Here is a 107,352-nt window from a genome sequence, read left to right on the forward strand (position 1 = left end):
ACGCGACTCTCCAGGATGGAGCCAGGGACCCTGGGGAGCAGGAACAGGGGAAAGGCATAAGCAGGTGATGTGCTGTGTGGCAAACGTGCCAGCAGCCCCTGCTCGCTGGACCGGCAGCTGGGCGTGTGCCGCTTTCGAGGCAGCGCGCTCTGCCCCTCTCCACACCCCCACGGTCCTTTGCGTTGGATGTTGAGCATAGGAGCTGTGGGAGCGGGAACCTGGGAAGTCCGCAGGGAATGGCCACCAGGTCCCCGCTTGGCTGCTTTTCTCCTGCCGCTGCCCCGGTGAGAGGCTCCTGCTGTCCCCAGGGCCTGGGCAGGGGGAGCGGTGGGCCCCGGCGGAGGGTGACCCATGGGACAAGCCCCAGCCCCACAGCCCCTTCCCCACGCCCACAGCCCCGCAGGTCAGCTGGGAGCTGCTGCCTCGGCGAGGAGGCGTTCCTCTTCTCCCCTGAACCAGGCAATCTTGGAGGATTTCTCTCACAGTCCCTTGAGCCACTAATCTTCTCAAAGTAAATCTTTTCTGTGACACAAAGGGGATTTGGTAAGTAATATGGTGGGCAACCAGAGTGTCCTTTTCCTCTGGGAAGACTTCCAGTTCCAAACAGCTTCTCCTTGGCAGTGGCTATTCCCTGTTCACTTTGCCAGTCTCTGGACAGACAGGTACGAGGGGCTCTGGCCGGCTGTAGCTCGGCCGGCTCTTGTGCTTAAGCCACAACTGAGCGTGGGATGAGGTACCAGGGCAGGAACAGGAGGAGCAGCAGCCAGGGAGGCTGGCTTCTCGGCTCGCCCAGCCTGGAGCCCACCAGTGCTGCTCCACCATCTCCACCATGCCAGGGATGCGCTTGGCCCAGAAGGAAACGTGAATGCAAAATGTCTCCTCGCCAGTTAAAAGAGGAGAGCAGGAAATGGTGACGAATGGCACCAAAGAGGAGCACTGGAGTGGGGGAGAGATGGGGCCGGGCCGGCGGGGTGCCAGCCACATGCCTCCTTCTCCTTTTGTTCTGCTCCTGAAAAGGCAGCGCATCCATCAACAGCAGCGTGCCTGCCAAAACAGCAGTGCTCCACAGCCTTAAATTATCCTCCCAACCAAAGGAAATACCATTTCGGCCCTCATTTCCATGTTGCACATGCCCCAAAGCAGTGGTTTGAAGGAACTTGCTGCTCCCCCCGAGCTGAACGGCTGCAGCAGCTGTGCCATGCGGATGCAGCCCCGCAGCTCAGCCACGGCAGCGGGAGCCCGGGGCTGGACGGGCTCCTCACGGCACGTTTCACGGCAGGTCGAAGCCGGGACGCGAAGAAGAGTCCTGCTGAATCCAGCCCGTGTGTCTCAGGACTGCGCCTTGGCCCTGCTCAAACTTGGCAGAGCCCTCGGGGGCTCCAGGCTCACCCTGGAGCTGGCGAGGACACGGACCTCGCTCGTCCCCCGTGCGCGGGGCGTCAGGCCGGGGCGCACACCCCACCCGCGTCCCCTCGGCCAGCCTGGAGAACCCGGGGTGCCCAAATGCTGCCGAGCGCGGGGTGTACGGGTGCCGCTCGCTCCCCGCTGCGGGGTCCGCGGTCCCCAGGGTGCTGCGGGCCGCCTGCCCCCCTCGCGGCCCGGTAGCCCCGGGGGCAAGCGGGGGCCGCGGGCCGGGGGTCCCGGCGCCGGGCGCGGCCCCGGGAAACCCGAGCGTGGTTGGGCACTAGAGGGAAGCAGCAATCAAGGTTCTGGCCCGGGAAGAGCCTCCCCGGGGAGCGGCGGCGGAGCGGCCCGGCTGCCGCGGGGCGAGCGGGGCCCTTCCCGAGCGCGGGGGGGCCCCTGTGGAAACGCGCTAGTGGCCCGGGGGGCTCAAGGAGGATGCCCTTTTTCGGGCGGGATGACCTGCCGGCATCTACCTGGCCAGGGGCTTCCCAGCCCCCTGCGCCTCCCCCCGCGGCACTTGTCCTCCCCCCCGCCCCTCCCCTCTTCCGCTGGGGAAACTGAGGCACGGAGCGGGGCTGCAACCTGCCCACCGACAAGGTGGGGGACCTTCCCCCTCAGCAGCGCCCGGGCAGCACCCGCCCGGGGCCAGCTTTGGGGGTGCTGCCCCTTGCCCTGGCTGGGGGGGCGCAGGGGGGCCGGCCGTGCGCCCAGGTGCAGCCCAGCTGCAATTACCGCCACAGCCTTTTTCCGCCCCCGCCCCGAGGGCGCCGGTTTCTCGCCCGGGGCTCCTGGTGGGACTGGGCTGCGGGTGGCCGTGCTGGGCAAAGCTTGTGCCTCGGCCCCCGCGGAGTGGGGTGGCCGGCGGGGGGGCCGCGGCTCTGCCCGCCGGAGGAGAGCTGCGGGGAGAAGGTCCTGGCTGCGTGGGAAGTGCTTTGTGGCAATCGGCTGGCGCCAGGTAAGTAGCCCTGTTGTTTTAACGTCCGCTTCCTCCGGGGATTTGTCGGGGGTGGGGGCGACTGAGGCCACGGGGCTGGGGACCGGGGGAGGCGAGGTGAGGCGTTCCCCGGCCGGAGGGATGCTGGCCCGGGGGATGCTCCCCTCAGCGCTGCGTGCCCCCCCCCCGCAGTATCTCCTCCGGGGCCCGGGGCAAAGCCTGGGGCTGCGGGCGACCCCAGGAGCTGTGGGGGTGCCTGCCGGGCCCCTGCTTTCGGCTGTGTGACTCAGTGACCCTCTGTGGGCTTGTAGGCAGAGTGGGTTTCTACATGTTGGTGGAAGAGCTACCCTTAGGGAAAGCACCTGGCTGGCTAACGGGGAGCGTAAGCACGGGGCACCCTCTAACCTCTGGGGCATCCGGGAGCTGAGTGTAAATGCTGCCCCAAGCCAGAGCAAATGCTGGGGAGGGACAGGTTAAAGGAGGCTGGCTGGATCAGAGAGGTTGTGGCAACGTTGTCCCTTGCCCTCGGGGAGAGGCAGAAGGTGTCTTTTGTGGCAAAGACCCTGCTGTACCTGTTCCGCTGCTGTGAAGCGCAGAGGGTCCCCCCTCCCCAAGGGGGAAGCCTGCAGGGGCTCAGACCTGCAAGTGGGCATGTGCTGCTACAGCTTATCCTGTGTTTTATGCAGCCTTTGGGCCAGGGAAATAATTCCTTAGTAGGAGCTTCGCTTTTTAGCTGGCTGTGCAGCTGGACTTGCTGCTGGCTCTGGCAAGTTGTTCACTCCCTGTGAGCAGGTCAGTGGCTACAGGGAGTAAGGGATGCGCTTCTCCCCGTGTGTCAGTGCTGGCCTCGCTTCCTGGGAGCCTCGTTTGTCCTACCGAGGTGCAGGTGAGGTGCAAGGTGCAGGCTGCCCAAGTAATTACTGTGATGATTTTCAGCCCTTTCTGATCACAGCTGTATGAAGCACCTGCTGCTGTTCCAGCCTGCTGATGGGGTGGACGTTAGCAGGATACCAGCTTTCTGGGCTCAGTGCTCACACAAAGGCGATGCACAAATGCTTCCCGCACGTATTCAGATGCGGGAGCTGTGGGAAGGCTGATGTCCCTCCACGGTGGCTGCTGGGCAGGAGCAGAGTCGCAGGTGTGGGCTGGCAGGAGCCAGCTCCAGGGAGCGCCTGGCCGCCTGCGCTCTGCTGCTGGACCCGCGTGTGTGTCTAGGCTCCGGTGGCTGACAAATGGCCTGGGCTGAAAAATCAATGGAGGAGCAAACGGGGCCGTAACGAGCGGCACAGACAGCTCAGGGGCTCGCCGTGGCTTCTGGAGTGTGACCTGGGGCCCGTCATCCACCCTGTCAGCCTTTAGTAGCTGTCTCTTCTTGCACTGCTGCTGTCTTGCCAGCAGATGCTGTCCTGTCCTGGAGGAAGGAGCTTTTGGCAGAGGGAGGTTAGCAGTCTCGGTAGAGGATGATTCTCTGGGCTAGGGATGATGTGAAAACTCACTGGAGATGCTGAACAGCCAAGGGAGCTAAAAATGAACTGGTGAGTAGCATTTACTCACTCCCCCTGCACATGTGCCTCAAACGGAGATCTGTGAGGCCCTGCGGGTGCTGTGCCAGCAAGTGCCCTGCCAGCCCCCGCACCCCCCTTTCATTCACTCCTGAGCGTAGGAGGGTAGAAACGGCACCCGAGTCCAACACGCTGCGTGCCGAATCGCAAAATGCCGTAGCAGTTTTTGTGGCTGGAAGATTCCCGTTAGCAGGCTGGCCTGCGCTGCCATCCTGCAGCAGCTGCCGGGGAGGAAGGGGGCAGCTGCCTGGCATGTGGCGGGGGCTCCCCAGAGCCTGGGATTTGCTTGTTGCCTTGGGTATGGGCCTGAATACCGATTTCCTTGCTCAGTATCAGCTAACATCTGTATATGGATGTAGGTGGCGATTGAAATGCACCTCGAATCCTGGAGGGTTGCGTGGGCACCGAGTGTGCATCAGCTGCTGCTTCATCGCCTCTTGGGGTGCTGGTGGCCCGGCCGGGGGTACGAGTGAGCCAGCAGCGCGCGGCGTGGAGCCGGGGAGGAGCACGTGCACGCGTGGGAGGGCTGTGTGCCGGGGACACCCACGTGGCGTGACAGAGCTGCTGAGGTGGACTGGGAACAGGCTGAGGAGGGGGTGGTGACGGAGCTGTGGAGCTTGGCAGCACCGAGGAAGGGGAAGCACGTCCTCGGGGAGGAGGAGGAGAGGAGGAAGGGCCGTGGTGTGTCAGACCCACACCGCACGGGCACGGTGTTTGCTCCCGCCTCTGCTGCTGCCTTTCCAGCACCGGTCCGGGCGGGTACATGGGTCAGGCGGCGCTGGCCTCACCATGCTCATCCCTAAAACGAGGGGGTCTCTGGTGGGGGTGGCCTGGAGCAGGGAGGGGATGGGTGCGCGGGAGCCTTGGGCCTGCCAGCCTCCCCGTGTCCTTCCTGTGTGCAACGGTGCTCGTGCAGCGTGGGCGAGCGACTCCCACCACAGAGGTGTGGGTGAGTTCTGTGGCTCTTCCACGGGACTCCCAAGTACAAGGAACTGCAACGACCCAATGTGGGTCAGAAATGGCCAAGGAGCTGTTGTTTTTCTAATTTTTTTTTTTTGTTACTGGGTGATGATGGTTAGGTTTTCAACTAAATCTAAACAGTGCTCTTTAAAAAATCAGCGCATACTGTTTTTTTCTACTTGTTTTGTTTGAAATCAGAATGCTTCAATCCTTCTTTCTGTTTATTTTCCGACAAATGTGGATTGGAAAGGCTGGTTTGGAAAGCAAAGAAAACCCGCTATAATCACTTCAAGAAAGGGCTTTGTGAACGGCTCCAATGGTCCAGACCAGCCGCCTTTGGTGCGACTAAGTCTTGGGGAGTAAGATCCTGGGCTTGAATTTAAGCCTTAGGTAAATACACCTCCAGGTAAAGCATTAACCAGTATTTATTAGCCGGCTCGAGGGATGGATGTGCGAGGAAGTCTGCTGGGCCCCGTCTCGCCCGCGTCCCCTGCCGCGGGAGCGGCGTGGGCTGGCACTGCTCCTGTCGTGCCAGCCCGAGTCGCGTCCCCACGCCGCTCGGGAGTGCCGGGGAGCGCCGCCAGCGCCCCCCGCGTGGGGTGGCCCAGCCCTGCGGGGCAGCTCCGGCCCACGGCTCGCCCCCGGGGGAGCGGGTTCGCGGGGCTGCCGCGGCTCTTCGCAGGAGGAGGAGGAGGAGGAAGCGCGGAGCCGGGCGCTGCCCCTCGGCGGGGGCTGCCGCCCTCCCGGCGCTGCGCGGCCGCGGAGCGGGGCGCGGGGGCGGGGAGTGCGCGGGAGCCCGGCCCACCCGCCCGCCGCCACTCGCCGGGAGAGGGGCGGAGAGGCGGCTGCTCTGGGCTGGCTCTGGGCTCCTCAGCCGGGCGGCAGCGAGCGCGGCACGCCGGGGCACCGCACCGCCCGCAATTGCGCCGCAGCCCGGGGCCACGGCCGCTCTTTATGGCATGTGGCTGGTAACTTTGCTCCTGCTGTACTCTTTGCGGAAAGGTACGTGGCCCCGGGGGCGGGGGCGGGGGGGGAAGGCGCCGGGCCGCTCGCGGAGCGGGGCCGGCGTGGGGATGGGACACGGCAGCGGCGTGGGCAGCGTCCTCCCGCGGGAGCCGCGCTCCGCGGCCCCGCCGCCCGGTCCCGTCAGACGGAGCCCAGCCAGCCGCGCTGGGAAAATCGCATCCTCCCCTCCGGGAGCGGCGTGACCCGCCGGCTGGGTGGCGGCGGAGCGGGGAAATCGCGGGACGAGCGTGTCAAGGAGACGCACGCCTAAAGCTTAGAGAGGGCTGTAAAGTTGGGGATTAAGTGACTGCCGCCCAGAGCTATCGAGGTGATGCTCCGAACCCAGCCTCCGCTCCAGATGCAATTAAAAAAGAGAGGCGAGGGGCCGCGCGTAACGCGGGTGCTGAGACCGCGGTGCGTTTGTGACAACAAGCAATCGCTGTTACATAAAGGAATTGCCCCTTTCTGAACCGCTGGGAATTTGCAATTATGTTTCGGTAATAAATTACCTCTTTGCACATGACCTGACCTGCAGGTGCGGGGATGGAAGCACCCACCTTTTGGAAAATTGTCTGCTTGGAGGATGTCAAATGCCATTTGCCCTAATTTTCTTTCTCCACGTTTGAGAGCAGCGAGGGGGAAATTTTAGGAAATGAGGAAAGTGAAAGAAAGGGGACGGAGCTGCCTCCTTATGTGAGACTTCTCTCGCTGCCTCTTATATTACCCGTTTGTTTCTCTGAATGTTAATCCAAGGGAAAATATTTACGCAGGTTTAAGAGGGCATCCTGTCCGCTTGTGTGGCGATGATCAATTATTCCATCAATTATTAATTATGGAATAGCTGCTTGATTCGAGCTAGAGTAAAGCTGCGTTGGGGAGCTTTACCCCAAATCGCTATTGTGTTTAGGATCTGCTGAGCTGAACGTGCCAGCGTCTGCTTTGCTTACATTTGCATTTTTTACTGTGCTAAAAGGAAAAAACAAACCTGAAAACAAATAACCGTTGAGGATGCTACGGTTTCTTCCCCCCCCCCCAATAGTCAAAATAATAGAGCCCCACAGGGTTTATTGCTTTTGCATGTTTTCAGCCCCAGCTTCTTGGAAAAGGGATCTCTTCCCACAGAGCTATCTCTTCTGAGAAGAGCAAATTAAAAGCCTCCATTAGCACAACTCCTCGTGGCCTCATTTTCTCTTTTTGTGAGAAATAAAATGTATCTTCAATGTTGAACAGTCCTGGCGATGGAAAGTGTTAAAGTGAAACGGTTCCAAAGAGAGGACAGCAATACAATGGAAGTTTCATTATAATAATGGGATTAAAAAAAAAAAAAATTGCTTAATGCATGATAAACCTTTCAGATACTTAATATTTCTGGGCATCGAAGCACATCCTTTTAACGTGTTCCTCCTGTAGAACAAGAGCTCAAGTAGAAACTGAAAACAAATAAACGTTTGATCCAGGGGACCACTGAAGTTTAGCAATCCCTCAATGGGTTGTAGCTGCTTATTTCTCCCCTGCTTATAAAATAAGCAAAAATAGATGGTTGGCAAGCAAACAAACGGGGAGTTGAGCAGAAAGACGGTCTGGCAGTGTGAGAGCGAGCAGCCAGGCAGAGGAGGAGGGGAGGCGAGGGGCGAGCGGTGTGATGAAGAGCAGACCGGTCAAAATTGAGAGGAACCAGGAAAGCATCTCCCTGCGTGTTCTTGCTGGATCTCTCTGCCGCCTGATTTATATTGGCATTATATTTACATTATGTTCCTGTATTGGGTGCAGTGAACTATGCAGCTTGCGTTTTTTAATCTCTCCCCATCTCAGCCCCCCAGTGTGGCACAGCGCTCGTTTGTCTCTGAAATGAAACATGGAAACCTCATTAAATGCACGGAGGAGAAGCCTGCAGTGCTCAACTCCTCGCCGTGCCCGCTGCTTGTTTATCCTGCGGGTAGCCAAAATCTCCCAGCACAAGGAGCCGTGGTGGCGACTTGCCCAGAGCCTTCACCTGCACCTGGCCCGGGTTTAGGGCTGCTCCTGCCTCGGGATGAGAAAATCGATACGGGCAACCCTGGTATTTCTGGGTGCGTTTGCTCTCTGGAGGACGAGGCTGTGCCTCGCGCGAGCAGCCAGTGCCAGGGCTGTGCTGCGGAGCAGCCCTGCCCGCAGCCAGGGGTGCTGGGGAGCCGGGGGCTTGGCGTCGGGCTCCTGCTGGGGTGCTCTGCTCCCCACTGTGCAGCCCTGAGGTGGGGGGACGGGGACCCCTCTGTCTTCCTGCGGAGCAGCTGGCGAGCTGGGCGCAAGAATGGAACTGGGAGCCTCTCTTTGCGGCAGGAATTCTTCTGAGATGGCAGCACGCGGGTTGCGAGCTCTGCCTGGGCGAACATGAAGTCATCTCACACCCGAGCAAGCAGGCTGTTAATGAGCGCGACTTCCTAGGAGGGCACGAAGGAGGAAGGTGTTCGGTGGCTGCAGTCGCTAGGACGCGTGCTTTGCTGGGAGGCTTATGCAGCGGCAGGTTTGGGTGCAGAGTGTTTCTTGTCTTTGAGATCTGCATTATAGCTGGCTACATATTTTTACATAATCGTGATTGAGTGAATTACCCTTTCCCTGCTTGTAGATCCTTAAGAAATAAACCCCAGCACATACAATCTGCATATTGCCGCCATCATCTGCCAGCAGAGCTGTACCAAATATTTAGGAAATCCATTTCCCAACTCTGGCTAACGCTTGCTGCCTGCCCCAGCTGCTGCCTCTTGGAAAGGGCTCTGCCGGCTCCTCTCCGGGAGAGAAGGAAGCAAGCACGACATAGAGGGGGAAAAGGGGAGGTGAGCGGGGTTTTGGAGCTTGCTCTGTTGGGCCGTGTTCCCCCTGTTTCTCGTACCTGTCGGTGCGTGGTGGAAATCCTCGTCTCTGCCTTGCGAAGGGAGCGTGGGGGCTGTGGTCTGCTGGAGGCTGTGCACCAGCAGCTATGGAGGGTGCCTGGCAGCAGGCGTGCGTGGCCTCAGGTGTGTCCCCTTGCCCACCCCTCGTGCCAGCTCAGCCCCGGCCTCCCCGGGGGGCACCTTGCTGTCACCCTGCCTTGGTAACATCACCAGATGCCCACCCAGGGACTTGGCTGTGGCTCCTCAGACTTGGTGTTCAGCGTGGCTGAGGTGTGCGGGTGGGCTGTGGAAGGGGAGGGAGAGGCTGTTGCCTGTGGCCCCTGGGGGGGGGATGGGGCAGGTTGGGGGGCTCGGGAGGTGGTGCAGAGCTGGGGGATGTGCAGAGCTGGGTCACCCCCTGCGTGCATAGGGTGGCGAGACTGGTACCTCCAGCAAGCTGATGTGGGAGCTTCAGGGGCCGGGCAAAGCGGCAAGGAGAGCTTTTTTCTTTTCCAGGCAAGGGTTACAGGCTCGGCCTGGGTGCTGTCGTAATAGCTGGAGGTGGTTCAGGCCTTAATTTCCATGCAGATGCATTAAGGAGCGGGCAGCTTGCGCTCCAGGGGTGTTTGAGCGGTGCCCGTACCCGCAGAGAACTAGAGGCAGCCTTCTCCTCTGCTGCCTCTCCCGTTCGCTGTGCCGGTGGCTGCGGGTCGGGGACGACCGCGGTGCTCGGGCTGGACGGGCTGTGCCGCAAGTGGGGCCCGGAACGCAACCGCAACCGGGGCAGGGGATGTGCTGGGCGGGTACCCGCCATCGCTGCCCGTGCTGGGCACCAGCTGAGCACCCTGGGCCGTGCTCAGCATTTGGTGGCACAAGTTCCCGCCTCCTGAGACTGGTCCCTGAGGGGCGCAGCGTGGGGGAGTCACGGCTTTAACCCATTGGGGTGGCATCGTGTGTGGCTGCGCTCCTGGCAGGGTGTGGGCACCTCCAGGGCGCCGCTTGGCAGGGTACCAGCCTCGTGCTTCCCGTCCCTTCCCTGATGCTTGGAGATGCCACTTCTTGCTCTGTCAGATCCAAGGTCACTCCCTTCGTTAGGAGAAAGGCTGTTAAAAGTGTCCTGATGACGAGGGCTTGAAGGAAGCTCATTCCAGGGAAGGCCAGACTGCTCCAGCATTACAAATGTGCAGGCAGCGTGTGATGGAATTACTGTCGTATCTTAAGGCAGGAGAGAGGAAGGATTAGGACTTGCCGCCTACCTGTAATTCCCACCCTGCAATGCGTGCCCAGCCTCGGTTCACTTTCTCCTTGAACAGGGCAGGTGTCAAACACCCTTAATGAGGGTAATAAATGAGTGGTGAGGTGGTGATTAGCCTGCTGTTCTTCACAGCATCCCTGCAGCCCATTACAGCTGGTGGCTGGAGATGCACCGGCGGCTCCTACAGCCCCTTTGCTGGCCCACGGGTAGGCTCCCTGCCACGGTGCATCTCGCCTGGCCTTGGGGGAAGGCTGGGGTGGGCACCCGGGTGGGCAGCCCCACCACCCAGCCCCGGAGGGAGCTCTGGGGAGAGGTGCTGCTCGTGGGATAACGTGAACTGGAGCCTAGCGCCTGCCCTTTCTGAGGTGCTGCAAAACCTCTTCTGGAGTGCCAGCAACACACTTAATCGGGAAGAATAGTCAAGCCTCGAGTGGCCACTCTTTTATAAAGAAGTTCTCAGGCAGTTGCAGAGCTCTGCCACCACCTGAGGAACGCTGCCGGCCCAAGGTTCCCCATGCCCAGAGCATTGCACGAGCACCCTTCAAATGCAACTTGTGTACTCGTTCAGCCTTCTCCCATCCCTGTCGGGTTTCTGCCCAGTTACTGCCATGCAAAGACCTTGCTCGGCTTTGCAAGGCTTCCTGGGTTTGGGTGGGCACGGGACCGGCTGTGGGGTCCTGAGCAAGGACCTTGCTCACACAGATGATGTACGTGCATCGCGGGCAGCAGAAGCTTCTTAGCTCCCGAGAAACGGCTCTCTAATTGTGCCGGTGTGAAGCAGGTCGTTGGCTGTGACCAGTCCTAAATCCACTTTGCAGAAAAGGACGGGCTCTTCCCCGTGGGGTTTGGAGGAGAGGAGGCGTTGCCGTGCATGGTGCTCGACTGGGACGTTATGGCATTTCTGTGTTCGTGCAGGCTGAGGTTTCAACTCCTGCAGGACTCACACCTCCATCTCAGCCACCTCTTCCAGAAACACGAGGCCTGGTGACCGCTGCCAGGGTCGGCCTTAGCCACCCGTGAGAGCAAAGGAGTGCTCTCTGTGCAGCCCCACAGAAGGTGTTGGCTTTTGGGAAGTCCAGCGATCCAGACTAGTAAATATTCTGAGGGGATGATAGCAAAATGACTTGCTTCGCCCAGCTCAGATAGAGATATTAATATTTCACTACCTGTAGGTTGTAATTTACTACCATTTAAGAAGATTGCACTCTGATACCTTAAAATACACGTCTTTCAGAGGAAGCTAGGCAGTGTCCGGCTACGCGCTGGGCTTTGTGTAGCTTTCAGCTACCGGCAGGCTGGTCTCCAGGGCTGGTGCTGTGCGCCTGCGTCGCTGCATTTTCCCCAGCAGAAACTGTTCCATTTTGGCTCCTCTAGCCTCCTCTTTTCAGGTTCATGTGAATTAATGCCCTCGATATTTAGGTTAGGGTCAGCACATCTGACCAGATGTGAGCAGTGATTTCTGGTTTAAAAATATTGCGGTGCTATTTCTAAATTTTTAATCTCTCTCAGTGATTTGGAGACAGTTTTATGAAACATGGAATTAGGATGGTGCTCAATGCTAAATGGTAAAGGAGATTATATGGATTTAACTCTATGCGTCTGTCACATAACTATTGCCAATCCCATAACTTCCATTTTCTATTAAAAATCCCTTTTCCCCCTTTGACCTGAAAAAGCTTTACGGGTAATCTGAATTCCTCTGTTCAGGAGGTATTTTTCCACCCTTCACCTCAGCCCCTCACCCGTCCATCCCTCAACGTTCCTGGGCGCTGCCTGGGAAGAAGAGGTTTCCCTGTCAGGCTGTGGATGCTCTACACTCTCTTACAGCAGGAGCCTTCTCGAGCTGTGCCCTGGGTGGAGATGTGGGACAGAGCCCGGGGCCCAGGCGGATGGACGCCGGGGTGCTGAGCGTGGTGCAGCATCTCTGGCCTGACACCGGCGGGTGGGCAAGGGGTGGCACTCGCTGCACCTCGCGCGCCTGTGCCCTGGCTCCAGCCATCTTCTGCTGGGCTCGGGCGGCAGGCGTTACCACAAATAGCTCGCTGCTGCTCACGCGTGCTTTGTTTTCCTCCCTCTGCCTGCAAATGTGCCTTTTTCTCTTTCATGTATTTGGGAGAAGCGCTGCGCCGTTCTGATGAAGGGAAATGCTGATTCATGACGACAAACCAGCCTGGAGATGTCACAAAATGACATCTGCAGGGCCGAGCGGTGGCCCCGTAGCTCTGCAAAGCCTGGTGCTGCTGTGCGGGAGTCTCGGCTGGGGAGCTTTACTCCGCTGGTCCATCGTTCTTCTGGCACTTGTCAGTGAGGGAGGGAAAAATAAATGGCTTTGCCTACTTCTGCCTGTGTGCGGACACAGGGAACTGATGTGTGAGGAGATGTGGAGATGCGTTCTTGACCGATAAAGCTGTTACCTCGTGTGGTGGCAGCGCTGGACCTTGCTCGTCTGCTCATCCGTTACATGGATGGCTTTGCTGGGCAGCTCTGGTGGTGCAGTGCCCCTGACGTGGCACGGCTCTGAGTGGGCAAAGGAGGAAACTTTGTCATTTGAGGGGACGATTCAGTGCAGAGTGTGCAGAGAGCAAGAGCCAGGTGCTCTCGCCTCAGCTTTATTTCATGGGTGCTGAAAGAGGCACGAGGTTGTACATCTGGCTGGGAGAAGGATGGAGCTGGCTTTGCTCTGGGAAGGGGTGAGGTGTTTCGGGGTCGCCCATCATGACCCGGTTGAGGAGGGCGTGGGGCGGGCTGGTGGCACAACACGGAGCCAGGAGGGGCCCGTGCTCACTGCCGCTGGGGGAAGCTCACGGGGAGGTGCGAGCGGCTGCGGCCGGTGGCACTCGAGCAGCCGCAATGCGCTCGCCCTCAGAGCCGAGGCGAGGCTGGCCGGACCGAGGAGGCTTTCCTTCTCCCCCCTGCTCCTGTCCCCTCCTCCCCAAGTTAGGAAATCGAGGCCACGGAGGGTCCCCCGTGACTCGTTGTGAACCGGCGGCACAGTAGCGATCTGCTTATTGGCTCCGCGGCACCACGAGCGGTGTTCTCAGCCAGCGCTATTAATACACCCGCCGAGGGCCGCTCGCCGTATCCCTGTCCTTCCGCCCACTTGGAAAGAGTGCGACTAAAAAAGAAAACGGATCTAAGTGACTGGGGGCCTCCTCATCCTTATTTATAGCCAATCTTGCTTGCTTTGGTTGAGAAGGGGGAGCTCGTGGTCTTGGAGAGTGGGAAGGAGAGACTGGAGGAGTTGGGTGAAGAGGTCCCCTCTCTCATTTTGAAGAAGGGAAGTGCTTTCCCGCAGTGCTCAGGGTGCCCTGGGAGCTGCTCCCGGGCACCCAGGCGGCCCCAAGCTCTGCCCTGCACTGTGCCCTTGAACCCTGAGCGTCTCAGCCTTCGTTTGGGTGGTGCGGGGACGCTTGGTGCCAGGCTGCTGCTTGGGTGCAGGGTGGGACCGGTCTTCCCTTCCCTCTGGGAGAGGGGAGCAGCACTGAACCCCGCTTTCCTGCCCTTCTCCTGGGGGCTGCGGCTGCTGCAGCAGCATTCGGAGGCAGGGGTAGGGCAGCGGGAAAGATCTCTGCCCTCCGTGGGGGAGGCTCACCCTGGCTGTGGGGGCATTGCTGAGGGGTGGTGGCAGGCTGGCCGAGGGGCTGGGGGTGCTGGCTGCCTGCTGCTCCGGCCGGCGGGACGTGGGGCTTTGCAGGAGAAACCGTGTCGCTTTGTTGTGCTTGGCTTGCCGTTGTTGCACACGGGTGTCCTCAGAGCCACCTGGGGAAGCCTCGGGGGGGACACCCTGGGTACCCTTCCTTGCTCGCAGAGCCCCTAGTTGCCCTGGTGAGGTGCCTCTGATCCCTGATCCGTGCTGCCAGAAAGAGCGCTGGCCTGTGAACGTGGCCTTTACGCTTCCAGCTCATGTGCTGATGCTCGGCCATGCACGGGGGCCGGCGGCTGGGCTCGGGGTGGCTGTGCCGGGGGGGCTCGGCGATTCCTGCCGTAACCCCCTGCCGCTGTGGCCTCTGCTTTCTCCACAGCACATGCTGAAGATGTTGGAACCAGCCTCTACTTTGTGAACGACTCTATCCAGCAGGTCACCTTCTCCAGCACAGTGGGGGTGGTGATCCCCTGCCCGGCAGCAGGGTCACCCAGCGCCGTCCTTCGGTGGTACCTGGCCACAGGCGACGACATCTACGATGTGCCCCACATCCGGCATGTCCATGCCAATGGGACTTTGCAGCTCTACCCCTTCTCGCCATCAGCCTTCAATAGCTTTATCCACGACAACGACTACTTCTGCACCGCGGAGAACTCGGCTGGCAAAATCAGGAGCCCGAATATCCGTGTTAAAGCAGGTAGGAGTGCTCTGGGGGTGCTGGGCTTTTGAAGGACGTGCCGGTTTTTCTCCAGGCTTCTCCATGGCACCCCGCTTGCCTCTGTTGCCCTGGCACGGGCCAGTAACAGTGCTGAGTGGCAGTGTGCTGGCGGAGCTGGGCTGGGAGCTGTGATCCTGTTGCCAACGGGCATCATCGCCGTCCTGCGATGAGCACGGAGCCGGGGCCGCGCTGGCCTCTTGCGAGGGGACAGACGGATGCTGCGCGGACAGAGAGCGGGGAGAAGGGCAGGGTGCCGGGTGAGCAGACCTGCCAACACCTGTTTGCAAACCGGCATCCTGCTCCAGCGAAGAGCCCACTCTCTACCTCGGGCCCGTTACTGGCTGGGAGGGGGCTGGGGTGGCCAGCGGCCAGGGGGACGTGCTGCCGGGGGGTCTCCAGCGAGTGCCTGGAGGCTGTGGGGTGGCTGCAGCCTCGCGGCAGGAGAGGGCTTCTCCCTTTGGGATGGGTATTGTCGTGCCCAACCGTGCACGGGGGCTTTTTGCAGCTGCGGGAGGAGCCGGACCACACCTGTCCGTGGTGGGCAGATCCCGCTGTGTCCCCCAGCCCTCCTCGAGCCTGTCCGTTCCTACTGTAGCATCCAGCCCCAGCACGCCAAGGCTTATTAAGCAAAAAAAAAAAAAAAAAAAAAAAAAAAGGGGAGAATATGGCAAAGAGCTGATTCCAAAAGCCATTATAGTAAATTATTGACCAGGCTGAGGAGGGCTAATAGCCCAGGAATGGCTTCATTATGTAACCTATTAAAAGTGGGGCTAGCAGAGGGAACATGACAGAAGTGACTACAGGGTTTTTTATTTTAATACCTTGTACTGCAGAGTAAATTGGTATTAACCCCCTTCCGCAGAGTGAATTATTTACCACCACTGCCGGGTTACCTATAAACTGCAGCTCGGTGGAGGGGAGGGATGGCAGATGGGCTGTAGCACGCGGATGCGCAGCACAGAGCTCTTGCCCTCCTCGGGCTGGGCTTGCCGTGGGGCAGCGGGCAGTGGCCCCGTGGCGTGGGGTGACGGTGGCCTTGTCCCCTGCGGCTGGCAGCCTCCCCTGTCCCTTGGCAGGTGGAATTAGCAGGAGGCGTGAGGACGCTGTGGGGGCCCACACACAGGGCCCCGAGGGCCACCAGCTGCGGCAGCGCCCAGTGCTTCGCCTTTGCGGCGGTTGGAAACGGCTGTGAAACGTTCCCCCGCCTCTGCTTCCTCCCGCTCATCTTGCGTCCCAGTCACTCGCCCGTGCTTTGTAATGGCAGCGCCCCAAGTCAAGCCAATTACAGCTGCATAAAGAAAGCAAGTAAATAAACTGTGGTTGAAAAGATGAGAAATTGGAAGAATCTCTGGAAGCTTTGGAAAGGCTGTTGGTGAGCACGTGGAGCAGATCTCTCCAGCCGATGGAAAGCGCTAAGCGTGCTAGCTGTGGCCGAACGTTACGCTGGTGGGTGGGGGCCGTTCCCGGCGGCAGCAAAGGGCCAGAAGCCCCCGGTGCGGCAGCTGGCGCGGGGCCGGGGGGGCTGTGGGTGCCCGTGCTCGAGCTCTGCGGCTGTGAGCGTGCGGGAGGCCAGGTGGAGGTGAATAAACCTCCTGCCCCAGGCGATTAAGGGAGATTTTGCTAGCTAATCTGCTCTGGCTCTGGAGCCCCTTTCTGTGGTGGACTTCTCCCTGTGCCCACGCGGGGCACTGGATAAATAACTGGAGTGAGCCAGAGGCCACACCAAACCCCTTCCCTGCTTTGTGCTGGGGCAGGAGAGGCAAAGGGCTGGCCCTCTGTGCCTGGGAGCTCAATGTCTTACGGCCGATGCTTACAGAACCTGCCGGCTCCCCCCGCTTCTGTCCCGGCCTCTCGCAGCAGCAGAGCGCGGTGCCCTGCAAACCTGGGCAGTCAGGGTGGAAATACTGTCACCCGCTCGCTTCTTTCTGTGAGGTTGTGCAACGCGTTGGCAGTGGGTGCTTTCCGCTCGGGGAAAACAGCCCCATTTCGGGCTGCTAAGGATTCTGCCTTAGGAGGTTTGTTGAGCTGCTTTTGCTCTGGCCAAGGGGGCTGTTAAACGGCGAAGTGAATGGATGTCTCTCGTGATAGTGAGGTGCCCATGTCCCACGGGGCACAATTGCTGTCACAATAAGGAGGCGCCTGCACTTGCTGTGTTTTATACTTAGACTTCAGGAGTTTCTGGTGTCTGCATGTGTTACTGGGCACAGTGACATCTTTTTGTCTTTTTGAAGAGGCTGGGGTGGATCCACCTTACCCAGCGAGTGCTGCTGGAGGGTTGTGGCACCGGGGAGTTGCTTGTCACTGGGCTGGGGAGCAGTGAAAGGGATGTGCATCTCCCTGAGGAACAGGGCCCATGGTGGGGACAGCTCGTGGCTCCCACTGTGGCACGACTTGGAAAATTGCCATCTGCTTCCCTCAACGTTGCTCCAGTGGGTTTAGGAGGGTGCCAGGCTCTGTGTCACAGGCCGACCCTCCCGGGTGCCTCCCGGCTGCGTTTTCAGCACGCATCCGGCAGCGGAACAATTGCCTCCAAGGTGGGAGGTTGAACGTCACAGCTATAAACACTCTTGGTCCCCATACTGAGATCTGGGTGCTGCAAACCTCTGCCTTAGCAGCTTTGGTGACTACAAAGCCAGCAGCTTGCCTTGGTGGCAAGCTCGGGTGCTGCTGGGGACTGTTGCAGGGTCCCAGCAGCAGGAGCTTGGCCAGACACCCCCCCTGTGTGCCGAGCACGGGTCTGTGGTCTGCAAAGGAGAGCCGCTTCCTTCCCCGGGAAGGTGGGCCAAGTGTTTTGGATGGAAGCAGTTTGTTGCTGGGTGGGTTGGTTTGTTTGGGAAACGTGGGATTAAAGCAAAAGGAAGTGTGTTTTCCTCCAGCACTGTCATGCTACCAACCATCTGCTTTTCTCTACAGTTTTCAGGGAACCGTACACCGTTCGGGTGGAGGACCAAAGGTCGATGCGTGGAAACGTGGCTGTTTTCAAGTGCCTCATCCCCTCTTCAGTGCAGGAATACGTTAGTGTTGTGTCCTGGGAGAAAGACACCGTTTCTATCATCCCAGGTAAGAGAGAAGCCACGGTTCTCTTGGAAAGTCTGACTTGCTTTGCCATGTGTGAAACTCACTGTCGTGGTGGATCTTTTTTGGTTTCTCATCGGTGCCCGCGCTGCCCAGGCAGAGGCTTTTATTGATGAGGGCCTCGTGGCTTCATACTGGAAGACACTGGAGGTGTGAGCAGATGTGTTGTGCGCAGGCTCTCCCTGGTGCTGTGGTTGGTACTTTGTGTATCTCTGGGCTTGCAGGTGTTTGCTGTAAGCGTGGCAGCACGTGTGCCCCGTCCTGGCTTCTCCCGTGTGCCTGCGGGCCAGCTCGCTTTGGGTACCCGGCAGCCGGGGCTCGGGCATCAGGAGAGGGCCTGCCCGTGCCGTGCGTGTCCCGGCTCCTGCGGCCCGAGCTGGTCTTCACGTTGTCAGGATGATGCGCAAATAACTATTCCAGCTTCTATTGCAAGTTTTCACAACTGTTCCAGCCACGGGGAAAGGAAGTTGGTACAAATGGCACTGCAGTTCCCCATGAGTTTTTGGCAGGCGCAGCGCACCCTGGCTTCCCACGGGAGCAGAGAGCCTCTGAAACCAGGCTGCTCCCCCGGCCGGGGGCGCCGGGGGAGAGGTGGCCGGAGCACTGGTGGGCTGTGGGAGAGGAACCGGGCAAAGCGCTCGCTGGGCCGTGCCGGTGCTGCGGGCCCCGGCTCCTGCGCTGCTGCCGGGCTCGGCGCAGGCTTTGAAGCTGGGTGGGGGCTGCGGGTGGGTGCTGGGCGCAGCGTGGGGCTGGCCCCGTGTACCGGGGTGACCTTTTGGCTCCCTCCTCGGAGCCGGTATTGATGGCGGCGCTGCCTGCCCAGCGCAGCATGTGTAAGCGAGTAGTAAAGCAATCAATACTGCTTTCCCCGGGGCGATCCAGAGAGAATTAAAGGATTTTGCCCAAAGTGAACGCTCTGCGCTTGATACTTGCTCACAGGTCAGCAAGTCCCGGTGCTCCTCCAGGACTCGGTGGGGAGCAGACGGAGGAGGGTGGATGCAGGAGGGTGTCCTTGCTGCTGCACAGCCCCTCAGGGTCGGCAGCGCCGGGGCTGGGCACCGACTGCCTGCCCCCCGGGAGCCCCTGCTCCCCAGCACTGACCCCTTTCTGACAGTTCAGACGCGAAACTCTTCACCTCAGGAACATGCTCTGCCCCGGACGGGCGCTCAGAGTGATGAGCTCGCTCCCAGCGGCAGCCAGCCCGCGTCCGCAGTAGCCTTTTGCCCGGAAAGGGAGGTTCTTGCTGACAAACGGCCTCCGTGGGTACGGGCCCTCGACCGTGCTTTGGATTACTGCGGAAACGCCCGTTTCATTTTAGTGGGTGAGAAATGTCTGGGTGGTGCGAGAAGCCTGTTTAAAAGTGTGTCTGGGGAGGCCAGCCCGGAGGCCAGCTGGTGCTCGGGAAGGCCTGGCACCCTTTGGGAGGGTGCAGACTGGCACCGCCGCCGTGCCCGCCCTTCTCTGCTCGGCTCCGGGAGACGGCTGCGTCCACGTGAAGGTGGATTCCTGTGGGAGCGAGGAGTTCGTGGCACCCATCTCCCAGGGCGAGGAGATGCTCGGGTGCTGATGCCCTCGGCGCAAGAAGCTGCGGTGGCCGTCCCAGCGCGGATGGTTTGCTCGGCAGCCAGTTCGTCAGCCGAGCACCCCTGCACTTGCGTGATCTTAACCAGACTTGTTCTCGAGTTTGCTGTGGCAGTGGATTTTTTAATATGATGATTTAATTAGAGTGGAACGATTTTAACATTCTAAAGCAATAATTACCCTAAAGACAGAACATATAAATTGTGTTACAGTGCAGAGTCAACACAAGCAAACATGTTTTGCCGTTGGATTACAAATATAGTATCTGCCTGAAGCTTATTTTTTTTTATTGCTCTTGTGTTAGGGCTAAAACTGGCTTTGCTGTTACCAAAAACATGGTCTTTACTTGCCCTCTGCTTCCGTCCTAATTCTGAGCAAGGAAGAGGAGGAGGGGGTCCCGGCTGTTCAGAGTGAAAGGCGTGAAGGCTGAGGAAAGCTGAAGTGTGGCGCTGAGCCCTAATAGCTCCCCTCACCCGCAGAAATGCTTTCCGAATTGTAAGATCAAGCGGTTGTGCAGACACAGCACTGCGCAGCTCTCCTCCCGTCAGCCCACAAAGCGAAGAGATGCGTGGAAGTACCGCAGCTCTTTCAGAAGGGCATCCAAGCTGTATTTGCAGCTGGCTGTATAACGTGGCGTTCTTTCCTCACTTCAGCGCACCAAACTCCCTGCTTTTCCTGAAACTTTCCTCTAGTGCTTCCTGTGGAAGGCTGCGCATCTTCCCCGCAAGCCTCGGTGCAGCAGGGGATGAACCATCATAATGTGCAGGGCCGGGAAAAACCTCCACCCAGACCTCCCGGGGGCAGAAAATTCTCTTTAAGTGACTCTTTTCACAGAAAATCCTTAGCGTCCCTGGTTTCCCCCTCACCAAATAAAATATATTGTAGCTCGGAAGTGGGGGCAGCCAGCTTTTCCCCTGGGGCTGCTGCTGTCGCGAGCTCAGGCCTCCGGCTCCGTGCGTGGGCTGGGTGGCCCTTTTGTGAGCTTTCTCGGGGCCTTTGTACACTTAATTGGGATTACAGGGCTCCCGACCTCTGCTGCTGGGCCTTTCAGACGGGGCTTTTCAGACAGGCCTCGCTGCTCTTTTGCCGGCGGGCGAGGGACCGCTGCGGGTCCGGCATCGGCAGCGCTCGCCGGAGATGCTTTGCTGGCAGAGCCCTGCTCCAGAGCCGCCTGCTTTAGCATGGGGGTGCCTGTGAGAGCCCCCCCCAATCTCCGGGGGGGGTGCCGGGGTGTCCCGCTGCCGGGGGGACGGGCACGGGGAGCTGGGGGGGCACCGGCTGTGCCCCTGCCCGGCTCTTCGCCGCAGTGTCCTGGCAAGAGGGTCCTTTCAGGGCACCCGTGGGGGCTGTGCTGGGGGGGCCCACGGGCGCTTGCAGCGGAGCGCTCTGCATCCGCAGGGCCCTGCTGCCCCGGGGGCTTGGGTAGCGAGTTGCCTTGTTTGGTTAACTCGGCAACGCGGTAACTTACCCTGGAATCAAAGATAAATTCTTTATGGAAGGTTATCCCACACATAGATCCTCATTAGTGCAGCTCATTTTTGTTTAATGCCTACCTAACTGTGCTCTAGTCTAAAACCGCGTGTTTCGCGAAGTCAAGGGTTGCAGAGAAATTATAGGGTTTCCAAAAACCCATTTGCTTTGCTGGTGCTTGCATCAAAAGCAATCTCGCCCGTCGTTCTCAGCCTTGTCACCGCTCGCGGGACCGGGGCATCGGATGTAGGCTGGTGCTTCCTGGGAGTGCAGTGGCAGCGCTTACAGAATCAGGGGCTGCGTCTGAGATTGCACTTCACACCCAGGCTGTGATTTCAAACTCTGTTGCTATTGATGAATCTTGATATGTACTTGGGGGGGAGTAACGGGAGGAGGAGGAGGGGAGGACTGCAGATGAGCAGAATGTTTTACAGACTCCACTCCCTTTTCCATAAGGAAAGAGGGAGAAACTCCTGCTACAAACCCGTTTAAGAGCTCAACATGGTAAACAGCTGCTTTTTTATTTTTGAAGCACTATCACCAGGCTGGGTAATGTGAAGACTCTCACAGGCACACGCGCGGCTTGGGTTTGGCATGGAGGAGCTCTGTTGTGTATCGTACAGAAGCTGCTTGGGTCACCGTGGTCTGGCTGCCGTGGCAGCGACATGGAAATTCATGGCACTGACTTGTCCTCTTTTCTGGCATCGCACGGCTGGGACTGGATGTCAGCAGCCCCAGGCCCTGCACAAGTGGGCCCGTGGCACTCGTGCTAGTGAGGGCACTGCTGGAGCGTGTGTCCAGCTGCAGTCTACAAAAGCGATGTGGGGAGCTGCTTGAGGCACTGGAAAGGGTGGATTTTTGAGCAATTGTCAGCCCCTCCTCTGTTGTTGCGGTGCGTTTGTTAGAGCCCTGCTTGGCTTTTGCACACGTGTGAGCACACACGTGCCCTTGCAGTTGCACCCAGGCTGTTCCTGGACTGCCTCGGTGATGTAAACGTCCCCAGGCTTGTCTTTCTTGGCACAAACACGTCTCCTGCCCCGGCTGCGCCCATTGTGCTACCAGGAGTGCCACGCCGGGTGGCAAGGACGGCCCCAGGGATGGTTGCCCGGTGCTGTTGGGCTCCGGCCCTTCGGCTGTCGGTGCCCACCGGCGCACCCCGAGAGCACGGCGGGGTTTGCCCAGGGAGGTTGTGTGCTCGGCTGGGACATGGGTGTCCCTGGGGCGCAGGGGCGAGAGGCTGCCAGGGCCCCTCTGTGGTGTCCCTGGAGAACAAAAGCGGCGTCCTGGCGGGTGCAGGGCCACGGCGTGGCTGCGAGGGAAAGCCGATGGCCTTTGGCCAGTCCCGCCGAGCCTGGCGGTAGCCTGCGGCTCGCAGTGCAGCACGGAAGAGCAATGAGTTGGGGGTAATAAGCTTTACTGGATCGGCAAGCCCAGAGCCAGTATTTGATGTTTTGGTGCCATGTACTTGATAGATTATGTTGGAAAAAATCTAAATACAGCACTTCTCAAGACACAGACACTTCTAAGGGTGCTGCTTTTCTCAGCAATCCGAACACAAACCCTCTGAGGGCTGCAGATACTGGGATGTACTTGGTTAGTGACTGGATAGCCACAAAGTCCTTTCTCTGGAAAGCAAAATGTAAAGCTTGCCAGAAGGATGGAACCGAAGAAAAAAAAAAAAAAAAAAAAAAGAGTTCTGTGAAGTTTTGGAGATGTTTTTGCGTATGTTCTTGATTGAACAGTAGCCTTTTAGGAGTTTCAAAAATATCTATACCAGCTGTTTGCAGTGGCTCAGATATGAGCTTAATTTGACCTGAGTAGCCGTTTTTGTCCCATCCTCTGCAGTGCCCAAGACTGTTTATGGGATTCTTAAACTCATCTCAGCAACTGTTCAGTGATGTGAGAAATAAACCCACAGCAGCTTCCTTGTGGTTATACGTGGCTGTTCACCCCAAAGATATATGCTCTCCTCTGCTGTGCCTTGCAACATCTGCCACCCGTTAAATTTTTCTCCAAAATATTAGAAGTGTAACCGTACTCAAATTCCCCTGCAATCCATCTCAAGACGTGGCGAGTCTAGGGAGGCAGCACGAGGCCACCGGCGATTAAACACCCGGCGAGGATTTATGGGTGCGGCGTTCTCGCCCTGCCAGGCTGCTGCATGCCGGAGGGCACGGAGGGACCGTCCAGGGGCAGAAGAGCCAAGACCTGGATAATTCGGCATTGTCCTCGTATCAATGGGCTTGTTCTGGGGGACGTCAATCTCCTGTTACTGGAGAGAAGCTGGAAGCTGGGACGGAACAAACACAGCGAGGCGAAAGGCGGTCCTCGTTTCTGTGTTTGTCTTCACCGAGATGGCTTGGGGACAGGAGATAAGTTACTGAGGATCCGTTACTGGCTGTTACCATTTTTATTTGGGTTTGCCCAAATGCAGAATAACCCCGTCTGCTTTCAAGTGAGATGCCTGGGGGTGAACAGCCTGCGGCTCCGGGCTGTCCCATCCCGGGTGTCACCGTCACCAAGCTCGGGGCCGGTGGCTGCCTGTGGCCCGTCGCTGCTTGCCCAGGAGAGGGGGGGCCCGGGCTGCCGCCGCCCCCCTCCCGGCGTGTGCACGGAGCAATCCGCACAGACAGCTCCGGCACAAAAGCGGTGACCACTGGGCAAAAGGCTGGCGAAGAATTGGCCTTTTCAATTACACTTTGTAGCTTCTGCCTGGGACGGGCTGACTTGCAGCGTGGAGCCGCCTGACGTGATTTAAATGAGCGTTGTCCTACGCTACCCTATCTAGGGGTGCTGCAAAACCTTTTCCCCTGTCGATCCCGAGATCTCTAAAGGTGTCCTGGCTTCTCCCCCGTCCCTTGCCACCTTCTCTGGCTGCGACATGTGCCCAGACCTGTTACAGAGGGAAGTAGCTCCAGGCGTTATTCTCACCAAGTGGGGTGAGATTCTGTCTGAAATCATTTCATCCTTCCCCAGAGACTTGGCGTGAATTTTATCTAATCGCCATGGCAACAGATAAAAAAAGGTGTGAGCACATCTCCTTTTGCTGTGATAATTCAGATTTATATATTCAGATCAGATTGGAGTTAGAGATTTTAAAAGGAGCAGATGCAGCAGAAGGTGTGACTGCAAATAATGTGGCGAGAACGTTTGATGATCCTGCCCTTTAAGAGGGGAGAGAGCTTTCCTGCAGGTTTTTTTGGAATGTAATTATTCCATCAAATCCACTTTAACAAGGACTCATTATAGCCCCGATAATGCAGAGTCACGTTGGAGACAATCTCGCACACGCACCAGCAGAAGGGACTACAACAAGTAAATAAAATGCCAGTGAACGGCGCGGCGCGAGCGCCCTGTGCCCGCAGGAGCCCCCGCGGAGCAGCGCCCGGGATGCGGGCAGGGTTGGCCCGAGATCCGGTGGCCCACGGGCCACCGCGTGCTCCCAGGACCTGGCCATATCACCGTGGCCCTTGAGTGGCGGGGGAGATGCTCGCGGGCAGCCCTTTGCGGGGGGATGAGGCCCCCGGATCCCTGGAGTCCTGTGCAGCCGGGGAGGGCTTGAGGTGAAAGGGTGGGGGGCTGTGGATTTGCAGAGCTGCGTGCCCCCGGTGCGGGAGGCCCGAATCTGCGGGCTCCCACCCTTGGCACCTGTGTGGCAAATCTCGGGAGGAATTTCTGGAAACTGAGCCTGGGCCATCCTGGACCGAAGCTGCTGTGGCTGGGCTGTGTCAGCTTCTGCTGGAGAGGAGGGCTTCCTCGGAGGTCCGAGCCGGGAAGCCTTCGCCTGCTCACTCTGCAGGGTGGAGAAGAATGGATGCAGAGGGTTTTGGAGAAGGAAAGGTGCTGTTGATCTAGCACTCGGCATCCCAGTCCCATGTGATGTCCTTGCCCCCGCTCTAAGCCCTGAAGGATGAGAGAGCACGAGCCAAATGCGGCATGGCGAGCTCCGGGGCAGGGAAGACAGAGGAGCTGCTGTCTCTGAGTACCTGTAAGCGCAAATCTTTGGCCACCCTGAGGAGCAGTCGTGCCCCGGGGAAGGGACAAATGGTGTGTAGAGGGTGGGATGGACGGCTGGGGGTTTGGAGTGGCTGCAGGAGGCAGGTGGGCTGTAAAGTTCTGCCTGACACTTCAGCCAGCCCCGGCGAGAGATTCCTCTCTTCACTGAGCCTCTGGCTCTGTACCTGCCCGAGCTGCCATGGGTTTAGGACCCGCGTCCGCCACGAGCTCCGCTTGCTCCTTTGCAGGGCAGCTACCTGAGGATGAGGGGACCTTTCTGGAGGCAACAGCCATGAAACCTGCTGGGCACAAACCTTCAGCAAGGGCTTGGGCGTGAGGATAGAGATGACTTATGTGAAAGAAGTTACTGGGGTGCAGAGAGCAGTAGGTACAGGGAGGAAGGGTCTGCGGGTGGCAGCCAGCAGGATGTGCTGCGTGGGCTCTCCCAAGCGCCTGGGTGACTCTGTGTCCTGGCATAGATTGTCCCAGTTACGCTCTGAATTGTAAATTGCAATTTTGCCGGAAATTCTAAAGTCAGAAGCAAGAGGAAAGTCCACTGGAGTACCCGTCCGGTGGCATGCGAGGAAGGGGAGCAAGCTGGGCAGGGGCGGTTTGGTGGTGCGGCCGGGGGCTGGTTAACCTCCGTGGTGATGCTTGTTCTCAGCCTTCCGAGGTGGCTGGGTTGCCCGGAGGAGCTCCGAGACCCTGGGCCCGTGGGCTGTATATCCCTGCGAGCGGCTCCTGCGCCGAGAGCCAGCCCTCGGGACGGGTTACGGGGCCCCGCTTGCAGCGGAGCTGCACTGTGAGATGAACTCTGGTGTTTCGTGTGGCTTCTGTGCTCTGCTGAACCTGCTGCTGCTCCTTACTGCCTGCCCGCCTGAGCTCACAGGGCACAGGTCCTTGCTAAATTGCAAGGGCTACGGTCCTGTCCCCCTGTTCAGAAGGCATTTGCTAAATTGTCATGCTTTTGTGCGTTTTGGAGACCTTCGTGCGGAAGGAGAGCCGAAGCCCTCCGGGCTGCGAGTTTCTGTGGGGCCCTGGAGCAGCTCAGTGTCACTGCTCCGTGTGCCAGGCGGGATGGTGGGCGCGCAGGGCACGGGGGCTGCAGCCTGGCCGGGGCTCGGGGGTTCCCGGGGGGGGGCTGCAGCCATGCTCAGCCACGGGCCACCTTGCTGAAGGGACCCTTGGGAGCCACCCCTCTGCCTGGAGCGCTCTGCAGGGCTGCTACCGGCTTGGCGGGCTTGGAAAGCCCCACGTCCCTTTAAACGTGCCCAAGCCAGCTCTGAGGAGCGGGTTTGGAGGGAGGGGGTTCACTTCACCAGCTATGTGCCGGCTTGTCCAGGTTCTCCACCCTGCCTCAATCTTTCTCCTTTTTTACCTCGTTTTGGACTGGAGAGAAGACAGTGCTGGCTCCGGTGCCGCTCCCCCGAGGCCTCCCCAGGGAGCACGGCGCTCAGTGCTACAGCACAGCCAAGCGACGTGGAAATCGTACAGGTCAAAACTTCTTTTCGAGCCACATGTTTTTATGAGCTTGAGCCACCTGCCCCTGGGGCCTTGCGCCGGGCGAGGAGCCAGCGCTGCGTGTGGCAGAGCCGAGGCCACAGCCGCTTCGTGCCGGCACCGCTGCCGTGTCCCCCGGGGAGGCTGGGGCGTGCGTGGCCGTGGCGGTGGTGCGGGTGCGCGCCTTCCTCCCCGCCTCCTCCCCGTGCCCCCGCACACATCCACAGATGCGGAAACAATCGCGGTCATTATTCCTACCATGGTGACAGTGACAGTGGCAGAGATGCCAGCTTCCTAACACAGACGGCTTTATTTCATCTTCTCTGTTTTTCAAAGCCTCTTTCATTTTGTATGAGGAGACAGATGTGAAGGGCTGCAGGCTGATAAATTCTGCTGTCTTATGAAAAGAGAGGGTGGGTTTTTGTTGTGGTTGCTTCTCTTCCTCCCTCCCCAGCCCCCTCCCAGCAGCGCAGTGGCTGCCTTGTTCCGTGGAGGACGGTTCCCTGCTCCTGGCGTGGGACGCTGTCTGACGGTCACCTCGCTGGGCAGGGAGGGCTGGGGTCCCCGGGTGAGCTTCCTGGGGGCTCGCAGGGCGAGCTGGGTTTTGGGGGAGACCCGGGGGTTGTGGCGGCGGGCACCTGGTCGGAAGAACACGAGCGCAGCGGCGCAGATGCCTCCCCGAAACGCATCCGCAGTGCCCGGCCCCGGCGCGCTCCGAGACTGCACGTTCGCTGGGGAGGAGCTGATCGCGGCTGGCGGAATGAGGGCTGAGCCTTCGCACGGGCTTACAACCAACATCCTCATCCTCCCTGCAACTGTGCCGAGGCGCTGGGCTCGGGGCGAGCGCCGGTCAGAGGGCCCCGGGGCTGCTGCGGTCGCGGTCTGTGCAGGGAGGAGCAGCTGCCAGGAGCGGAAACGGAGAGACAAGACCCCCCCCCGTGCCCCGTGGGGGGGTGTGGAAGCGGGTGCTGGGCGCAGTGGGTGCTGGCTGTGGCACCGTGGCTTCTGGGCTGCCTTTGTGGGCTGCTGGCCACGTGGCTCAGTGGACGGCGGCACCTGCCCTGCGTGGCGCTGGGTGTGCTCCGGGTGCAGCTCCCCTTCCTCCTCTCCTGCTCTGCTGACGATAGTTCTAGTTTAAAAATAAATTGCTCCATCTTTAATTGCGGTTTAAATAACTGCTTCATTTTTATTTAAATGTGGCTCTGTAAGGCTTGGAGAACAATTAGGAGAAAATACAGGGCATTGCTCTGGTGCATGTGTTCAAGCATATAATTAATTTTTTTTATTATACTGATGTTTGCCGAATCTGGAAAAAGATCTTATTGTTCCTCTTGATTTAGTCACGCACAAGATCTACAAATACACCAGCCATTTCAGGACTCCATTTCGTAAGCCACGAAGCCCGGGTGCTGACATGCCGAGGAGGGCTTCTCACGTCGCTGGCACCTACGCTGCGGCCCGGACGCTGCCTGGAGGGGCTCTGTGCCTCTCGAGCGCCCGGCCGGAGGGCACAGCCCGCTGCCGGCTGCATCCCCAGCCCCTTCCCAGTGCCAGGGGCTGCTGCTGCTGCAGCCCGAGAGCCCGCGCCGGGGGCTTGCTGGGGCGAGAGCTTGGGCTTTTTGATGATGAATGGTATTACATGGCTAAGGAATGGCTCGGGGGCGTCGGGTGAAATCTCTGCAAGGCTCTACATGACCCAGGGACCTCTTTCACAAGTGAGCTACCCATTCAGGACTATAAATCTCATTGAGAGTCGATAGGGATTAGGTTCCTAAGTGCCCGACATAGCTAAAGTGCTTCTGAAAATGTTGCTTGTTAGAGGGTTGTGGAGGAAGCTGCATGTGGTCTGGCGGGCTATAAGCTTATCAGTCAAAGGTGCTTTACTTGGTGACAGAAGCCACTTGTGGTAAACAAGCTGCTGGCCCTTTGGACTCCTGACAATCTTTTAACCATTTATTACAGCGGCTATGAACTCCTCTTGGAAATGAAATCTTAATAGCAAGCGTGGCAGAGATTTTTCACAGATGGCAGCACTGCCAAAAGCAGGCATTCAAGAAAACATTCATCAAAAACATTCATTTCTTTCAAAAAGAAATTGACGTTTATAGCGTAGACAAATTTGGGACTCATTTGCTTTGCCTTTCAGTTTCTGAATTTTTAGAGGTCACATTTTTCTGCACCTTTGAGGGCTAGAAACTGGGGTTATTTTTAACTGGAAACTGAGATTCCCGTAGAGCCACATGGTACCAAGAAAGGGGATGTTTGAAAAGGCTGGGCACGGCAGGACCCCGTGCATGGCTGTGGGGAGAGGCAGGTGCTCTGTCTGTCTGTCTGTGCTCCTGGGGGCTCCAGCCTTTGCCAGGGCTCCTGTCTTCCTGCCTTACACCCTTCTGCCCCGCTCGGGCTCCCTGCCCTGCCAGCCTGGCGCCCGCGGCACCACGCACCGTCCGGCCCTGGTGCTTGCCAAAAGCTGCTTCAGCCGCGGGAGCAGCAGTTTTGCGTGGGCACCCTCCCGGGGTGGCTGTGGGTGCTGTGCAGGGCTCTCCTGGCAGGGCACGGGGTGCTGCTCACCCGGTGATGGCAGGGCCTGTGCGGGTGCCGCAGCCCATGGCACAGTCGGGTGGGGAGGGCTCCTGCACGCTGCCGCTCCGGCTCCGGAGAGCAGCCCTGGACCGTGTCCCACCCTGCCCGGGCACCCGCCGGCCCGGCTGTTCATCGACGCCAGGAAGGAGGGGTGTGCCTTCCCTCCTTAAAACACCAGAAATTCCCTTAAGAGGGAGCAATTCATTCGCAGCTCATCTCCATTTCATCTGAAGGCTGCACCATGCTGGGTTTCAGCCTTGTTATGTTTTCTCTTGAGCAATACCTTTTATTTCTGCAGTGCTTAATATTCCTTTCCAGAGCCTCCCTTGCCTGTTCTGGGTCTTTCCACCCAAAGCAGCTCTGAGACTATAAATCGTCGTGGCTGAGCTGTACCTGTTGTTTGCGTGTCACAGCCAGCTGGTTCCCTGCCTGCTCGGGTGCTGTCACTGCTGCTCCCGCTGTCCCCTCCCGCCGGGCACCCCCCGTGCGGGGCACCTATCGCAGGCAGCGCTCGGCTGGGGTGCGCAGCCTGGGCTAGCAGAGGAGGCGTTTCTCTTGCCCAAGCCAGCCCGGTTCCCGGCGTTGGGCACCGAGGGTGCAGGGCTGTAAATGCCCACTCAGGTGTGGGTGAGCAAATACTCGCGCAGGGACCGGCTGGGCAGCTGCTTCCCCCGGGCACACAGGCACGGCTGAACGGGCTCGTGGCTGCTCCGAAAAATGGTCAAATCCTCCCATTCTGCTGGAAGCTGGGTCTGGCGCTGACCCCTCGCACAGCACTCGAGCCATCGGCTCCTGGGGAAGCAAACTGAGCCGGGCCACCCTGGGCTGGCAGCAGCGGGCCCTGTCGTGTGGGGGTCGGGGGGAAGCACGGGTCTTTGTTTCCCTGTTGTGGGAAATTTGGTGGTGGCTGAAATGCGGAGCCTCACGCTAGCTATCGCTCTGCCTTCGCCAGAGCCTGCTTCAGACCCTGACTGATTACTCGTAGCTGCTTCTCCCTGCAAACCAGCTCTCATTTGCATCTTGGAGGAACAGTGTGCTGCAGGCAACGAAAGCTGGTGACACCACTGGAGATTGCTTGTTGTATGTCATTTAATGTCCGTTTGACTCGCGTCTCTTGCCTTTTGTTTGCAGCGTTATACTAGGAGCTTAACGGTATCATATGCTCAAAGGGTGCCTGGAATTGTAGCGCGTTGTTTAATGCTGTGGTTTCGTAAATGCTTCCTGAGCGTATAGAGGCATTAACGTTCCTACATCTTGTTTTCCATGCTTCTACGTATCCCGGTGCAAACGCCCCGCGCCGATGCGAGTGTTGGCAAGAAGCTGGCCTTGGGGCTGGGGGGGCTGGAAGGGGGCAGAGCCCGGGTGCTGCTCACATCAGCGGTGCCGGTGCGGGCTGCCGGGCCCAGGGATCGCCGTGGTGGTGGGTGCCCAGCCCCGCGCTCCCCCTGCCGCCGCCGCCCGTCGGGGCGCGAGACGTGCGGCTCCTTCCAGGGAGATTGTCGCTGGCTTCGCAGGTGAACTCGCTCTGCCTCTTGGCCTGCTTCCACGGACTTAATGCTGCTCCCCGAGCTCAGCTGTTGTACAATCGATCAGACATCCTGGCACGTCCCACTGTTTAAAGAAGAGCTATGGCTATTGCATACAATATATGTACAACACGCGCGTGACGGTGTCAAGAATTAACTTCATAATCATCTCCGTGATCTTTCTTGGCAGAGCGCTGGCATAACCTGTCGTGTCTTATCTAGTGATTGCACATGAGTTAGAGTTACCTCTCCGGGTGAGATTGATGGCGGGCGAGGGTTTATGATGCTGGTGTCAGGCTTCCACCCGGCCGGGCCCTGCTGGTGCTGAGGGCACTGGCTCCGCTTTGCAGCTGCGTAACGGCCACTTGAAGCTTGGTGGGGGATCTCCTGCCTGCAGGCTGGGGAAGGGAAGGAGCCAGGGCGCGCGGCCCGGAGATGGGTTTGCCTCTTGGTGTTGGCTCTCCAGCCACCCAAGGGCAGGATGAAATCAGATCCGCAGGCGAAAGGGAGCAGCAAGAGCGGGTCTGGCAGGGGTCCCTGCAGCCCCCCCGGAGCCCCCCGCACCCTGCACGCAGCACTCGCTGTCGGCTCGGCTCTTAAGCCTGCGACTCCGCTGGTGGGATTGGTTTGGTTTGGTTTGGTTTTTGTTTCCCTGACAGAGGCAGTGTATTAAAGAGAGCGGCTGTGGGGAGGGTGTGCAGGCAAGGACCCCGTTCCCGTTGCTGGCCGCTGCAGCCCGCTGTTAGCAGGGTGCTGGTGCCGGAGCGCGATGCCGCTGCTCGTCGGGGTGCTGCCTGGTTCCTCCTCGCCTTGGCCTTGTGCAGGAGCAGGGGGTTGGGGTCCAGGGGGCTCAGCTCCCTCCGGGCTGATTTCTCTGCCCTGCTTTGGGTGGGTTTCAGCGTGAGCCTGGGGCAGTCCTTTCCGTGTTCACGTGCTCTCTCGTTGAGCATCGCTTCTGTACCTCGAGCACTGCGGATCTGATAGTCTCATTTCCAGAAGCTGTTAAAAACATGCATGTGTTTCTCTTCCCTGCAGGGAAGAGTTCTTTGGAGATTATGTTTTTGTTCTAGTCAAGACCAGATTTAATCAAATGCCCGTCTCCACCATGCTGGCAAGAGCATCTTGCCGATGCCAGTGTCCTACGTAATGCGGATGGCTGAGTTTCTGCTTTATATATACATATATACACAATGTATGAAACAAAGAAGCTAAAAATGATGAATTGCAGCTAATGCTGCTGCGTGACGGAGATAAGACCGTAATTATTTGTTTGGGCAGCTTAAATCAACACCAAAAGCCTGATGGAAAACAAAGCGATAATTTCAGTCTCTCTGTGTGGGTCTCGCGGGCTGTGTGACCAAGCGTGAACTTATATCATAGGCTTGTATGATCTCTGTGCTGGTGCGTGGTTAAAGCGGGTCCTTCTGGCGCCACGCTTCACGGGCCGCCCTTGGAGCACGCCTGGGCCCGTGTCTGGGAGAGCGGCGCTTGGCGCTGGGCTCCGGCAGGCTCTGGCCCCTCCGCGCTGCCTCAGCCTCGGTGCTTTGCTCGCCCTCCTCTCCGTGCTGCAGGCAGGGCCGCAGAGCCGCCGGCTCTCCCACCCGAGCCCCGCACGTCCCGGCTTGTCAGGAGAGAAGACGAGTGGGCTGAGCTGGAGCTGTCTCCGCTCCGCATGCACCTGACCCCGTGGCAGAGGCGGTAAATTTTTACGTTTGTTATGTTTGTTTTGCTTCAGCTTAATTAACTGATCGATGAAACCCTATCGAGCTCTGACCTCTCCTGCAGCCACCGTAAATCAGCTCCCAGCGCTGGTGGAGTGGGGCTGGGGCACGGTCCTGGCCGCCGCGCTGCCCGGGGCGGGCGGCAGAGCCCCCGCGAGCGGCAGCACACCCTGCCCCCGGCTCCGATTCCCCTCTCCCCCTTGTACCTGGCCTCTGCATCACTGCCTGTGCCTGCTTAGGCAAGTGTTGAACGCCTCTTTGCTTGCGCTGCGCCGTAGGAGCAGCTCCCACGTTTGGCGGGGAATCCTTCGCTCCCAGCTTCTCGCTGCTGCTCCCCGTCTCTGCCTGCTCTTCACCTCTGCCCAGTGGGTCTCTGCCCCTTCTGCTCCTGAGCAATTGCGGCTAGAAGCGTTTGTTTTCGTGGCAACCCTGGAGACTCATTTCCTCAGAAGGGAGATTTAGGAGCCCCCAGCCCATTTCCTTTTGCCCTGCCAAATCGCGCGTCTCTGCCTTCCACACCCTTGTATCTAGATCACTCCTTTTACTCTTCTTTTCTTTTTTAAAACATCCCTCCAGATAGCTGAGCCAAGCTGAGCAAAGATGTTATCAGCACTCTGAAGGTTATCCGCGCTGGTTCCCAGTTGAAAGCGAGAGGCATTGGCACCATCAGCTGTCTCCTCTGTAACTAGACCCACTGACATGTGAGCGGGGAGGAGGGGTGCACCCATAAAGATAGCGGGGCTCTCCCGGATCGCTCCGCGGAGCTGGCGGGAGAGCCAGTGCTGGGATGCAATGCCATCATCTCTTCCCAGAAACCTGCCGCCCCAGCAGCAAGGTCTTGCCCCCTTCCTTTGTGCTACGGGCACTGCGGCAGGTCCTGGGACACACTGCGGTGCCTGCATGTGTTACGAGATGCCCCAAGAGCTGCGGGGCGGCGGGGAGGGGGCTCGTGCCCACGCCCCCGCCACCGGCGCGCTCGGCGGGTGGCCGTGCCCTCTGTCCCCGGGCCGGGCCGGCCTCGTGCCTTGCGATGCGCGTGTGCTGCGCTGGGGCTCGCTGCAGGAACAGGCGTTCGCTATCTGATTCCTTTGGCTTTAAACAGGGCCCACAGAAACCCACCGTTTCGCATTCGGAGAGCTGGATGCGTCCCCAAGGTTGTAGCTGGAGCTCTGAGTTACAGGGTTTTGCGTTTAATTACAATGACAATTTCAATTCTGTCGTCTGTGCTTAAAATCAGGCAAACCCTCCCTCGCTGATCCCTCCTGTCCAGACTACTGAGGCGTACAGCCCCTTCCCTCGCGCAGCGCCCACGGGACTAACTGCCGAGCTGCTCCAACCCCTGCCGCTGCAGCAGCAGCACCGCGGGGCTTCTGAACGCGGGACCCCAACCGACCCCGACCCCCTTCGCCTCCCCCCATCCCTCCGCAAGAGCCGCTTCAGGCCGCGCTGCTCCCTCAGCACCTCGGCCGCTCGGTGCTTTTCGTCCCGCCTAACGACAGGGATGCGGCACCTACGGCTGGAGCCAGTAGCCACGTCCCTCCTTTTTCAGAGAAAATCTGTTTTGCTGCAGTCTGGAAAAGCCGAACCGTGCCCTATTTGGAAGGTGTTCCTTTTAATGCCAGTTTTTATTGCAGTACTTTTTCCTGAACAAAAGTATTGGAGAGAGATATTGGTGAATCTAAGGGTCAAATCAGAGGATCCGTGGTGGATCGCTGTAGTGGAGGAAAAGCTTTTGCATCCTGCATTACCACAGCGTATTTATATTTCAGTGTAAAGGGGAAGAATGCACATATTATCAAATGATGCACTTTTTTATCTTCTTTATGGCTTCTAATGCTGGTGGTTTTTTAAAACCACTAAAAGCATAAGCATTAAAGCAATTTTCCAGAGTAATATAGCAAGAGGTCTACAAAGGCTCTGCAACATTTGATAATAGTTGCCATCTTCAGCTGAAGATAATGATGTTAACAAATGTAATGGGAGTAATGAGTGGAGATTCAAAAAGCAGCTTTTGTTTAATTTTTTTGTAATGCAAATGAGTTTGGGAATAAAGAAGGAGAGGAGAAAATAATGAAAACTTCATTTGAAATGAATCTTAATCCTTGCAGCCAACCGCTGGGGGGTAGGAGGGAAGGAGAGGGGATGGGGAGGCTGGGTTGTGCCTCTGGTGCTGCTCAGCGCCAAAGGAGAGATCGGGGTGTGGGCAGAGCTTCTGGGGTCTCTCCCGGCATGGCGAGGAGGGGATTCAGCAGCCCAGCTCCTCGCAGGCCTGGTTTTGGGGCTGACTGCCGTCCCCTGGCACAGCTGCTTTGAAGCAAGGCAAAACTCCCTTCCTCTTGCTCCTGGGAGGCTGGAAGTACCGTGCTTTGTGTTTCTGCAGCACCTTCCACTTTAAAATGATGCCAGCTGAGTTCAACCTTATGACAGCCCAGCGACTCCCTCTCCCCATCAGAACGAGTGAATTTGCTTTATTTAGATTGACTCCCAGCCAAAGTGATAGGTACGAGGCTGGCAAATAAGCATCCTTGTGATGAGGACTGGCACTTATGCATGTGCAGAAGATTCAGGTCTGTCAGCTTGTGTCAGCTCGCCTTCTACGGAGTGTTTAATCTCCTAACCCTTGGCCGAGAAATGCATTAAGGGATCTGCGGCAAGTAGGAGCTCAAGGACTGCGGGATTCTGTCGCCTGCCCCTCTTCCCTTAGCCTGCCGGTGACGTGACGAGAAGAGGGCAACTGGAGGGAGCATGGGGCAGGTCAGGTGCTGCGCCTGGAGGAGAGCTGGGGAGCTGGAAACTGGCAGAAACTGGAACAGAAGAGCCCCTCTTCCTCCTAAACAGGGTCTCCTTAAGGCAGGTAGCTGGAGTGCCAAGAAGGTCTTATTGGGAGCGGGACCATGGAAGGGCTGGGAGCCGAGCACCGGCACCGGCCTCACCGGGGTAGCAAGTTGGGGTTACTGGGAGAGCAGGGTAGGGCGTCTGGGTTTTGGAGCGCAACTCCCTGGCACGTGCAGGTTGTCTCTTGGGGCTCTCGATGGCAGCCGTGCGCAGCTCGCGAGCGCCGGCTGGGTCGCAGCGAGGATGGAGCGACGTGGCTCCAGGACGAGTGTGACATCGTGAGGGGACAGGTCATGCTATAAAACAAGAGGCCTCCCTGCTCTCCTCCTCTTCCTCTTTTTTGGAAGAGGGAAGATCTGAGGTATCGCAGCTGGCTTTGCAATTTACAGCTTTTAATTAATGTGAAATTTCAACATGGATTTTTATGATAAGCAGAGGCATCTCTGCAAGCTGGGGAGGAACCTTAACGATGATCCAAGCTGAATCTGCAGGATGAAATATTGGCGCAATAAACAAGGCTATATAAAACAGACATGCAAAACAAAAAAATGCCCGAGATCTCAAAGCAGCGATTTCTTTTTGGAGCCCTTCCCTGCTCCAACAAGCGCGGTCCCTACTTGTGGGTGTTTGTCGGCTGCCCCTCCGCGTGGTGTCCAGGCCGATGCAATAGCTGTCTTCTTAACGACTCGGTGGCTTTGCGGTGCCCGCAGCAGCACTGCTCTTTGTTCCAGAATCCAGCGGGGGTGAAAAGCGAGTCACCGAAAGCGTGGCTCTCCGCGGCGGCAGATACTCAGCCCGTCACCCGGGCACTGCCAGGCCAAGGGGAGGGGAGGCTTGTTGAGGAAGGATGGCTGCGCCGGGGCTTGGCCGCGGCGTTCCGGGCAAGCGGGGCTGGGGGGCACACGCGGCGGGTGCAGGAGGAGCCCTTGCGTTTGGGGGCCGGTCGTCCTCTCTCTGTCGAGGTGGTTGTGGCTCCGGTACATCGCTGTTCTTTCTCAGCACGTAGGGTCAGAATTGCACTCCTCCAAATCCCAGTGCGACAATTTGTCTTTGCCGTGTAACAGGGCTGGTTTAGTCCCTCTGGAGCTTGTCTGTGGTTCCTAAATAAACCGGCGGGACCAAGCTTCTCGTTATCTGGTTTGCCCTTCCTTGCTGGCCTCCATCTCGGTGCTGGGCAGAGTGACCGAGGCACTTCTGCGCCCGGGGACGGGGTGGCCAGTGCCACTCGGGCTCAGTGGCCCCAGCACCATGCAGCTCTCTTGCCGCTGGGCTTGTCTGGCTGCTGGGACCTGGGTGTCCCCGGGGACGTGCCCACGGCTGGGGACCGTGTCTCTGCCTGCTCTTGGGGTGTACTGAGCCGGGGCTCGGGGCTCTCGGATCGGCGAGCTGCCACGCTGCCGGTGCCCATCTGTGCAGTCCAGCAAGCGACGGGCGCCCGCCGGGGCGCCGAGGGGAGGAAATCGGATGCCGAGGTTATTGAAGTGCTTTGGACAGGAGGCTGGAAGTTGGGCTTGCTCCTCTCCCTGCTTTTCTTTCTGCAGCTTTCAGAGTGGTGAATTATCCTCTCTGTTTTCCTTCTCCAGCCACCTAAAGTCTGGAAAATTGCAATAATGAAGGGTAATGATACAGTGTGGGGAGCAGCCTTCCATTTAAAGTCTTTTAAAGTTGTATAAACAGAAGCAGGAAACGTTTATTTACAAATATTGTGAAAAAGAGAGGGGGAGAGCAAGCTCCTTTTGTCTCCGCCGCCTCCTTTCGCGTCATGAGCCTCGCTCCCTGCCAGCACGCCCTCGGCGGGCCGATGGGCGCGGGCGGGCTGAGCCCCTCGGCAGCGGGAGGGGATGCTCCTCGGCCCCGGCTGCCCCAGGCATGTGGGGCAGCTCCTCCTGCTCGCCCCAGAGCCGGTGCCAGCGGACGGGCCGGTGGCCGCAGAGGCACCCGGGAACGCGTGGAAATCGCATTGGAGATGTGGGCGAGGGGCGAGCCGGGAATTCACTTTTCACATCAATATTCAGAAATAGCGCGTGTACATAATGGATGGTCCCGCGAGCTGGGGCTTGGCTGTCTGTCACAGCAGAGCGGAGGTGACAGAGTGACAGGCTGGGGGGGTGGGGGGGAACTCCTGTCCTTCCCGGGGCACCACCAGAGAGTGGCACGTGCAGGGTGGGCTCCTGCAAAGTCAGCCGGGCTGCGGCCGGCGTGCCGGGGAGCCCGGCGTCGGGCAGGGCTTGCCCGCTCTCCAGCGTGGGCCGTGGGGCTGCCGGCAGCTCCTCCCGCTGCTTCCCGGGTCCTGCTGGGCTGCGGCGGCCGAGCCACTGATCTGGACGTTTTAGGTGAAAAATAATCTGTCAGCAGGATTTGCCTGACCTTAAATTAGCTCTCACAAGAGGAGCTTAACCCTCATTGCTCCCTCCCTGGGTCAGTGTCTCCTCCCTCCCCAAGCCAGCCCGGCTGCGTGCTTACGCTCCCCTCTCTTTTTTAGCATCTATTTTTATCCCTTCTTTCGAGCATCCTTTGTCTTTGCGGTGATTACACAGGGTCAGTTCTGCTCCGAGCAGGCAGAGGCTGCCATGTTTTCTGCGAAACACTGGCAATTAGACCAGAATAGCTGTCTCCCTAATGATAATGTACTGTGCAATATCACCGTGGCGCTTACCGCCGCGGAACTTGGGCTGAGGAGGGCTGGACTTCTGCGGGGGTTTTCATCTGATGGCCCCAGGGACAGCCCTGCTCTGCCTTGCTCCGGTGCGTTGGATCCGGAGCACGATCTGGTTTGAGACCCGTTCTTGGTTTGAGCCCCGTTCCGGGCTTGGGGTGCTCTGCTCTCGTGGAACTGGTGGGCACTGGGCCAGGCCGGCTCTCCTGCAGCTGGCTTTGCCGGGGCCGAGCCCAGTCGCCCCGGGGGGCTCAGCCTCCCGCCAGCCTCGGGGAGACTCTGGCACTTCCTGCACGGAGCAGGGGTGGACAAAAAGACCTCCCCCCAGCAAAAACTGCAACGGAGAAGCGGGAGCTGGAGCCTTCAGTTCCAGAACCCCGAGCAGGAGGGAAGAGCAGAGCTTTTGCTCCTTGCCGGTCTCCCTGAGCAGCTCTACAAAGCAGCCTCCCAGCTTGGCGAGCGAGATACAGCGAGAGGTTTTAAAGTTGTGACCTTAGCAAATGTACTAGGCGGAAGAAAAGAGCTTTTTTTTTTCTCCTTTCCCACATTATGGTGTCAGTGTATCCGTGGCTTTTAAACCACATTACACAGGTTTGTCATCCCAGATAAAATGTTATTAAGATAAAAAGCTGCACAGGGAGCTGTAGGGGACTTCCCACGGCTGTATTTCAGCGCAGCCACGGGCCTGCCAGGCCATGCTCTGGTGCTGAAGCTGTTGCCCAAAGCCGGGGTGCCCGGGGCAGGAGCGGGGTGCTGGGTCCCACCGGGTGCAGGGAGGTGCCCCCCTCGCCCCGGCTGCGGGGCCGGGCTCTCAGCCGCGGGCAGGCTGCTGGAGCGCGGCGGGGGGGACGCAGGCATCAGGGCACGGGTCTGCGCCGAGCTGACAGCGAGCATGTGGGCGGCCGGGGGGGGGCTTCCCGGGGGGCCTCCTTCACGGGTCAGGGGGCTCGCCGCCCGCCTCCCCAGCTCCCGGGGCTGCCCCCGTGCCGCGGGTGTGTGCGCACCGCACAGCTCCTGCCGCGGCTCAGGGTGCCGGCGGGGACCGAGGATGGGCAGGGGCGACCCCAGCGTCTCGCTGCTGCGATTTAACCGGCCCCGATCCCCTGCTTGGGGGTGGTGGAGCCTCTTTAGCCTCACTGACAGCCTGTCGATAATATTAATGTGCTCCCGCCCGTGCTAAGTCTCCTCCCGCCTTTTGCCATCGCTTCCCCGACGCTGGACACTCGTGCGGTGCGACTGTGACATTGATCTGCCAAGCTGTGCTCCTGGCAGCGGTTGGTGTGAGAGGCCCCGGGAGCGCAGGTGCAGGCGCGTGGCATTTGAATTTCGGAGAGCTTTCCAGCCCCGTCTGCCAGGGGTGAAGATGTCTAGGAGAATCCTTTAAAAAGGCTTGAAAAAAGTAGGGCTGAGGTGCCCTGCTCCTCAGCAGCTACAAAAGGAGAGGGCAGGAGGCATCTCACCTCTGCTCCAGCGAGTCTGGAGCAAAGGAGGGACCCCGAGGTACGCGTGTGATCTGCAAGCAAAGTGCAAAACGAAACATGGAGAGGGAAGAGCTGCTTTGACCTGACACCAAGGAAGAACAGAAAAAGGGAAGAAAGGGGAAAAGAGACGAGCTGTAGTTACAAGGATGGGTAATCCCTCGGTTGAGCCCGGCGAGTGCTGTAGCTGGAACATGAACTCGTCCTGGGCATGTTCAGCTTGTAACAGGGATGAATGTAAAAGCAGTGCTGTTAGCTGTCTTATTAAAGGCTTGGGTCTAAGTCAATATGCACGTGTCCCAGGTGGCTCAGTGCTGTAATTCCGAAAGCTTCGCAGTTCTTTGCCAGCACTTTTTGCTTGGAGGTTCCTCCGTGTCATTTAAACCCTCCCACCCCCTTGCTGTCCTGGGTTTTTGTCTTGCGTGCGGGGAGAGGACTGACTCGGGGCTGGGGAGAGGCTGAGAAACCCATCTGAGCGCTGCCAGTGCCTCTGGCCCTTGCCGTGGTCTCGCCCCAGCCCCAAGCACCGAGGCTGCCCAGTCCTGGACAGCGCTGGAGGTGGCAGTGCCGGGGCTGCCCCGCATGTCTGGTGAAACCACGGGGCTGGTGAAACCTCTCCACGTCCTGTCCTGCCCTGGGGCAGCCCCCACGGTGCCAGCGCCCGGCCCAGCATCGCTCCCTCCTCTGCCCGTCTCTGTAAAACAGGGCTCGGACTCGCGGTCCCGACCCCCGGCGTGCGGCGCCTGTTTGATTGCAGAGCCCGCGTGATGAAGCCATAAACAGATCCTACAACCTTTGGTCACTGCACGATTTATGAAGCCGCCAGAGCGCGTGTGATTGCATGTGTAAGGCTGAATGTCTGCCTCGCATCTGCTGTATCTGCTCTGGTGAGCAAATATTTGCAGGCAGAAGGAGATAATCCCTGCTGATACAGGTATTTACCCATCCTGTTCAGCGTCTTTCTGCCTCCCGCCTGCCAGGCCGAGCGACACGACCCGTCCCCCCAGCCCGCCGGGGCGGTCTCCTCCGCGGGGAGAGTGGGCTCAGCCCCAGACCCCGAATCTTGGTACCGCTGCACTCCGGCTTTCACAGGCTGAGTGTTTTCTGCGCTTTTCTCCCCCTCTCCTCTCCTCCTCCATCCCCAATCCTCCCCGTGGTGCTGCTGACGAACTGCTCTGTCCCCTGGCAGGAGCTGTGGTCCCACTCTCTCAGCCCAGGCTCGTTGTGAGGTTGTGGAGTTACTGTCACCCCCGGAGGAAAAGCCCGAGGACGTGGTCCCTGTCCTGGGGCAGTGCGAGCACCCGCGGGTGGCTCCGGGGTGTTTTGTGTCGAGCAGAAGCGGTGCTCTGCGTGTTTTGGCTCAAGCAAAAGGGTTTGTGGGGAGTGGGAAAAGGGAGAAGCCCGCTGCCCCTCTGGCCTTTGGCTTTGCTCCGGCCCGGCTGGGTGGGGGGGCTGCTGCGGGCAGGGGTGCCCTGAGCCGGGAGGGCTGGGCTGCGCCGTGCCGTCCCGCCGAACGCGGGCTCTGTGGGGGACAGAGTGGGAAAAGCTGCCCCGCTAATACCGATGGGCCCCAGCGATGCAGCCAGGCAGCGCTCAGCATGCCCTTCCCCTAAGTAACGGGATTTGGTTTTAACCCAGAGACATCCCTTAAAGCTAACGGAAGCATCTATCAGCCTGGGCCGCTTCCCCGTTGGCGGGATCTTGCCGTTCGCGCTCCGGTCTGACGCACACGGGAGCGTGGGAGCCCGGCCAGCGCGGCCGCACCAAGGGGGCTTTGCCAAGGGGGGGCAGCTGGGGCGGGGGCAGCCCGGCGGCTGCTGGGGGCTGATTGCACACACGCACAGCTGGTGCCGGCGAGCTGAACAATAAAGTAGCCACTCCGGGCTGATTGGGCTAATCCATGCTGCAGACCAGGGCCTGTTTTCATTAGTTTTCCCCATCAAATTAGATTGCCAGACGACAGATCCTATTAGAGGAGGGGAGACCTCCAGCACGGCGTGTCCTGATGGTCCTGGGGCGCTGGCCACCGCCGGCTCCTGGGTATGAGGATGCCTTTGCCCTTGTCCCCAAGCGGAGCGGGCACTGTCCCTGAAGGGCCCGCGGCTCTGACCCTGCCTGGCACCGTGGCAGAGCCCCGGGTCCGTCGGGGAGAGAGCTGCCCTCTCCTGCACGTGCGTCATTCCACACGTCCTTCGCATAAAGCATCCTCCCCGAGCCTGCGCCGAGCTGGCTCCTGGCCTGTATTAATTTAATTTCATTTTTAACTCTCCCTCCTCACAGGCAGGGCGGCCCCAGCTGCGAGCTTTGGCACGAGGCTTGTGTGCTGTGTGCTCCGAATAGCAGATTACTCTGCCCTTAATCCGGCTGCGCATTCGGGGACCCGCGCTGGGTTTTGACTAAAGATACGCGTAATGAGATTTGGACCTCCTTGAAATATATTTCCTAGTAGAGATGATTGATCGGTCTATCGATGAACTGCTATTGATTAGCCTTATGTGGCTTTGAGACGGTTCGGGCTTCAGCCTGCCCGTAATCCATCAGTAATTACTTCATCCTGCCGTGAGATCCGTCGCCATGAAAAGATGCTTGTGGGGCTGGGGGTGCGACCAGCTGTTTCTGTTGACGAGACCGTGGTGGCACCGCCGGAGTGTGCCGAGAGCCTCTGCCTGCTCTGCCCGGTCACACAGAGGGGGTTCGTACACCCGGGAGAGGGGCTGGAGCCGGGCGGTACCCGGCTGGCCGCAGCCCTTGCGCAGAGGTTTCGGGTTCAGGCTCGGCGGTGGGGACGGGCTGCGCTGCCTTGCTTGCCGCCTGGAAAGGGTCAAGCTGTCGAGAGGGAAAAGCCTCGGGGTGTGCGGGACCTCCTGTCCCTGCGAGCCAGCTCCAAGTCGTGGCCATACTAGGGTTGAGGATCTGGGATCGGCTGCTCTTGAGTGTGAACTTCTGGAACCCGATCCCTTCTGCTTCGAAACTGTAATTTCATCCCAGTGCCGGGGATGTGACTTGTGTTATGCAGCTGATGTTTCTTCTCCTTGATTGAAGAAAGAGGCAGTGCCGGGGTGGGACAGAGTTCCTGGCAAGCACAATTAATAGCAATTTCACTGCCCAGCTTATCAATTCATGGTAGACTTACCTCTCTCAACCGGCGCTGGCTCTGGCTCACCAGAGTACCAGTGCTCTGGGTAGTTCCGTGTGGGAATAAATGTTTCAGTTGCACTATAAATAATGGAGCGAGTAAAGATGTTGTGTAAGTGGTGCTCTGGGTTTTGCCAGAAGGTATGTAGTTTGTTGTGGGGTTTTTTTGTTTTCTTTGCTGTGGGTTTTTTGTGCTTGTGGCTTACCTTTTCTCCTTTTTTTTTTTTTCCTCCTTGAGTCCAACACAGAAATCTTCACACGAGGGACTCGAGGGAAGGCAGCCCTGATGTGAGGGAAGGAGAAGATTAAACTGTTGAAACTAAGTAAATCAATTCCTGTCGGTGTACTTTGCGGAGCTGTGAAACTGGCAGCGATGCTTCCCCGTGGTCAGGAATGGCCTTTCAGCGGCACGGGGCCGTTTGGTTGGGCTTTTGGCAGGTGGCTTTTTGCATGGCCTGCATCCCGAGAGGGCAACAGCCCGGGCAGGCCCTTGGCTGGGGCATCTGCTGCTGATGGGCAGCAACTGGGGGGAATGAGGGGCTACTGGGGCGAAAGCTGCCCCAGAGCCTGCCCCGCTCTCCCGCTCGGCCCAGAGGTGGCACCGGGGCGGTGAGTCCTGCGCTCGTGTCCGCGTGTGCCGCATCCCGGGCTGGCGGAGGTGGCCCGAGCAGCTCTGCCGAGGCCCCTTGGTGTCACCGGCACCTCGTGCCTTCGCAGCGAGGGCAGGGTGTGGGCGGTGAGCGCTGGCATGTTGGAGCTGACACTGCTCTCCGCACGTCCTGGGGTTTGCGTGCTCCGCCTCGATGCTGCTGCATCCTCATTTCTGCTGGCCATCGGGCCAAGGCCAGCCTTTACCCTAAATACTGGCAAACGCTGGGGGCCTGGTGCCAGCCTGTCTCTGTGCTCCTTTGGGAAGGAGAGCTCTGCGGAGCTCCCCGGGAGGTGCCGTCCAGCCCATCGCAGCTCTGCCCCGGGGAGCACGCAGGTGCCCTGAGCCCCGTCCCTGCAGGAGGAACCTCCTGCTCTGCAGAGGTTCCCGGTGCCGGGTGTGCTGGTGGTCGTGGAGCAGCTCGGAGGGGGAGCACCCGGGAAGGGCCAGAGCAGCGGGGGAGATGTGCCGGGGCACGGGGAACGGCCATGGGCTGCAGGGGGTATCAGCTTTACTCTCTGCAAGTGTTCAAACCATAAAGCTGATTTTTTATTGTGGGGTTTAAGGAAGGAGGGGATGGAGCAGTGCTGGAGCTTGCGAGCCCGCGGGTTGCGTTGAAGTCAAGGCTCCGAGGCTGCCTCCACAAGCTGGCCTGTGCCAGCCCCCGGCTAGCGCGGTGCCCACGCGTGGAGCCGGCCGTGGGCAGCAGGCACCGCTGCTCCCGGCTGCCGCGGGGTGACTCCGGGGCTTCTTGTTCTGCTTTATCGCGACCCAAAAGCGCTCATGAGGGAGAGTGTGGGAGAGGGTGGCCTGCAGGAGCGAGAGGCGTGCCCCGTTTTGGGATGTGAGAGCAAAAGGCACCCCGGTGCCGCGAGCTCGGTGCTCTTCCACGGCAGTGCTGGTGGGAGAGGCGGCCGGCGGAGCTGGTGCTTGCACGCCGGAAGGTACAGCTCCCGGCCCCCAAGACACAGGGGTGTCCTTTGTGCTGGTGTGGCTGCGGGTCTGCCGACCGGGAGCTCCCAGCCTCGCGCTCTGCCAGGGCCAGGAGCTCGGGAAGGGCTGTGGCTGCGCCAGGGTTTCCGTCCTGCCCGGCATGTTTGGCTCCCACTTCCAGGTAGGGCCGCTGAGCGTGGCTGTAATATCCGCACTTAAAAGTAATCACCCCCAAGAAAAAGATATCGTGTAATCGTGGCTGGAAATGTTCTGCTGTTGGAGCCGGGAGCCCCAGCCTCGGGGGCTCGGGGGTGCTGTGGATGCGGGATGATGGGGAGCGAGCGTGCGAGGCGGGGGCTGCTGGTAACAGGGCAGCCTGCTGATGGCTTGACGGCTTGCAGAAGTCCAGGGAAACCGGAGGGAGCTCTGTTTGCTGCACCTGAAGAGAGACAGCAAGCTTCACCTGGGTTTTTATTTCCTAGTCACCCGCATCTTTATTTTTCAGCACCTACCAGCGGCGATGAACAGCCGCGGTGCCCTGGGGCAGCTCGTGCTGGCAGCCTCTTGTGCCGGCTCGGCTCCAGGGCCCCAGCAGGGCTGGTTTTCCCCCCCAGGAGATCTGGGGCTGACCGGTTTGGCACTTTGTGATGCACGGAGCAGTGCCCGGCCTGCCGGAGATGTCGGATGTGCTTTCAGGCAGGAGGTGGCTGGAGGCGAAGGATGTTCGGGGCAGCCGGGAGGAACAGAGGGTTTCAAAAGTGCCTGGCTGGACAGAGGCGCTCCCAGCAGCTCCTGCTGCTCTTCCTCCTCCTTCCCCTCCTCTTCCTCCTCTTTGCGGGGCCTGGGGCAAGCAGCAGGCTGTCCTCCCCTCTTCTGGGGGCGAGCGGCTTTGCAGTCCACCTGGCAGCCCCCTGCTCAGCACTGGGGTGGATTAGGAAGGGGCTTTACTTCTCGCGTAGATGAGTGCTTTTAAGCACTCGCGTGTTGTTGTGCATCCTGCTGAGAATAAGCCAAATGCTCGGACAGCTGGCCAGAGCCTGGATTGGGTGGGATTTATCTGTAGGTGTTGCAAACAAGATCTTAATTGATTTATCTGAACACATGACTTTTAATTTTCTGGTGGTGGTAAGAGCGTTGCCCCAGATCAGGGGGAAGGGGAGAGAAATGAGATGATGCCGTGTCTCCACATCCACAGATGCAGGGGGCCGGGTTCGGGCAGGACTGTGCCGGGCAGGGACACCCCAAACACCCCATTCCTCTGGAGCTGGGCAGCAGCAGGCACGGAGCCGGCCAGCCGAACGAACCCGGGGTGGCTGGTGAGCCTCTGTGGCACGGCCGGCGCTGGGGGCTCGGGGCTCTGCGGACCGAGACACGTGTGGGATGCCAGGGCACAGAGAAGGCGGTGCTCCCTCCCTCCTTCCCTCCCCGACCCTGCTCCAGGGGGGCCGGGAGAGGAGGGGGAGCACGGAGGAGACCCTCTGCACTGAGTGGCAGAAAGCATGAATATTTCCCCGCGGACCTGGCGGGAGTGCACGGATGTGGCTGTAATTTTGCTTGACGGATGCCCCACGCCTGGGACCTCTCGCTGCCCCTCCCTGAGCTGCGGGTCCCCGGGGAGGGTGAGCTGCGTCCGCCCGGGGCATCGCCCGGCGCTGCGCTGGGATTTTCCCCGTGCCTGGCAGCGGGGCTGCACGCTGGGGATGCTCCGGCTGTTGGAGGGCTCCCGTGCAGCGCAGAGAGGGAGTTCGGTTGTGTGGGGTGGGCCCCTGCGAATTCCCGGGACCCCGGGGGCTCTGCAGGGACACGCGTTTTCCCCGAGTGCTGCCGCTTGGTTTGAAGTAGAAAGTTTGGACGGAACTCTCTTGGCGGTCGTCGCAGGCAGTTGTGGGTCCGCGGGTGCAACGCGTGCTGCTCTTGCGGGTGCCTGCGCAGGGTGCTGGGGTGGGCGCTGGGGTGGGCGCTCGCCGCGGTAGCTGGCACGAGGCAGGCCGGGGGGCTCGTCAGCCGGCGACGGCCGCGGCCCCGGCTTCGCTCTGGCCCCCATCACTTCCTGTAGGAAATCACTTCACTTACCCAGATGCGAGTGTACAGACGCGCTGCCTGCGGGCTGCCCTCCTCTCCCCCGCGCAGCCCCAGTCTCTTACGCAAATCGCTTTTCACGCTTCCTTAATTGAAACTGTCAGATGGGCTTTACCTTTTTTTTTTTTTTTTTTTTGCGGCGATACAGACGTATTAATTCCACTATGGATACCCCGGCAGCTAGGAGAGATCAATAAAATGAGGTTGCATCTGTGACATATATATTACAGGAGCGGCACCAGCAATATTTCATCGGGAAAGCCGAGCCAAATACACGCGTGCAGAGCCCCGCAGAGCACATTTGGCCATGTAAAAGACAGAGTTATCGACTGGCTTTAGTGGCACCGCGTCTTTGTGCCCCGCTGCAGCTCGCAGCCGACATGGCACGAGAAGGGGGTGAGGAGGGCCTCGAGGGGGCCGGGGCTCCCGCCGCTTCCCGCCCCCCGCTCACCTCCCTCCAGAAATCCCCGCGGCGGGGATTTGCGCTTTGATTATTTTCAAATACCGGTTTGTGTAAAATTTGATTTGAGGAAACATTTTTCTCCCACATGCTGTAGGATTGAGGGCGTGTAATCCCTCCTAAATCGCCTGGACGAGGTTTGTATTGCAATGCCGGTATCAGAGCTAACAAAAGGGGATTAGATGGGAAAATTCTGCGTGAAAACCTGCCGCTCTTTGAGGGCTTTTAGTACAAAGAAGATAAGATAGGTAGAGCAGAGCCATTTTTAACCCAGTTTTTAATGCACTCAGTGCCTCTCCTTTCCGAGGCAAAGGAGAGAGGAGATGGCAGTCATCTTAACCCTTCCTCCGACGCCGAGATGCGGGCTGATGCTTTCCTGCAGGAGCTGCGGTGCGGGGGGAGCACTCCGAGGTGCTGGCCAGAAAAGGCTGCGGGGGGATGCCCGTGGCGGGTTACTATTCCCCGGGGCCGTTGCCAGCTCTGAAGCATGGCGCGCTCGGTGGTCGTGGGGATGGGGGCACCCCGGGGGAGCCCCCGGTCCCTGGGCTGCATTGGCGGCTGCAAACGCCGACGGTGCCACTCAGAGCCCCTTCGTGCTGCCCGTGCTGCTCCGTCCACGGGGGATGGAGACCTGTCCTGCTGTCCAGCCGTCCTGCCTTCCTCCTGTCCGGCCGTCCTGCTGTCCCACCGCCTGTCAGATCGCCGTCAGACGGGAGGCAGCATCGAATGGAGACAGCTGTCAACCTCTGCGGGCGGATCGCCGCCTGCAAATATATTACAGGAGCTCAGCAAGTGCCAAGGCACATCAGGCCAGGGGAATAGATGCTCCAGGGGGAGATGAAAGGATCCCTTCAGTGGAATTCATGTGGAATAAGCTTTCCACAGGAGATATTTCCTCCTAATCCTCCTTAGCGCTCAGCTGATGCCTTGAAGCATCAGGGGTTTATGCCTTTTAAAAATTCATTCTCTCTGCTATAACAGCAGGTGAGTGCGCTGTCAGCTGCCGGGCCCGGCCGCTGCGGTGCAGGGCTGCAGGCTCGGAGCCGGTGAGCGTCCTGCCGCAGCGAGTTCCACGGCTCGCCGGGCGCCGCGGGAAGGAGCCTCCCTCCCGCTGCTGTGGGTTTCCCATGCGCTTCCCTGGGAGGGTGCTGGGCTGAGCCGCTCACGCCGACGGTGGGTCTCTCGGGGGCAGGTGGAAAAGCGTGGTGGGCACCCAGCACCGAGCGCTGACTCATGGGGTGGGAAAAGGCCCTGGCTGCTGCCTTAGCCCTCTCCATCTGCCCTTGCTATTGCAGCCAGACTTAAAACATAACATTCCACTTATCTGGCGAAGGGATACGTGTTCACTGTTACAATTGATTATCACTAAAACCCATCTGATACCCAGATTTGCAGCGTGGCTGGAGAGCCAGGCAGCCTCCAGCCCCGAGCAGCCAGGATCTGGCACGCTCCTCCGGCCAGAGCCGTCTCTCCGTGGGCGTTTGTCCAAGGAGGGAAGGTAAGCCCTTCGCCCTCCCGTAAGAGGCACGAGATGGCTCAGGAGCTGCCCGCTGCCTCCCAGCCATGCCGGCGCTGCGGCTCGGTGCTTCGGAGCTGCCCGGGGCTGCTCTTCCTCTGCATTTCTCTCGCCCTCGTGCCCTGGTCCTGCCCAGACGCAGGGGCACGGCTGCCGGGGTGAGCGGCGGGCGCTGTACCGCAGCGCTCGCGCTGCAAAGGGCTTTACTGCCGTGGTTTATGGCCCTGGGCAGGGCGAGGACAATGAAGTTGTGAGAGCTGCCGGGTGCCAGGTTCTCTTTATTCCGCCATCTGCGCATGAGAGGTGGTAGATGCGTGTCCGCTCAGCCCCGTGGCGGGATAAGATCCTGCAGATGTTCTTGCTCGCAGGCTGGGTTGGGTAACGAGTGCTGCGTCGAGAGAACCATCATCAATCTGCTGCATATTAATAGTCACCAGCAGGTCGGACTCTTGGAGGGGCTGTTTTCCGAGTGACTGAACAGAGAGCTTTGTTCCTGTCGATGGGGCCGTGCCCTTCTTGACTGCTGGAAAATCCCTCGTGCCTCTGGGAGACGCGTTGTAGCCCCGGAGGGTGCTCCCTGGGCTGGGGTGGTTCTGCTCGGCACATCCCTCTCGCACCCGCAGGGAAGGGGGTGCGATCCCGCGGGGAACCCAGCCCGCCGTGGCCCGAGGGTGCCCGCGGGAGCCTCTGCAAGGCAACGAGGCGGCTTCTGCAGCTCAGGGTGCTCGCGCTCTGCGTGAATGGGGTGGGAGGAAGAGCGGAGCCCCTGCGCCTCCTCGTCTTCGCAACAGCTCGATGGCTGCATGATAAACAACTTGACAAAGTGTTAAAATCCTGAAGGCGGGGCTGGCAGGAGAAGGAGAAGGGAGGTCATAATTGCATGGGAAAATAATGAACTGCGCTCTTCTTGGAATATGCAGCGGTCTAACAAGAATCAGAAAATTAATTATCTTCTGTAATTAGTGTAATGACCTACACTATTAGAGGTTATTTACAGCAGGAATAAAACTTCCCCCTATAAACGTCAGGCTGTGCCGTTGAAATGCAAAGGCTGGAGCAAAGCCGGCGCCGGGCGCAGCGAGGGCCCGGGGGCAGGGCAGGGTGCTGGTCACCTCCTCTCGGCTGGTGCTGGGACCCCACCAGCACTGGCCACGGGCCCCGCCGGCCGGGCCCCTTCATCCCGGGCGCTGAGGAAGGCTGACTTTCATGTTCTCCGTTGCTTTGCGTCACCCAGGCTTGGTGGCTGCTGCTGCTGCTTCGTGGGGACTCGCCCCCCTCAGCTGTGCCCGAGCCTGTCTTGGGTGGGCTTCCCCATCCCGGGGCTTGTGGCTCCTCAGCTGCCCCTGCCAAATCCTGCTCATCCCCCTCCGGGGTCCTGGAGACGTTCAGGTCTCGCCGTGACCCTGGAGGAGCAGGGCCGGCTTCCCCCGAGCTCCCGCCGCGCAGCCCGTGCCGGCTCCGGAGAGGCCCCTTCCCTGCCCAGGCACATGCCAGCTGCGCGCGCCCGGCTCACAACGGGCACGTTACCCTGCCGTTCCCCAGCCTGAAGCCTTCGTGGCTCTAAACCCGTCATTTTCCGGGGCCGGGACGTGTGAATGGGTCCGCAGGCAGCGTGTTTCCAGCACGGTGCCCGGGGGTGAGGGGCCTCCGGCGATTGCTTCTGAAATGGGACCCTGGGGGGAAAATCGCCCGACACGGGGGAATGACGGCGTGAGTGCCACGCAGACTTTCAGGGGTGACGGAAACGTCCGCTCGTGTTTCCCTGCGTGGAAGGCAGAGCACAACAGCCCACCACCCGAAGGAAATATTTGGTAGCTCCGGTCCGGCCGCCGGTGTTTCGGCACAGCGGTGCCGGGGTGTGTGGCTGTGCGGGTTAGTGCCGGCTCTGGCTATCCCTGCTTTCTCCTCCCATCACGTTCCTGCTCTAACTCCTGCCGGCCCGGCTCCTGGCCCGGGGGCTGCGTGGGGCTGGACGGCCCCACGGCAAAGGCAGCGTGACCGTGCTGCGGGGTCTGCCCTGCAGCAGATGGACGCTGGTGCTGAGCCCTCGGCGCCAGCAAGGAAGAGTAGGGCAGGGGAAAAGTCCTCCGTGTGGTGAGGGTAACCTGAGAATTACTTGACATTTTAGCGTGAAGGATCATGACTCCTGCATTATTAAAGATGCAGTGATAAAATGCCTTACCTGTCACTGAGAACCTACATCAATAATTTAGTTTGGCACCTGGTGATTAAAATGAAATAAGAACTGGCCCAACTCCCTTCCCGGGAACGGCACCGGTGCCGCGGCAGCTGTGTCCATGGCGAAACCTGATGTGGTGCCTTCCCTGGTTCCTGTCCTTGCGTGGGTGCCCAGACAGGGTGAGCCACGGCCGGGTGTCCCAGCGGTGCCCGGGCACCGAACGGGGACGTGGCTGCTGCTGCAGTATCTCAGTGTCTGATGTAACCTCATTGTATAAACAGAACAGAGCGGGGCTCTTGAAACCGAGAGTGTGTTCCTTCCAACAGACCCTTAATGTAATTTGAATGTACAATCGAGGGTTTTTATAGCTTAATATTCCAGTGTTTGTGGTGCATCCTGGAATTTAAGTGTCTTAAACGTAATTATTGTTAATTGCTCACACGATTCTATAAACTCATCCAATTAAAAAAAAAGTTATTAACTTTATAAAATATTGCAGGCGTCCCACGGTGCAATATATTTGCAGGAAATAACAGCTCAAGCAGGCGGAGCCGAAACGCAGCGAGGTAAATCGGTGGCACCTTGCATTCCTCCCTCTCCTCCGAGCGCTGCGGCGAGGCGCTGTCTCCTTAGCTCGGGGCACCGTTCCGGCCCCGGGCTCGGGTTTTGTCCGGGGGTTGGAGCGGGCGGCGGCGGCCAGCGGGACGCTGAGAGGAGCTCTGCGGGCTGGGGGGGGGCTGTGGGCCCCCTGGGAGCACCCGCCGGTGTGGGGAGCTCCTGAAGTGGGGCGCGAAGCGGACGGAAGATTTGAGTGGGGCTGGGAGGGTGTCAGGGGAGGGCGAGGGCCCGAGCAGGCGTCCCTCCCTCCTGGGCTTGCCCCGCGTCCTCCCGCTCCCTCGGCTGGGGCCCTGTTGCAGCCGGCCAGGGTTGGTGATTATAATCTTGCAGTCCAGGGCCAGAATTTATAACCAGGGATTTATTGTCCCCTGATTGCTCTGTGCTGCCGTTTCACTCATGCCCTGGAAGAGTTATTTAACGCACAGCGAGCAGAGTTGTGCTACTGCTGCCTTATGCACATACATCTTCGCCAACCTCCTCCTCTTGTTTTCCTTCTGCGATTAAAATCCTGCGTGCCAGTTCGTGTGGATGCAAAATCAGTCGAGCACAGTAGTATTTTGGTTGGAGGCGACTTTCTTTTTCTTTTGGGAATATTGGTCTTCTCCCTTCCCAGGTGCCTGCCGCCTCTTGCGTTGGCTCTGCCCGAAATATCTCTCGGGTGAGAGCTGACTGAGCCCTCTCAGGGAGGAGAGGAGCTGAAGGGGAGTGCTGGCCAGGGTCTGCTCGCTCCCGGTTCCTTCTCGCCCACATTAGAAGGTGTCTTTTCCCGTTTCCATCTTACTGTGTTTCCAGTAGAGAAACAAGTGGTCTGTAGGAAGGAGAAGAGATGGGGAGAAAGGAAACTTTCTCTCAAACGAAGACAAAACTGAATTCAGTTCGTGACTGAAATGAGAAATTTCCACAAAAGCTTCATTTTAGCGAAGCAGTATTTCCTGTGGGATTGCTTCTATCCGAGCGCCTCGGTAAGAAGCTATTACAGTTGGTCAAACGCTTTCTCTGAAAGCTGTTTGTGATATTTCCCTTCTCCGTCTGTATCTGTGCCCCTCGCAGCAGTCCCAGCCAGCCGGGGCAGGAACGGCAGCCACCGGCCGGGGCGGCTTGAGCAGCCGATGGGAGAATCGGCGGCAATTAATCCGTCCTTTAAACAGCAGGACTTTGCAGGTAGATTTTCCATCTGAAGTAGCTGGTGATATAGTGGCTTCTGGGACAGTGACGGGCTGACAGAGAGCACGCATGAAGCAGCATTTGTCAAATTAATGAGGCATTATAAATTATATCCACAATTTTCTCTTTCATTTGCCGCTGCCCCCTCCTGTCGCTGGCAGGGAGAGGGGACCGTGCGGAGCCACCCCGGGGTCCCGTGGGGCCGGGACTCTGCCGTCGAGCACCCGCTTGGGGCTGGGGCGCAGGCACAGCCCTGTCGACTGGATCAGGAGGATAAAAATGCAGGCAGATCCCCATTTTCACTGGGAAACTTGATGTAACTAGTATTGATCTCTCTATTACCTCTGTGAAGGGCAGCTTCATTTTTCAAGCAAAACAACCTTTGTATCTGAAATATAGAAATTGATTTTGAAGCGGGTGCTGCTGGCGTTGGCAAGGAGGGGGCGGGTAGCGGCGGGTAGGATGAGGCTGAGCCGCGGAATGAGAAGAGAGTCCTTCCAAAGTCAGAGGAACGTCAGGCTTGTCTGATTGTACAGCCTGCATGGAAATAATGGTGTCTGAAAGTCAGCAAACAAACTTTGCAGAAGGTCCTTTCCTCTTCCCCGCTGGAAGCAGCTGATCCCCGTGCGTAGCCCTGGCCGTGGAGTGGGGAGCAGGGGCTGGCGGGCAGGGGACGGCTTTGGGAGGAGACCCATCCCCGGCAGGGAGGCGTCGAGGAGCTCCTTGTGCTGGTGGTGGCAACCGTGCGTCGTGTTGTAGCACGGCACCGGGAGCTGGGATGGACTGGGAGAGGGTCTGGGAGCAGCCGGGGCCCGGGTGCCGTGGGGAGCGCACCCACACCAGCTCCACCAGTGGCTTGGAGCCGCACGCGGCTTCATTTTAGGATGGTTACAGTCCTGCTTAATTGGCTCTCGGGCTCCCTGTGCAAGGCGTCCAGCGCATCTTAATGAGGGATTCTCAAAGCCTGACTATTTTCCCTGGGACTAGAACGAGGTGGTGTTTAATATTCATGTGTAGCTTCGCTCATTTGAAAGGTAACAAGGGAGTTAGATTCCCTGCTGGCAATGAATCGTAATGGGATCTGGGCTCCTAAATCACCTGCGCGTCATGGGGCTGCCTCTTCCCGAAGCGGGCTGGGCTGGCAGCGGCCGCCCTGCGGGCATGGTGACGGCAACGTCTCCTTCGGTGAGCCGGCACGGTGCTCAGCACGAGCCGAAGGGTTTCCAGGTCAGCGCTGGCACCGGGAAGTGCTTTTCCACACCACTCATGGTTGGGATCTGGAGTACCTTGCCACGAGCAGTTGCGGAGGTTGCGTTATTAGCCCAAAGCAATTGGACGTTGACGCGGCAGAGTGAGAGCAGCTGTCCCTCCCGACAGAGCTGCTGAGCCCTGCCTGCAGCAGGGGCCTTGAGCCGATCCCTGACCCCTCGGGTTAGTCCCCGTCTGCCCACGCTGGGACCTCCTGCGCTTTCGGGCCAAGTGTCAGGCGCTGGGTGTGGGGAGAGGCCAGAGGGGCAGGAGAGGCTGGATGCTGGCACCGGCCGGAGCGCAGACGGGCACCGATACTGTCGGCATATGCGGGGGGTGCCTGGGGTGGTTGCTGATGAAGGGGTTGGGAGCTGGAGCTGCTCAGCAGTGTCCCCCCACTGTCCCCCGGGCCCTCTCGAGGGTGGCAGACCCGAGCCCAGCCCTGCTCTCCGGCAGTGGAGGGCAACACCGCTGCCCTGCACGTGCAGCAGCCTGGCCGGGGTGAGGAGGCGTGTGATCCCTGCTCGTTGGGAGCAGGCAGAAAACAGCCACGGGGAGCAGAGCTTTCATGAGGCTTTTGCTTTCCATCTGCCACCCTGACTTTCCCCCATGCCCGTCTCGCGGGGCTCGGGCAGGAGGAGGGGCTGGGGAGACCTCTGGGCATCTCCTGCTTGGCTGGACCGTATGTGTACAGTGAAATGGTGGCTCCTGGAGCCCTTTCCAGGGGATAATTCTGCTGAGCAGATTCCAGCTGTGCCAAGGGGAGCAGCCCAGTGTCATCTGTGCACACTGCCCGTACGCGCTGCGAACACCCCTCGCTTTCCGCCTGCCCCGACCGTCGCTGTACGAACCTCTGGGGCCCTGAGCAGAATCCTGTCACCTGGCTTGCCGGAGAATCAAACTCTTGTTGATGGAAAAAAGATGCATTCTGCATTTCCCTCTCCCTCCCTCCCTCCCTCCCGCTTTCTCTCATTGTCATTTTAGCCTAGATTAAAGAAAATAGGGTGCAGCACTGTGCGCATGTTCCGAGCGGTGTCTTTTCACAGTGCTGTACTGATGCCAAGCAATAATGACAGGTTCAAGCTTTTCTGCATCACAAATGAACTGCATGCAAATGGCTAGTCCTGAATGGAGAATAATTGTCAGCGCGGAGTCCTGCCTCCGCCGATCCAGCTCCACGTTGCTTCAGAGGGGAGAAGGCTTCAAACGGTTAACGGGAGCGGAGATAGCGGGGAGCTGCCGTTTCCACTCTGCTAGAGCCTAACCTGTTAGTGCAGAGCTGTGTGAAGAATGTCAGGGATTTGTTCCAAGCGTTATCGAGATGTGGCTTTACATCTGTAAATCCTTTTACGCATCGCAGCTCAGCCGTGAGGCGTCCCCACGTGATGGGCAGCGCTGGCTGCCTGGCCCGTGCCAGACCGGGCCGGGGCTGCCGCTGCCGTTGGATGTGACGGCGCTTTCGGGGCCCATCACTCTCTCCCCGTGTCGGGGTGCAGCGTCCACAAAACGTTGCGGCTCTTTCCCGCGCTCAGGCTGTGGGTCAGCCACGACCTGATTGTTCCCACGTACTAAACACTGGCTCTCTCAAAGCTGCCTCGGTGCTTTAATATTGCCCGGTAGCATCGTACGGAAGATGCCGGCTCCCTGCCTTGGGCACGTTGATGATTTTTAGTCAGGATCGTGTCCGCGAGCAGCCAAGGGTGGGAGGCGCGCAGCTGGTTTCGGCTGACCCTCGGGGAGCTTTTCCAGCTTATGGCAGCTGAGGATTTGACTGAGTGCTACTTGCTTTTCTACCAAAATATTGCTAGCAGAACTGGATTTAGCTAGTGATTGTGACAATCCTCAGCACCATCAGAAAAACATGCTCTATCATTCACTGTGATGTGTGCTGATGAGGGGAAAAAAAAGGCTTGTTCATCCATCAGAAATTCAGTGATGCTGTCTCTAGGTGAGCAATTTGCCAGCGTTACCTAGTGTCACTCATTAGACACAAGATGTAACAGTCTCATTTACTCCTCGGGCTTCCTGCCACCTAGTTACTTTTGCGTTTGACTTTGCATGAGAAACTTCAGCTCATTTTTAGCCTCTGTCGAACTCTGCTTTCAAATTCTTGCTCATTAAGCCCAGTCTCAGTGTGTGGGCTACGTGCCACAGGAGATGGGTTTGGAAGCCAAAGAAGTACCCCAGTGCCCGTTGCCATTAGGCTTTGCAGAGCAGCGTGTGTGTGTCTCAAAGACAGAAAAGGAAGCAGTTTCTTCCCTCCCATCATGAGGTCATCACTTCCCAAAATGCCTTGGCTTTGGCTGCATTTTAGCTGTATTTTTTACTGACTTGTGGGCTTACATGTTTTTAATACACCTGCGTTTTTACATCAAGTTTGATTGATGCTCTTAGCCCATTTGGTTGTTTGGTTTTTTTTTGTTTGGTTGGTTGGTTGGTTTTTTTGGTTGGTTTTTTTTTTTTTTTTTTTTGTACTCAGATGTAAAAGAAGGGGGCCAGAATGTGCAAGGAGTGAGTTTCCTCTGAGGAAGCAGAACCAGGGGTTTGAGCGGGCGTTTCGTGGCTGGAGCTCTGCTGCTGTCTGGGAGCAGAGGCACCAGGAGGTGCAGGTGGGGGGCATGTTTCTGTACTGAACCTGAGTGTTGCCCTTCACGGCTCATCTCTGCCTCTGTCTTTACGTGGTTTTAGCTGCTCCTCTGGCCAGGGCAGGCTGTGAGACCGGGGCGGGGGGAAGGGGAGGCTCACGTAGCTCCACCAGACACAGGGATGGGGCAAGTGCTGCCATCCCCTGAGCTGCCCAGATTTCCTGCAGCCATCCTGGCTGTCAGGGCTTGCAGCTACCCAGGGCCAGTCCTGCAGCTGTGGCGGGTGCTCGAGTGGCCATCACAACACAGCTCATTGACGTCCGTCTCTTTCCACCCTGCTTCCGTGGACAGGAATGGTCCTCTTTGTTTTTAAGAGAGTCCCTACTCTTCGTCTGTCCCTTACTGCTTCATCTAAATTGCATCCTATCCTTTCTGCTTTACACGCACTGGCTTAGGATGAATTTCAGGTTGACATAGGTGAAGGACCAAGTAATTTGAGTAATGTTAAACTCAGCTGTAGGATGTGTAAGCAATGGCTTGGGAACAATTCTGCAAGCTGCAGACTAGGAAACTGGCGCTCAAGTTTTGTGCTGAGACAAAAAAAGCCCGTTAGAAGCAGCCTTCATATCTCTGCACTGTTGCTTTAGTTGTCACCGCAGCTGAGCTCCTCCGGAGGGCGAGGGCAAGGAACGGTCATCCACAACCTGATCAGGGAGAAGCTGGTAATCCCTGGCACGTCTCTGCGCATGGTGCTGGGAATCCAGCGTGTGTCTCAGGCACCGTAGAAGGGGCTGATTTCTTTACCCCGAGCAACAGGGAAAGCCATAGTCTTTAGTGTGGTCTAGAGCTTGTACTAATCACACTGGAGGGACTGGTGTCGAGATATGCATTACAGTGATAATTCTGCAAATTCCAGAGCATTAGCATTATGAAAATGTCAGGCTGCTACCTTCTTCAGCATTAAAACTCTTAATGCACTTTATCCGTTCAAAGTCATGATGCTCCAAGTTAAAGTGTGAGGAAAAAAGTGGTTAAAGAGCAGAGGATTACCAAGAAAGAAGAGGAGGGTGCCCTGTTGCAAGGCTGCTGTGCAGATAGCTTCCTTTAGTGCCTGTGCCTTTTAGTCCAGTTAAACTCTCCAGCAAGGCTCATTTGCTTTTGTGACAACAGCCCAAAACCTGCTCGTGTTGCCCAAAGGGAGCGTTAGCAGCAGTGCTGAGCTTTTAATGTTGTTGGAAAAGAGCTGCTAGGGTCAGATTTGGCCAATAATCCCAGGTGCGCGCACAAACTCATCCTGCCCCACAGCCAAGGGACAGGAGGAGAGCTCTTCTGTACCCGCAGGTCCCACGCTGGCCTGGGGCTTGTGGCCACTGGTGCAGTTTTGCGTGTATCCAGGTGATATCTCAGCGGAGAAACTGTTCAGGAAAATGAACACTATTGATCGTGCCTCCTCCCATCCCTGGTGCATGTGCTGGCTGGTTGTACCTCTTCTTCAGGCCATCTTGGATGGCACTTCCTACTCCTCGGAGCTTCCCAGGGAAGTCACTACGTCTGTAGGTGGAAATGCATGCTGGCAGCTGAAAGGTTTTTGCAGGGAAGAAGAGCTGAGAAGCTGAATCCTTCCTCTGCCGCGCTGGCACACTCAGAGCCCCCAGAGTGCAGAAATGCTCTCTAATATCTTGGCTGTAAAACGCCCGTTCCCTTCGCCCGCGTGCACCAGTAAGTAAACAAGCCAACGATACGTCTTCCAGGAGAGGAGGAGCGGATGGGGTCCCCGGGGGGGGGGTGTGTGTGGAAGTCGCTCCCCGTGGGGCAGGGGGGGGGCCGTGGGGGGTGGCGCCCCGCGGGGCCGGGCCCGGACGCTGGCCGCGGTGCTGAGCGCCCCGGCGCTGGCCGCGGTGCTGAGCGGGGCTGGCGGCTGGGTGCCGGGCCGTGGGTGCCCGGGCCGTGGGTTCCCCGGGGCGTGGGTGCCCGGGGCGTGGGTGCCAGGGCCGTGGGTGCCCGTCCCGCCACGCTCCGTGGCCCTGTGCCTCCCCATCTGCCCGGGGGTGCCGGCACGGGCGGCGCCGGGTGACAGGGTTGCCCCTTCCTGCCCTTTCTCATCTTCCTTTTTGTTGCGCCTAAGACCACCCACCCGTGAACCCGGGGCATGCTGCATGCCCTGAGTGGGGGACAGCCCTTCCTCGTGCCCTCGGTACACGCGCTTTGCACTAGTTTAGGATTTTCCCACAATGGAGTGGGCTCTTCTGCACTATAACTTGCTTCCTGCACAGCGCTGCTTTCAGTGCCTCTCCTCATACGGCAGCTGAGAGGAATCCAGTCCCCAGGCAGTGAATTAGGAGGTGGTAGCTGCTCATTTTTCATCTCTGTGATAAAAAATCTAATGCAATCATCAAAAAATAAAGCTGCGTTTTTCATGTCTTCGCCATTAGGAATGTCTCTTGCCACTGCTCTCTTTTCCCTCCTACCCCCAAATTATTGAGGTCTCAGCAGTGTTTAAAATCTCGTGGAAATTTACTTTTGGAAGGCAGCAAAGGGGTGGGAGTTTGAGTAATCTCTAGGGCCATAACATTCCAGAAGCATTGCGTTCCCCTTAATAAAAACACTTTTTGTTTGGAAACATAAACGTTATTTTTTCCAAAGGCATCAACCTGAATGGGGCTATCCTTTCTTGTCCTTTAGCCTAACATATTACAACTCTGGGGAGACGTTCTCCTGGTTTAGCAGCCATAACCTTACATTTATTGCATGTGTGGCCACAGCAGCCCCCTCGGATAATTTTGTTTAGGACTGTGAAATTTGCCTTCAAAACTGAAATTGAATCCATTCTCTGCTTTCAGCAGCGTGATGGGTTTCTGTATGTCTCTCTTTCCCAAGGATGTTTGCAGTTATTGATGCTGAGTGCGGCTATTTATCACAGACAATACAGAACAAAGAAGAATTTATTAATAAGTCTCCTGTTCCCATATGCTTTCCCGAGGAACCTGAAGCATACTATTTTCTCCTTGCCCCATTTATATCTACATGGTTTTGCTCCTGTCCAGGCAGATTAAATGCCTGCTGAGGAAAAGGGCTTGCTCTGTAGCGTATGGACGGGCTCAATGCCGTGCATCGGGAAGGCTGGGGGGGTTATTGGCTAGCAACAAAGAGGGGAAATAATGCGGAGTCCCATGAGACTGACACCGAGACGCGACCCCGAGGCAGGGGCCGGCGTGTTGCCTCGGTGGCCCCAAGCAGCACCAGACCTCTCGGGGATTGCTCTGCTTGGCTTTTGGCACGGGTTGGTTTGCATCAAAGACGGCGGATATCCGCGGGCAGGAGGCCCACCCCGTGTCCCGCCGGCTGGCAGGAGCGGTCCGGGGGGCGAGCAGCAAGAACCGACCCCCTCTGGCCTCACGTGCAGTAAGGTGCTGCAAGCCCCCGTGGCGGGAGCCTGGGGGCTGTGTTTGCCCTCCCGCCCCCTCCTCCCGGCCTTCCTGGGAGGTGGGCTCGGCAGCGGCGCGGGCAGCGAGGGAGAGGATGTTTTGTGGGAGCTCCTGCCCGGAACATTAGTCAAAATCACTGACGTGGGGACGCTACGGTTCCTGCTGCTCTTGAGAAGGGGAAGACACCTAGGGAAGTTCTGGTGGGTTTTTCGCCCCTTGTGCCTACTTACGCGCTAATTAAAGGTCAGTCGCTGTTTTCATGCAACGCCTTTGTGTCCTTCCCTGGGCGGTTGCGTTGGCACGGGGCTGTTTTCCATCTGACCAAGCCGAGGCTGCGGCGCTCGCCCCGGGGTGAGCGGGCCCGCTCCCACCTCTGGAAATCCAGCGGAGGCCGTCGCCTCTCGGCCCGTACCGCTGCCGGTGTCTGCAGGAGAGAGGCAGAGAGCCCCTTCTGCTGCTCCTGCTCCCCAGCCCCACAGGATGAGGCATTTATAGGTTTTTCTCCATGGATACATGTGCGGGCACGTTGGTAAAAATATACACGCGCACGAGTATATTTATCTGTAGTGCAGTGAAACCAGTGCAGGCTGCGAGCCGATTCCCTCGGGTGAAACACCATCCTTCCCTCCGAGCGCTTTCAAAGGGGAGCTGTGCTGATAATTAGTGCAAATATTTTGAATACAGAGCTCATCATGGGCCTTTGTTGCGGTGACAGGCAGTGACCTGAGATGCATTTCTCCTTTCTTAATGTACCCAGAATGTGTAATTAAGAGGTGACTAAAAGATTCTTTATCATTCTTTGTTTTCTAATGCGGCAGGCTGTTATGAAATGCTGCCCCCTCCTTCCGTGGCTCCCCGTTCCCCGTGACAAACGCGGGGACGGATATTTGCTCTGCTCTTCCAGTCGCTCTGAGATGGTTCCTCGGCTCCCAAGGCGTCGTACCCGCCTTCTGTTTGGCCTTCGGTTTTAGAAGTCCGACCTGCCGCGGAAAAGGCGGCCGGTCCGCAGGCAGCTGGTGTGAGAGGGGCTGGAGGTGCTGGGGTGCAGCGGGAAGGGCGCAGCGAGGGAAGGGTGCCCCAAATGTCTGGCGCTTGGGACACCGGGCGCGGGCTTGGTGCAGCGGCACGCCTGGCCCCGAGGGGTGCGGGGAAGGAAGCCGAAGGCAATTTGTGGAAATAAGCCAGAAATGCAGAGCAGAGGAGGCAGGACAGTCGCAGCAGAGAGGCACAAATACCTCCAGCGATATCCTGCCGGCTCCCGGCACCCTGAGCCGTACGGTGTTACAGATCTAGGCCGGCCCGCCATTAGCATCCGCAGTCAGGCTCTGATGCGCTGCGGTAAATGCAGCGTGACAGCACCTGAGCGAGTCTACGTGCAGAACAGATGTCTTCGAGCTGGGGCTGGGGCACATCGTCATTTCATCAATTATATATGGCTCCCCTTGCCGTCAGCAGGCGCTCCGAAGCGGGACCGTTAAAGGAGACATCGAAAGATTTTAAGAGCAAAAGCGGAACTTGCGGGGAGAGCGCTCGATACGTGGGCTCGATTCTCAGCGGGGGGCTGGCAGTCCCTTGCGACGCTCCTTGGCCAGCCGTGCTGCGCTCAGGCTTCTGTCCCCGGGCTCCCCTGCGCCGCGGGACCCGCAGCCCTCGCACCGCGGCGCCGGGAAGGGGCACGGGCTCCTGCTTCCCTGCTGCTCCTCGCCGCCCGCGGGGCCACGTCCTGCTCCGGCACCCCGGGAGCGCTGCGGGAGCCGGACGGCCTCCGGCACCACCAAACCCCCTCAGCTCCTACTTGCTCGTTTATTTATTTGTTTGTTTAACTGTTCCAGCTAGCTGCCTTTACCTGGCAGTCCCGCTGCATTAAAGGGAACGCAGGGCTTCTATTATGACTGTAGAGTGTTGTCTGGTGTTTTCACTGAACGTATAATTTGCCATGTATGAAAAGCATTTCCAGAATTAATTTACCTACTGCACACAGTTTGTATTAACGAAAATGCATTTTTCCTGTGGGTTTGCTGGAAAAGCTGGCTGGAGCTCAAGGGCTCACTTTATCCATCCGGCATGAGTAGGAGATGGAATTTGTTTAAAAATTAAATAAATAACACACCCACCCCCCCTTTTTAATACAATATGGCCCAGCAATAATCTCCAAGGCAGACTGCAAAGGCTGCAGAAAGCTCCATCTGTGGCATTTTAATATGCAGCATTGTCTCTCTTTTTAATATCCCCGCTTTCCCGGCTCGTGTTTGTGTGAGTGAGACGCGAGATGCTGTCATCTTCCCGGGTCACATTTTGATGCTCAAAATGAACAGAAGTGGAGATGGATGCAGCCGTGGAGCCCTTCCCATATTAACACGCATATTTTAGAATAATTGATGCTGAATTCATTTTGCAGCCTCGTTTCTCCTCAGCCTTCCCCACCCCCTCTTTCATACATGCAAGGAAAAAAATCCTGTTATCCATCCAGATGGCAGCTGGGTGCTCTCAGCTGAGCGGGGCCCGACTCTGCGTCTCAGGCTCCTCCTGGCCGGGGCTGGAGCCGGGCGCTGACTGCGGCGGGAGCGCCGGGCAGCGCCCGTGCCTCGCGGCACAGAGGGGATGGAAGAGCCTCCTGCTTGGGGACCCCCCGCCTGGCGGGCTTGGGGCGTCCCCGGGCCCGAGCCGCTTCGGCCAAGCTCGGCCGGTGGCCAGGCCCGACTTCCCGGGCACCTGGGGCGGCAGCAGCGGAGCTGCCTCACTTTCCGCAGAGCTGCGTTAATCAAAAGGCCGCCTGCAGACTTGAAAATACCGTGGGGAAGGGCCGACCGAGGCTTCTACAGATGCTTTAGAAGAAGGAGGTTTGAACAATATTGCAAAGCCAGACTACTTTGAAAATTTGCTCCTGTTTTGGGATTGTTTTCAATTATTGCGTGCTACCAGAAAAACCAAGCAGCCTCTTTTCTATAAATAACTGAGAATGAAGACAGGGTTATTGAATTTTTTGAAAGAGAATCAAGGAATGCGTTCAAAAAAAATGCAGCTGTGTTCAGGTACAAGATGGTGTGCACTGCCCACAGCATTGTTGGTCTTTGTAAGGAGGCTGCGACCAGCTCGGCTTCAAACCTCAGCAACGGTCCGTGTGCCGAGCCGGCTGGATGGGGCCCACCCTGCCATTTTGGTGACACCCCCCATTTGCGGGCTTTGTCGCTGCCTTTTGTCCGCGGGGTGCGACGCTGAGCAGCCCTGCAGAGCACCCGGTGCCTGCAGCTGAGCCCTCAAGTACTCCTTAGGAGATCCAGGGACGTTTCACGCGCTTAAAGTTAAGCCCGCGCTTAAACGCGAGTAGGAGGCGGGCTGGGCGCCGCGGCGGAGCTCCGCGTGCCACCCTCTGCGCTGCGCGTGGGTGCCGGTGGGGTCGGGGACCCGGGAAGGGGGGGACCCCCCAGGGCAGGAGCCCTTTGGGGAGCCACGCCGGGCCCCCGCGGCTTTGGGGAATCTGGTGGCGCGGTCCCCGTGGCTCGCGTTCGGAGAGGGCGGCTCCCCAGTTGCGGGGCCGTTACTGAGCGCACGCGTCACCTGCCGCTCGGCGCTGGTGTTCTTGCAGCCGAACCTCCTGCGTTATGTTTATCTCATTCCAGGACTACTGTCAGCAACGCCACTCTAGGCATAAACTTAATTATATCTCCTCGGGTAGCAGCAGGGAAGTGATTTATTGCTGCCTTTTGTTTCCATCCTCCCCTCACCTCTCTGTAATTACGCTCCGGAAGACGTGCGCTCCTGTTTGCCGTTACAGAGATGCCAACGCTCGTCTGCGACTTTGCTGAAGTTGCAGACCCTGTGTCCGAAAGTCTTGGTGGCCCCGGGGCTGTCGGTGGCCCTGTCCTTACACCCGCCGCCTCCCCCACAGACCAAGAGTGTGACACAGCGCGTTGGGATGCTCGAGTGCACGAGGTGGGGGCTTCCAGTGCTAACGGCCTGTGATGCTTTTTCACACTGTTGCAGCAGGCAGTTTTCTTCTCAGATACCTAGTGTGCAAAGGCAATAATCCCCTGGCTGAAGCAGCTCCTCGGGAGCAGGCGTGCCGGCTCTTCAGTGCCTCTTCAACCAAAAATCCTGAGATTTCCCATCCTGCCCTCTCGCTGCCAGCTCATTTTCTCTCGCTCCTTCTTTCCCCCTTTGGGTGCGTGCTGACAAAAGCATCCCCCGAGGAGGCTCTCAGGCAGCGCGCTCTGCCCTGCTGCCAGGGACGGTTCCTAAGGAAGGCGAAGTAGTTTGGGAAATGCTTTCCCTTCCCTGTGCCGCCCGCTAAGGCCCTTGCTCGCTCTCAGCAGGAGGAGAAGGTGCTTTAATTATTCCTGCCTTTTGGTAACGCCGCGGTAATGAGCAGCGCTGCAGAGAGCAAGGCCTGGCCGGGCTTCCGAGCGCCCCAAGGAGGCAGGAGCTCCTGGATGCTTTTAAAGATGTTTCTCCTCCGAGGTATAGCCGTGCCGGGCCCGGCTCAGCCCCGGCTTCAGCCTGTGCCCCGCGCCCCTGGGAATGGCCTCTGGCTGTGTGGAACGGGACAGGGTTTGGGGTGCTGCCTGCGGCCCCCGGCACGGGCCTGAGCGCCGAGCGGCCGGGGGGCGAGCGCTGGGGCAGGGTTGGCACCGAGGGGGGCAGGTCACAGCAGCGGCAGCTTGCCCGGCTGTGCCGCTCTTGTTTGCGCTTCAGAGCAAGTACGGCACAAAAAGAAACCCCAAAGCGAGCGGGGGAAAGCCGGGCTCTCGCTCAAAAGCGGGAGAGCCGTCACCTCATGCCGCACGGGCACCCTTCTCCTCGCCGGGGCGAGCTGTCGGGTCTGCTCTGAGCTCTGTGTGAAACAGGGACGCTGCCCTGCTCGGCAGCTTCGCCGAGGCTTGGCAGGAGCTGCTGCCCCCGCTCCTGCTGCCCCTGCACCGTGACCCGCGCTGGCTCTCGGCCCTGGCTGAAGAAGCAGCTCTGCGCCTCTGACCCGGCTGGCAGCGGTGGGTGTGCGTGGGGGTGCTGAAAACGGTGCCACGGGGCGGGCACCCCTTCCCAACGGGCTGCTCTTTTGTGCGCGCCGTGGGTTTTTCCTCCATGCGACAGCAGGGCTGCGTGGGACACGCCGCTGCCAGCCCCGGCGTGCAGAGCGGCACGCTGCGAGAGCACCGTCAGTGATTTTCTCCGTGTGGTTTTGAACAAACTGCTGATTATTTTTCCCCTCATTATTCATCTGACAGAGGAGCAGGTTGAGTAATTAGTGAATGTGCATGAACTTTGCAGTGTTTTTAAGAGTAAAGCGTTTGTAAATTGGCTGGGTACCGGCCCTGCTGCTACAGCTCGCGCACCCGCTAACGCGTGTCAGTGAGGAGCATCGCCAGCCCGTCCCGTGCTGCCCTCCCCGCCGCCTGCCCTGGGAGAGCTCAGCTTTTTGCAGTGGAAGCGTGCTCAGGCGCAGCTCCCCACGCCGCGTGTCATGCACGCTGGGCTCCCGCTGCCTTCCTCGCCGCTCTGCGTGGCCGTGTGGGGATGCTGCGCTTGCCCCTCCTGGCTCCCCAGATTGCCCCGGCGGGGGCGCGGGTGCGAGGCAGCAGCTGCTGAGAGCGGTGGCCAGCAAGGCTTGAATAGCAGCTGAAAGGGATGAATAATTTGTGTCCCGTCAGCTTTGAAAGGGCTTTTTGGAGGCGAGATCTGGCTGCGGTGGCACAGGGGCTGGACCGCGGCCGAAGTGCGAGCGTTCCCAGGTTGGGGGGGGATGGAGATCTGGGTCCCTGCCCTAGACAGAAGGGCCGTGCTCGGGGGGTCCCTGTAGCGGGAGTCTGTTGCCAAGCGGGGGGAGCACCCCGTTGTCTGTCGCCTTTGGAGCTGGATGCCTGGGAGTGCAGGCTGCATGCCATCCAGGGGGGCACTCACCAGACTGTGCCACAGGCTGTCCCTTTGCACCCTCGTGCCCGTGGCTCTGTTCTGTGTCTGCCCTCCCAGGGTGACCCTGCCGCGGCGGCTTCCCGGTGTGGGCAGCTTCCCGGCGCAGGCTGCCGCCTCTCCGTGGCAGCCGGCTCGGACAAGGCCAGCCGTGACGGCTGAAGCTGGCGCTCAGGCCTCGGGCTGTCCTGGCACAGCAAATGCTATAAAGGCACCACTGAACCGTGCAGAGCAGGAGGGAGCCTTGGGCAGAAGGCCAGTGGCCGCAGAGGTGTCCCCCCCCGGCTGGTGACGACAGCGTCCGCACTGTCCTCATGTCCCTTGCCCCGAGCGATGCTCCGACCTGGCAGGGGTGGGATGGGCACCTCTGGAGAGCCTTTGCAATTTGCCCGGGATGGAGGGATTCATCCTGAGTGTCACTGCAGGGAAGCCAATTGGAGGCAGGAGTGGGACAGAACAAGCTCAGGGCTGGGATAAATCTCCGTGTGCGCACGCGTGCTGCGAGCGAGCGAGACGCAGTAGGTCACACCTGAGGCACTGGCGAATTATGGGGTCCCAGCTCCCAGGAACCGAACACCCTGAGCAGAGCAGAGCACAGCGTGGGCGTGGGGGGCATCGCATGTCTCGGGGCCGTGGTTGTGTCCGGGGGGGACCCAGTCACTCGTGTGCTGCTCCCCGCTCCCCCAGGCTAAAGCTGAGGGGGCTGCTAAGAGTTGTGTGGGGCCAGGGCATCACCCAGCCCCCCTTCTGCCCCCGGGTGCTCAGAAGGCAGCTGAAAGCGTGCCGTAACAAAATCTCATTGCATTTAAATACTTCAAGCCATGTGGAGTCCGCTCGCTCCCCTGGCAAGCTGCCCCAGCATCTCATTACTTGTTGCTAGGAAATTGCATCTTATTTCAAGGTTGAATTTGCCCAAGTTGCACTCCCAGGCCAGGGAATCTGTTGTGCCGCTGTCAGGAGGACACGGGATCTCTCTTCTCTGTGGCTGCTGTGACCAAGGCACCGCTCGCAGATGGGCGCGGGGCTTGTGCTGCATCCCACAACATCTGACTCATTCTTCCAGGCCTGACTAATTTTTGTGATCCTGATTTGAACTATCTGGAGTATTTCCCCATTGCCTTTGAAGCATAAACTGTTATTCACCATGTGCCCCAGCAGCGCTCGAACGGCAGGGCTGTCCGAAGCACCCGTGCTGGCAGTGGGTTGTCAGCTTTGTCAGAGACTGTGGACACAGATCCTGTCGCTGGGGTTGGGAGGGATCGATTGGGTCCATCCACGGACTGCAGATCTATAAGCGGTTACGAGAAAGACGAGGCAGGGATGTCCCTGCTCCTGTTCCTGATGCGATGGGGTACGCTGGGTGAGCTGCTCTGGCTGTCGCCGCGGCAGCGCGCTGGGCGGAGGCCGCGTTGCCCAGACCTGCTGTGGCGTTTCTTGGACTCTTGGCTACTTTGGTGCAGCCATCGCATCGGGGCTGCGTCTGGCTCCAGGGCCTTTTCCCCCTGCTCGCCGGTGGTCTGCTTGCTGCAGCGCTGCCTCAGCACCCTGGCTCGAGGGGGCTGCCGGCTGGGGCTGCCCCTCTCCATCGCTGGTTTTCTGGTTGAGGTCCCCATCCCTGGAGGTGCTGTTTTCCTCCCGAGGGATTGCTGGGGTCCTCACAGCCCCCCGAATCAGATGCCTCGCAGGGGAGCATGATGGTGTTGGCAAGCTGCTGTGACCGTGGCAGAGCCGTCCTGCTCTGGTCGTTCCTTGCCATAAGTCTCTGGCTGCCTGGCAGAACCTTAGCAGCCAGGATTTTAAGAGGAGTCTAGAGGGTTGATAAAGAGCCAGCAGCAGGGGGACAAGACTTGGCCAAGATTAGGCTGAGTCCTGGAGGCAGGAGGAAGGTGACCAAAGCTGGGGGGTGTGCATTGAGTGTGGGCACCCAGCTCCTCCTGCCCCGAAGGGCAGAGTGGTCCTGGCACACGCCCGGCCCCTGGGCTCCCTCTTGAGCATCCCGGCCACCAGCCCCGCTCAGCGTCGTGGCGGGCCGGCCCGTGACCTGCCTTTCTTCTTGGAGAACAGGGTCCCTGCTCGCAGGGAGAGGGAGCAGGCAGCCCCCCAGCATGGGGGGGAAGGAGCCGGGGCAGCGCTCACAGACGTGTCCCTGTGAAAGCTGCTACCCTGTGAGAACAGCAAGGTATGCTGGCAGCACTAAGGGCAGGGGGGCCCTGGCACCGCGCTCCCGCCCGCATTCGCGGTGCGTTACGGCTCGGATGCAGCTCACTCGCGCCGTACCGCTTTGCAGAGCCGGCACCTCTGCTCCTGCTCCAAGTGCTGCTGAGCGAGCGCGCCGCATCAGCCCGCTCCGCTCGACGTAGCGGTGGGTTTCGGTCCAGGTGCCAAATCTGTACAGAAACTCAGCCGGATGGGCAGGTACCAGAATCCTGGTGGGCTCCGCTGGCGTGCAGGCTGCTCTCCTGCGGTCTGGGGCAGGACCGGCGCTGGGTGCAGGCGCTGGGAGGAGCACTGCACGTTTGCCGTGCTGCTGTCTCCTCGGACCCGCGGTGCTTTGGGTGTCACTGCTCCTGGCGGGGTGCGGGTGTTAACGGTGAGGCGCCCGCAGCAGCCGGCCAGGCCTGTCTCCATCAGAACTGCCGGCTTCTAAGAGCCATCGTGGCTGGTTTTGTTCTTGGCCCTCTAACTAGGTCAGCATACATTTGCCTTGTCTTAATAATTATTGATAAGACGCTGCGGATCGTGTGCCGTGCAGGAAGGGGGCTGCTCCTCCTCCAGCCATCGCTGCCTCCCCGCGTGTGCCGGGGATGCTGTTCAGCTGATTTGTGCCGTACCTGTGTCGGGGGAGCGATGCTCACGCAGCGCGGGGGTGGTTCCCCCTGGGAAAGCGTGCGGCTCCCCAGTCCCGCTCTGAACCTTTCAGCGCCGGAGCGTGGGTGAATGGAGGAGGGCTCGTGGCAACCCACCGGTGGCCTTTCCCACGGAGACGTTTCTCCCTTCTCCCCCCTTTCCGAAGGGATGGTGTGGTTCACCCGCTTTTGGGTCCGCGGGCTTGTTGCCAGCAGTGCGTGGTGGTGCTGGGGGGGCAGATGGGCGGCGAGGGCAGGCAATGCCCCCCATGCCGCCCTGCAGCCCCCTCCTCTCCCACCGCCAGCGCTCCTGGCTGCGTGGAAGGCAAGGAGAGGTGGTTTTCCTTGGGGTTCTCCCTCTTGAGAGGGAGGGAGGAGCGGGAGAGTGCCACGGGCTGCCGACAGCCCCCGAAGCTGGGTGGCGATGGGGCCTGCAGGAGGGACTGGGGTGCAGGAACCCGTCTGCCCCAGGGGGGGCTTCTGCAGAACCAGCACGTGGGCTGGGAGCTTTGGGGGTGTCTTCATTGACAGGGGCTCCTGTCTGTGCCTTCTTCATAAAAACGTGCAGAGCAGCACTCTGAGCCAGGTGAAAGGCAAAGAACAAACCCAACCACTGTACCAAGCCATTCAGACTTCAGAGCTGAAGAGGTGGTTATGTCCTGGGGATTTTTTTTTTTCTGTTGCTTTTGCAGCGCTAATGAGCGGGGAGGAAGTTCTGCTCTTTGTTCGAGTCGCATTCGCTGTTTTTTTATTTTTTTTTTTTTTTTTCCCCCAGTAAGTAGTAGGGAGGGGAGGAGCGGATGCACCGCGCGGGCCTGCGCGGACACGTGGGGCTGTGGCAGCGAACAGCAGCGTGGCATCATCTCGCTTTACTCCCGAGTTTTAGGCACCGGGAGTTCCTTTTGTGAGGCTTTTGGTTTTCCTCACCAGATCAAAACAAGGTCTCTGGTTTTGCAGGATTCATTTAAGCCCGGTGCAGGGCAGCAACCTGCAGCTCTCGTGCAGCTTTCCATGCTGCAGAAGGAGCTTTCTTGCCTCAGGACTCCCCCCCGCAGGCTCGAGGAAGCTTCTCGCCCCGTTTTCTGGGGAGCCAGAGCATCCCCAGCATCAAAGTTCAGCCTTTGCCCGGAGGTCCGTGCGCGCTATGCCTCAACCTTGCAGTTCCAGGGGTATTTCGGGGTGTAGAAATGCTGTCTGTAAGCGCGTCCAGGCTGTGTGCTCGGGCTCCGCTCTCCCCTCCCTCTGACTCAAGGGGTCTGTAACCACCGGCTGTCAGATTCGGGGCATCCTCTGTGTGAGGACCGGGGCGCTGGCCGGGTGCCCTCGTTCAGGCGCTGCGCGGCCGCTGCCCTGTGAAGCCTCGCCCAGCTCTTCCCCTCGTCCTTACCTGAGGATGAGGATGGTGGCAGCGGGGCTGAGAGGCGCCCGGCCCCGGCTCTGTCCCCGTGGCACAGCCCGGCTGGAGGAGGTGCTGCCGGCGACGCGCTCGCCTTTCCAGTGCCTTCCCGCGGGGACCCGGCGCTCGAGAGCGATGGGTGCTGCCGCCCGCCCTCGCCCACCCCAGCGCCAGCTGCCCCTCCGCCGAGGGCTCGGCACGACTTTATCATAATGCAGCATGAATTTCATTAGCTCATTTGTCTCTGGCTCTCTGAGCCCGGAGATAATTTAATCCAGAAGTGGTTTACAAGGAGGAGCGCGGTTTAGTCTGCAAAGCTTAATAACCCCCTCTGGCTGCCATTGGTAAAGCCGAGCTTTGGGCTGGGCCGGGGTAAGGCTGCTGGCTGCGCTCAGCGGCGAGGGCGGGCGAGTGACTCCGCACCCTTCTGATCTCGTTAGGCAGATTTCCTGGCGTGAAATAACGAGCGGAGCCGCGGCGCGGGGCTTGCGCCGACCGCTGCGGCTGGAGCGAGGACGTCGGGTCAGGAGGAGACGGTTCCCTCGCCCGTGCAGCTGATTTTCCCTCCGTCTAATCAAGGGAAGGTTTACTTAGCGAGCTGCAAAAAATCATTACATATGCTGCTAGTGGCCTGGTTAATTAAGATCTACAGTTCTCTGGGTAGGAAAAGACGACCTATATTTACTGTATGTAGGCAGACATCTGTCAGCTAGAAGCGCTAGATATCCCAGTGCAGGTTTGTCCTGCTTTCTGCAGGCTCTGAATTGCAACTGTTTTTAAGCTCTGATGCAGACCAAGTTAATTTTAAGATGACTGTTACTATTCTAAACATAAGGAAGGGCATATTTAGCCTCTCAGTACTCAAGAAGGCAAAACCCCCTGCATGTTTCCAGTAATTTTTCCCTAACAGTTTGCACAAAACAACAACAACAAATCCTATTTGGTTTCTGCAAAAGAATATGTTTGAGGGTGATCGTAAAATAGATTATTTTTAAATCTGCAGATGGTTTCCACATATTCCTCCTCAGCTCACTGCAGCTTTCCACCTCAGTAAACTGGTTTGTAATTTAGCCGAGGGCTGTGGAGCAAGCGTTCTGTCGTCTTGTTTTTCTTGTTCGCCTCCTTTACCCCCCACCTCCCGACGCTTTCTGGCCCCTTTCTCTCCCGTTCCCCTCGCTTTTCCCCCGTGCCGGCGATGGCTGCCCCGGCCCCAGCAGCGCGGGGTCCCGGCGGAGCTGGGGGGCTCGGGCCGGCCCACGGGGGTGACGTGGGGAAACTCCCGGCCGCGCGATCCCGGCGCCCGGCAGCCTCCCGGGGGGCTCGCCCGGCCGCGCCCGCCGCGCAGAAGGGCCGTCGAGGGTGCCTCAGCACGCGGACGGGGATGCGCGGCCCTGGGAAAGATAATTAGAGAAAGGACACACTTTCAGTCCTGCCAGCGCCGTTCTCCCCCTCCCCCCTGCTCCTGGGAAGAAAACACCGCTTTTTTTATTTCTTTGTTCTTTCATGGTTCGGCATTATAATTATTGAGATTTCACTGCAGGGCAAAATGATCATTTGACAATGTAAGTGGGGAAAAATAATTCTCGTGTTATCCAGCAGCCTTACTCTTATTATAATTATGGCGAAACTCCTGCAGACTGAAGTGGGGGCAAAGAATTTCCTCCTATGCGGGTATTTGTCTGCTCGAGATTTCTCAAGATTTGATTGCAGATGTGAGGATTTTTTTCCCTCCCGTATTTTTAATAACCCGAGGTTGCTGATGGATGGCAAAGGACTGAAGTACCTGTTGTTTTCCCCTTTGTTTTCATTAGGCATTCTCCATTTCTGTCATTCTCGGCGTTTGTGATGGATTTTTATGAGCAAATACCTTGGTTAGAGCTACTCGGAACTGTTTGTACAGTAACGTCGACAGCGGCAACAAAACCTAATTAAAAAATCAGGGGAAAAATTGATGAAAAACTGCACGTCCGCCCCTCTCAAAACGGAGGGCAACGATCGCTTGTTCTGTGCCGCCGGATCCTGCTTGGCAGCCAGAGCCGGGTTCGTGGCCAGGCAGAGCCGCGTCTTCACCATGACCTTGGGCTGGGCACCCCGTAGGGCCGTTACGGGGGGAACGCGAGGACGCTGAGGTATTTTTTTCCTTTGGGTGGGCCTGCGTGCCCATGGCATTGGCGGCACCGTTGGAGAAGGCGCTCCAGATGCCCGTCCTTAATTACAAACCTATGGGACCAGGGCCGCCGTGCTCACCATGCCGCCAGCCTGGCCCTCGGCATCCCTGGCCCTCGGCATCCCTGGCTCGCTGGCCCTCTCCCTGGCTTGCTGGCCCTCTCCCTGGCTCGCTGGCCCTCTCCCTGGCTCGCTGGCCCTCTCCCTGGCTGGCCCCGCCGGGGCTGGGGCCGCAGCGGGGAAGCGCGTCTGGGTGCCGCGGGGCCAGGGTGGTGAAGGCGTCTGTTGTCCCTGTTACCCTGGGGCTGATGGAAATGAGCTGACAGAACAGAGGCAGCATTAGCCTAATTATGGCCATACACGCTACCTCGGTGGTGGATTTTCCTTTCTTAGCGACTTCCTGTTTTCCTCTTTGAGATGCAAATTTTTGCACAGTCCTCGATCCAGATTCTCTTCTCATTAGCATGAAATCTGACTAGTTCCGCGGTTTTTTAAATAGCAAATTAAACCCAAAATTAACTGCTGTGCACAAAGTCGCGGTGAAGCCCCTGCAACTCGCGGGGGCAGAAGGTGGAGGGGCTGCTGGGGGTTTTTGGAAACGCTTTGCTGCGCCGGGCTGCTCCGCTTTGCTCTAGCATGGCCGGGCACGAGGCGGGGGCCGGGGGGGGCAGAGACCCTGCCCCAGCACCCCAGCCCCGCCGGGCTGCCTCCCCGAGCCCCCGCTGCCGACACACGCTCAGCCTTCCCGCTTGCTCCCTCCTGGAAAGCGAGGCTCGCCGTAACAGGAGGTTAAAAAAAAAATTACGCTAGAAAAATCATTTTTCGAAATGAGTGTTATCTCGATGGATTTTATATTTTTTTTTACGCCTGCCGTAATCTCTACCCGCTGCAGCTCAGCGCTGGGAGAGGACTGGTAATACATCTGAAGCAGACGGCGCTATTTTGTGGTAAATGTCACTCTAGAAATATTTAGCTCTCCTTGGAAATAGAAACACAATTTCCGCGGAAGCGACGCGCGCGCGGGCCGGAGATGGGGCGGTGCGGGCCGGGCTCGGGGAGCCGCCGTGCTCTCCTGCCAGCCCGGGGATGCCTTTTGCCTGGCGTCGCCTTTCCTCCCCCCTTCCCCAGCCTCCCCTCCCTCCCCCCCGCTTTCTGCCACATAATGAGTTTGATAAGAAATTGTCTCGTTAACAGGATTATCCATGGAAATCTCTAGTCCCCTCCTATTCATTTTGTAATGCTCTTCATCCTGTTCTGTAATTTTCTGCTGGTATTAGACAGCTCTGGACCACCTCGGGAGATTAATTCCTCCTCCTCCTTTGGCAGCGCCGGCGCTGCGGGGGCCGGGGGCTGCGGGCGAGCCCCAGCCTGGCCCCAGGGCCGGCCAGCAGAGCTGACGCCCCTCGCCCCGCCAGGAATCCCTCCTCCTCCTCGCTTCGCTTCAGTGAAGGCGTGTGTTTTCCAAGGCAGGAGCGCAAACAAATGGAAGCGTCCCCAAACAAACACTCGTCGTTTTCACTGCGTGTGCCCCGAAAAGCTCTGCTGACTCAGAGGCGGGTTAACGCCCGGAGAGGCAAACTCTGCTCCCCTTCATGCCCATGCGAATCCGATTTGTAGGTAGCGTCGTTCTGGCTTTACTTCTAGGAAAACGGCTTGCAAGGCTGGCCCTTTGGTAAATAATTACTCTTGGTTTAATGACTCCTAGCAGCCCTGCAGGATACCCTGCTTCCGAGGGACTTAATAGAGAGAGAGATCTTTCTTAACATCTGTTTTCCCAAGCTCTCCGACTCGTGAGCCCGTCCCTGGGACGTGGTGCCCAGGTAGCGGCAAGTGCCCGCTGTGAGCGAGCAAGTGCGGAAGGAAAATGCCCTTTGTCAGGCGACACGAGGGCAACGGTCGTGACTTCCTCAAGCACCTACCTGCGTTGCGTTCACAGCTCTGAAATGCAGCCTTGTGCTTCCCCTCCCCAAAAGCTTCCCATGCACAAAATCGGAACTTCTGTGCTGTCGCTGCCCGGGGAGAGAGGAGCGCTGGCGGGAACGCCGCTGCACCGAGAGTGAAGCGGCAGAGCTGTCACCGTTACGTGGACCGTGAGGTTTTGGGAGACGATGCGTACGTTGGGGCAGGGAGAGCAGGGCACTGCGCGAGGGAGCTGCCAGAAGGCGATTCCCACCCAGCAGCTTCCTTGCGAGGGCAGTAATTTATTCGCCGACTTTCGCTCCCTGCTCTGTGAGTGTCCGCGAACAGATTAACTTCCCCTGCTTCACTGGAAACTATTTGTCATGCTGCCGGTGATTAATTTTCGCGCTGGGGGTGGCACCCGAGCCACGTGCTGCAGGGAGGAGGGTCGCGCCTGCCGCTACCTGAGCCTGCCCATCCTGTGGTTTTGGGGCGCGTTTTCCGGAGCCCTGCCGAGTCAACCCCCGCCTCCGGAGGCTGTTCCTGCCGCGAAGCCCGGTGGCAGGTGCCCCGCGTCCTGGGCCCCCCGTCTGCGCAGGGCGGGCTGGAGAAGCTCAGCCAGCCACAGCCTGCAGTTGACTCCCCCCTGCAGTAGTTTGCGGAGGGTGTCGGGGCACCGGCTCTCTCCAGGCCCTAAATCCCGAGGTCAGAGCCGTGCTCGGCGCTCAGGAAAACCCCACGGCGTTTCCTCTTGTCTTTGTCGACTTGTCACCGGCTGCCTGGGGTTCTGCAGGTGATGCTGGAAAGCGTGAGGAGCCAGCGTGCTGGGGAAGGAGCTGCTGGTGCTGCTGGACAGGCGCTGCCGGGGGGTGAGGGGCGAAGGGGGGGCGATCCCCAGGGACAGAGGGCTCATCCCTGCCCTGCGCCCATGAGCGGGGACCCAGCACCGTGTGACACGGCCGTGGCAACGACATCCTCCTTTGAAACCTTGCCTGCTTTCTGCTCCTCGCTCTCTCTCTTTTTTTTTTTGTTTCATCTCTCCCTCTCGGAAAAGCCATTTAAATGTAATTCCGTTCTGAAAACCTCTCCCTCATGCATGCCTAATGAACGTCAGGCAGAGGCGCCGGAAACGGGCCTGAGTAGGAGCCAATCTCGCCGAGTGTCGACAAGTCATTTGGAAGAAGCCCTGGGAGCGCGCCCGGTTTTATTACAGCGTAATTAGAAATAAAATCTTGTTGCAAGAGGAGAATGGGAGATGGGCGTTAATCCTGTAACGGGAGGAGATGGAGCTGTGCTTATAAAGGAGATTAAGGAGGGGAGGCGGAAAGCCCGTCACGACTGCCTGACTTCCCCCCTCCTCTGCCGCTTCCCCCTCCCTGGCTCCGCAGCCTCCAGCAGCAGCCGGCAGGCGCGTGGCCAGCGCGCCTACCCCTGCCCGCTCCCACCTGGGAAAGCACTTGTGTCGGGGCTGTGATCATTTCGGGGTCCCTCGGGCTGTGGGGGAGCTCCCCAGGGGCAGCGCAGGCAGGCCCCGGGTGCAGGCAGCTGCCTGGCCGTGCCCCCCCCCCCCCGGGCGCAGCGTGGCAGGGGCTGCTGCGGGCGCAGCTACTGCAGCTTCTGGGGCACGGTGCTCTTCAGGCGAAGGGCCGCTGCTCCCCGGCCGAGGAGGAGGAGAGGGAGCCCTTTGGTGCCAAGCTTGCTCAGCTGGTGTCGGTTGTGCCGCAGATGCCCCTGAAACGCCCAGGTGGGGAGGTTTGGCGGGGTGCACGGCGGCTCTGCCAGCGGGAGATGTGCCGCCTTCGGAAGGGTTGGGGAGCAGCGGGCACCGTGCACCTCCCCTGGGACCCTGACTGCAGGCAAGCACGTAAATAAATCTGTCAGATATCACGTGCCTCTTATTAAATTTGCATTGGGCTCGAGTCGCGGTTCCTCTTTAACATCTCTGCAATGGATGGATGGATCTTTAATCTCGGTGCCCGGCCCAGGCCCCCTCTGCTTTCAGGATTTGCCGTGGCACGGAGATGAAAGGCTGTGCCGGTGCCAACCCGCTCCTCTGCCCCGTGTCCCCTGTCCCAGCTGGGCACCGTGTCCGGGGGCTCGGCCGGGAGGTGTCTGTGAGCCACTCGGCAGCTGGCAGAGAGCCGTGCCGTGCCGTGCCGTGGGGGTGGACAGCAGTTTCCTGGCTGCCTGGCTTTGCTGGCCCACCCCGGGGAGGCTGCTCATCCCCTAGCGAGCCCTGAGCCAGGCAAACAGCAGCATCCTGGAACAGCAGCAGCAGCCAAGGCCGTTAGAGCAGCGGCCGAAAATCCCAGGCTTTGTTCTTCAGGGCTTCCCCCTCCGTGCCTTCGCACCAGGGAGGCGTTTGTCACCTTAAACGTGGCCAGAAATAGCACCAAACAGTTATTGGGTTTGTCCGGGATGCCTTGGGATGCATATTCTCAAAGTATGGCTAATTCATAAATGCTGGCACCTATTGAGTCTCTAGCAGTACCCAGGGAAAATTATCTCATTAGTCTTATGAACTATAAAATGCACTCTCTCCCGAAGCCCTGACCCCGTTGTTTTTATAAATCTATATTGGATAGGGCCAGTAGCTGGTAACCTGTATCGACTGCAATTTTTCTCTTGAAATTGGAAGGCCCCTGGGACTACTGGAGTTTCATGGCCACCACAGGCAGCTGGATGCAGGAGAGGATCTCGGTAGCGGCAAAGACACGCCCGCACGTGCGTGTGTGTACGCCCTGGGCGACCCTCCTGACGCCAGCCGTGCCGGAGAGCCCCCCTCTCGCCCTCCTGCTTCTCCCGGGGCTGGCGGGGCTCGCGGCGCCCCGCACCCTTCGCGTGGGGTGGGCGAGAGGGGCACAGGGGGCTGTGGCGAGGCCTTTCCGAAGGCAGCGGCTCGAGTCTGGCTGGAAGAGTTATTAGAAGCACATCCTCTGCTTCCTGTAAAGCTTTTCCACCTCTTGGCAGGCAGAAAGATCTGATTTTATTCGGCGACCTTCGACGTTAATCTCTCTAGCAAACTCAGCAATAAGTCACTTCGGTGTGGTCTCTGTCGGAGCCGATCACATCAATTATCGCCCTGCATTTCTCCCTTGAACCAGTGTAACGCTCCTCAATGGAGTTATTTGCCCCTTTTTGACAAAAAAAATGGAAAAAAAAGGAAGCTGCGCTGTCAGGTTGCGTAGACCTTACATTTAATGTAAAGGCGCCTTTAAAGCTGTGGCTCGCAGGGCGCCAATGCCTCCCGCCGCTGCACGGCAGAGCCGGATACTAAAAGCAGATTTTCTGCCTGTTCCTGGCTCGGGGCTGATGCTCTGGCTCGAGGTGCGGGCGGTGAAACCTGGGGGGCTCCTGGGGCCGGGGGTGGCGGGTCCCGACAGGGCTTGGTTGGCGCTCCCGGCCAGCGATGCTCTCACCCTCCTCAACCTCGCCCACTGTCCGGGCAGGAGCTGGGGGCTCGGCTGCCCTTCGTGGGCTCTCGTGGGCCCGGGGGCACGTGGCACCGCTGCTGTGGGCTCCTCCGCTGCCTCCCGCGCGCCGCTCCGGCTCTGGCAAGGCTTTGTTTCCAGAGGAGGAGCGCAGCGCGTCTGCACGCAGGGCTGCGGGGAGCCGTGCACGGGCGTGCGTGGGGCCGGGGGGGGCAGCTGGGGCTGCCGAGCGCTTGGCAAAATACAGCCCCCGTTACCATGGAAACTGGTTCACACACACCCCCCCCGTCACCCCTCCTCCCCGTCTCAAATTCCAGTGTAGCCAATATTCTTCGCTTACTGGTTTGATGGGAGATGAAAAATTAATGTTGGATTTGCATGCTGTTCCAGCGCGCTCGTGGGACTGCCCCCCCCTTCCCTTTCATGGAGGTTTGCACGAATCCCTGGGTGCCTCGAGCCTCGTGCCGCTGCACATCTGGTCCCAGTCGCGTACTGGTGCGGCACTGGTGCTGCCGTGCTGTAGCACGCAGCCTCAGGTTTTGGCTGGGCACCCCCGACCGCTCCCAGCAGGGATGGAGATGTGGGTTCCGTGGTGCTGGGGGGCGGTTGCAGCTCGCCAGAGGTTTGCTGGAGGTGTGGGGGCAGCTGCTCCGGCCCCCACAGCACCCGTTGGGTGGTCGCCTGTGCCCCCTGCGCACCAGCGAGGCTCCCCGTTCATTACGGTTGCTGTTTCTTTGCTGTTTCGGGTCCCTCGTGCTCTCGGAGCGAGCAATTAGAGCCAAACGTGTGCATCTAGCTGAGCTGCATCTGGGAAACGGGGTGATGGGCTCGGGGCCGCTGCCGCCTCGCCTTGTGCCGGGAGGGTGCTCCCTGGGTGAAGAGCCCCGTTCTCTACCGCCGGTGCTTGCGGGGAAAGGCTTCAGCAGTGCTGCCCCAGGAGCGGGGAGCCAGGCTGCGCCGGGGGCCCGTGCCTCTCCTCTGTGCACCGCTCGGGCTTCTCCTGTGCTCATGGGTTCAACCGCGGCTCTTGCCTCCACCGAAATTGAGAATATGGGGGTGCTTCCCAAAGGTGACCGGCCTCATCGACTCGACCCTGGTTTACCAGGCATGGTGCAGGACTTGAAGGGGCTGCTTGCAGCCATTGCTGGTGTAAAGACTAGGTTTAAAGGTTTCAACTCTGAACATTGAGCTCTACTCATTACCTTCTGCTTTGCTGCACTTGCTTGTGTGTGGCGGGGAGTGGCAACCGAGCAGATGGACCACTCCGTCCCAGCGGAGGCTTAGTGGCGGCTGGTGCTGGAATGAGCCCCAAAGGCCCCCGAGGGACTGGGGTCGGAGGCTGGCTGCCAGGGTTGGCGTGGGCGGGGGGCTCCTCTGCAGTGCCTCCGCCTCCCCTGCTCGCCACGTAGCCATTCCGTTGTGCCGCAGCACAGGCCTTGCTATTCATGTAGATGACTGTTATTATTCGTGATGAATTATCAGAGTCGGGCAGGCTTCAGGAGCGAGTTGAAGACTCCTTTCCCTGCGTGTGCCAGGATCCCAGCGCTGCCTGCTCTCTGGCCATCCTCCTCCCGGGGCCCAGATAGCCGCTCAAGCCCTTATTTGTGTTTACATGCTTCTAAGCAAGTTAAGCTAATTCTTAACTCAGTGGGACAGGTTCGCTTTTAATTGCCACCTTGCCCTGTGGGGCATCGTCGTGCCGCACGCTCTCCCGACTCAGTGGCCAGGGCACGTTGCACAAGGCCGCGGGCAAGCGGTCTGAATGCCCTGAATCCGAGCCCCGGGGGGTGTGGGTGCCTGTAAGGGCACCCCGAGCCCCCCGTTGTGCCTGGGCGGGTGTGTTTGCTGCAGGAGGGGTGCTGGGGGGAGGCGGGCTGTGCCCACAAACACGGGGGCTGCTCTTGCACACATGAGGCTGCCACAGCAAGCTCTGCCGCTTGTCCGTTTTGGCCCGGCTTCGCCAGCCTGCCTGAAACTTCAGCCCCTTGGAGGTGAAGCCAGAGGGGGAGGAAGGGCCCACCTTGCCTGCCTGGCTCCTGCCCGCGGCTCCGCTGCCTGCCCCGAGCGCAGGGGCTCTGCCTGACCCGGCTGCCGAGAGCCTGGGAGCCGACACGCTGGATCGGGGCTGGCTCGCTCACCCTTCTCCTCCCTTTGTGTCTCCAGAAAATAGGTTTTTTATTACTTCTTACGGAGGTTTGTACATATCGGATGTGCAGAAGGAAGATGCCTTGTCCACCTACAGGTGTATCACCAAGCACAAGTACAGCGGGGAGACGCGGCAGAGCAACGGAGCCAGGCTCTCCGTCTCAGGTGAGGACACGGCTGCGGGCGACGCTGCCACGGGGCACCCGCGGGCCCGGCGCGGCTCCTGCACCCCGCGGGGTGTCCAGCCCTGCCCGCGGAGGGAGCAGTGGCCCCGCTACCGGCGGGGGGGCTCGAGCTCGCAGCCCCCCCAGAGCTGGCCGCAGCGCCGCGCGGCACCCCGGGCGAGAGGCGACGGGACGCGACGCGACGCGATGTGACAGCCCACGATGTGAGCAGCCCGACGCGATGCCACGAACGGGCCGGCGATGCCGCGGCGCAGGCAGTGCACGCTGTGGTGGCGGGTGTCTCGGGGCGCTCCCGGCTCCGCTCACTGCCCGAGTGACTCCGCTCGGGAGGGAGTTCGCCCGACTCGCAGCCGCGTCGCCGCTCCCCCCACGGCTGCAGTGCACTCGCTTTCTGCCATACGCTCTCTCCATCCTCAGGTGCGCAGGACGTGGCTCCCGTGTCAGCCCCCCGATTAGCCCCACTGGGGGGACGGAAGGTGGCCGAGCCGGGGCTTGCCTGCCCTTGCCCCTTAGGGGCCCAAAGGTCCCATGTCCCACCCGTGGCCGTCCTGCGCAGCCCCCGAGCAGTGCGGGCAGCCACCGGGGGCATCGTCCCCTCTCCGTGCACGTTTGATCTGGCCCAGTCCCCTCCTGGTCGCTGTCATTATTTACACGTCACGGCGTTTTACTTCTGCTTGGGAGTAATGAAAGAGGTTTCTTTCCCCTGGAATTTAATTTCACGCCTGAGACTTGGTGATTAATTTTCTCCTCTCCCGGCTGCCTGATGGGCCTCTTTGCTTGTAAATTTTGCAATGTGCCACAGAATTTGTGTATTTTGCACCAATTAGGTGTCACCTTGAGTAATTCCTCCGGTGCTGAGTTTATTCGTCCCACCAGCTAGTAAGATGCGTTTCCCTCACTGTTCCCTGTGAGCCTGCTGCCCTGGCTGCTGCAGGCCACCCCGGGTGGGACAGGACCCCCGGTACCAGGGGAGGATGTGGCTGCCACCCGCGCTCCTTGCCGGCAGAACCGCTGGCTCCCGGGGCCGGGGAGAGCCGCTCGCTCCCAGCTGATGCCAAGGGACCACGGTCGTACCGGTGTCCCTGCAGGGAGAAGCCTCGCTGCCGCCTCTTCGCCGCTTGACCCTGTTCCCTCTCCCCCCAGACCCTGCGGAGTCCATCCCCACGATGCTAGACAGCTTCCAGTCCCGGGAGGTGAAGGCGGGCCGGCCCGTGGAGCTGCCCTGCATCGCCTCGGGCTACCCCAACCCGGCCGTCCGGTGGATCAAGGACGGGCGCCCGCTCCCCGCCGACGGCCGCTGGGCCAAGCGCATCACGGGCCTGACCATCAGCGACCTGCGCGTGGAGGACAGCGGGACCTACATCTGCGAGGTGACCAACACCTTTGGGTCCGCAGAGGTCACGGGGACCCTCACGGTCATAGGTGAGAGCGGGCGGGGGGGCGCGGGGCACTGCGGCGGGGAGGCTCCTGTCCTGCCGCCGCGTTCTTAGACAGAAAGCGTTGAGAAACACGAAGCCTTGAAGGTTTTGTGCTGCCATATAAAGTACGAGCCTGGGCCGTGAGCGTGTGCGATGAGGTGCTGGGAGGGTGGCGGGGGCTTGGCGCGCTGCAGCACCGCATCCACAGACCTGCCCTGATTTACCGCCTCAGACGGGGCAGGGAGAGGGGCCTGGGGAGATGCAGGGCGGCACCGGGGGTGTAAATTGGTGGATGGGGATGGCGGCTTGACGTTAGGTGCCTCAGCGCTTCGTTTGGTCGATTTACATAAAATAAGCCCCAGCCGAGCAGTAGGTACCATCTGGGCAGGCTGAGTGGTTCTCGTGCGCTTTGTTCCTGGGGGTTCCTCCCGGCACACGCCGTGCCCACCTTATCCGGAGCAGCACCGTGGCGAGCACGCCGCTGACCGGGCACCGGCAGCCCGCTGGGAGCCACCCCGGCGCATCCCCAGCGCAGCGCTGGCCCCGTCGCACCGACCAGCCCGCTGGTGCCTGCTCTGCCGGCACTGACACTGAAAGCAGGGGCTGTCGGCAGCGAGGACGGTGCAGGGGACGTTTTGCATACAGTTGGGCTGGCGCTGCCAGGGCAGGAAAGGCAGAGAGTGCAGAGTAACGACGAGACGCGTCCCGCCGTTACCCGAAAAGCAGATTTGTGCCTGGCGTGCAATAAGCCAGTGTGAACACGCTTGGGACAGATACTGTGTTTTATTCAGGCTTGGGTGCTCGGTGGATTTTCCATGAACCGTGCACACCTAACGGCAGGTTCAGGTGCTTCTTTTAGACACAAAAATCACAGGTTAGTACTTTTCCAAACACACCTATTAGATACTGATTGGCCAGCGATTGTAATACAATTATAATCCAGATTACATAAGGCTTTTATTGGTATGCACGCTCAGGGGAAGGGTCTTTCACCTGGGTAGGGGTGGTTCTGACCTGGGGGCGTGTTTTTTCATATTATAATGAAGGTAGTTCACTTCAGGACACTTTAAAAGTTAGTTTAATTGACAAGCTACTTAATCAAATAGTCACCTTGCCAGGCTGTCGATTGGACGTAAGCTCACTACTGTCGATAACCACCTGCAAGTAGGGAGCGTGCTTCTGTCAGTTACTGACCACGGCCACCGGCAAGCGTGAAGGGCGCTGCGCCTCTGCCGCGCTGCCCGGCGCCGCCAACGCCTCGCCCGCTCTCGCCCTCTCTCGCACAGACCCTCTGCGTGTGACCCTCACACCAAAGAAGCTCAAAACAGGCATCGGCAGCACCGTCATCCTCTCTTGTGCCCTCAGCGGGTCCCCCGAGTACGTCATCCGCTGGTACCGCAACACGGACCTCGTGGTGGTGGATGACTACATCTCCATCCGGGGCATCAGCAACGAGACCCTCCTCATCACGGCCGCGCAGAAGAGCCACTCCGGCGCCTACCAGTGCTTCGCCACCCGCAAGGCCCAGACGGCGCAGGACTTCTCCATCATCACGCTGGAGGGTGAGCTGGCTTCCTCAGAGTGGGGGCTCCCCTCTGCGCCCCCCCGAGCCCCGGGGCGCGCCGGGATGCTTTGTGCATGGCTGGAGGGGCAGCGAGAGCCGCCGGGGCGGGGGGTCCCGTGGCCAGAGCGCTCCCAGCCCGCTCCCTGGGCCGCGTGGAGCTGTCTGTGAAGCCGCTCCGGCACGCAGCGCAGCCGGGACGGGGAAGGACCACAGGAAGGGTTCACTGAGCCGTCCCCAGCCCCCGGGCCGAGGCGCTGCCTCTCGCAAGGCAGCCCCTCCCTGACCCGGATGGCTGGATGCCCGGGCAAAGCGTGGGGCTCTGCTGAGCCAGGTGCCCCCTCGAGCCGACATCTGGCTCACCCGGCGTGTGCCCTCGCCCTGCTCAGCAGGTCCCCGATGCCAGCGCGTGGCCGGCGAGGGCTCCTCTCCCGCTGAGCCGGGGCTCCCACCCCGGGCGGGAGCTCCAAGCCATCCCGCCGGCGGGTGACTGCTGCTGCCTGTGGCTGCCGCTCCCTGACCCCCCTCCCCCTGGGTGCCCCCCAGATGGGACCCCCCGCATCGTCTCCTCCTTCAGCGAGAAGGTGGTCAACCCCGGGGAGCAGTTCTCCCTGATGTGTGCCGCCAAGGGGGCCCCCCCGCCGACCGTCACCTGGGCGCTGGACGACGAGCCCATCCCGCGGGACAGCGGGCACCGCACCAACCAGTACACCATGTCGGACGGCACCACGATCAGCCACATGAACGTGACGAGCCCGCAGATCAAGGACGGCGGCGTGTACCGGTGCACCGCGCGGAACTCGGTGGGCAGCGCCGAATACCAAGCGCGAATAAACGTAAGAGGTGCCTGTCTACTTTTAAATATCAGAATAGGACTTTTACTGGGCTTTTGGTTTTGTTCTGTTCCCTGGCCGGTCGCTCCTCCGTGCCTCCCCCCTCCTCTTCCCAGCCGTGCGGGTCTCCCCGAGCCCCCCGGGGCTGAGCCTCCCCACCCCGTAAAGCGAAGCGGTTCCCGAGCCGCACAGCAGTCCCGCAGCCTCGCAGGGCTGGCGCTGGGCTTTGCAGTGGTGAAGGGCAGCGCTCTCCCCACTGAGCCCCCGCCTCCCTGAGGGACCCCGTGCCGGGAGAAGGAGGTGGCGGGCAGAGAAGCGTCCCGGGCCCCCCACAATCCCCCAACCGCCCCCCGGTCCCGGCAGGAGCCCGGCTCCTCGGCAGCGCGCGCGCGCACGCGCCCACCGGCGCAGGGATCTACATGACAAATGATGATGAGGCAGCACGTGAAATCGCGGAAAATGAGCTTTGATTTGTCATGTCTGTGTTTTCTTTGTCTGCTAAAAGCCACGGCCGCAGTAATCGCCGTGTTATTACGGCTGGAGCGCGTTGCTCGGTGCATTAGCGGGAGCGCTTTCAGGCCCAGGGTATGGTATAAGCCTCTGCCCATTGATAATCACCAATTAAAGCTTCTGGGCTTACAGGTGGGAGCAAGACCGAGACAAGGTAGCATTTATTTGTCTACTGAGAAAGCAGGTTGAAGGGCTGTGTTTGCCTGTGTCGCAGGTTTGAAACCGATCTAGTGGCTTTTTGGCTGGCATCCCAGGAGAGTCTGAATTTTGCTGCCATTTACTGCTAAATTTGGAGCGAGTTCATCCCTCCGCCAGGAGAAGCCAGAGCAGCGTTTTCAATGAGGATGTTCCCTTGTCTCCCTTTTGCCCCTCTCTCAGCTCGTGACGGGCTGTCACTGGATATGATTCGGGCTTTTTCTGCCCTGGAATGGAGCAAGTCCCTCAGACAGGCCCAGGAGACGGCTACGGTGCGAGATGCTCATTTCTTTTTTCCTGCTCCTTTTCTAAAGGTGTCCCAGTATGAGGAACGCCATCCATCAGCTTACCCTGAGTGTCTGTTAAGCCGTTATCCTGCCGCACCCTCGGGACGAGGAGTCAAGACAGGGTTAATCTTTAGCTTAGTTTGCTATTTTATCCGGTGTCCGGTAGAACAATGTAGTGATGACGCATGGAACCTCTTGTCGAGAGACTCACCTGCAGCATTCCCCCAGTCCTTAGGCCGGCACGAGAGGCAGCCGGGAGCTGGGGACCGCCTGGCTTTGCAGCCACACGCTCAGGAAGGTGTATTTTAGGGGCGGTGAAATACGCTTGCCGAGGAAAGTCAGGTTCCTGTGGCGGCTCTCGTCGAGGAGGTTCGGCAGCGGGCTGTGGCTGCGGGGGGGAGCGCTCCCCATCTCCGGAACGGCTCCTGCGGCGCGGGCGCCGCGGAGGAGCCGCGCTGGGCGGCCGTGCTTCCCCTGGCAGAAACGCCCCGTGCTTCCCGACGCCGTCCGACCTCCTCCGATGAGCAGCGGCCGCGGGCTCGGCTTCCCCCGCGCTGAGGCTGCACCCGCGGAAGCGGGCTGGGGTTTGCTGCAGCCCCCGGCCGTGGCTGCGTGGCACGGGCGTGTGCGAGTAGCTCCAGCCGGAGGTTGCAGCCGACGCGTGGCTTTCCCCACACACGCTGGGAGAGGAGCCCGCGCCTGCTCCTCACCCAAAACCGGGCTGGGTCCCAAGCGTTCTGGTTACGTCCTTCGGCTGGGAAGCTCGCTCTGAAATAGCAGCAGCACTGCATGCAACCGCACTGCCCTTCGGAATTAACCTAGCCTGCCTCTTCCTTCCTCCCGAATATGTAGGTCCCCCCAGCATCCGAGCGATGAAGAACATAACAGCGGTAGCGGGTAGGGACACTTTCATCAACTGCAGGGTGATCGGGTACCCGTATTACTCCATCAAGTGGTACAAGGACTCTTTGCTGCTGCCCGATAACCACCGCCAAGTGGTCTTTGAGAACGGGACTCTTAAGCTGATGGACGTCCAGAAAGGCATGGACGAGGGAGAGTATCTGTGCAGCGTGCTGATCCAGCCCCAGCTCTCCATCAGCCAGAGCGTCCACGTCACGGTGAAAGGTAAGCGGGCGGGGAGGCCGGCGGGGCCGGCTCTGCTGTGGGCCGGGGCCGGGGGGGTCACACCGGGGCTGGGCCGGGGGGGTCACACCGTGGCAGCCCACGGGAGCCGGCTCAGCTCCGCCCGGAGCGGCTGCCCGGTCCCGCCTGCGGCCGCCCCGAGCCACGCCGTATCCATTTCCCGTGACAAGCGGCGGAGCAAGGACTTCCAGTGTAAACATAGCATATTAAAACATCTAACCTTTGCTCGGATCACCTTCACCGATGTTTTTCTGTGTGTGTTAGCTTTTAAAAAAATAATACTCTCGGTCTTCCGAGCACACAGAACATCTTAAAAGCTTCTCCCGGCCATCAATTATTCAGCCCCATTGAGGGAGCTATCAGTCCTAATGAATTGAGCCGGATGCATTCCCTCCCAGTGACTCGCCGAGATTGTGCTGGGAGCGTGCCGTGCTCCCCTATCTCCCGTCCTCAGAGTTGTCGGGTCGCCTCTGCCCGTCGCCGGCTCGGTGTTTGCAGTAAATCATTTAGACAAACAGAGCCACGCTGGGGACGGAGCCGGCCAATTGTCTCTCGCTGTCGCACCCAGCAGGGTATTTACGGACTGGATTTGACTCTGATCCCCCTCCCTCCCCTCCCATCCACCATTTTCTTATTAGGAATCAGGTTAGCAAGAGAGTGCATCAAGCTGATTAGAGATGCTACCACTTGATTAGCTAACGCTCTTCTCCGAGGCTTTGCGAGGGGTCGGGCAGGCTGCGGATAAGCTGCGTAAGGGTGGTGCGGGGAGGACTTGTCCCCTCGAGTCTGGAGCGCAGGGCACGGCCAGCCCTGCTTTCCCCACCTTGTACAAAATCCCCATCTACGTGGCAGCCCCAGGGCTTGAGAAGAGGCCAGAGATGAGTAAACGCCGGTCGTCTCCCAGGATGAACGGGCCAGGCAGCACTGGTGTGGAGAGAGCATCTACGGGGGGGGGATGCGTGACGTTAAATATCGGGATTTACTTTCTGTCAGTCCCTGGGAGGGGCCACGGCAGGATGCAAGGTGCTGAAGTTCAGCCAACCATCCGTATATTCTGGGAAGGAACTGCTAGCGAACCTTGCCGCGTGTGAATTTACTGCCTTGATTAGTGGCGGGCGACGGGCTGAGGCAGGCGAGCGGGTGGAAGCACGGCGCGGGCCGGCGGCACGCCGCTCTGCCGCGGCCAGACGTCTTCATCCCGCCCGCAGCGCGGCTGCCGGAGATTTACACCCGGCCCCGCTTGCTGCGTTCCTTCGGTGCTCTGGCCATCAGATAAAAGGCTTGTGGAGGGAATTGCAGGGGCCCTGGAAGACAGTCAGAGCTAGCTCCGCCGAGCAGAGGGAATAAATACAACTGCGGGGAGCGGGGAGCACGGGATGGTGCGGAGCACCGGAAAGCTTTAATTGCCACGGGCGCCCGGTGACCACGTGAATTGCCACGAGGGGGTTGCGCAGGCCTTCCTGAGCAGCACTGAACGCTCCACAGCCCCCCCCGGCCCTGCTCACGAGGCTTTGCTCCCAGCCACGCTCCCCGTCTTGCGTTCATCCCACCTGGGGTTAGCTGCCGCTGCTCAGCCTGGGGACCCCCAGCCCCCCGAGGTCCCGGCCACAAACCTCCCCGCGCCTCCGGGCTGCTGGGGCCTCTTCCCCGGCAGCGCGATCCGGGCTCCCCCACGGCGCCCTGGCAGCTCCCGCTGCCCGCAGACACCTTTGGACCTTTGGTTTAATGAACCCCGGGGCTGTCGCAGGGCCCTGCCGGGGTGACAGCGGCGGGTCGGGGAGCACGGTGCTGATGCCAGCTCCGCGGCTGGCATTGCCGGGGCACCCTTGGGGCGATGCTTCACCCCACGGGGAGGCTGTTCGCGGGGGCTCCCCCCCAGACCTGAGCTGCTGGGCCAGGCTCTGCGGTGGGCACCGTGGGCAGGGAGAGCCGGGAAGCCCCAGAGAAAGGGGAATTGCGGCAGGAAGGGACCTGGGAAGGGGCAAGCTCCGGGCGCGGGGAGCTCGAGCCTGCCCCTTTTCTGGCGGCTGCCGAGCGGCCGGTGGGTCTTTGTGGATCCACGAGCCCATCCCCGCTCTGCAATGGACTGCGGTGCATTCCCAATTAATTATTCATTAATTATGGAAAACAGGCAGCGCTGGCTCCATGGCTCCAGCAGCTCGAGCCACGCCGCCGTAGCTGGTGAAGGGGCAGCCAGCGCTGCCCGCACCCGCCTGCCTGGCTCGCTGGCAGCCTGGGGGGGCCGTGAGCAGCCCCCCGCTTGCCCCATGCCCCACGGAGCGGCTGGGCCGTGGCACAGAGACCCGGCACAGAGACCTCTGTGCGGCGCTGGGCCGGGCACAGGGCGGGGTGGGAGCCCAGGGGTGGTGTGGGGAACCGCTCCTGCCCCTCTGCCAGAGGGCAGCCGATTTCTGCCGAGGGGACAATTGGCAGCCTGCTAATTTAATTATGGAGACTGCAGAAAGAGGATCTCATCTACCAGGTGCTGAGCCTTGTTACGCTAATTGTCTCCCTCTCTCCGCTTTCTTCCCCCTCCCACATTGCCAGAGATGCTGCGGTTGCCTAATTAAGTTATCAGAAAGATAACGGCTGGTTCTGAATCCAGTGCCTTTAAGAAAAGCATCCATGTAATAACTGCTTTTCTGCGAGCAGATAAATGCTGGGGCGGAATTTGGGCTGGCACGTGCTCGTGCCGGGGGGCGGCTGGGGCTTCCCCCAGAGCAGGGCTGGCTCTGCTCGGGGGGTCGGTGTGTGTCTGTCCTGCTCGTAGCGTGGTGGCCCTGCCAAGTGGGAGACATCTCCCCGGCGGCATCTCCCACTCTCCCTGGCCGTATTCCTGGCGGAAACAAAATCCTGCCTTAGCTTCTGGGCAGCATCTCCCCCTGGCCCCTCCAGAGGAAGACTTTCCCCGGACGGGCTCTCCAGGGTGCTCTGCCTCTCCCCTCGACAGTCCCTCCGCTGATCCAGCCCTTCGAGTTCCCGCCCGCCTCCATCGGGCAGCTCCTCTACATCCCCTGTGTGGTCTCCTCCGGGGACATGCCCATCCACATCACCTGGAGGAAGGACGGGCACGTCATCCTCTCTGGCTCTGGCGTCACCATCGAGAGCAAGGAGTTCATGAGCTCCCTGCAGATCTCCAGTGTCTCCCTCAAGCACAACGGCAACTACACCTGCATCGCCAGCAACGACGCTGCCACGGTCAGCCGGGAGCGGCAGCTCATCGTGCGGGGTGCGTGCCGCGGGGCCGACCCGTCCCCATCCCCGATGCCGCTGAGGGAGGAGGGGTGGCACGCCTGGGAGCAGAGATCAGTCCCGAGGATGGGGGGAGATAAGGCTGTCCTGGTGCAGAGGCAGGCGAGGGGGCTGAGGAGCAGGGCTGCACCCGCGTGCCCGCAGGCACGGAGCAGTTGCAAAGGTTTTTCTTACAGTGACCGTCTTTTCTCTCCAATTACTCAGTGCCTCCCCGGTTCGTGGTCCAGCCCAACAACCAGGACGGCATCTATGGTAAAGCCGGGGTGCTGAATTGCTCCGTGGACGGGTACCCCCCTCCGAAAGTCATGTGGAAACACGCCAAAGGTGTGAGACCCGGCAGCGCGGGGGGACCTCGCTGCGGGCAGGGGAGAGCCCCCTTTCAGCTCGGCCACCCCGGCCCCAAGCCTCACAAGCTGAGTCTCTGTGTGTCCCCCCCCCCCAGGGAGCGGCAACCCCCAGCAGTACCACCCCATACCTCTCACGGGCCGCATCCAGATCCTGCCCAACAGCTCCCTGCTCATCCGCCACGTGCTGGAGGAGGACATCGGCTACTACCTCTGCCAGGCCAGCAACGGGGTGGGCACGGACATCAGCAAGTCCATGTTTCTCACCGTGAAGAGTAAGTAGCCACAGCCACGGCGGCGAGGGGCCGGGGACCTGCGGGGTGGGTGCTGGTCAGCAGAGCCCGGTCCGGCGCGGCCCTCGGCACGGCACAGCCCGCCAGCGATGAGCAGGGAGGGCGTTGATTCCCCTCCTCTGGGGACCCGCTTCCCTTTTGCTGCTAAACACACTTTGTGCTTAATAAAACCGAGCGATCAATCTACATCACAGAGGAGGAAAGGAAAGAGCCGGGCTAATTTGACAGGGGTGGGCTGGGAAGTGTTGTTGGACACCGTGTTTGAACTGCGCTTATTATCGGATTCCTCTCCCGTTGCTATCAGCCAAGTGCAGAGTCTCCAGCTCCTCTTTATTTATTTTGATTGTTGCTGCCGTGAGCGTTCAAAGCTCCAAAAGGAGGTGGTGGAGGGGGGAGCAGCCCCGTCACGCTCGCTGCTGCGGCAGCTCCCGCGCGTCTCCGGAGCGGGGCTGGGGTCGGGGCCGGGCTCAGCGGGGCTAAACGCTGCCCTGTGTCGGGACCGGGGGTGCTGGGCCTTGCGGGCGGAGCCGTGGGGTGCGCGGACACTGTGTCCCGGCGAGGGTCCGGCGCCGGGGAATCGCCCGGGACGAGGCGTGAAGAAAGCGGCTCTGGCTCGGGCAGCCCCCGTGCTGCCTCCCCTCCCCAGCCCGGCGCTTCCTCCTCGGCCTCGGCCGGCATTTCGTGCAGGGCTTCCCCTCCCCGCACCCAGCCGCTGCTTCCCCGGGTTTCTGCTCCCCTCCCTGTCAGCTGTTTAATTTATCCCGCCGACTGATGAATCAAAACGAGCGACTTCAAACAACGCACTTCAATAAGGCGCAGGTACAAAGTCGAGGCGATTAATCCCGAGCGAGCGTGCAGCAGTCTTGGAGCCTGAACTGCCGCCGTGTCCCTGCTATCTGCTGTAATTGCATCCCAGGACAGGTTGCTTGCTGACTTGAATAGCACATAACCTTATTATGCATGTGCTTTTACATTTCCTGGAGACCTCGCAGCCTTTGAAAAGGTTTGGATGAATAGGTAGACGAAGCGCCACAGCCAATTAAGCATTATATGGGGCTTTTTGTTTTGTTTCATTTTTGGATTTTTGTTTGTTTAGTGAAATGTCAGGCCAATTAAAGTGAGATCAGCGCCAGCTTTCCTTGAAAGTCAGGCCACTGCGGACGGAGGTAAATGGAAGTTAATCAGAGCCCAGACGAAGCTGCTGGTGGTCAGTGGGGGAGAGGGGAGCAGCCAGCCCATCCCCTTCCCCGATACCACAGCGATGGGCTCAGGGAGGGATGTGCAGCCCTGGCCGAGGGCCTGTGGACCTGCCCGTGCCCGGGGGAGCTGGCCGCAGCTCGCGGCAGGCACGGAAAGCCGCCTGGCTGTGCTTGGATCGGTGGGGGAACGTGTTCCCCGGGGCCCGGCCGTGCGGCTTGCCCGTCCCGGGGTGCCCACGCTCGGCTCACGCCCGGGCGCAGGCAGCAGGTTGGGGGCTTGCCGTGACGGTGGGTGCTGGAGGCGGGGAGCGTGCGCCCGGGGGGGACGGCTCGCCGGGCTGAGCGCAGGTGAGGAGGCCGCCGGCGCGTGATAAATGCCATTTAGCACACGGCTGCACGCCTCCCCGGCTGCCGAGAGCGGAGCGCGAGGGGTGGAGAGGGTCACATCGCAGCGGGACTGTGCCGGGGCGGCGGGCAGGGCTGGCTGGAGGGGGGGCCCTCTGCTCGACCCCCCCAGCACCCCGACAGCAGGGGGAGCGGGTCCAGCCCCGGGCCGGGTTTGGGGCAGCTGCCCCCAAGTCGCGGGGCCAGGCGTGTTTGGAAGTTCGGTGCCGTACGGCGAGAGCAGAACTGATTGCTTCCATGCAATTTGAATTAATCTCATGCTTCAGGTGAAACTCAGCTAATCAGTGTAGAAAGGAAGCTGAAATGGGTGCAATCAAATTAACATCACAGAGCCGGCTCCAAACAAGAAAGAGGGGGGGCGAGGGAGGCAGGCACAGCCCTTGTCACCCTTGTCACCGTCCTCATTCAGTTGTCACCAGCCGGCTGCGACGCGGCTCGTGCCCCAGCCCTGCGTGGGACGGCGGAGCGTGCCGGGGGCTGTCGGCTGCCTTTGTAGCCACTCTTATCTCTGCCCAGCAGCGGGAGGAGCCTCTTGTCGAGGCCTTGTTAACAAGGGCTGTGGGCACGGGGGGAGCGCAGGGGGGCCGGGCGGGCGCAGGAAGCATCGGAGGCAAAGCTCTCCCGGAGGGAAGCCTGTCTGCACAGCAGCGCGGAGCCAGGGCAGGAGCCGGTGTTCCCGGTGTCCTGCACCCGGGGAGGGGGCTGGGGGCAGCCGGGGGCCTGCGGCCAGTCCCGAGCAATGCCGGGCCCCCGCGAGCGGCTCCAGGGCCGGTGTTCGATGTGCAAGAGGTGCTGCCTCGGCGCTTTTCCTTTTGCTTTGCTTTTGGTTTGTTTTGCTCTGGACGGCGTGCCACTCTCCTGGGACCCCGGCAGCTGAGAGTGGTTGATATGTTTACATCCAAGGAGCTGCTTTTAATCAAACATCAATAAGTGCATTTCAGCAAAGTAGAGCCTGAAACGGAGCTCCTCTCCCGGGGCCGCCGCTCGCCGGGAAGGGGGCTGCCGCCTCCACAGCTAAGTCCTGCCCCCGCGGCCACGCCGGCCCCCGGCCTGCCCCAAACCCAGGCTGCCTGCGGGACAGGGTGGCCCCTCCATGGCCTCGTGGCAGGAGCCCGGCAAGGGCTGCCGTGGTGCCAAAATGGAGACGCTGAGCCGCTGCCCGGGGTGCATGCGAGAGCCCCTGGCTGTCCCCGTGCTCTGCCTTCGCCCCAGCGTGGCCCTGGCATCGGAGCAAGTCGGGACGGGGCAGAGCCGGGAGGAGTCTTGCTCCGTCCCTTGTAGCTCTCGGCTCGCGGCACCCTGGGCTGCAGGTCCAGCAGTGCCACGTCCCGGCGCTGCCCCAGCACCCCTGCGCTGTGCCGGCGGGCGGGCTCCCCCCGGGGTGCTGCCAGTGGGTGCCAGGCTGGGCCCCCTCTGTTCCCAGCCGCACGGGTGCCTGCCCTGCACCCCGCAACCGCCAGCAGCTTGGGAGGAAAGGTTTCCTTAGCTGTTAATTGAATTACATTGCCACAGAAAGCCGAGAAGTCGTAGCTCATTAGAGCCTCTTGTGTCCCATTATAACAGTGTGTGTTGCCTTTGCGGATTGTCATTATCATATATTACTGCGGGACTCAGCAGTGCTGTTTGTTTATGCATTACATTTTTTTCTGCTTACCCAGGCTGCCCTCGCCCCCCCAGCCCGTTTCTCCCACGCGGCGCTGGGCAGGAGGAGGAGGCTGAGCGCGGCACGGGCTGGCACTGCCACTGCCAGGCCGGTGGCCCCGGCGCCTGGGTGGGAGGCAGCGCCTTCGTGCCGGGGCTGCGGGCGACCCACCAGGCTGTGGCGAGGGCCCCAGGGCCGTTCCCAGTGCGCCCAGGACGCGGCCAGTGCTGCAGCCCCGCCGGGCGGTGAGCGCGGCGTGGGGGTCCCCACTGTCCTCGTTTGCATATTGGGGTGGCTCTGAAAAAAAATGAAAATCTCCGGCACCTGCCATGCAAAGGCGGCCTTGCTGATGTGAAATCGCACTCTACATTCTGCCCAGGTTTATACGAGTGAATTATGCAAATCTGTGATGGAAAACATTCTTCCTCTCATCCTCGGGAGTGTAAAACCTTAGTCAATAATTCATACCCGCACGTCTCAGACTGGAGGCTTTCTCTTCATTATAGTGTGCGCTCGGTTATTTGTCTTTCACGTTTTATTGTCTACCCTGGTGTAATGCTATGCATTATAAAATTTATCTGCTTCATTATTTTATGATCCTGAGCTGTATAATGCAGCGAGACGATTCCGCTTCAGGCTGCGTGGCCTCGTAGCGAGACCCGCATCGGCCGCGTCCCCGGCGGGGGCTGCGGGCCGGGGCGCACGGGTGACCCCCTGCCTCCCCGCAGTCCCGGCCATGATCACCTCCCACCCCAACACCACCATCGCCATCAAGGGCCAGACCAAGGAGCTGAACTGCACCGCCCGGGGCGAGCGGCCCATCATCATCCGCTGGGAGAAAGGCGACACCGTCATCGACCCCGACCGCAACATGCGCTACGCCATCACCACCAAGGACAACGGCGACGAGGTCATCTCCACCCTCAAGGTGAGGAGGGGGGCAGGGGGTGTCGGTGGTCCCCGATTAAAACCCGGCCACCGTCTGCTTGCTGTGCCAAGCCCTGGGATTTTTGCGCTAAATCTCAGCTGCCTGCACGACGGGCTCTGGTTGCGAAGGTGCTTTGCAGCACCAGGGGTGTCTCATTGAACAAATTTTCGGCGCAGGTGTGAGCCAGGGGACTGGGCGTTTGGGGGGGTGACCTGCCCCCGCGATGCCGGGGGAAGGCGGGGGCACGGTGCTCGGGGCAGCTCGGGCTGAACCGGCTCCTCTTCTCTCCCCAAAAAATTCCTAGCTGAAACCAGCCGACCGCGGGGACTCGGTCTTCTTCTCCTGCCACGCCATCAACTCCTACGGCGAGGACAGAGGCTTGATCCAGCTCACTGTCCAAGGTACTCGCTCCCCCGTGCACAAGCCCCGGGGCGCAAAGCTGCGCCGTGAGGGTCCCCCTGCTCCCAGGGGGCTTCTCTCCCTGTCGCCCCTAACCTGCCCGTGTCTCCTCAAGAGCCCCCTGACCCGCCGGAGCTGGAGATCCGCGAGGTGAAAGCCCGGAGTATGAATCTGCGATGGACGCAGCGCTTCGACGGCAACAGCATCATCACCGGCTTCGACATCGAGTACAAGAACAAGTCGGGTAGGTGGTGGCCAACCCCCCCCTCCCCTCCCCGGGCACGGGGGCAAGTGGCAGGGCTGGGGGCTGCCCTGTGGCCACCGGGGCCCGGGGCCGGGCTGCCCTGGCAGCACCTCCAAGGGAATAGTCTGCATCCTGGTTCCTTTGATGAAGAAAGGAGAGCGCAGCGGTAATGAAATATGTTAATTTCTGTTGGATGGGAGCATTTGAAAGGGAACATTAAAAGAGACAATATTTGCAAAAAGCCAAAGCCAGGCTGCGCAACGGTGGGGAGAGGGGAAGCGGCACCTCTCCGCAGGGTTGGGAACGACAAAGCTGGGGAGGTTCCTGGGGACTTCACCTGCCCGAGCGTGGCCCCCGGGACAGGATTTGGGTGCTGACCCCCCCGTCTCGCTCCGCCGCTTTTCCAGATTCCTGGGATTTTAAGCAGTCTACGCGCAACATCTCCCCGACCATCAACCAGGCGAACATCGTGGACCTCCACCCGGCCTCGGTGTACAGCATCCGCATGTACTCCTTCAACAAGATCGGGCGCAGCGAGCCGAGCAAGGAGCTCACCATCAGCACGGAGGAAGCGGGTACGGCTCGTGGCGTGGGCAGGGGCGGCCACGGGCAGCGTGGGGGCTGTAGCCCGGAGCGAAGCTGGCTGCGGCAGAGCTCCCTCCGTGCCCAGTGCTTTCGCGACGAGGAGCTCCGTTCCCTGACGCTTCGCCACGCGCCCTTTTGGGTCTGTTTCTCCGCAGCCCCCGACGGGCCTCCGATGGACGTCACCCTGCAGCCGATAACGTCTCAGAGCATCCAGGTGACCTGGAAGGTGAGCGGGGCCGGGGCGGCGCACGGCCTTTCCCCGGCCACGGGGGCTCGGGCAGCACCAAACGCCGTCCCTGGCGGCAGCTTGTCCCGGGAAGAATTTCCCGGGTAAAGCAAAACCCCAAAGGCCGGGCCTGCAGCTCGGCCGCATCGCACGGGGTCCTTGTTAATCTTGGTTTATAACAAGCTCGTTATCTCGTAGGATGTCTGTGGGGGGCCACGGGAGAGGAAGGATAAATATGTAAAAACAGAGACGCTGGGTTGCGAAGTGTTTGAGCAAAGATCAATAAAATTTAGAATCGGATTTATTTTTCCAAAGGTGCATAATGAAACATAAAATTGATTATAAAGTTAGGACTTCGGAATGAACTGGTAAGTCAATAAATTTAGGGTTCCGGCTTCCCCCCCCTCCCCTTAAGTGCTGAAAAACAGATTAATGGAAAATAAGATTCACTTGAGAGATAAGTCACTTCGTTTTAAGAGTATTTCAGTAAGATGGATCACCCTGGCTTCGTAACATGAATTTGCAATCAACCCTATTGATTTCTTAATGCTTCAGAGAAATATTGTTAAGATTGATCTCAGCCTGGCCTCGCGCGTTTTCAAGGCTGTCAGACCCGGGGATTTCCCCCGCTCTCGCTGAGCTGCTCCAGCCGGGGAGCGGTGGTGGCCAGGGGCATCCCGCTGCCCGGCCAGCGCTTTCCTCTCCGGTGGCCCCCGAGGATCTGCTGGCCCTTGTTTCTCACTATTTTGCCACTCGCTGTGCACGCCCAAGCGCTGCTGCGGGGAGACGAAATGTGAAAGCTTGGAGAGAAGCCGCTGGGGAGCGGCGGTCGGGGCGAGGGAGCCCTGCGAGCCTCCCGGCCCCGCGACGCGCAGCCCTGCGTGACACCGCTCCGTCTTGCACCCCCCGTTCCTCAGGCCCCGAAGAAGGAGCTGCAGAACGGGGTGATCCGTGGCTACCAGATTGGATACCGGGAGAACAGCCCAGGCAGCAACGGCCAGTACAGCATTGTGGAGATGAAAGCCACGGGAGACAGCGAGGTCTACACACTGGACAACCTGAAGAAGTTTGCCCAGTACGGGGTGGTGGTGCAGGCGTTCAACCGCGCCGGGACGGGACCGTCGTCCAGTGAGATCAACGCCACCACGCTGGAGGATGGTGAGGCTGGCCCCGTCCCCGGCCGGGCGCTCTTCCCGCTGCCACGTCCCCGGGGGGGGGGACACCAGCCCTGCCACCCCCGGGGCTGCCCGCCCTGTCCCGAGCCGGCCTCGGGGCGGGCGCTGCCCACCGGCAGCATTTGGCTGGGCCGCTCGCTCGCGTGTCCACACGCGTGGGCACGGTCCCAGGCACCCCGGGGAGCTGTGAGCACGAGGACGCCAGGACCCCCGCGGCACCGGGTTCCTGGCGCCATTGGAAGGCTGTCGAGGTGGGTTTAGACCTTGCCGAAGTGCCAGGGGGAGGTTTCCCCCCCGGGAGAGATCGCTGGTGGCCACAGGCGTCATAAAAACGACGAGACAAAAGTTTTGCAGTGCATTTGCGTGGCAGTTTTTCATACTTAATTAAGGCTCTCGTTAGCCTGTCAAACCACAATCATTTCCTGGCTACATTAGCACTCCTCCTGGGGTATTCAAGGGCCCCTGTTTTAGCAATAGTATCTTTCCCATAATTATATTACCTTCATTTAGTTCAAACGGACTATCTGTATTAGTTTATTATACTCCATCCCTAATTACATGGTGCTTATATTTTTGCACCTAAGTAATATGAAACAATAATCATTTTCAAAGAGGATCGTTACGGTGATGTATTATCATTTAAATGCTCATAAAAATTAGAGTTTCCTCTTACGGGGCACTGGGATCTAATTACCTCGCATCCAGCCAGCTCTCCCGCTCTCCCCTCGCTGGGAAGCACGGCGGGTCCCGGCGGCCTCCCCCTCCCCGTGAGCGCGGGGGCTGCCCCTGCCTCGGTGCTGCAGGAGAACGGCCGGGCACCGGGGGCTCGAGCCGCCGGGGCAGAGGCGGCAGCGGCGCGGTGGGGTCCCGTGCCGGGGGCGGTTGGGGCGGCTGACGCGTGGGGCGCGGCTCCTTCAGCCCCGCACGTGCCTCCCCCCCCATCCTCCTGCTGATTGTCCTCCCCACGCGTCCCCTCCTCAGTCCCCAGCCAGCCCCCCGAGAACGTGCGGGCCATCTCCATCACGTCGGACGTGGCCGTGATCTCCTGGTCGGAGCCCCCGCGCAGCACGCTCAACGGGGTGCTCAAGGGCTACCGGGTCATCTTCTGGTCCCTCTACATGGACGGAGGTGAGCGCCGGGGGGGACATGGGGAGCCGGGGGGGTGCCGGAGTGGGGCTGACGCACGGGCCCCGTCTCGCGGCAGAGTGGGGCGAGATGCAGAACATCACGACCACGCGGGAGCGAGTGGAGCTGCGGGGCATGGAGAAGTTCACCAACTACAGCGTGCAGGTGCTGGCGTACACCCAGGCCGGCGACGGCGTCCGCAGCAGCGTGCTCTACATCCAGACCAAGGAGGACAGTGAGTGGCCCTGCCCGGGGAGCGGGCGCGCGTGGGGACGCGCTCCTCTTGCCCTAAACCGCAGCGATTCGAAGAAGACGGAGCGTTGAGGCGGCTTCTTCCTTCTCTCTCGGCCGCCTGATGCTCGTGTGGGGGCGCGGAGGAAACCCCCCGTGTACAGCCACGGGCAGGGCATTTCCCTTTCTCTTTTTTTTCCTTTCCCTTAAGTGTGGATAGTTAAATATTTACACCCCTGCCCGCCCTACTTTAATGCCATTAACTCGGTAGCGGCGCGAGCGTCGGGGGCTCAGCCGGGCAGGGTGAGGCTGAGCTTGAGGAGCTGCCATTAAAAGCCAATCACAGTTCCTAAACCAACTGGGCTGCAATTACCCCTCCTGCCTCTGGCTCGGCGGGGGACCGGCACCGTCCCTGGAGGGGGAGCCCAGGCCTGGGGCAGGGTGCTGCCGCCTCGCCGGGCCGGGCAGAGACACCCCCCGCCCCGTGCCAGCTCCGCCACGCTCTCCCTCCTTCAGTTCCAGGTCCCCCGGCCGGCATCAAGGCTGTGCCGTCCTCCGCCAGCAGCGTGGTGGTGTCCTGGCTGCCGCCGGCCAAGCCCAACGGCATCATTCGGAAATACACCATCTTCTGCTCCAGCCCCGGCTCGGGGCAGCCGGTACGGAGCGGGGCCGGGGTCGGGGCTGAGCGGGACCGGGCAGCGGCGCAGCAAAGGTCCCTTGGGCACTGCCGAGTCGCGAGGGCACCCGCGGACGCGCTGCGGCGGCGCACGGTCCTGTCGTCTCTCCCTTCCCTTCATCCGGCACCTCCCCTGCTCCGCGCTCGCTCCGGGAAGGCGAACGTGCCAGCAGCTGACCGACAATAAAACAGAAATCAAACCTGGCCCCATCCCTCCTTCGCGAGGGAGAGGTTGATAGGAGGTCTGCAGACGGGTGCTTATCAAAAGCTCCTTCTACAAACTCATTTCACTATCTGAGCCTCTGGTTTCCAGGGCAACATAATCTTTTCATCAAAGCAACTGGTAAAACCGCTGGGATCCGATATTGTTTTCTTGGCATCTTGTCAAAACTGTCATTTGGGTAAAAAAAAAAAAAAAGAAATTATGCATGCTATACAATATTCATATAGGTGTCTGCGAGGGGGGTACATTTACACCCCTGGGCCCCACAGGGGCGCGCGTTTGATGGTGGTGAAGGTGCGGGTGCCCGCGTGTTTGTGCGCACCGGTCCCACCGGGCGCCATCCCCTCCCCTCGGCCCCGGTGCGATGGGGACCGGCGCTCGGCCTCGCTGCCAGCCGGACTGCGCCGGGGCCACGCGGGACGTGAGCCCACGTGGGGTTTCGGGGACCCCCAGGCTGCTCACTGCGACCGCGGAGGGTTTTGGGCAGCCCGGCCGCGGCTCGTGCCCGCATCCAGCCCCCGCTGCGGCTCGGCGGGCGGCCGGCGAAGCGTCCTTTCCCGGGAACAAATCCTGCCGTCGCAGCCATCTGTTCCCGGGCTCCGGCCCGCGCTCCCTGGAGAAATTACGACACCAGCCGGTTCAGGCCGGCATTGAGGAACGCCGAGCCGAGCGGCTGCGCGGGAGCAAACCCGCAGCCCCCCGAGGAGCTGGCTGCCGAGCAGCTGTGGGGCCTCGGAGGGCATCTGGGGGGGCTGGGGGTTCCCGGGTGCTGGTCCAGAGGGGGTTTTTCCTTGCCGGCAGCTCAGGCGCTGCTCCGGCTCCTGTTTTGCCTGGGCTGGTGGCCCGAGCTGCGGGCGCCGGGCGAGGGTCTCACGGAGGCTGTGCCTCCTCCCGTCTCTCTCTCCGCAGGCCCCCAGCGAGTACGAGACCAGCCCCGAGCAGCTCTTTTACCGCATTGCCCACCTGAACCGTGGGCAGCAGTACCTGCTGTGGGTGGCCGCCGTCACCTCCGCTGGCCGCGGCAACATCAGCGAGAAAGTCACCATCGAGCCTGCTGGGAAAGGTATGGGGGGGCTGCCGGCTCGGGGAGGGGGGGCACACGCATGCCCTGGCTCTGCCGTCCCCTGCCCCTGGGGATGCACCGTAGCAGCCGGCAGCAAGGCAGAACTGGGGTGACTGGTGCCCGGGGCAAGGCACGGACGGTCTCGGCGCTCGTTACGCGGTGGGGGGGGTCGCACACGGGGCTGACCTCCTCCTTGCCCCATCCCCCTCCCCCCAAGCCCCCGCCAAGATTATCTCCTTCGGCGGCACCGTCACCACCCCGTGGATGAAGGACGTGAGGCTGCCGTGCAACTCCGTGGGGGAACCGGTTCCGGCTGTCAAGTGGACCAAGGACAGGTACCGGGGGGGGGGGGCCGGCTGCGTCGCCCGTGCTGGGTCGCGTGCGGCTGACGCGCCCTCTCCTCTTCCTCCCCGGACTCCAGCGAGGACTCCGCCATCCCGGTGACGGTGGATGGCCACCGCCTGATCCAGCCCAACGGCACGCTGGTGCTGCGCTCGGTGAAAGCCGAGGACTCCGGCTACTACACCTGCACCGCCACCAACACCTGGGGCTTCGACACCATCATCATCAACCTGCTGGTGCAAGGTGGGGGCCGCTGGCGGTGGACGCTGGGAGCGAGCGCTCTGCTCACCCTCTTGCTTCTCTCCGGCGGGGTGAAGCTCCGCAGGGTCTTTCCCATGCGAGGGGCTCACGGGCTTTTCCCTCCTCCCAAGTGCCCCCGGACCAGCCCCGCCTGACCGTCTCCAAGACCTCGGCATCGTCCATCACGCTGGCCTGGATCCCTGGGGACAACGGCGGCAGCTCCATCCGAGGTAGGGCTGCTGCGAGCGACGGGGCCGGCGCCAGCACCACAGCACCCAGCAGCCATCCCCGAGCCGCGGGTGCCTCCGGTCCCGGCGCGGGGGGACAAGAGTCACAGCGCATGTTTCGGGGCGCGCACCCACACACTGCACAGGCACTTTGGTGCCTGTGCCTCGGTTTCCCCCTCTCTGAAGTGCCTGGAAACGCCCCACAGCAAGGGTGATGCGTCTGAGCCTGCAGGAGGGCCGCCAGCCCTCGCAAAGGGGCTGCTAAGGTGTTTTGGGCAAGATGCAGGGACTGAAGCAGCTAACGAAGGGCAGGTCACTAATTGCTGGGGGTGCTGGTGGCCAGGTGCCTGCTCTGTGTCTCCCGGCATTGGTGCGACGCTGAACCCGACGGGGCAGGATTTGTCCCCCATCCCTGGCAGGCTGGGGGCTTTGGGCGGGCTCCGGGAGCATCCCTGCTTTCCGGAGCCTCCTTTCTGCTCTGATTCATCTCATGAATTATACGTTGAAGCAGCTGCACACGGAGGGGGGAGCGGGGAGTGAGGAAGGAGACCTCGCTTACAATTAATTAAAAGCATGAAAGTAATTACAAGCAAATCTCCCCAGCCAGCAGCCTTTCACTCCAGCGGACTCTGTTGATAAATTTGGTTATAATTGGATTAGAAATATTAAAAACATGCTGCATGTACAAAATAAATAAATAACCGGTGGCAGGCACCAGGGTGCCAGGCACAGTGGGTGGTGTGGGGGGTACCAGGGCTGGCTTCGGCACGGCCAGGAAAGTGTGTGCCCACAGGCAGACCCACGCCGCCCCGGGAGGGTCCCAGTACCCCCGCCCTCCACCCCCAGGGGGGGCAGCCTTGGTGCCGGGCAGGCACGAGGAGCCCCCCCTTCCCTCAGGGCTGCTCTGCCTTCGAGGGCGCCCTTTGGCATCCCCGCAGCCCTTTGGGATTTGCTGCCTGGGGGGGCATCGCCGTGCTCGGCCCCTGCCCCACACCCTGGGCATGTGCCCCTCGCTGGGACCCCCGGCGCGCCGTCCCCAGGCGGGTTGTGGATGGCAGCGTAACAGGTTTGTTCAGCTAGGACACAGTGTGCTTCCTAATACTCTTAATCACGGGCGAGGAGGCGGCGCGCGATGACAGCAGCGACTTCCTAGCAGCTTCCCGAGGGAGCTAGTTAATTCTGGCTTTCCCTTTATAGCCTCCCACCAATCAATCACGCTCCGCGCTCCCGTGCGAACCCACGCGCTGGTGGTGCTGGGGGCAGGTGCAGGGGGCGGCTGCGGGGGCTCTGGCAGAGCCCTGGGGGGGCGGTTAGCTGCCGGGGGTGCCCGCGTGCCTCTTGCCGGGGCTGTGTGGTGAGCAGAGCCGGCAGCTGAGCCCACCGCCGCTCGGGGTCCGGGCGGGCAGCAGCTCGTAAGCCCCGTTGGCGGAGGGGGCCGCGCTTCCATCGCCGGTCCCGTGCCCGCAGCTCGGCAGGAATCGGCGTGCAATGGGTGCCCCGGCGCTGCCCGGCTGCGCTGGCCTTGCCCACCGGCTGTCCCCGAGGTGGGTGTGGGGCACCCCGCGGGCTCTGCGCCCCGCCGGCAGCCCCTTCTCTCGCCCTGCCCGGAGGTGACCGCCCCGTCCTTGCCCCCCTCCAGGCTTCGTGCTCCAGTACTCGGTGGACAACAGCGAGGAGTGGAAGGATGTGTTCATCAGCTCCTCCGAGCGCTCCTTCAAGCTGGAGAGCCTCAAGTGCGGCACCTGGTATAAGGTGAAGCTGGCGGCCAAGAACAGCGTGGGGGCTGGACGCATCAGCGAGATCATCGAAGCCAAGACCCACGGCAGAGGTGAGCCTGCCCCACGGCGTCCCCGTCCCGCGGTGGGATGCCGCGCTCCCCTCTCGGCGCAGCCCTCCTGACCGCCCCCTCTCCCGCAGAGCCTTCCTTCAGCAAGGACCAGCACCTCTTTACCCACATCAACTCCACGCACGCCAGGCTCAACCTCCAGGGCTGGAGCAGCGGGGGCTGCCCCATCACCGCCATCGTCCTGGAGTACCGCCCCAAGGGCAACTGGGTCTGGCAGAGCCTCCGCACCAACAGCTCGGGCGAGGTCTTCCTGACGGAGCTGCGCGAGGCCACCTGGTACGAGCTCCGCATGAAGGCTTGCAACAGCGCCGGCTGCGGCAACGAGACCGCCCAGTTCGCCACGCTGGACTACGACGGCAGTGAGTGGGGCGAGGGGCTGGGGGGGAGTGGGGGGGTCCCGGGAGCGCTCCTCGCCCACCCGCCCGCCCTCCGCCCTAGGCACCATCCCCCCTATCAAGTCTGCCCAAGGGGAGGGTGACGACGTGAAGAAACTCTTCACCATCGCCTGCCCCGTCATCCTGGCCACGCTGGGAGTGGCCCTGCTCTTCATCATCCGCAAGAAGAGGAAGGAGAAGCGGCTGAAGAGGCTTCGCGGTGAGACGGGGCTCAGGGCCACAGCGCACGGGGCCAGACCTTACCTGGACCGGCTCGTTACGCCCTAAACAGCTCTTAAAAAAAAACCCCTTCCTCCTTGTTTTTTGTGTCTCTTGCACAGATGCCAAGAGTTTGGCTGAAATGCTGATCAGGTGGGTCTCTCAGCTGCAAGCGGTTGGCGGGGGGAAGGCTGGGAGGCAGGGGCTCCCCCGGGACCTTTATAAGCCCGGGTTCAAGCCCTGGCTCGGTTTCAGCCCCGTCTGGGCTCAGGCCTGGGGAGGTCGTGTCGGGCTCAGCAGCCTGGTGCTGCTCCTGCCCGCCCGAGGGTCCCCGGTGCCCCGGGGCGAGCTGAGCCCCCCCGGGGTCGAGCCGCCGGGGCTCCCTCCAGTAACGGCCGGGTCTGTGTCCCCTCTCACCTCACAGCAAGAATAACCGCAGCTTTGACACGCCGGTGAAGGGGCCCCCCCAGGGCCCCCGACTGCACATAGACATCCCCCGCGTGCAGCTCCTCATCGAGGACAAGGAAGGCATCAAGCAGCTGGGTAAGCACCGCGTGCCGCTGCGCCGTGGGGCTCCTGCCCACGGAGGGGATGTGGGCCAGCCGCCCGCCTGGCCCCGCGCTGCCCCCTTCCCACCCGCCGGCAGAGCGGGGCACGGGGGCTGCCCACGGCTCCTGCTCCCCCCACGCTGCTGGTGGCTCCGCTGGCAGCACCCGCAGCGAGCTCCTGGGCGGGGGTTACCCGGCCCCGTGTGCCCCGGAGTGCTGGCGGGGACGCTCCCGTGGGCGTGTGGAGCGTGGGCTGGCAGGCGCCTGCAGCGAGCCCCGGGCTAGAGAAAACGATCCGAGCCCCGGCTTCTTCCCGCAGGCGATGACAAAGCCACGATCCCGGTGACCGACACGGAGTTCAGTCAGGCAGTGAACCCCCAGAGCTTCTGCACGGGCGTCTCGCTGCATCACCCCGCTCTGATCCAGAACACGGGGCCCCTCATCGACATGTCAGACATCCGCCCCGGCACCAGTAAGGGGCTGGGGGCGTGCGGGGCTGGGCTGGGCGTGCTGGGAGCAGCGCGGCCAGTCCCCATACATCCCCTTCCAGAGGGGTGCTGGGCCTGCATCATATAGAGCTGTGGGGGTGGGGGGAGGGAGCAGAAGGAGGGGGGAGCGCCCCATGGGCTCCGGGAATCACCCGCCGTGACCGTCACCTTTGTGCCTTTAGACCCCGTGTCAAGGAAGAGCGTGAAGTCTGCGCACAGCACCCGCAACCGGTACTCCAGCCAGTGGACCCTCACCAAGTGCCAGGCGTCCACCCCGGCACGGACCCTCACCTCGGACTGGAGGACGGTGGGGTCCCAGCACGGCATCACGGTCACCGAGAGCGACAGCTACAGCGCCAGCCTCTCTCAGGACACCGGTACGCCTGCCCAGGGCCCCGGGGGGCTGCTGCTAGCTGGGAGCTGCTGGTTTGGGGTACGCGAGTTCATCGGCGGTGACCCCGAGCCCCCAGGTCGGGTTGAGTGCGGGGGTAGAACGTGCTGCCAGTCAACGGGATGGTGGAAGCACGGCTTCCGCTGCAGGAGCCACGTGGCTGGAGGCAGCGGGGTCGACAAGTGCCCTCCGATTTCCAGCGAAGGTTGCGAGCGGGTTCGTAGAAGGGAGAGAGGCAGGTGACGGGCGCTGGTGTCAGGTCTCGTGTGCTCGGTGAGGGGGGGGAACAGCCCCTGCCCCGCTGAACGTCCCCAGGGGAAGGGCTCTGCCCTCTGCCTGGCGGCTGTGGGGCTCTGCTGTCAGCTCCTCGTGCCCCCCAGCCGCTCTGGGGTGGCTCCCGAGAGCAGGGGTCGTGCCCAGCCCTGGGGACGGAGGGCTGGCTGTATCTCGGCGGGGACAGCCGGGGTGTTCCCAGGCCAGGGACGATTCGCAGGTCAGTGACGCATCCTCTCCCCCCCCTGCCCCCCAGACAAGGGGCGGAACAGCATGGTGTCGACGGAGAGCGCCTCGTCGACCTACGAGGAGCTGGCGCGCGCCTACGAGCACGCGAAGCTGGAGGAGCAGCTGCAGCACGCCAAGTTTGAGATCACCGAGTGCTTCATCTCGGACAGCTCCTCGGACCAGATGACCACCGGCACCACCGACAACGCCGACAGCATGACCTCCATGAGCACCCCCTCCGAGCCCGGCATCTGCCGCTTCACAGCCTCCCCCCCCAAGCCCCAGGACAGCGAGCGGGGCAAGAGCGTGGCCGTGCCCATCCCGCACCGTGCCAGCAAGAGTAAGTACGGAGGGGTCTCGCCTTCCCGGTCGGGGTGTCGGGGAACGCAGAGAAAAATACAAAACTAAAGGTGCGGAGAGAGGCAGTTCCTGCCAAGGGGAGGGGAGGAGGTGGGAAAAGCACCTCCCTTGCACCCTTCCCTGTCCCGAGCCTCCAGTAGCATCTGCTGTGCCTGTGTGTGTCCACTCCAGGGGCTTTGTGGGGCTGGCTGGTGGAATCTCTAGGCGAGTGCAGTAGGGTCTGCAGGTTGTTTCTAGATGCCGACGCAATCTAGAAAAGATCCCCACACCACCTACTCAAAAATCTAACTAACAGTTCTAGTTTTCTCTCCTCACGTTTTCTCATCTTCACTTCACTTTCTCCCTTTGCTCCTCTTCATGTTTTTTTTCTTGTCTTTGCTGATTTTCCCTTCACCTTTTTTTCTTCTCTGTTCCTCTTTGCTTCTCCTCTCTTCCCATTTCTTTGCTCCTTTCCCATTTCTCTTCCTCACTTGTCTTCTCTTTCCTCCTCTTAGCTCCTCTGCATGTTGCTTTGTGCCTCTTTGCTTTTCTTCTCCTTTCCTCCCCTTTCTTTTCTCCACTCACTTCCTCTAATTTAATTTATTTCCCTTTGTTTCCATTTACACCCCTCTATTAATTTATTACTATTCCTTCCAATTCCTATTTTTTTCTTCCTATTTTTTTTTTCCTATTAATTTCTTTATCTTGCCTCTTCTGTGCTGTTTGACGGAATCAGAGGACGGTTGGGGTTGGAAGGGACCTTGAGACTCTTCCAGTTCAGCCCCCGGCCACGGGCGGGGACACCTTCCACCAGCCCAGGTTTCTCAAAGCCCCGTCCAACCTTCCCGGTTCTATCTGTTTCTCGTCCTCCGCCGCTCTACTCCACCGCCAGCGTCCCGGCAGCAGACTCCCCTCTGCGGCGTGGCCAGCTGGGACGTGTTTTCCAGCAAGTGACAATACAACCCCTCCAGCACCAGCAGCACCAGGCTCCAGCCGTTGTAACCCGCGGCGAGGGGGCCCCTTCCAGCTCCCCACGATGGCTCAGGGGGTGGTGCTGCCTGGTCCTTCCCTTAGCTACACCCCAAATAGAGTGTGTGCCTAGGTAATACCAGATGGTGGGAAAATCGAACTATAGCAAAGATGTTGTATTTCAAGGTAATACATAGAGTGGGGATGTACTTAATACTGAGAAAGTCCACTTTAAAAACATAACTGATAATTGCCAGTTAATTTTTATACGGAGTGTATTACGTAATATACAGTATAACGTTGTCTTTGCCTTCAAATAAGGCAAAAGACTTAAAAATATTTCTTAAAATAGTATAGTGTATGTTATAAGGCAGAATACACTAGTATTATACACATGTCATTTACAGAACATAAGACATAGACAAGCGTGAGCGATAGCGTCATGTTTGTTATACAGCAGCTCTACAAGACACTGTCTTGCATACATACACGTAAATCCTTAAGTTTAGATACCAGTGCTGTATAATATGACCTAGCAGAGTATCTTGTTTATTGTGGCACATGCGCTATTTACATTTGTGTAGTGTAACATCTGGCGTGGCGTGCTCTAGAACACTGCTCAGATGCTGTCGGAAAGCGAGGGCGGGAGTGCAGCAGAAGTGTTCTCACACCTTACGCTGCAGAGCCCAGTGACCTTACGGCCGCCCTGGCACCAGCGCGAGCCCCCTGACCCTCTGCGTGCCCCCCGCGGCTGCCCCGCGCCATGCAGCATGTCAGCTGGACGTGCCACGTTGCAGTGCACCCGAAAACGCGGGCGGACGCCGGAGGAAGCGAGCCAGTTCAGGATAGCGGTGCACGGCCGCGCACCTTTAGCATTCCCCCTCGCAACGCACCGTAAACCCCACGAAGCCTGTTGCGCGCCGCAGCGCACGCCAGCCCCCGGCAGGCTTGCAGCCCCTGGTTTCCGCGCTACGGCACGGCCCTCTCGGGGGGGGGTGGGTGCCCCAGGGTGCGCGGGGCCCCCCCCCCGGTGCCTCACCCCCCGCACCCCGCTTCCCCTCGCAGGCGACTACTGCAACCTCCCGCTCTACGTCAAGTCGGACGCCTTCTTCCGCAAGCCCGAGGCGCACGAGCCCTGCCCGGTGGTGCCGCCGCGGGAAGCCTCCATCCGCAACCTCGCCCGCGCCTACCACGCCCAGGCCCGGCACCTGACGCTGGAGCCCGGCAGCAAGCCCCTGGGGCTGCCCCCCCCGGCCCCCGCCGCAACCACCTTACCTCAAAGGACTCTCCCCATGCCCGCCGCGACGAGCGCCGCCGCGCCCGCCGCCAGCGCCGCCCCGGCCCCCGCCGCCGAGCCCCCCCCCGCCGCCGCCGAGCCGCGGGTGCCCGCGCACTCCAAAGTGGGGGGCTCCAGGGACTCGCTCCTAGAAATGAGCACATCGGGCGTCGGCAGGGCTCAAAAACAGGGGGCCGGCGCCTACTCCAAGTCCTACACGCTGGTGTAGGGCGCCGACCCCCCCACCGCCCGCGACGGACGCTGCGCGTTTCCCTGCGCCATTTATATTTAATGAACAGACTTGTACATAACGAACTCTTTTGTATAAATGAAGCTATTTTCTTCTTCTCCGAACAGAAAAAGAAACCAGGGCACAAAGAATTTGATGTTACAGATTTAAAAATATAATATATATGTAAACATATATATATATTTCACATCATTTTGAAAGGGGCACAAGGAAAGACTCAGCGACTTTTTTTTTTTTTTTTTTTTTTTCCCCGTTTTGTTTCCCTGATCTTGTCGGTGGTTTTAAAAAGGAACGTCTCAAAAGACATTGCATGCTATTTTACTGTTCTGAAAACAGCAGGAGTTGCTTCAATTTGCAAATGCTTATGTGTTAATACCTTTTTCTATGAAAAAAAACCCAGCGCTGTGTGCAATAAAGGTTATGTTTATACGTGGGCGTTTGTTACGTGAGCAGGACGTGGCGAGAGGGGCAGCCCAAACCCAGGCGGGCAGGACACCAAGGGCTGCCCCCCCCCCGAGCCCTGCCAACCTGTGGAGCCGCCGGAGGGGACGGGAGGGCAGCGGGGTCCTGGGGACCGACCCCCCGCACCTGCCCGGCTGTGCCGCAGCGGCCCCGGCTCACCGCCCAGCCCAGCCGTGCCGGCCGGCTCCAGCGCAGGACAGCGAACCGCG

The 107,352-nt window shown here is 60.1% G+C and overlaps 1 protein-coding gene across 3 annotated transcripts; it reads left to right on the forward strand.

The window, feature by feature from the left end:
* Nucleotides 1-2,278: 2,278 nt before the first annotated feature.
* DSCAML1 (DS cell adhesion molecule like 1) lies at nt 2,279-107,110 on the forward strand. 3 transcript variants are annotated; one of them, XM_042800534.1, is made up of 33 exons: nt 2,279-2,359; nt 13,992-14,309; nt 17,244-17,390; nt 78,548-78,694; nt 79,858-80,136; nt 81,419-81,694; nt 82,240-82,536; nt 84,371-84,643; nt 87,612-87,890; nt 88,118-88,237; nt 88,356-88,532; nt 92,525-92,724; nt 93,029-93,125; nt 93,239-93,367; nt 93,775-93,942; nt 94,108-94,178; nt 95,096-95,336; nt 96,335-96,481; nt 96,558-96,713; nt 97,226-97,365; nt 98,518-98,671; nt 98,889-99,006; nt 99,093-99,256; nt 99,385-99,483; nt 101,120-101,308; nt 101,398-101,685; nt 101,765-101,920; nt 102,042-102,072; nt 102,344-102,462; nt 102,787-102,939; nt 103,138-103,332; nt 103,876-104,187; nt 106,221-107,110. In XM_042800534.1, exons 3-33 carry the CDS (start codon nt 17,288-17,290, stop codon nt 106,658-106,660), a joined length of 5,718 nt encoding a protein of 1,905 aa, XP_042656468.1. In that variant the 5' UTR covers nt 2,279-2,359; nt 13,992-14,309; nt 17,244-17,287; the 3' UTR covers nt 106,661-107,110. The 3 variants fall into 3 exon arrangements, with proteins under 3 accessions (XP_042656468.1, XP_042656467.1, XP_042656469.1); XM_042800533.1 differs by lacking the exon at nt 2,279-2,359 and adding an exon at nt 5,313-5,862; XM_042800535.1 differs by lacking the exons at nt 2,279-2,359; nt 87,612-87,890; nt 88,118-88,237; ... (21 more) ...; nt 103,876-104,187; nt 106,221-107,110 and adding an exon at nt 5,708-5,862 and having other exon boundaries at nt 82,240-82,529; nt 84,371-84,507.
* The last annotated feature ends 242 nt before the right edge of the window (nt 107,111-107,352 follow it).

The sequence above is a fragment of the Tyto alba genome, unplaced genomic scaffold (genome assembly GCF_018691265.1).
Source record: "Tyto alba isolate M040663 unplaced genomic scaffold, T.alba_DEE_v4.0 Super-Scaffold_32, whole genome shotgun sequence".
Lineage (NCBI taxonomy): Eukaryota > Metazoa > Chordata > Aves > Strigiformes > Tytonidae > Tyto > Tyto alba.

Coding starts and splice junctions, on each gene's coding strand:
- DSCAML1 (XM_042800533.1), top strand. CDS start 5,820: ATGTGGCTGGTAACTTTGCTCCTGCTGTACTCTTTGCGGAAAG. Junction 17,391..78,547: donor CACCGTTTCTATCATCCCAG/GTAAGAGAGAAG, acceptor TTGTGTCTCCAG/AAAATAGGTTTTTTATTACT. Junction 81,695..82,239: donor CTCCATCATCACGCTGGAGG/GTGAGCTGGCTT, acceptor GGTGCCCCCCAG/ATGGGACCCCCCGCATCGTC.